The 122,852-nt window shown below is 48.6% G+C and overlaps 3 protein-coding genes, 1 long non-coding RNA gene and 1 other non-coding gene across 13 annotated transcripts; 3 read left to right on the forward strand and 2 right to left on the reverse strand.

Moving 5' to 3' along the window:
* The first annotated feature begins 932 nt into the window (after positions 1-932).
* Positions 933-5,681, forward strand: C14H22orf39 (chromosome 14 C22orf39 homolog). 4 transcript variants are annotated; one of them, XR_004353082.1, is made up of 3 exons: positions 933-1,458; positions 1,578-3,352; positions 3,536-5,681. XR_004353082.1 is itself a non-coding variant. In XM_032653873.1 (3 exons), the coding sequence occupies exons 1-2, from the start codon at positions 1,435-1,437 to the stop codon at positions 1,890-1,892; spliced, it is 339 nt and encodes a 112-aa protein (XP_032509764.1). In that variant the 5' UTR covers positions 933-1,434; the 3' UTR covers positions 1,893-1,895; positions 3,536-5,674. The 4 variants fall into 4 exon arrangements, 3 of the variants coding, with proteins under 3 accessions (XP_032509764.1, XP_032509763.1, XP_032509765.1); XM_032653873.1 differs by having other exon boundaries at positions 1,578-1,895; positions 3,536-5,674; XM_032653874.1 differs by having other exon boundaries at positions 1,289-1,458; positions 1,578-1,745; positions 3,536-5,672.
* Positions 5,682-6,688: 1,007 nt separating this feature from the next.
* On the reverse strand, positions 6,689-9,567 carry MRPL40 (mitochondrial ribosomal protein L40). Of its 2 annotated transcripts, XM_032602369.1 has the most exons (4): positions 9,402-9,565; positions 9,170-9,253; positions 7,915-8,073; positions 6,689-7,103 (listed from the first exon to the last, which is right to left on the reverse strand). In XM_032602369.1, exons 1-4 carry the CDS (start codon positions 9,443-9,445, stop codon positions 6,779-6,781), a joined length of 612 nt encoding a protein of 203 aa, XP_032458260.1. In that variant the 5' UTR covers positions 9,446-9,565; the 3' UTR covers positions 6,689-6,778. The 2 variants fall into 2 exon arrangements, with proteins under 2 accessions (XP_032458260.1, XP_032458261.1); XM_032602370.1 differs by lacking the exon at positions 9,170-9,253 and having other exon boundaries at positions 9,402-9,567.
* A 580-nt stretch (positions 9,568-10,147) lies between these two features.
* Positions 10,148-85,177, forward strand: LOC116738714 (protein HIRA). Of its 5 annotated transcripts, none has more exons than XM_032602364.1 (25): positions 10,148-10,441; positions 26,653-26,715; positions 27,941-28,051; positions 29,229-29,319; positions 30,532-30,626; positions 35,604-35,699; positions 36,715-36,875; positions 38,563-38,730; positions 39,215-39,328; positions 41,060-41,130; positions 41,696-41,801; positions 43,639-43,854; positions 44,711-44,796; positions 51,065-51,262; positions 52,909-53,070; positions 64,833-65,037; positions 65,385-65,489; positions 67,062-67,210; positions 68,925-69,086; positions 69,212-69,270; positions 69,468-69,573; positions 70,799-70,921; positions 71,282-71,445; positions 73,174-73,262; positions 84,316-85,177. In XM_032602364.1, the coding sequence occupies exons 1-25, from the start codon at positions 10,405-10,407 to the stop codon at positions 84,430-84,432; spliced, it is 3,054 nt and encodes a 1,017-aa protein (XP_032458255.1). In that variant the 5' UTR covers positions 10,148-10,404; the 3' UTR covers positions 84,433-85,177. The 5 variants fall into 5 exon arrangements, with proteins under 5 accessions (XP_032458255.1, XP_032458254.1, XP_032458256.1 ...); XM_032602363.1 differs by having other exon boundaries at positions 10,289-10,441; positions 71,279-71,445; XM_032602365.1 differs by lacking the exon at positions 10,148-10,441 and adding an exon at positions 18,543-18,682 and having other exon boundaries at positions 71,279-71,445.
* A 7,740-nt stretch (positions 85,178-92,917) lies between these two features.
* TRNAE-UUC lies at positions 92,918-92,989 on the reverse strand. Its single transcript has one exon. It is a non-coding gene; the product is annotated as a tRNA-Glu (tRNA).
* Positions 92,990-109,757: 16,768 nt separating this feature from the next.
* On the forward strand, positions 109,758-115,522 carry LOC116739237. The gene is made up of 2 exons (XR_004345496.1): positions 109,758-109,887; positions 115,214-115,522. It is a non-coding gene; the product is annotated as an uncharacterized LOC116739237 (long non-coding RNA).
* Positions 115,523-122,852: the final 7,330 nt, after the last annotated feature.

Below are 122,852 nucleotides of genomic sequence, written 5' to 3' on the forward strand. Positions count from 1 at the left end.
AAACGAGGCTCTCTGACCCCTGGGGTGGGGGTGGTCGGGCCCAGCAGGGGCTCCATCTCTGGACAGGGCTCCCCTCTACACTCAGGAAATGATCCCCTGCAAGACGCCAGCCCAGGGTTCACCTGCATGTCCTCAGAGAATGAGCACCAAAGGTCATCATGATGACCAGGGCTGGGCCCTGTGGCCCAAACCCACACCCATGGCAATGGAAGTGGTTCTGGAAGGCATGGGCACTCTGTAACCTACCCGGCCCTCCACTTCAGGAGTCTTAGTCGCTGACAGAAGTAGACACCCTCCTTGGTGGGTAGGCAGCCTTGTTTGCGGATCACATTGGCTACCACATTCAATTACATGATGAATGTTATGTAGTGTGCTGGCCGTTGGTTTCTGTCTTCCCTGAGCCACACCCACAGTGTATACAAGGAAAGCACTCCCCGCTTGGGCCAGGGGTGGACCCTGTTGGTGGGTCTTCTGGTGACACGGTGGGCTGCCACTTGTAGGCCTGTACCGTGGCCTGCATCCTTCCTCTCAGGCAGCATCTTCTCCAAGCTTGGTCTGTGACCCAGCGTGGCAGGACTCCTAGTGAAATTGCAGCTGTCTGGCTTGACCCGGACTCACTCCTAGGGGGCCCAGCACCCGCCTTGCAGGGGCCCCAGGGCCAGTGGCTAGGCTGGCGGCAGTTGGAGAACCACTGCAGGGGTGTCGCAGGGCGGTCCTGCGGGCCCACCAGCCTCCTCCCCTTCGCTGTCATTGCCTCGTGCGCATCGCCCCATGGAGAAACGTTGTCTCCCTGCCTTAGTACAGCCTCGACCCTAACGCGACTTCGGGACGCCCACCCTTGGGCCCTGCTGTCCCCCAGGCCATACAGCCTCCGCGCCTCTGGCCAGCCTGCGCTGTGCCCGCGCCCGTGGGCCCCCGCTTCCTACCTGGGAGTCACCCCGCCCTCGAGGGGACACAGGCGGGACAAATGCAGCCGTAGGACTGGAGTGGCGACACTGATTCCGGTGCGTGCTGACGAAATGAACCGATCTTTGAGATTATGAAAATAAAGCTGCTGGAAAGAACCTGCCCGAGCCGCGTGGTTCCGTCAGAAACGGCCACTGGACGTGAATGTGCAGCCGGGCGCCCGCCGGCTCGAGGGGACGCCGAAGTCACCTCCGCCACATGGCTAGCAGGGCCTGGTGACCCTGGGGGCATGCCCGGCCCACACCGGCCTCGGCTCCGCCCCAGCCTCCAGGCCCCGCCCACACAGGTCTCCAGGCCCCGCCCTCCATCGACTGTTATTGGCTGCCAACCCGGACGTCCTGTTCAGTGGCGCGTCTCAAGGAGTTGGGCGAGGAGTTAGTGGTGAGATCTCGGGGCTCATTAGTCCCTCCGCCCATCAGTCACGCGGCGGTCCGCGGGCTCAGGAGGCGGGTTAGGCAGTCCCGGGACATGGCGGAAGGTAGAGGCTGGCAGGTAAGTGCGGTGGGACCCGGGGACCCGCGGGGCCAGGTCGGGAGGACGGAGATCAGGTCCGTCCGTGCGGGACGGGCTGGCGCTCACCGGGTCCCCAGCTCACTCCCCCGTCCCCGCAGCCGCCGCGCCCGTGCGAGGCCTACCGCGCCGAGTGGGAGCTCTGCAGCAGCGCCGGACACTTCCTGCGCCACTATTACGTCCACGGCGAGCGGCCGGCCTGCGGGCAGTGGCGGCGCGACCTGGACAGCTGCCGCGAGTGGGAGGAGCGCCGCAGCGCCGAGGCCCAGGTGACCCGACCCGGCGTGCCGAGCCCTGGAAGACCAGGAACCAGCCCGGGGGCACGAGACGCTGGGAGAAGGGGGCGGGCCTTAAAAAAGGGGTTCAGTTCCAGCCTCCACGTGTACTGGGGAGCGTGCTTTGATTTATATCCTTAAAAGGTCAGTCTGGCTGCCACGCTGAGAGAGGATATGGTAGAGGTGCTAGGGACCAGTAAGGAGGGGGTTGTGATCCATACATTCAGCAGACACTTACCACTTGGGACGCTCTTGGGGATCCAGGAGTGATGAGAACACAGCCCCTGTCCTCCCGACTCCTACATCCTAGTCTAGGATACAGCGGTGGCCTGGAGCTGATGGGGGTGTGCGTGTGGGGGGGGGATGGAGCGAAGCTGTGAGGGCGCAGTGCTCACGGAGCGTGCGGGGGAGGGAGCCAGCAGGACTGCCAAGTGTAAAAGAAAATGACAAGTCCGAGATCAGTGGAAAACAGGAGAGGTAGTTTGCAGCCTATATGGCAAGAGATTAATAACCTTTGTACATATATATATATATCTTTTAAAGATAGCTGTCACATATCTGTAAGAAAAATGGGAATTATTTCAGAATAGAAAAGTAGGCAAAGGGCACACAGAAGGAAAAGAAAAGAAAACCAAATAGCCTGATATATATTTAAAATGACAGTAACTGGTTACTGCCCAGCGGAATGTCCATAGGGGTTTGGAGAGTCAGGGCACCTGGGCAGTGTTTGTGGAATGTCAGGTTTTCTGATTATCTAAATGTCAAATGCATACCTTTAGATCCCACAGTTTTACTCCTGGAAGTTTATCCTAGGGAGGTAATTGGGTAACAACTGAAAATTCAAAATGTCCATTGTGTCACCATTTGTAATAGTGCAAAGACTGAAAGTGACCTAAAGTCCAGTAATAGACATTTGACCAGATAATGTCTTCCCCACCACAGAGAAGTACACAGCCATTAAGAAAAATAGATTGTAACCTATCCCCCTGTGGAAAGGTGCTCGCAGTATGTCACTTAATGAGAAAAGCAGGACGTGCACCAGCAAGGAGAAGATTATTCCTTCTTTAGGGAAATGGGTGATAGCCCTGAAATGCGGGCCTCAGATGGAATTGGGGAAGCTGTGAACTTCACCCTGGGAGGGAGGTCTGCAGGGCTTTCATATTTACTTTGCATTTCTGATCGCTTTTTAACAAGAACAGTACATTCCATTTGAGACAATAGAGCTTGAGGGAAAACAGATGGAAGATGAAATTCTATGTGTAAAGTGGCCAGCATAGCACCTGGCACCCCCTCATTACTGGCCGGGGTGGTGGCACCCACTGTCGTGTGTGTGTGTGTGTGTGTGTGTGTGTGTGTGTGTGTGTCTGTGTCTGTGTCTGTGTGTGTGTGTCTGTGTCTATGTCTGTGTCTGTGTCTGTCCGTGTCTGTCTGTCTGCCTGTCTCTGGCCTCTTCCCTTCTCTGGCCACTCTTACAGGCTCATCTCTCCTCCTGGCTCAGCCCCCAGCCCCTCTTACCTGGTGAATCTGATTAGGTCAACCGAAGGCATCAAGCCCTGGGGCCCAGGAGAATTAAAAATATCCTCAAAATGGTCATCTGCACAGTAGGTTTTTCACAGTAGCTTGGAGAATGATCTAGATGTGTGTGTAGTAACCACCCCCACCCCACCCCACCCTGCACTCACCAGGGCTTGCTGGGCTGCACTTGTCATGTGTGTGGGTGGGCACTGAGAGGAGGGAGGTACAGGGCACCCGTGAGGCCACAGGTGACCGGGTCTCCTTTGCAGCGGTCCCTACGTGAGAGCGAGCAGGCGAGAGTCCGGGCTGCACGGAAGCACGGCCTGGTGTGGGCCCCCAGGCAGAGCCCCCCTGCAGACTGGCACCTCCCTCTGCCCCAGGACAACGACCGCTGACAGGCCCAAATAGTCCAGAAGGTCCCTGGGAGCTTCCGCCTGACGTGGGACACAGAGTCCCCGTCTCCAGCCTCGCCTGCCCCACCACACTCAGAGCCAGTTCACTCAGCGTGCAGCTCCAGGAAGCCAGGCACCCCTGCGTGTCCCTGTGGGTGGCCAACGGGCAGGCCTGGGGACAGCAGCAAGGAGAGGCCGTCCCAAGGACTGGGCTCCTCAGTCGAACACTCGAGGGGCAGCCCGGATCTGTGTGGATGCACAGGTGGCCCCGTATGGCCCTGGTCTGGTGATGGCCACGCAGTGCTGGCCGCAGGTGTCCTCCCACCGCGGGCACTTCCTCTGCTCCTCTGTAGGCGCGGGCGGCGTCACCTCCTCGGCCCACGGCTCCAGGACACACAACCTTGTGTAAAGAGGGTTCCTAGACTCTTGGCTGAAGACACCCAAGCCCAACACATGGAATTTTGGTCTCCTTCCCTCAGAATTTCCCCTGGTCATTTTTTGAAAATGTGGAATATATCAAAAGACATTTCACAGGTTTGATTCCAAACAGAAGCTGAAAATTAAATCCACAGTTTAATTTTGAAAGGGTTAGATTTATAACCTGACGTTGTACTGGCCAGTATTAGAATTTTGTATGCTTACACTCTTGTAGATGTTTTTAAAATATATGTATTTGAACCAACGAGAACACTAGTTCTTTAGAGGTCTCTTTATTATGGGTGAAACGATTTAGCATCTGTGCCGTGTAACAGGCCCCAGCATGTGGTGCTGAGGGTCAGGCCTGCGGCATCTCAGTGCCTCCCTCACGATCTGGCTAGAGGTGGTGGTTCAACATCATTTTACTTATTCTTGGGGGCAAAATAATCCATCACTTCAGAAGGGCACACATTAAGAGAGTAAAATCTCCCATCATGTATGTTTGCTCTTGTGTGCCCCAAGTGTCCTTTGTGACTGTGTACCTGTGAGTGGTGGGGTGCCCACAAAGGACTCCCGCAGCAGAGGTGAGTATAAAGAAGACCCAGGGTCCCCCCGTCGCAGGGGGGAGCCCTGGTGTGTCTGAGGCAACCAGCGTCCGTCCACCGTGGCTGTGTTCATGGGCATTTCTGGCCGAGGAGGAGGAGGAGGAGGGAAGCTGCTACAGCTCCACCTGTGTCCTTTCTCTGAAACCTAGGCAGGGAGGCCGTCAGCCGCTCCTGGTGGAGCCGCCCTCCTGCTGCTGCTGGGTTAGGGCCTTGGGTGCCTGTGGCCAGGTGCTGGCTCCATCAGGAGTCCTACAACTTCTTGGATGCTGAGCAAGCTCCACCGCAGATGATCGTCACCCTAGAAAATGTTCCTCTGTCCACCCATGTCCACCCCTCATGTCTGCACACCCTGGGACCACAGGCTTGAAACAGACAAATGGCTTCAGTCCCGTTGAGTTCAGGAGACAGACATGAACATTCAAACATCAGCTGTGAAGAAAATGGACAGTGACAAGGCAGAGCATCATCTTTCAAACTTTGGGGACAGAGCCCACAGTGATAAGCAGTTTGCGTTGTGACCTGGTGCATCCTGTTACATGGCGCGCTGTCACTGAGCTGGGCTTCAAGGAGCGGCACCTGCCCCCACCCTGTGAGATACTGCTGCTGGGCCTGGCTCCATTACATGACGCCGTGAAAGGACGTAATTATAGGGATGCGGACGATTATGGGGCCGGGGGTCAGGGACATGGGGCAGCATCCTATAGTGCAGGACTGCAGGGGTGGCTGTGCTGTGACACATGGACACACAGATGAGCACAGCCGCATCTGGGAGCCTGGACCTACTCTGGCTACAGTCTATCTCTGGGTGCTGGCATGACTGGCCCTGTAGGATGTGACACTAGGGGGAGCCGGAGGAACCACACACAGCACCTCTCTGTTGATTTCCAGCCTCTTGTCAATCTATGATTACTTACAAATAAAAGGTTAAAACAAAACAGCTGCCCATGACCCACTGACTTGATCATACCATCTCGTGGATGAAATCTGTAAGTTGGGAGGTGGGGGAGGCTCAGAGTCCGAGGCTAGATCTGGAGGAGGCTGGAGGCTTTAGGCAGAGAAAGGGCCACATGCTAATGAGGTGGGGACGGGGTGTGATTTTCCAGGGTTGGGTAGCCAGGGCCCTCTAGGAAAATGGATAATCTGAATTCTTACTCAGGTGGAGTGTTCCGCTGGTTTATTTGCACTAAGGTGGTGAAGAACCAAAGCCTTTCTGAGGTGGTGATGCAAGGGGTACAAGTGGACCTCTGCCTACACTGCACCCTCACTGTTAGACTGCATTATGTACCCCCAGTTCCTCCGGGGAAGGTCTAACCTCCTGCCGCTCTGAGTGAGACTATTTGAAGATGGATCTTTAAAGAGGTGCTTAATGTGAAATGGGGTTGCGTGGGTGGGCCCTAATCCAATGACTAGTGTCCTTACACAGACACACAGAGGGATGATCACATGGGTGCACGAGATGGCTGTCTACACACCAAGGAGAGAGGCCTTGGGAGAAACCAGCCCAGCCGACACCTGGATCTTGGACATCCAGCCTCCGGAACTGAGAGAAATAAATGTGAGTCGTTTCAGCTCCTTGGTCTGTGGTGTTTTGTTCTGGTGCCAGAGCTCACTCATATACTCCCTGCTCCAGACTAACAGCAGCCTCTGCCCGGCCAGGCGTCATACCCTCCTGGAGGACACATGGCCTCACGCAGTGGGGTCCCTGCCACTCGACACTCTTCTCAGCCTCCCCCATACCCCCCAGCTTGAAACCCAGAGCCAGCCCTGCCTCTCCTCCAGGTGCAGGCAACACACAGCACAGCTGCACGTCCTTCACCTCCGTTCCTGGGGTCACTTTGTGCCTCTTGCTGGTGGCGTCTGCCTCACACAGTTGGAATCCTCCTTTTCACTGGAGGACAGTGGTCAATGTTTTGGCCTTCCTCTCCCCAGTACCAGGCCAAGAAGGGCAGCCTCCCAAACCCCCGTGCATGCTCAGGTGAATTAACTGTGACTCTGACCTAAGACAAGACACTTGGTTAAATGCATTTATTCACAGCAGGCCTGAGCCTGGGGGTGCAGGCTCCCGACGGCAGCGTCCTGAGGGCAGCTGCCTGCAGCTCTATCTCTTGAACTCCATCTGTGTGTACACCTTGGTGATATCGTGGTACCTGCCTTCTGGGGGTTGGTAGTTGGCGATCGGCGGTGTGTAGTCTGGCCCTTGTCTCTCAAAGGGAAACAGACTGGGGTCCCGCTTGGTGGCCTCGGCATGGAGTTCTGGGGCCGTGAGCTTCAGCTCCTGCAGAGCTTCCTGCTGGGCCTCGAGCAGGGACGCAATGGCGCCCCTCTCCATCTCATGCTCACACTGCTTGTACAGTGCCCATTTCTTCAGAAGCAGGGCTCTCCGCTCGTTCTCTTCAAAGGGGAGTTCCATTGGCGGCCGCTGCCTGGGAACACAGAGCCAAGGGCATGAACCTGGGGGCGCCAACCGACTGCACCGGACCCGAGTGTCCCCACTGCCAGACGCAGATGGAACTTAGGGACAAATTAAGGGACAGAATGTTGGATGTGGCAGCAGCGGCAACTGACACCTGGAACCACTGCCATTTTCTTTACGTGAAGAAAAGAAACAACAGTGCTCTCAGCAGATTGTGGCAGCACGTCCTCTGTGCCAAGCAGAGCCTGCTGGTGGGGAAACGTGGCTTTGGAGAAAAGTCAAATGGTGTTATGAAAACGGACACCAATATCCCAGGGAGTCAAAGCCTGTATCAGCCCTGGAGACCCAAAAAAGCACCTGCCTTGTCCCACTTACATGGCGAGGTACTACTTTATAAATGGTACGCACTTCTGACAAGAAGGCAGCAATCCCACCAACCCCACACACGACACATCCCAGCTCTGAGCATTTGCATCCTAGAGCAGGAGGCTAAGGGTTTCCTACCAGCAGGAAGGGGTAAGAGCTGCAGGCCCAGGGCCCCAGTCATCAGTCACAGCTAAACTCCTCTGCAAGAGCAACACTCCAAACTTGCTCCAGCATCTGCCCTGAGCTTCCTTCCCACAATCAGCCATTCAGGAGCAGCGCCCAGGAATGCTTTCTCCACCTCCCATGAGACAATCCAGGAGAAGAGGACTCAGAACAGGGCCAAGCCAGCCCAAGCCTATGACCCCTTCCCATTACAGGTGTGAAGTGCAGACAGAACTTCCTGAAGGTCACAAAACTCCTTTGCTCTGAAGACCTCAACCCTAGAGGGCCCGTACCTCGCTTTATTTAAGAACTTGACGGGCGTGATAAAATCCTCAATGGGAACGAGCTCCTGGCTCGCCTTTTCCAGTCGTCGGATCCTCTTTTTCAAGCGCTCCTTTGCTGCTTGGTCTTTTTTAGGGTCCACCTTCTTCTTCTTTTGCAGAGGTTCTGCTCTAAAGGATAAAGCAAACACTAAACATTTTCCTCTTTGGCCTCGTGAACGTGTAGAGACATGGCACTAGGCAAAGTGCCTGCAAACTTGTACCGAGCTCTCCCTCAGGAAAGGACCGTGTGGGCCTGGCCTCCCATGCTGAATGTGGTAGGGAGACGGCCTCCACGGGGGGTCCTTATGAGAACTGTGTGGGCACGGTCAACCCAGGAAGGCGTGGAAAAACTCCGTGGGGTGTCAGGGTATAAATTAAAGGGAAGTGCTCATCTTTAGTGAGGGGTTTCAGGTGGGCCTTGGGATAGCACTGAAAAGCGAAAATACCAAACTGATGAATTAGAAGCTCGTTACTCACATTACTTATTTATTAATTGAAGTATAGTTGATTTACAATGTGTTAATTTCTGCTGTACAGCATAGTGACTCATTTATACATATATACATTTTTTAATATTCTTTTCCATTAATGCTTTATGTCAGGATATAGAATATAGTTCCCTGTGCTACACTATAGGACCTTGTTGTTATCCGTTAGAAGCTCGTTACTCACATTTTAAATGGATTTGTGATTTATAAAAATGATTTGACTAAGAGAGACAGTATAATAAAAATAACTGTCAAGTTCCTGTTTATACTTTTTGAGATTTCTTAACAAATTTCCCTATCCTCGAGCACGGACAAAAGTCTGATTTACCCTCAGGAACACATCTCCTATGCTGATAAGTTACTATTCAGAACAACCGAATCTCTAGCATCAAGACTGAGTTTTATGAGTTAAGTCCCTAGAAAGTATTCAGGGTCCCAGGTGGAAAAAAGAATCCTCTCACCTCCCCCCACCTTTCCGGAGAGTAAGAAACGGAAGTGCTGTCTGTGCTCTTTAAAATTTTACACAAGAATCCCTTGAGAGCTAAGTAACTTTTCTTTAAACCACTTTTGCATTTAACTTTTGACCTCTGATTACAGATATAACAGTATTTCATATGAAAAGACATAAGGGCATCCATCTAAATTTAACTGAGAAACTTCGCAGACTTAACATCGAGCAACCTTGCTCGCTGGGTTCCCGTGCGCGAGCCCCCAGGCCGGGCCCGCGGCCGGGTTACCTCATGGGCACGAGTCCCCAGAACGACAGCAACGAGGCCCGCTGGTGCGCGTCCCTCGTCTGCGTCGGCCGCGCTCCCAGAAGCCTGGAAGAGACCGAGTGTGCATCAACGCCCGCTTCCCCGTTAAGGTCACTCACGAGCCCCGTAACTACGGGGTGAGACCGCCAAGGCCAGCAGGGAAGCTCTCAATCCGCGTCCCCGCGCACCCGCGTCCCGGCTCCTCCGCGCTCACCGGCTCGGCGGGCGCAGAGCCGCCCTCAGCGCCGCGGCCGCCATGCCTCCCGATCGCCGACGGCCGCTTCCGGGCGCGCGCCCCTAGGCGGTCCGGCCCGCGGTGCGCCGCTCTCGGGTCCGACAGCCGCGCAGCCCCGCGCTCCCGCGTTCCGGCCGCCGCGTCTAGCCCTGCCTCCAACGTGGCCCCGCCCCGCGCCCGGCGCCTCGCACCTCGCGCCGATCAGGGGCTTCCTTCCCGCGGGCGCCGCTCCCTTGCCTCTCCCTAGCCGCTCGGCCTGCGCCCCGCGAGGGCCGAGACCAGCAGTGAGGCCGGCGGGGCCGAGGGGGCTAAGAGTCCGCGCACGAGAGGCGGCCTGGGCGTCCAGTAAACGCTCCGGCTCGTTCGCCGACGTCGGAGCCGGGCCGCGGTGGCTGCACCGGCGCGGCACGTGGCCTGCGCTCGCGGGCGACAAATGAACACGCGCTGGGGGCGGTGGAAGCCTGTTAATTAGTCGGCTCCGCACCGGCGGGCAGAGCGGCCAGGCCGTCTGCGCCGCCCGGCCCCGCCCGGCCGGGGCGCACCCCAGGTCCCGCTCGCCCGTCCGCGCGCTCCCTGCCGGCCGGCCCCTCGCTCGCGGCCGTGCGGGGCGGGCCCGAAGAGGAGCCGCCTTCCCGCCCGGCCGGCTGAGGAGCCGGGCGGCCCGTGAGCGCGGGGAGCGGTTTCCCGCCGGGGCTGTTTGGCAGGTGCGCGCCGTGACTTCCGGCGTTGCCCGGGAGCCGCCGGAGGAGGAGCGGCGCGGGGGATGCGGCTGTGGCGGCGGCGGCGGCGGCCGAGCGCGGGGGTCGGCGGCGGCGGCGGCGGCGGGGGTCGCGGGCCGACGATGGCGCGGCGGCGCTGAGGGCGGGAGGCGAGCGGCGGCTGGAGGGCGGGCGGCGCGGGCGGCGGCGGCTCCATGGCCCGGGCGCGCTGAGGGACGCGGCTCTCGCCTCAGCCCGGCGGCGGCGGCGGCGGCGGCCGAACAATGAAGCTCCTGAAGCCGACCTGGGTCAACCACAATGGTGAGTGCGCGCGGGGGTCGCGGGGGGCCGAGCCCGGAGACGGGCCGTGGTCTGGAGCCAGGTGGGAGCCGCGCGCAGGCCTGCCCGCTTCGCTCCGACGCCGAGTGCCCGGTGCCCGCGCCGCGGGGCTGGCGGTCGCGGACTTTGTCCTCGCGCGAGGAGACCGGGAGCCGGGCACGTGCTCGGCCACGTCCGCCCTCGCCCCGGCCCTTGCTCCAAGCCCTCGGCCGCCCGCCCGTGGTCCGGGCAGGGTTAGCGGCCCGGCCCGAGGAGCGGCCCTGGGCGCCGGCCGGGATGTGCCAGGACGGTCCAGTGTGTGAAACTGGAGCGGAATGGCCTTTCAGTAGCGGGGTGTAGACCTGGAATGGGCACGTCCTGCCATGCCAGAGGGACTGGATCTGGTGACAGTGCTTTAGGTGGGGGACCGTGATTCTGGGCTGAGATCCCCCAGCCCGAGGAATTACGTTCACACTGAGCTGGAGCATGAGGGCGACTCGGATGGGGCCTACGGGGCACAGGTGTGTGCTCGGAGAGGGCCTGCCTTAGCTCTGGGGCAGCGGCCCTAAAGCACACCCAGGGAGCGGACTCATCCAGTCCTCTGGTAGGGAAGAGACTCTGGTACAGAGAAGCGCGGTAACCAGCAGTTTTGCTGTTGTTCTACCTGGCTCGCACACTTGCTGCAGGAGTTGGCCTTCGCCCCCTAGGAAGGTGAGGGGAGCGAGCCCCCATCCCCTACTGGTAGCAGTGAGCCCAGGGAGCAATACTCCAGCTGAGGGCCCGCAACCTGGATGGCCCGACTGTTGGTAGGCAAAGAGTCACCCTGATTCTGTCTTGTTCCTCATTTCTACTTTGCTGTGCGACTAGAGGGAGCTAGTTTTCTTTTAGAACAAGTTGGGTAGATGTTTTTGCCTTTCTTAAGTGTGTTGCTTTTTAGTTTTGAACTTGATCTCAGGATGCTTGCTTTCTATTGCTGCAGCCTTTCCATTTTCTAGCAGGACATCCTTCTCGTTTTTCAGGGCCCGGGTGAGGTCCCCTTTTCCTTTTGTTACCATTCCTCTTGAGTTACTCCACTAGATGTGCTCTGTCCCTGTGGGTGTACATTCCTTGTGCCCCTAGGGCGCAGACTGCCTCGCTTCCCTCTGCATTCCCTGCCACACTCAGCAGTGCCTTTCACGTAGAGGGTCTGCGATAAACGTTGGCTGAGCAGGTAAGAGGGCTGAGGTTGCCATAACTTACTAAGACAGCTGGGTTGACAGTATGTGAAAGCAAAAGCAGTGAACTCTGGTTTCATTTCTCCTGTGTTGGTCTCCAAGCGCATCTCCTGACGTGTAGTGTGAGATCTTTCCCTGGAGAACTGGGCAAATGTTCAGTAATTATAAATTATGGTGCTTGTGAATCAGGAAGGGAAAAGTTTTTACTATGAGCTAGTTTGCTGTGCAAGTGAAGTCTGAAGGAATTTTCATTTTGACACTGCCTAGATGAGGTTGTGTGTGTTGTGTACCCTTCTCCAGCCTTCCTTCTACCATGTAATTTATAACTTAGTGATAAGCTCCTTTGTAGGACACAAGTTTTATGCTGTGTAGGCACAAGTAAGTCAGGATACTTAAGCTATTGTTTAGGCACAAATGAGGGAAAGTCTGCAGCCAGGCCACAGCCAGTAGTCCCCGCCTGGCAGGGTGGGCTGAGTTGTGGGCCTGGGGCCTCTTGTTGCTGCAGCCTCTCCACTGTCCTCGAGTAGAACCTGATAGTATCTGCCCTGCCTTCTTTATAGCGTGATTGTGGTGTTTGCTTGGGAAGGAAGACAAAGTGCTCCCCGAGATAATAGAAGGAATTGAGACTCTTTTAAACCTGTTCTTTGTCAGGTTTCCTTTCTTTTAAAATCTCTGGGAATCACCCGTCTCATTGAGTGTTCAGGACTGTCGGGTAAATTACTGCTCTCCTGAAGGACATACTGATGGTCTGGATCAGTACTGAGCTGTCCTTTAAAGACTGGTGAATAGGGGGAGCTGCTGGGGGCGAGCGCTGCTTAGCCAGGAGCCCAAGTGGTGGGTGGTGGCCAGTAAAGTCGAACGTGCTTTGGATTAAGGGACCCAAAAGACCGTGGTGGTTTGGAGAGAGCATCACTGCACTTTCTGGCTTCCTGACTCTGCATTCAGTCTCCTGACTGATTATGCAGCGCGAACATACTTTTTCTGGGGTCTGAAAGCCTGAAGAGGGAGGGAGCAGAGAGCCCTGCGTTTTCCCTGAGGTGGCAGGATTCATCAAATAGTGTAAGCGGGCAAATTGAAAGCAGAGAGAGAAGTGTTTGTTGGGTGCAGGTGTGTTCTCAGTCTTCGTTTTCCTGGCTGATTATAGTAGTGAGACCTTTCCTCTAAGGGAGGGTTTCTCAGTCTCAGCACTATTGACATTTTGGGCCACATAACTGTTGTGGAGACCAATCTGTGTTGTAGGATGTTAGTAGCATCCCTGGCCTCTGCCCTCCAGATGCCAGTAGCATCTTCACTCACACACACACACAGAGTTGTGACAACAGACACTGTCTCCAGACATTGCTCTCTGTTGGCCAGGTCACCCCCAGTTGAGAATCACTGTTCTAAGGTGATCGGTTAAGTATTGAAGTCATGTCACAGTAATGAGCTTTGAGCATGGAATCAGGCTGGATTCAAGATGTCATCATTTATTAGCTGTAGATTGTTGGGCTTATGACTCCACTTTCTGGGCCTTGGTAAAGTTGAAGCTATGTGCCAGGCATTGTTCACACACACACATACACACACACACACACACACACGTGTTTTACTCTGTGTTCTTGGATATGGCATTCCTTATGTATTTTATTTTAGGCTTGACCAAAATAAGGTTTATTTCTAAGTTAGGTTATGACCATATATTTGTTAGAAACTGAAAGCAATTGGGTTTTTGGTTGTAGGAAAATGCAGTTTGTATGTTGAGAATCATTGAGATTCATGGTTCTTCCCATCGCAGGGCCTTTGTCCCTGAGAGTTTTTCTGGAATTCTTGTGGTGTTCATGCACAGCTCTTTAGTGAAGCCCATTCTAACCAGAAGGGCCAGGACTGAAAGGACACTCATTCTCCTTTGGTTTCTGGCAGTGTTGTAAAAAGGTATATGGCAAATTTTCAATAATGGGATAATTTGTCAGTTAACTGCATTGCTTTATGGCGTGTGTTTTTTCTCCTGTCCTATGATTGGATTCTTTTCCCTACCTCTTCTCATTCCACAAAGGATTTAAGACATTCTTCTGAGGCATGTCCTGCACCTGAGTGATAATGAATGTCAGTTTGAAGGGGAAACTCGAGGAAGGATGACCCAGTAATGAAGCTGGCCTGGGTGTGGAAAGGCTCTGCACAGCTGCTCTGAGAACAGGCCAGGAGGGATCCCGGTAGTGACGTTTTGTGACTGCCCTGGTCATTCAGGTAACCTGTGCAGTTGGCCCAGATCAGGGCTTCTCAAACAGGCCAGAGTCTGGAGACATTTTTGGTTTTCACAGCTGGAGGGGGTGGAGTGTGGGTGGAGGACAGGATGCCGCTGAACTAGAATGCTCTGCAGCCTCATGGATGCTCCTCTGCAACAGTCACCTGGCCCAATGTCCATAGCGCCGAGGCTGGGAAACTGCTCTAGGTGAGAGTACCTTTGTATCGTTATTTGGCCTTTTCATCCATCCAACTAGATTGTAAGCTTCTTGAGGACAAGGAATTTGCCTATTATTTTGGAGTCAGTTAGTCCTGTTCTTGAGTCTCTATGCTCTGCTGCTCACAAAGGGTGTTACAGAAGGTTCTTTACGTCTCTTATCCTGGTCTGTTAAGTGAAGCGGGTAACAGCTGCTTTGGCTGCTGCCTGCTCACCTGCGAAGGCTCAGGAAATGCACACTCTCTTCACAGTGTCACACTGACTTAACACCTGAAGACAGTAGAGTGATTTTTTAAAATAACCAGAATACATCTGAAGAGGATTCGGAAGAAAACTGGGTGGGATTTTGCCTTAGATAGTACACTTGTGGGATTTACACTGATTTATACTCTGAACGTTGAACCCTTCTGGAGAGAAGTTCTGTGGGCATCAGAGGTAAAAAGACACTCCCTGTGCACGGAAAACTGTGCCAGGTGGGAGAGGGGAACAGACCACATTCTAGAATGCAGGGCAGAGGGTAGCCTGGGGAGGAGGGCGTGGTCTGTGGGTGCCCTTGGGCTGGGTCTGGACCACAGGAGGACTGTGTGGCAGAGGAGGTGCCACTGCTGTGGGAGCGTCAGGAGTGGAGGCCCAGGGAGGGCTGGCGTGTGGAGCATGTTAGCACAGAGACTGCGCAGGTGATGGCAGGTGGGGCTGCAGGGCAGAGCCATGAGCACCTGCCTAGAAGCTTGGACTCCTTCTGGGGGTTGCGAGAGGGGAGCATGGGGCGTTTCTGAGGAGGCTGGACGTGGTTGGAAGGCCCCAGAGGAGCTGGTAGGCATTCCCTGGGCCTAGGTGAGAGGTCCTGATGGAGGCAGGGAGGTCAGTGGTAGAGGTGCACACGGGGTAGAGGCAGGTAGCTGTGTAGATTGGAGACGCTCAGAGTTGATTTCTTTAGTATGCTGAGAACAGAGTAGAGTTGAGGGCTAGGAAATGAGGTTTTCTTAAATATTTCTTTTAATTTAAGGAGTGGTTAAAAAGATGTTTTCACCTTATGAGTTGAATTGAAGTTACACAGCTGGGAGGGACCTCTGGGCAGTGCCTGGCCTTGGCCATTGAGGGGACCTGCTGCCTGCCTTGACCCCCCCTTTTCCCCAGAGGTACGAGGCTACCCTGTTCATCCAGGGTGTTTGCCTGTGGACTGCAGAGGTGTCTGGCTCATGAAACATGGGTCTGGAATGAGCCCTGGGGACCATACATTGATGCAAGCACATTTTATCCTGCCAAGACGAGCAGCAACACCTGGAGGCGGGAGCGGGCCATCGGTTCATCCACGTCATTAAAGAGCAGGGAGGGCATGTCATGGACACTGGACGCCCACCCACTTCCTTTCCATCAGAACCCCAGGGTTTTCCTCTTGTCTGCCCTCTTCTTCAGGGTCTTGATAGCCCTGAGCTGGAGTGTGGGTGAGTGCCCAGGCCTCGTTGGGGAACAGCCATGTGATGCCATTCTAGGCAGTAGGACTGGGAGGGGATGTCTGCTCAGGGTTTCTGGGGAATAATCAGGTAAGAAGAGATGCTTGAGAGGCCCATCTCTCTTCTCCTGGACTTCACTGTGTCTGTGTGTGGCAGCCAGCCTGTGACCCTGAGGACAGGGCTCGCACCGAGGATGACAGGAGGGGAAGGTGGAAGGAGTGGCTGCTTATGCCGCTATGAATGAACCTTGAAGTCAGCCCTTCTCAGGACTTGTCACGTGACTTAGTAGGTTACCCTTGAAATTCTCTCTGACTTGCTGCAGAAAGAAAACATCCCTGACAGTACAGTTGGCAGATGGGAACTGAGACAGTAAGTTTCTGTAAGGAGAAAAGGAGATGCAGGAGGGGAGCTTACTGAGGTGACAGAGGGCAGGCCTCATAAACGAGAGTGGTAGGTGGGTGAATGCGGGAGAAAGCCCTGGGGTAGGGGTAGAGTGGGAGGAGTTTAAATAAGGTTCTTTGGGGAAGCCTGAGTGAGAAGGTAACATGTGAGCAGAGACCTCGTTGCAGGAAGCAGGCGGTGAGCTGGATGTGTGTGTGCCCAAGACATACCTGGGGTGCTCCTGGACTCCCCACCTGCGGGGCGTGAGGGAAGCAGGGCTGGACAGGTAGGAGCTGGTCGGTAATGCAGGTACCTCAGAAGCTGCAACTGGCCCTTCTGGGGGGCTGGCTGAGCCCTTCAGAGTTGTCCCGAATTGGGATGAAGGGCTCAGGCCTTTATACTCCCACATCCACAGTCATCAGGTGTAGGCTGTCCCTGCCAGGAGGCCTGATCTTGGTCAAAGCAGTTCTGCTGAGGAGCTGTCACAGGCTGTAAACACTCCCACAGCTGGGGGGGTGGGGGGGCGTGTTTCAGTACTGGAGGGAGGGCACCTGGACAGGGCATCATGGCAACCTCCTAGGCCTGATGGAGGTGAGGAAGGCGGCCCTCTGTGGAAGGAGCATTTCAGGCAGCGAGAATGGCCAGAGCAAGCTTGCCTGGTGGGTCTGAGGAAGAGCAAGGATGTGGGAGCAACACTGGGAGGCATGAGCAGCAGGAGGTGAGGCCAAGTGAGCAGTGGACTGGCTGGAGGACCCGCACGCACGGGCCCTCCATGCAGCTCGAGTAGAGGAGTCCCACACCTGGCGTGCTCTCAGATCTTGCTGGCCACTGCACTGGGACTCAGCCGGGCAGTGGGCATGGGGGCAAGGGCGGGAGCTGGAGGACCTGGGAAGAGGCTGTGGCAGTGATCCAGAGGTGGCCAGGGCAGTGGTGGTGCAGTGAGTGTGTGTGTGGTGGTGGGGGGTATACATAAACACATACACACATGTTGGTGTTGAAGTGTAATTTACATAGTGAAATGCACAGACATGGTGAGTTTTGACAAACAGGTACACTGTAACCTGTTCCCCACTCAAGATACAGAATGTTTGTACCTCCCCAGAAAATTAGAGTTACAGTAGTGAATGTAGTCATCAGGTCAAATGTGGGGTGTGAGATAGCGGGGGAAGGGGAGCCCGTGGGATCAGTAAGACTGTGAAGGAGCAGATGGGGAGGAGGAGCCAGGTTCAGTGACGCGGGGTGACCAAGCCCGGCCCCGCGAGAGGCCTTCCTGAAGCGCCTGTATGCTGAGGGGCCTCAGCCTCCTCATCCTGAAGCACCAGGGCTCTGAGCTGGAGCTGCTATTGAGGAACAGGACGGCTGCTTTGTTTTTGGCTGTGTCCATTGCCAATCTGATTGCTCTAGGGTACGTTAATGGTGTGTGAGGATCTGGATAATGGAGCACTTTGTGACTTTATGCTTGTAATGTGGAAAATGTAAAGTAATTTTTCTTATAAAAGTAATGCCTGTTCAATTTAGAAAAAGAAAATACAAAAAGGAGAACACATTGTTAAAACTTTTTAATATGGTCTTTCAGACCATTTGGAAAAAATAACTGGGTAACAGTGCTTTTTGAAAACACATTTTGTTTAGTGTGCATACCATATTATAAAGGTACCTGGGTTGTTCAAGATCTTAGCCAAATGCCCAATATCATAATAAATCCAGTGTTTTTATTGAGTAGCCTCCCTTCAGACAGCTGAAGTGTTACCATGCATTTTCCACTTAAATGATATTGTAGGGTTGTTATTTTTCTTTTTTCTTTTTTTAATTGACGTACATTAATTAGTTTCAGGTGTACAACATAATGATTCAATATTTGTTCATAATTGCAAAATGATCACCGCAATAAGTGAACATCTGTCACCTCACATAGTTAAAGAATTATTTTTTCCTGATGAGAACTTTTAAGATTTATTCTCTTAGCAACTTTCAAAAATGCAATACAGTATTATTAACTATAGTGTTATTTTCTTAGTTGTGATTGTTGTTAAACTTTCTCCTCTATGGGAAAGTTCTTTTTTTTTTTAATTTTTTTTTTTATTTTTGGCTGTGTTGGGTCTTCATTGCTGCGCGTGGGCTCTCTCTAGTTGCTGCAAGCAGGGGCTGCTCTTCGTTGTGGTGCGCGAGCTTCTCATTGCGGTGGCTTCTTTTTTGCAGAGCACGGGCTCTAGGCGCGCGGGCTTAGTTGCTCCGTGGCATGTGGGATCTTCCTGGACCGGGGCTCGAACCTGTGTCCCCTGCATTGGCAGGCGGATTCTTAACCACTCCACCACCAGGGAAGCCTGGAAAATTGTTCTTAACTGCTCTTAATTCTCTAATGGATCTAGATAAGGAGGGATGACTCTATTTATAGAAATTCATCTTGCAGATATCTTTTAAGGAATATCTCTGTTCTGTAAAATAAGAGGAGAAAAGAGTATGAAGAAACACCAGAGCTTTTTTTTTTTTTTTTTTTTTGGTGTGTGTGTGTGGGTGTGATATGCGGGCCTCTCAGTGTTGTGGCCTCTCCCGTTGCAGAGCACAGGCTCCGGACGCGCAGGCTCAGCGGACATGGCTCACGGGCCTAGCCGCTCCGGGGCATGTGGGATCTTCCTGGACCGGGGCACGAACCCATGTCCACTGCATCGGCAGGCGGACTCTCAACCACTGCGCCACCAGGGACGCCCCAAAGCCTTCTTGATTGTGTTTTGGCAAATGCTGCAGGAGACGTGAGGAGGTCTGTAAATGATATACCTGCACTTTCTTCAACTCTAGTTCATGGCCCCCCCTCCCCCCCACCGCCCCCCGCAAAAAAAAAACCACCCAACCCAACAACGGTTGCTCCAGCTTCCTTCCTGTGCTGTGTTTTGAATGTCTCAGGCACCTGACACCTGAGGTGTCCCTGCAGTTGTGCTGACTTAGGGAGACCAAGAAGTTGTGGTTGAAGCGGTGGAGGTCCTAGCTGCAGACGGCTCTGTGCAGCCAGGGCTCTGCTTCCCCTGCCCACCTTCCCAGGATTGGGATGCTAGTGACATGGAATGTGTGTTAGAACTGGGGGCCTCTGCCCAGCCTTTCACAACATCAAGTGTTTATGGAGTGCCTACTGTGTGTCACTGCCCTGGGGAGACCCCGTGACTAAGCAGACAAAAGTGACTCAGCTCTCGGGCTTTACATTCCGGTGGGCAGAGTAGACAGACGTGCAATAAAGGAAGCGACACCTACAGTACGTGGGAAAGTAGATCAGTGTTAGGGGGGTTGTTGTGCCAAGCTGGGTGGTCAGGGGAGGCCTCAGTGCGGGGAACGGAGGCAGGAGGGAAAGAGCCAGGGTGGGCACTGGGTGGGAGTGGAGAGGAAGCGGGCGCTGGACTATCAGTGGGGGCAGGGGCTGGTCTGGAGTTGAGGCCGGAGAAGTCGCGAGTCCTGTGGCTGTTGTGAGGCCTTGACCGAGATGGCAGGTTTGGGCGGGAAGACCAGGAGCTGCTTGTGGCAGCAGCAGGCAGGCGGGCAGCTGGACAGAGGGGTTTCCTGCCCCACAGAGAGCAGAGAGCTCAGGTGCAGGGTTCCCTCCAGAGAGATTGCTGGTTATGGGACGTGTGCACTGTCACCTGCACGAGAAAAGCATCCGCTTCATGATGACAGCCACTGGTGTTTTGATGTTTACCTTTATCAGACACAGACATATATGCAGTTTTTAGAAAACAGGCTTCATGTGTACATATGCGCATTTATGCCTTATTGAGGTGGTTGTAGATTCCCACGCAGCTGAGATCCTCTGTACACTTTGCCCAGTTTCTCCCAGGGGTGACGTTTGGCAAAGCTGCAGTCTGATGTCACGATGATGTTGACAGACCCCACCTGCCTCACTCAGAGCCCACTCTTACTTGTAGCGTTCATCTATGTGGGGTGGCTGCTGAGTCCCACACAGCTTTGCACCTGTGAGGGTTCATGTAAACACAGCAGTCAAGACCAAATGGTTCGAACACCTTTACAACCATACCCACCTCCCTCCCACGCCCCTCCAACTTGTATACATATTTATGGTTTGCTTTGGTTTTGGTTAGCATTTTTTTAAGTTGTGACAAAGTAAACCATAAAATAAAATTTACCATCTTAACCATCTTTTAAGTGTATAATTCAGTAGTGTTCTGTATGTTCACATTGTCGTGCAGCCAATCTCCACACACCTGTTCATCATGCAAAACTGAAACTCTGTCCCCATTAAGCAGTAACTCCCCAGTTCCCCCTCCCCCAGACCCTGGCACCACCATCTACTTCCTGTCTCTATGAATTTGACTCCTCTAGGGACTTCATATAAGTGGAATCATACAGTATTTGTGCTTCTGTGACTGGCTTATGCAAATTAACATAATGTCTTCACAGTTCATCCATGTTGTAGCTTGTATCAGAATTTCTTTCCTTTTTATTGCTGAATAATATTCCATTGTGTGGACGTACCACATTTTATTTATCCATCATCCATCGATGGACATGAGGTTACTTCCACCTCTTAGCTGTTGTGAATAAAGCTGCTATGAATGTGGGTGTACACATATCTCTTCAAGACCCTGCTTTCAATTCCTTTGGGTGTAAACCCAGAAGTGGAATTGCTGGATCACAGGTAATTCTATTTTTAATTTTTTGAGGAACTGCCATACTGGTTTCCACAGCAGCTGCACCATTTTTCATTCCCACCAGCAGAGTACATTCCCAATTTCTCCACATACCCACCAGCACTTGTTATTTTTACTTTACTTCTCTTTTTTTGTTTTTTTGTATTGAGTTTTAGGAGTTCTCTATATATTCTGGACATTAATTCCTTATCTGATATGTAATTTGCCAGTATTTTCTGTGGGTTGCGTTTTTATCCTGTTGATAGTATCCTTTGATGGGCAAAAGTTTTCAAGAAATCCAGTTTGTCTATTTTTTTCTCTTAATGCCTGTGCCTTTGCTATCATATCTAAAAAAATCATTGCCAAATCCAATGTTATGAAGCTTTTTCCCTGTTTTGTTCTAAGAATTTTTATAGTGTTAGGTTCAACCTTTGGGTCTTTGATCCATTTTGAGTTAATTTTTGTAGATGGTGTTAGGTAAGGATCCAGTCTCATTCTTCTGCATGTGGATATTCAGTTTTCCTTGAACCACTTGTTGAAGAGACTGTCCTTTGCTGTATTGAATGGCCTTGGCAGCCTTTTTGAAAATCTGTATTCTATTTCATTGGTCTGTGTGTCTTCATGCCAGTAACACACTCTTTTGATTACTATAACTTTGTAGTAAATTTTTTTTTTTTTTTTTTTTTTTTGCGGTACACAGGCCTCTCACTGTTGTGGCCTCTCCCGTTGCGGAGCACAGGCTCCGGACGCACAGGCTCAGTGGCCATGGCTCACGGGCCCAGCCGCTCCGCAGCCTGTGGGATCTTCCTGGACCCGGGCACGAACCCGTGTCCCCTGCATCGGCAGGCGGACTCTCAACCACTGCACCATCAGGGAAGCCCTGTAGTAAATTTTGAAATCAGCCAAGTGTAAGACCTCCCACTTTGTTCTTTTTCAGAATTTGTTTGGCTATTTAGAGTCCCTTGAGATTCCATATGAATTTTAGGATGGGTTTTTCTGTTTTTGCCCCCCCCCCCCAAAAAGTCATTGCAGTTCTGACAGGGATTGCATTAAATCTGTACAGCTTTGGATGTTACTGACATCTTAACAATATTAAGTCTTCGATTCATGAAGATGGGCTGTTTTTCCATTTATTTGTGTTTCTGTTGGTTGTCTTGGCACTGTTTTCTAGTTTTCACGTACAAGTCTTCGACCTTTGTTAAGTTTACTTCTAAGTATTTTTTTCTTTTTGATTCTATTTTAAATAGAATTGTTTTGTTTCTTTTGGATTTTCACTGTTAATGTGTAGAAATGCAGCTGATGTTTGTTGATTTTGTATCCTTCAGCTCTACTAAATTTGTTTATTTTGTGGAATCTTTAGGGTTTTTACACATAAGATCGTGTCTTTTGCACCCACCTTATATTTTAATATTGTTTTGTAACTTCTTTTTCACTTAATAAATGTTTCACACATTTTCCCATGTTTCACGTTTAATTACAAATTTACCAAAATTTGTTAGAACCAAGTATTATTGGGTCATATGGGCACAGCACACAGTGAATGGAGGCCTCGCCCTCCCCAAACTCCTCGCCAGCACGATGCACTAAGGGACTTCCAGTCAGTTCTGCCCCTTGAGCCGTCAGAGTGTAAAGGCCAGAGGCCCTGTGGCTGCATAGCAGGCAGCTGGCCTGTCTGCCCTCCGTGCTTCCTCCCACTTCTCCCCACCAGCACTCCTCTCCTCTGGGAAGCTCCCTGAAGCCAGGAAGGAGGATTCTATCTGAGCACCGTGGCTAAAACCCAGCTTCTGTAACTCAGTCTTTTCTGCCTGATGACGAGCATCTGTACTGCAGTCCTCAGATCAGCACACACAGACAGGAGAGTGTGGAAGCGGGGTGCTCTGTGTGCGCTGAGGAAGGGTCCCCAAAGGTGTCAAGGAGGGGTGACCTGGAAGCAGAGCTGAGGAGAATGGGTTGGTGGGTGTCGGGGAAGAGAGTGCTGGGTGCTGACAGCTCTAAGGGTCCAGGGAGTGTGTTAATTTAACTTTTGTCTCTGTCTCTGTACAAAGAAGAGCTGAACACTGGAGGGGGTTGGGAGTTCATCTTTGTCCTTGTGCTGGGCCACATGGAAAGTTCTCGAACTAGTCCAGCCACAGCGTCCCTTCCCTCAGCTCCACCGCCAAGAGCCCTTTAGAAAAAGGAGGACATGTGAGCCACTGCTCTCCTTGGGGCTGGAAGGTCCACTGCCTTAGCGGGTGAAAAGCCAGTACCATGCCGGTGGCCTCCTGTAGGTCCACTTTTGTGTGTCCCCAGGGCGCATCACTGCAAGAGGAGACAGTTATGCCAGCCACGCCCCTCACCGGGGTGCACCCTGATCTCAGAAACAGACATGAGACTTAGGCCTAGAAGCATGTGACTCGGCATCTTAATCCGTCTTGCAAGGTGCTGGTCAGGGTGACTGTGGCCTCCCCATTTTGTAGATTAGGAAACTGCAGAGGAAGATTAAGTAACTTACTCGAGGCTGTGGAGCTGGTGAGCAGCAGGACTGAGGATCCAACCTGTGGGCGCTTACTGCCCAAGCCCAGGCCTGTTCCCACCCCCCATTTCTGCCATCCCACTGCCCTCCAGCTTAGCAATTCCCTCTCCGTCTGAACAGCTAATGCCCTCGCCCCAGAGTGGCAGTTGGGAAGGTCTGCACTCCTTGGTGGCACCCTGCCTATCTGTCTGGCTCCCTCCCCACTCTGCCCATGCTGCACTGCACAGTGGCAGGTCGGACCCATTCTTGATTCCATGCCACGTCCCCTCGGCTTGGGGGTCCCCTCACCCACTCTTTCACTGACTTCTCAACCTTGGGGACTTAGGGCAGTTGTGATTTCTGCAGGAAGACCCCAAGATCAGTTAGGTGGCTCCCCACCCGTGCAGACCTCTGTCACTGGACTTAGCTGTGAGGTTCATGTTGTCTACGTTTTGGCGCTCCCTGGGCAGGGCCAGGCTTCTGTATCTTTACTTTCTGTCTGCTTAGCCCAGTGTCAGCTCCTAGGATGGGCTGTGATTGGTACCTGTGCAGTGGAGCCCTTGGGCTCTGTATGTTCTTGGGGGGTCAGGCTGGCCCGTGACTTGTAGGCAAGTGACTTTGATGCACTCCAGGAGGGAATACAGACTTCAGGAGCTAACCAGCACCCCGGGGGCCGGTGGATGCTCCTCACTGGTGGCCACTTAAGACTGATGCTGGCTGAGCTGGAACTTTCTTGGTTAAGATGATAAATGGTCAGCTTGGGTTGGCTTAAGCAGAACAGTGAATGAACTGGCATCTTGGGTTATCTCGTGTATAACAAACCACCCCCAAACTTGCTGGCTTAAAACAACAGCTTTATTATCGTTTGTGATGCTGCTCTTGGCAGGGCTCTGTGGGGCCAGCTCATCCCAGCTCCTCACGGGCTCTGCTGGGGCAGCTTGAGCAGCCCGGGGCTGAAACAGCTCACCAGGGGCCCCGGGGCCTGGCCTTGAGGCCCACTTCTCACTCCGTGTGGCCAGCTGGGGCCTCCTCTCAGCAGGATGGTCTCAGCGGGGTTGGACTTCTTACATGGCAGCAGGCTCTCTCCAGAGGGCAGATGTTGAATGAAGCTTCCTTACAAGCCCGCCACACATTCTGTTAGTTAAAGACTGGTCCAGGGCCAGCCCAAATTCAGGGGGCGGGGTGCACACAGGCTCAAAGAGCCGAGGAGTCCAGGGCGATGCTCGGAGCAGCAGGCCCGGTCCTGCACGCTCATGCTTACACTCTCGCCCGCCTTCCCTCTGGCTTACTAGCCCTCATTTCTCCCCTCTGGGCTTTGCGGGGATGGGTTCCCCCCAGGCAGGTAGTTTACTCCTTGGGCTTTGGGGCCAGATACCTGGCCTCTACCAGGCAGCTGTGTGGCCTTGGGCAACTTTCCAGACCTCTCTGCATGCCTCCGTTTCCCCCTTGTGGTGAAATGAGTGAGGGAAGGCCCTGGGCCATGCTGCCTGCTGGTTTGAGAAAAGCCCGGGAGCAGTGGGGGGCCAGGGAGCAGCGGGGCTGGCCCTAGAAAGGCAGCGTCCCTCGGACGGACCCCCGCGTGGCCCTGGCCCTGGAGGAAGGCACGGCCGGGTCGCAGCCCCTGCCCCTGGAGACACCTGCTCTTTTGAGTTTCACGAGGCCTTAGCGGTGCCAGCTGCTCCCTGTCCCCTGGCGTCCAGCAGGGCCCCACCAGGTCTCGGCGCTGGGTGTCTGGGCCCATGGCCCCGCTCGTCCTTTCTCTTTCTCACAGCGCAGGTGGCAGGAAACCACCTTCACAACGGCTTCCCTCCAGCCACTCAGCCTGTGGGGAAAGGGTGGCACGTTCCCAGCAGCGCATGTGGGAGTCTGGTGTCATTGGTGGCAGCCGCTTGGCCCAGGAGGGCGCAGGCGTCCCCGCCTGCCTGAGTGTGGGCCCTTCAGGTCCTCTCCCCCGTGCTCTCTGCACCTGCCTTCCTGGGCTCCCCAGGGGATGGTTTCTGGGCTCTTTTCTTGAAGGTTAAGGGGGGACTGTTAGGGTCTGGCCTACAGAGGAAGAGCTCTGGCGGGCCGGCTGCTCTGCACTGGAGAGAGTGCGGCTGTGTCGGGGCTCGTCCCACGTACCCCGGGAACAAGTGCTCACAGTGGCCTGGGACTGAGTTTCCTGTGTGCGGGGGATGGCTTTGAACACACTGCGTGTGCTCAAGACTGGTCGGCAGCTGCTGGGCTGAACTTGACCTGTCACTGTAGAGCTCTGGCTCAGGGCCCGGGGCCTGTTGTAGAGGCTTTGCTGTTGGAGTGACTGCCCTGCTACTGGAGACGCAGTAGGGCATTTGCATTTGGTGCCTCTGCTTGCTGATAGCCCTGCACCGCTGCTTCCCCCAGGACCACATAATGACCAATAGAGGGAGGGGGCACTTCCCTGGTCTTGTGGAAGCTCACTCTCAGCTTGACAGTGGAAGTGGGCCCTCCAGAAGAAGGTGGGGTGAGCTGGGTGCCGCCAGGGGCCACGCTGGCCTTTTGGTCCCAGCACTTGATCTTCCGTGCTCTCATGGGAGCCCTGGCAGGACTTTCAGCTCTCAAGCAGCTACCGCTGGACCTGCCCAACCCGCACTTGCTGCCACATGATTCCAGAGCTCGTGACCCTCATGCTAGTGTCCATGCCACCACCTCTTGGGTGACAGAGAGAGCATCCTCAACTAAGAGACCCCTTGGCAACAGCCCTTTGTATCAACGACCACTGATGTCCAGTTCGTTGTCAGGTGTCTCATTTGTCCCTGAGCAGATATTTCTGAGCCACCTTCCCAAGGCCCAGGCCAGAAGCTGAAGGAGGCCAGGGAGCTGGACAAACACCCACCGGGCACAGGCATAGTCTGCCGTGACGCCTTTGCCAGCCAGGTCTGCCCAGCTGGCTATCCAGCTTCATGGGCCCCTGGTGGGGGACTGGGCCCGTGTTGTACCACAGCCCTTCCCCCGCAGGGACTGACTGTCTGATTGACCACACCGTGGGGCCATCCCTGGAGGCTCAGCTGGAGGAGACATTGAGAAGGCGACTCTCCATGGACGTCAGTGCAGCAAGAACACACGGGGTGGGGGGGGCTTTTGGAAGCAGGGTCACGACAAGGGAGGCGGTGCCTATGCTTTGCAGCCACTGGTCCTGCGCAGCTGTCAGATGGCCAGGCAGAAGAGCCAGGCTACCTGTGTCCCAGCTGCAGCCAAGTACAAATCCCTGGGATGGGGAGATCGCTGAGGTGCAGCCCCTGTGACTCAGGGCTCTTGTCCCCAGTAGCTCGTGGTCTTTCCAAACACGCACACCTGGCAGGTGGCGGGCTTTCGTCCGGTGGACCTCAGTGTAAGTGCCGGGGTCTGCGGGCTCAGTCCCGCAGTGACAGGATGCTTTGTCCTACTTTCAGACTTTAAGCTATTCGATGTCCCTTGGAGAGTCTTTTAACTCACAGGTGATTTATTGGTAGCCTGTTTTTTTTCCCTAGGAGCAGTGATTAGGGACGTTACATGAAAAACCAATATTTTAAATGTTTGAGCTTGCTGCTATTTTCCAATGAATAAAAGCCAAGAGAGATGTTATGTGTTTTTTTTCTTTGTTCCCAGGCAAGCCAATTTTTTCAGTTGATATTCACCCTGACGGGACCAAGTTCGCAACTGGAGGACAAGGTATGTTCACAGGTAGTGGAGGGAGCGCTCACAGCCCTGCGCCTCACCCCATGTCTCCTGATGCCCAGGAGCTGGGAGGAGGGAGAGGGCCTGCTGCTCATCAGCATGGATGTGCTAGGTCACATCTAAGCCCTTTGTGGCTCTGGCATACTCTCTGTAACTACTTTGGCAGCAGATTCCTGCTGACTAGGTTCATATTACAATCAGTCTGCATCCCCACCTTACTGAGCACGGGGAGTGGCCGGTGGTCCTGTGGACAAAGCCCTAGCCCCAGAGGCAAGGTCTCTGGTAGCATTTGCTCACCTTGAAAAAGGGAGGAGGTGGCTAAATTATGAAGTTAGTCATGTAGTCATGAAGCTTATTTTTCTGGGCTCAAAAGAATTCAACTCTGTCACTCAGGAGCTCTGGACTTAGCTGGGGGGCCGGAGTTTTGTCCTTGTCCACGAGAGGGGGCGCACCTTCCCGCCCGACTTGGCACAGTGAGGTCTTGGGAGCTGTTGAGGAAATATTTTTACCTACTGGCCAAGAGGCCATTTCAAGTGTGCTTTATGGTAATTCTGACATGTCCATTTCTAGGCACTTACTAGTTTTTGCCTTCTGTAACAGAAAGTTAGTGAGAGGTTGCCCTTTTTTAGTTATCAGTAATGGAAAACATTACTAAAATGCATAGATGTATATTTTTAGCAGAGTACTACTTCTGCTTATGACCACAGGAACCTCAAATGCCCTCTTTTAGTTGACCTCCCATCTGTAGGTGATGGCAAAGGGCAGGTAAGATGGTAACGATCCTTTCCCTGTGTTGAGGGCACATTTCAGGCTTGGTTCTCAAAAGTGTCCAGTCAGCTGTGGGAACAGCAGTGGACCCCAAGCAGCACCTAGAGGGGAGGGGAGGTTGCAGGGGTGCCTGTGCACAGCCCCTTTGGGTTCAATATGAGGGGTCTGGGTTCTGGGTGGGCACAAGGACCTCCTAGGGGCCCCTGGTGGACCTGTGTTAGAGACCAGGCCAGAGTTCAGTGCAGACCCAGGCAGGCCTCAGCCTCCTACTGAGCCCACTGCCTCCAGTCCCCAGCGGCACTTGTTTTTGTTCACCTTCCCTGTGACACATAATAGTAACTCAGATCCCGCTGATCTATCAGCCCTGACTTCTGACAGCTAGGTGAGGGCGGGTCACAGGCTCCTATTGCCACTCCTGACACATTGAGTTGTTTCTGCTCCTTCGTTCCAGGACAGGATTCTGGGAAGGTTGTAATCTGGAATATGTCTCCAGTCCTCCAGGAGGATGACGAGAAGGATGAAAATGTCCCCAAGATGCTTTGCCAGATGGACAATCACTTAGGTATTACAGGGTGGCCCTTTGCAGGCTTTGCGTGTTGGCACAGTGCCCAAGGTTAGCACGTGTGTTTGTAATTAGAGAGATAAGGCCCGTGCGGCGGTAGCTCCCCTCGGCCTGCTGTCTGAAGGCACAGATGTTGGCTGCACACCTGGGTGAGTTATTCAGCAGAAGACTCGGCCTGCCCACAGAACCATCTTTGGACAGTCTGCAGGTACCTCTGGTGATTTCCTGCTCATGAGTCGTTACTGCCTGATTCCATGGGGCTTTGGGGCCAGCGACCTGGAAGCAGTAGGGTTCCGGGGAAGGGTGCACGAAAGACAGTTCACCAAATGTCTCAGGTGGCCGCCGTGTCACTTGGGGCCCTTTGCCAGGCCCTTGTGGCCACTGGACAGTGTTGTAGTTTCCTTTCCTGCTGTAGTGCCTTAGTTTCCTGCCCTTGAGCATCAGGCTCTGGTTTCTAACCTAGCTGCCCACTGAGATGCTCCACTATCAGTTATGCCCCCTCCCTGTGTGCTATGTGTTCCTGCTCTCCCGACACGCCCCTTGGCGTCCTCCACCCCAGAACACAAGGTGCCCGCAGGCCACGTGTGGACCACATCTTGGATAATGTCCCTTCTGCTGTGGGGCTCCAGAGGCTCTTGACCCATCAGGGCCAACAGGGATTTCTCCTGGCCTTAGTTTATAAGTGCAGGACCAGTCTACCTGCAGTGTTGACAAGTTTGGAAAAAGAGCTGGTAGGTGGCTTGAAGTCAGAGTTTTATGCTCTACCAAGCTGCTCCCCTGAAAGTTCTGGGAAAGGCATCTTGGCCTTTTTAGTATATGCCCTCATTTTGAGAATTATCCCTACTCAGAAATACATCTCATCATTCGACAGCCCTGAGATTTAGTTACTTACCAGTTTTCATGGAAAGAAGCCTTCTCCTATTGACTGTTTGATTAAGCACTAATGCTTCTCAGATGACGTAGCGTTTCCCCTCCAGACTCTGCTCTGGTATTTGTTCTTACAGCACAAGTAGGTTGGTGCGTGAACTGAATTGTTCTTCCGGGGCTTTCACACAATAGGTACCTTGAGTAGATCAGATAGATTAGATTTTGTAAACCCTCTGCATCTTGCCAAACTGCACAAAGCAAATGAGCATGGCGAATGGATTTTCATCACCCTATTTTTTTTTCTTCCCAGCATGTGTGAACTGTGTGCGGTGGTCAAACAGTGGGATGTATTTAGCTTCTGGGGGAGATGACAAACTGATTATGGTGTGGAAGCGGGCTACGTAAGCATCATTTTCTTTACTTCACATTTTATTTTTAGAAGCTTCTTTGCTGGTCTTTATCACAGTCGCTGTCCCAACCCTGGCACTGAGGTCTCCAGAGCTCTGACTCGATGAGTACCAGGAAGCACATGTAGGCGAGGGCAGCTGGGGCCTAACCAGGGCGGTGGGTGGCCACCTACCTGCCTGTGGACCTGCTCAGCACTCCTCACAGGGCTGCAGAGTTTCACCTGAAAAAGAAGGGCTCATCCCTTGCAGGGCTGACATTGATGGCTTCATTTGTTTTGTCCTTCAAGTGAAATTTCCTAACACACAAGGTGCTCTGATGGGATCTGGGGTGGGGGATCCAGAGCGTGCCCTCTTGCCATTCACCTCATTCTCTGTCAGCTTTACCTGGGGCTCCCAGGAGCCCCACCTTCCCCAAAAGCCCCTGCTCTGCACCCACAATGAACTGACCATCTCCTGGAGTCTCCTAGGGTGGGTCCTGGGCCTTTGGGGCCAGCCAGGCTGGGGACCAGACCCCACCCTCCTGCTCAGCCAGAGTGTCCCCAAGGCTGTGGCTTGGCGAGCAGAGGCGCACTGTCTCCCTCAGCCCAGCCAGCTGCCTCCGCGAGCCCTTCCTGTAGGTTTGAAAGAATTCTACAGGAGCTAAGGGTGTTAACAGAGCCTCTGGGGGTCCGAGGTATTGGTGCCCTGTCTGCAGGGCTCCGTGACTGCTCAAGGCCCAGGAGCGAGCACCCCAGTTCCAGTGCTTTCCCTGCCCCAGTATTCAGGCAGAGGCGTTCAAGTCCTTACTGGAGGGATTGAAAAATAGTGTTGCTTCTGCTGCTTTAGCCAACGTAAATAACGTATTTAGTATACAGTTTGGAAAATTGAAGAGAAAAAATCATAATCCCACCATCTAAAGGAAGCCACAGTTAATATTTTTGTATTTTTCACGTGTGTCCTTCTGGTCCATTTTCCAGCATAGGTGATGTATGGTATCGTGTTGTATATGACATTCTGGGACCTGTTGCCTTCACGTAATTCTATCCCATGGACATTTTCCCAAGATTGGTGTAGGCCGTGTAACGTTCCATCCGGTGAACAGATCATAATTTGCCCAGTCAGCCCCCATTGTTCACCCGTTTGGCACTCGCCAGCCGCTGTCTGTCTGCTTTGTCTCTGCGATGCCCGGAAGTCCCCGGGTGCCCTTCTGACTCCTCTCTCACACAGGTACATCGGCCCCAGCACCGTGTTCGGCTCCAGTGGCAAGCTTGCCAACGTGGAGCAGTGGCGATGTGTCTCCATCCTGCGGAGTCACTCAGGCGGTGAGTGGGCTGCCCATGGGGTGGGCGCCCCGGCGGTGGCCGAGAGCAGCAGCGGCACCTCCACGGCCCCTGTGGACTGTGGGTCCTTAGAGCAGCCCTGTGTCTGGGCCACCCCTCCCCTCCCCGCTGCCTGCCTCCAGCTGCGTCAGTGTCCCCACTCCTGCCCTCATGGGCTGTATGTTTATATCTTTAATGTAGAACTCCCCACGTTCCGCTGTTTATCCTGGGAACTGAGTCACTACCTCCATCAGTGGATCGCTAAGTCCGTAAGCGCACTTTCTTTATTCCACAGAAACCCGCACACGGGGGCCCACTGGAAAGCTTTTTACTTGACTTTGAGAGTGTTTGCAAAGTGTTTTAAATAGGCTTGGTATGGAAAGAAACTCATTTTTCAGATTTGGACTGAAGTTGACTTGGTCAGATGCCAAGGATACCAGAGTCAGTGCAATTCAGTCTTCCTCAGAGAACCTGCGATCTAGCCGGGAATAGCTGGGAGGGTGTGCCAGGCAGGGGCCAGCAGAAGCCAGAAAGGCTTGGTGCCAGTGGTGAGCTGGCAGCATGTAACCCCACTGGACGTGTACTGCACGGCAGCAAGCGGCGCGGGGTGGGGCTGGCTAAGTGTGTGAGGGCAGGTCATGGAAGGTTTGCGCTCCTGCTAATGAGGGTGCCCTTTGTCGTGGAGGCTTGAGAGGGGGATCATCTGACAGCCCTGTGGAAAAGAAGGCAGTTTCAGGGGTTCAGATGAAAACTGCAAGGGCCCAAACTAGGCCTGTGATCATTGAGAGAGAGGAAGAGACTGACCTGGGGACTTTGAAGGGCTGAGCAAAGGGAGGCATGAGGGAGACCCCTAGCTGGGTGCCTGGGGAGCCAGCGGTATCCTCTGCTGAGACCATACGACCATGGGTTTATGGGGCCGGATGCCAGTTCAGTGCAGGATGTGCTGGGTTTGGGGGGTAGGAGTGGGGGGTGTCCCGAGCTGGTTGGAATTGAGCCTGCCACTCGGGGGCTGGGGGGGTGGAGATGGGGCAGGAGAGAATCAGCTATGGTCCATTGCAGTCTGTGCTCAACACCCACTCTGCAGACGACACTTTAAAGGTGAACAGACCCACCTCTTAGAGACCACAGATGGAGTCCACATCTTTGAAAGCTGATAGTGTAACATTGTGTTATCTTTGATAACAGTAAAAATGTGTAACTTACCCTAACTTGCTGGCAGGTGCTCACAGTGGAGTCTAGTTGGGCTTCTCTGGAACTTGGACAAGGTATCCATGAGGTTATCCAAGTGGGGTGGGGCCTGAGTGACGACTTTCGTGGGACCCCTAACCTGAGACTTGGACTGAGCCATAACCTCGCCCTCCCTCCTGGCCCACCACCCCAGGGCTCCTCTCGACCAGGCAGGTAGGGGTGCCCACCTTCAGTGGGGATACCTGCCACTCCTTTTGCAGTGGTCCTGGTAGCACCATCAATTGCTAATAAAAATAGTTTTTTTAATGGCCATAGAAAGCTGTTTCCCTACCATGATAGATCTCTGTGTCTTTTAAACCACGCGCACATGTTATAGTTCACAGTTGAGCCTTGTTCCCGTTGATACTGAGAAAAGACAAACATGGGTGCTATCACCGCATTTGTTATTTTGGAATTTCTGCAGTACAGTTAAGCAGAATCAGAAGAAGGTAGACAGGGAATTCCCTGGTGGTCCAGTGGTTAGGACTCGGCACTCTAACTGCCGGGGCCCAGGTTGAATCCCTGGTCAGGGAACAAGGATCCCACAAGCCATGTGGCGCAGCCAAAAAAAGAGAGAAAAGAAAAAGAAGTAGGTTGACAAACTGGAAAACAATAGAAAAATGAGATGATATGAGGAATAAAGCTTTTAGGACTTATAAAGCATTGAAAAGCACTTCAGACTAATAAAAATAAGTCATTGAATTGGCCTTATACAAGAAGATTTTTAATTATCTGTCTTTCACTAATCATAGCCAATTGGAATATCTAATGATAGAAAGAGATAAGTGCAGTTTTACTCAGATTCCCAAGGAGGGTCTCACTGAGAAGGTGGCATCCTGGGGTTGAGCAGATGGCGATGAGGGGACAGCCGTGTGGACCTGCAGAGAGCTATCCAGGTGGAGGGAGCAACTGGGGCAGCAGATGGAGTGTAGACGTGGGCTTAGGACCAGGGCGGGGGGGAGTGCAGAGGGGAGGGGCCCGGGAGGGGCTTTCGTCTGAGTGAGGCAGAGCAGTGTGGAGGCCTGGGCAGCAGTATGGAGCCCATATGGTGGGGGGGCCGAGGCCGCACTGGGGAGACCAGTGATGTGATCTAGGTGAGAGCCTGTCGGGGGCCGTGGGTCGTCATGGTGGAAGTCAGGGCAGGTGGTCACACAGACTCCCTGGGGTGGGAAGTGAGGTGAGGCCCCAGAGGAGGTGGGACGGCTTCCCAGACTGTGGCCTGAGCAGCGGGAGGGATGCAGGTTCCTCACTTGAGGTGGGAGGGGGTGTGGGGGCGAGTGGACATTGTTGGGTCCGCAGTGCCTGGCAGCAGGGTGAGTGGACCTGCGGGCTGGCTGTTGGGGGGTGAGCCTGGAGCACAGGGGAGGAGCCTGGGATGCGGCTGAGCCGGGGAGCCAGTGAAGGTGGTGGAGAGAACGTTTGAAGGAGGCAAGAGCAAGCAGTGTGCCCCACGTTGCCTCACGGTCGAGTGAGCACCGAGGATCGGCCGCTGGACTGGATGGCATGGAAGCCGCCGGTGGCCTTGGCAAGCGTGGCTCCTGTTGGTGAAGCCGGGTAAAGGCCTAATTGGCGGGCGCTCAGGAAAGACCGGGGGAGAGAGCTGGACGGAACCCAGCTGGTCTTGTCAGGCACCTGCAAAGAAAGACAGCAGAAGAGCTGAGGGGAGGATGGACTCCAGGCCCGATGAGGAGACGGAAGGGCTATAGCGGCTGGAAGACCCATCGGAGAGTGAGCGGGGGACGTGGCGGCAGGGAGGGGGGCAGTAAGACCAGGGAGGGGTCGCAGTGCTCTGTCAGGGAGGGTCTCTGGGCATGACTGTGGGAACGATGGCTGAGGCCAGAAGCCAAGGTCATTGGAGTAGGTGGAGGACTTTAAGGGTGTTAGAAAAATCATCCTCTTGGAATCACCAAGAATGATGCTGGAGAGATGACGGGAATGACAGTGACCAGAAACTTACATCTTCAAGGACAGGGAGGGTCTCAGGTGTGTGTAGAGCTGTGGCGAGAAGGAAAGGGCGTTGTATGGTCTGAAGACAGAAGCTCCAAAACTGGGGTTTGGGGAGGAAGTCATGTCACATGTGTGGATTTACTGCAGAACTCAGCAGTGACTCCAAAGGGTGTCTGGAAGGATGACTCAGGACGTGGGAGAACTCATTCAAACAAAGTTAACAACATTGAAGGAGGCTACAGTGCTCCTGACAGCTTGGTGTGCTGTGAAGGCGGCACCTATGACCGATAACAGAAGGCAAGATTCATTCCCCACACATGACGGGGTAACCAGCCATTCAGCAGTTCGTGGGTGAAAGGAAGGTAATGTAGAGCCTTAGCTAAAGACAGCATGATAAATTCCAGGTATTAAAGAAACGTTCTAAATAAAGCAAGGGAAAACGGAATTGAATATTTATTAGACCTCCAGCAGAGGGAATATTTTTTCAAAGTTAACAAGCAATAAGAGAAATCATTTTTAAAAATACAACAAAGGAGAATAACTGACTTTACTACATAAACCTTCTACAGCATAGGAAGGTAAACTGATGGAATTTGCAGCTAAGGTCTGTATTGTCCATAGTCCATGGAAATTGCTAAGAAAACCGGTCTCCTTTCTGGAGTCCCAGGTGAGCATGTCTCTGCTCTAGGACTCAGGAAGCACAGGGGGGTCTGTGGTTTGCACGGCTGCCCCCCAATCCCACCCATGCTCTGAGCCCCAGAAGAGGTTCCTGTGCCTCCTTTAGCAGACACTGCGTTCTCGTTAGACCCGCCAGCACAAATCACCTCCCAACAGATGGGGTAGGAACAGAGGAGTCCCTGAAGACAGCTTCAGACACACCAATGTGCACAGTCTTCATTTTGCGAATTAAAGTGGAACTTCAAACGTAAAAATGTACTCAATAAGTTAGAAGGGAAAAAAATCATAATCCTCAAGCTAAAAAGGGACTTTTGAAAAGGACATTCTGCTAGTAGAAATGTGAAGAATCCAGACTCATGAAAATGCCCAGGTGCTCCGCCCAGGTTCCCATGGTGCGGCATCCGTCTCAAACAAACGCCCCGGGGTGTGCAGAATGACGTGGGAACGAGGAACTGGAACCTGGTCCAAGTCCACTGCTGAGTTAGGTCTGTTCCGGGTCTCGAGTGCCCTCAGCCACGCAACGCGGAGCAGGACAGTGGGGCCCAGGCTCGTGCTCAGCACTGGCGCACACACGGGAGATCACAGTGCTGCCCGCGTGGGCGGTCTTGTCAAGCTGACTCTGAAGATTTAAATCATCCTGTGAGCAAAGGACTAGATGGCTCCTGACTGGCTGCTCTCTCTGTTTGTTCACCTCACCAGCCATCCCTCCGCACTCCCGGTGCCGCACCAGGCACTGAGGTTGGAGAAACCAGGGAGACCTTGGCTGTCACGCCGCGCTCTGATGAGGCCGGGTTAGGGTTGGAGAAGGCGGCTCAGCCGGCCCGAGGGCTGCAGACCCAGCCATGCAGTGGCACGAGTGCCACACTCTTGGCCAGGCCCTCAGTGCTTTGTCAGAAGGGAGTCGGGTGGGGCCGTTAGATGCTTCAGATCTTAGGACTGATTGCAGAACCTTAGTGGGGAAGTTCTTCAGGTTGGTTTGGAAAAGTCTAGTTATGATGGTCCCAGGTCAAGTCTCCTCAGGTGTGAGAACGCCGGGGGGCTGCTGACTGGCCAGCTGGCAGGGTGGAGCTGCGCTGTGTCCATATCCACCACCAGGTAAGAGACTCACCATTGGCCATTGTCTTCCAGATGTGATGGACGTAGCGTGGTCCCCCCATGACGCCTGGCTGGCCTCGTGCAGTGTGGACAACACCGTGGTCATCTGGAACGCAGTGAAGTTCCCAGGTCCGCACCTGTGCCCGGGCGGCCTTTCCGTGGGGCTGCCCGGCGGTGTCTGGAACGGGTGGGCTGGGTCTCCTCGGCTGGTGGCAGCCAGTCTGTCTTGTCAGTAACTCAGGTCTTCTTTATCAATCACATTTAAGGTTTAAAGAGAAGTTTACATTAAAGAAAAATAATAGTAACCAAGTGCCAGCATGGGTGTCCCTGCTGCAGGCTGTGCGGATGGACCCCTGGCACTGGGAGCCCAGCCAGCTGCTCTTGAGGGTGCGCCCTCCCACTCCGGGCTCTGGCCTCAGCCCAGTAGCCGTCTCCTCTGTGATGCCCTCGAGCATGAGCAGGCTATTAGATCCAGTTTTGCAGATCAGTTTTTCTGTTAACGTGTTTGAAGTCCCTACCGATGGCAGAGCCTGGGATGGCACTGCAGTTTGCAGCCAGTGAGATGCTTCTAGTCCCTGCCTGGTGACAGGAGCATGTTCTTCTCATAGGCTCGGGTCCCGGTCACTTGCTCTCTTCATAAGCTTCCACCGTGTTTGGGGACTCTGCCTAGCCACCGTGGCTGGGGTGTCATTCAGCTTACAGCTCTCTGGGGTCCAAGCTCCCTCCCCTTTGTCCTCAGTGATGACGAGCAGAGGACTCACTCAGCGCAGGGCCCAGTCCCCCAGGGAGGGTCACATCGGGAGGGCTCGGATGGGCACGGGCTCCTGTCTGGAAAGGAAATCATGGGCAGGGCTGCGGCTGCCGGCAAGGTGAGGCGGCGCATTTCAGCTCTGGCCCTGGCTGCCTGCCCCTCTGAGAGCATGTGCAGCCTCAACCCACACATGTCAGCTTGGCTGGAGGGAAATGGGTGGTGCCCACCTCCTGGGTGAGAACAGACTCTTCTGCTTGTGCCCAGGGGTGGGGCTGACCAGGGCAACTCCTGAAGCCCCTTCTGTTGGCCGGCCGACCCGTGGCCCATTTCTAGACAGAGTCACTGTTTTCCCCTTGGTAATGCCTTTCCAACCTCACTTATTTGTCCTCACAGAAATCCTAGCTACTCTGAGAGGCCATTCTGGCCTGGTGAAGGGCCTGACTTGGGACCCTGTTGGTAAATACATTGCCTCTCAAGCCGACGACCGCAGCCTGAAGGTGTGGAGGACGCTGGACTGGCAGTTAGAGACCAGCATCACCAAGCCTTTCGATGAGGTAAGAGGCCTGGCAGGTCCCCCACCCCCGCCCTCTGCCTCCCACACGGAGCAGGGGCTGCCTGGGGTCCAGACGTGGTCGGGGAGCCCAGGGTCAGGTGATGAAAATCGTTCACTTCTCAGAAGCTATTAAACATCCACCTTTGTAGTGAAAAGGCTTGTAGGTGTTAAAGCTGAAGAGTTTACAGCACGCTGCCCCTTGGGGTGTGGGGGACGTAGAGGGTGGAGGAGGCTCTTGTGTCTTCCTGAGGGCGCTGGGCCGTGCTTGCTGACCTTCGCTCTGCAGGCCAGCCGGCTCCTGTGGAAGGCGTTAACAGTCCAGTTTGCAAAACATCTGGAGCTTGGACTGCACTGGCTTGTGTAGTATTTTACCATCTCTTCCCTCATTTGAGTTCTGATTTCATGTGGGACCAGAGCTCAAGGTCGCCACTATTCAGTGGACATTTCTTGAGTGCCTCCTGTGTGTATGACTGTCCTGAGTACAGGAAATGAATGTGGATTGAGATGGAGTTATCCAGAGTGGGCAGAAATGGCTGGGGGTAGGTGGTGGTCATGTCAGAGAGGGCTTCTTGGAGGAAGGGACTTGAGTACGAAGTTTTGCAGGAAGAATAGACACCTGCCCACTGGTCAGGGCTGGCTGTGGAGAAAAGTGGGTATCACATGTTCAGCTGTCCCCCAACCCACAGAAGTTCCTGAACTGGATCCATGAGCCTGGTCCTTACCTCACTTAGTTCTGCCCTCCTTGGCAGCCACCTAGTGTGAGAGGACATGGGCTGCAGGCCTTGTGGAAAGCCACTGGGCTCCTGGGGCGGCTGCGGGGGGTGGGGGGCGCGGGCAGGACAGGAATGTTTGGAATCCTGCAGGAGCTGGCAGCACTCTTCAGCCTCTGGGGGGGCTGTCCTACCTTGGCTTGGACCTGGCTGGCAGTGGAGGCAGGTGTGTCCCCATGCTGCTCTCGGGCCCTGCCCTGTCCTGCCTTCCCCAGGGGCTGCGCAGCCTGGATCTTAACCCCTAAGCCTTTCCGACTGCCCTGGACTGACCTTGACCTTCAGGGGCTGGCTTTTAGCCAATGTCATCTCACTTTGCAGGAGGCATGGTGTGAAGAGGTGCCCTGCCTCTGCCAGGGTCAGGGGAACAGTGCCTTTCTCTTGTGCCATTTATGGTTTCTATGGACTTTACAAACCTCTTCTCCTTGGCTGGTGGCGTCACCAGGCTTTGGGCGAGGAGACAGGATCCAGAGAGCAGGTGGGGCCTGGTGGTCACTGTCTGCAGTGCAGAGAGAGGCTTGTGACCAGGCTTCCGAGGGTCAGCAGTGCTCTTTCTCTGCAGCAACACGTGGTCTGCAAACCTCCTGTGGGGTTCCCCAGTGCTGGGTAGGAGAAGGGGTCTGTGGTCAGATAGATTTGGCCCAGATAGGGTTGACAGTGGAAAGAGGTGGCCGTCCAGCCGTCCCCTCAGCCTGTGCCGCCGTGCAGTGGGGGAGGATAGAATGGCGCCCCTACCGGTCTCCTGACGGCCCCGCTGTCAGCTCACCCGGAGAGACTGGAGTCAAGCTGGCCGTGTAGCCAGCAGCTTGGGCGTGCTCCACCATCGTGCATTTGTACATCAGAGCTCAGTTTGATTCCTGGGGCCAATTTTGGTCACAGAGTTGGCCTTGGGCTCCTTTCAAGCACAGACGTTTCTCGCAGTGTGGAGGGACGACCCACGTGTTGCGGCTCAGCTGGTCCCCTGACGGGCACTACCTGGTGTCTGCCCACGCCATGAACAACTCCGGCCCCACCGCCCAGATCATTGAACGGGAGGGCTGGAAGACCAACATGGACTTTGTCGGGCACCGGAAAGCTGTGACTGTCGTGGTGAGTCCACTTGGCCTCAGGTTGGCCGACCATCAGCGCCGCCCTAAGTGGGACCCTCAGAACCTGGGCAGTGCCGTGCTCCCCCATCCTGGGTCATGTGTTGGACTGAGATGGTGGCCTCTGAGATTCAGCACACGTTGTTAGTTTCTTGTTTCATTTTAAATACTTAATGTTTCAATATTTTAAACTAGTTATACAAAATAGAATACATACCCATGTGCTTTATTGGCAAATGGACGTGATGAATATGAAGTTAATATTTTATTTAACGTGATGAATGTCACCAGAACCAGACTTTGATTAGGACACGTGTCATCCTCGGCACAAGGCCTGCTGGGTAGCTGTGAAAGTGCGATGACGCGTGCCGGTGCCCGGGGCTGGGGGACGCCTGCTGGGCTGGGATCCTGGTATGTCTCATATTTGGCGTAGGGTGCGTGCTTAATGCTTGATGAATTACTAATTAACCCTTGTTACTTGGTTTTAGAAATTCAACCCAAAAATCTTCAAGAAGAAGCAGAAGAACGGGAGTTCTGCAAAGCCCAGTTGCCCATACTGCTGCTGTGCTGTCGGCAGCAAGGACCGCTCGCTCTCTGTCTGGGTGAGCCCTACTGTGAGCTCGCTGCTCTGTGGGGAGGGGGTGCCTGAAAGAGGAGAGACCCCCCCCACTTCTGGTGGTGCTCAGTGAGTGTTTCTGCCCTGAACCTGGGCCTGGCCAGGAGAGGCCACCCTGCCACCCAGCCAGAGCAGCTCTTGTGTCCAGACCCAGATCATACCTTCAGTAGTCAGGGCCACAGTTGGCATATTGTGTTGGGTTTCCTTTAAAAGAACTTTGTGTAGATATAGAACCTCCATAGTGGATCTACCTGAAGTACACAGCTCAGTGCATCTGTCGTCAGACGTGTTTACTTCCGTGTAACTATTGCCCCAGAACGCTCCCTGCCCCTTCCCTGTCAGGACCCTGCCCGCAGCGCCCCCTCAGCCAGGGCAGCAGCACTAAGGATGTCTGTCACATGGATGAGCTTTGCCTGTTTCTGGACTTTATATGAATGGAGTCGTGCAGTGTTTACTTTTTTGCATCTTGTGTTCTTTTCACTTGGCGTAAAGTGGTTGAGCTTTGTGTGTGTTGCGTTAACAATAGTTTATTCCTTATCATTGATTTCCCCATAAGCAGTGTGGATTTGAAGTTGTAGATTTGGAGGTTATCCTCTGGCTGCATTTAGGACAGTTGCTTCTCACAGAGCAATCCTATGACCCCATTTCAGACCCTGGACCTCGTGCGTCCTAGGCGGTTCAGGCGCATTCTTCTGGGCTCGCCTGGGCCTGGGCTCCATCCCTGGTACTTTGACCAAAACATCACTGACAGGTCAGGTGTTGACAGAGGTCCCAGGTTTCTGGGGGGTCTGTAGGCATGTCTGTGGAAGGAAGGCCAGGCTGGTTCTCTTTGGGGAGTAGAACTAGGATGGGGCAAGGTTCTCATGGGTTCCAGGTGCTCAGATTCCAGTCCCAACCTCAGGACTAGGGCTGTCTTAGCGCCTCCTGCCCTCAAGGCGTGTTCCCACCCCAGCCCGCCACCCAGGGGCCCAGGACCAGTGGGCAGGACAGGCAGGCCCTGTGTGTGAGAGCTATGCCTGCTGCTGCTGTGGGAGTGTGGACATGTGCTCAGCCACGTGAGGGGACCAGATGACCCACATGCACATGGGGAAGGCAGCGGGTACGGTCCCCAGACACAGGTTTTCACAGGATGTTGATGACACACTCATTCTGCATTAAATGAAAAAGCAGGCAACCGTGTGCCTTACTTTAAAGAATAAAATATTTGTCCAAGACGGAAGAGAGGAAGAGTGTTAATAGTGGCTACCCTGGGGCCTGGGTCAGGGCAGCATGAACCTGTGTGGTGCGTGGCACTGATCACATGGAGCCTTGGATATGTGTATGCACCTGAACGTGAGCCTTGAGAAGGGGTGCTAGGTTCTCTCTGAGGCTGTTTTCCTGTCCTGGGACCTGCCTTTCCTGCTGCATTCTCTGCCCAGGCCTTGGCATCGCATCCCTGTTCAGTAGGCCTTCTAGAACCCCCTCCTCCATTGCTGGTCTTGTGTGTATACAGCTGTCTGCCCTGCCAGGCCCGAAGAGGCAGACCCCATGCTGGCACACGTGTCTTTGGCGGGCGTGGGTTCCAGAGTCTCGGTGGTGGCTGTCTGAGTAGAGCTGAAGACACCCTACGTGTCAGCACAGCTCAGACCAAGCCTTCTGGGTCTGGTGGCGGCAGCTGAGCAGAGTGGACACAGAGGGCCTCATTCATTCACTAACCTTTGCCGCCCTTTCCTTCCAGCTCACGTGTCTAAAACGGCCTTTGGTTGTCATCCATGAGCTGTTTGACAAATCCATCATGGACATTTCCTGGTAAGATGGATTCTCGATTCGAGGCTTGGTCTAGGAAAGGAGGAGCCACATGTTGGAGCTCAAGGCCTCCTGGGTGTGATTAGGGTTGGGCAGCCAGGATCCCAGGTGTCGCAGCCAGGACAGACTCCAGGGTGCTGTGCTCCTGGCCCTACTGGAAACCCCTGCTCAGACAGACTGGTGTTCGTCTGGGAAGGAGAGTGCATGATCCTGGTTGCACTTGGCTCTGTCGCTGCCTGAATCAGAGTAGTGCGGCTGTGGAAGCCGCTTGTTTCATGCTTCTCAGCGACCTCATTTAAATGTGCACTCCCTCGCAGTTGTTTTTTAATGGTTTCAAAAATGAGCTAAATGAACATGAAACTCTTACAAAGCACAGGGTGAGAGATACTCTGTACTTGTGCTGAGAACTAAAGGGCCCAGAGCTCTGTAGAATGGGAATGTCGCCCCGACCTCTGCCTCCCCATGAGCGCGTGGGGGCCTCTCCCGAGACTCTGCCTCCCCCGGGCCACTCCGTGGCGGGCGAGCACCGCAGGGCTTGCGCCTGGCTGCTGATGGCCATCTTTTCCAGGACTCTGAACGGGCTGGGCATCCTGGTGTGCTCCATGGACGGCTCTGTGGCGTTCCTGGATTTCTCCCAGGACGAGCTCGGAGACCCCCTGAGCGAGGAAGAGAAGGTAGGAGCACGGCCATGGCGGCTCTGAGGGACCTCCTCCTGTGACCTACACAGACACATTGTTTCCTGAAGCATTCCTGGTCCTTTGCCTCTTGTATATTACAATCCTCGTCTTCTCTACAAGAGAGATTTAATTTAAAATGAACCTCTATTCATGTCAGAAATCCATTCTATTGGGTTGGCCAAAAAATTCCTTTGGGTTTTTCCATAACATCTTGCGGAAAATAGAATTGAGTAAACCCGGGCATCTCCTCTTGAGCTGATAGCCACCCTGGGAGGTGTTCACGCTGGGAGAGTGGGAGTGGCTGCCAGGGCTGCTCACGTCCCTTCTCCATTGTCCTTCGCGAACGTACTGGCCTCGGGTCAGCAGTTACAACAATGTTAGCAGTCCTTTCCTAGCACTTACTGTGTGCCAGAACCAGGGCCACGTTTCTTCACTTAAATTACACAAAACCCCTCCAGGCAGGACTGGTCCTATTTCACTGAGGAGAATAGCATGTGACCCTGAGGTCTGAGAGTGGAAGCATGAGCCCATCCGCAGCCTTGGGGCCAGGCCTCCTCTCCGCCATGCTCTGCCCAGGACAGCGTGGCCAGTGCTCATCCTCAGGGACTTGGTGACAGGCACTACTTTCCCTGCCTCAGACTAGGAGCCTGCCTTCCCGCAAGTGGGCCCACACCAGTATGTGGGGGCAAGAGGCTCTGAGAGCCCAGGGCAGGCGGCAGCTCTCCCCTCAGGGTGCCATTGCTGCTGGGAGACCCCTCTTAGGCTTCTGTGGGGACCCCCACTACAATGTTACCCCTTGGGCTTCAGAGTCGGCCTCGCTCACCACAGTGGACTGGCCTGGCACCCACGGTCACTTGTCAGTGGGGGGACAAGTGTGTCCGCAGCCCCAGCTCTTCCCTCCACCGGTCACTGTCGTCAGGTGACCTCCCCTCTCCTTAGAGAGTCGTAACCTGTCTTGGATGCAGGCAGGGCCCCTGCATTTGAGGAACAGTAGGGCCGAACTCCGAATCCTGCCTTGAGATTCCAGGGGTGCCGGGGAGGGAGTTTTGGCCACAGGCAGGCACTCCAGGTCCTACGGAGTGGGCCCCAAAGCTGCCCGCCCAGTATCCTTCCTGTGAGGCAGGTGTCCTACTGACCTCTGCTTTGGTCGTTAGCACACCATGTGCAAGTCTGCTCCTCGTCACACTGGCCACTCCAGTGTGCTGGGGCCACCGTCCCTGCCCTCACACAGCCTGGCTTGTGGCACAGGGCTGCCGAGACCAGGGAAGGTGGGGCTGGCCCTACTCGGAAGGGTCAGGACATGTTGGGGGCAATGCGGGCAGAGAAGGGTTCCCCTAGGCCTGCGTGCCAGACCTTTCCTTGCTCTCAGGGGCTCTGTTAGCGGCCCCATGGCGACCTCCGGCCACGTGGAGCATATGGCTGCAGCTGGAGCAAGGAAAGCAGCTCTGGGTTTCAGTGTCTGATTCCCAAGAAGCGTTTGGGGTCCTTGGAGTGATTTAATAGCCTTACATTAGTAATTTGAATGTCGTAATTTCAGTTCAGCAAATGTTTGTTGCTGTTTGTTCTGCACCAGACCTGCTGTAGGTGTTTTCCTGAGGGTTACGCATCTACTTTCATCCCTGAAGGCTGTAAACATCGAGGGAGGGTACAAGGCCTCTCCTAAGTCATCTAAACAGGCAAACAGGGTGGGAGGTTTCAAGAGAGCCAGCGTCCAGGGCTCTGGGGCCCTGCCCAGGGGTCTCTCGCTCTGAGCCGGGGGCCAGCACGCAGCTTGCCCACTGGTGGGCAGTGTCCCGGCCAGTTTGTTGCACTTCTCTCTCTCTGCCTTCTCTAGAGCCGCATCCATCAGTCCACCTACGGCAAGAGTTTGGCCATCATGACCGAGACCCAGCTCTCCACCGCCGTCATCGAGAACCCTGAGATGCTCAAGTACCAGCGGAGGCAGCAGCAGCAGCAGCTGGACCAGAAGGGCTCTGCGGCCAGAGAGACAGGCTCCACTACCTCGGTTGCTGGCGTCGTCAACGGGGAGAGTCTGGAGGACATCAGGAAGGTGAGGGCTGGGCCCAGCGGCACTGAGGACACAGGCACGTGCCCAGGGGCGGCACAAGGCCAGGAGGGCAAGAGGCCATCTAAACAGTGCACAGACATGGGCAGGGAGCTGGGAGCCAGCAGGGGGCCACTCGGCCTTGTTGCCCTTGTCTGCATGTGGCAGCAGCGGGGCCCAGGGCACCTTATCAAAAGCCCCGCCCCAAGGAGATCCAGAGGAGAGCATCCTTTGGGGGAACTTCAAACCTCACCTCTAGCCTTTCTAGGAGATTCGAGATACTGAGAAAAGTGGGTTTCAGGCTCTGCCCTCAAGAGACATCTGTTGACTCCCCCTTCTTCCTCTGGAAGCCCATGTTTCCTTGGGAGGTCGGGGTGGAGATGGGAAGGGAACAGGACAGATGTTGGGAGCTAAAACCCTCTCCTGGAGCTTGTGCAGGGTGTCACACTCCCCAGGTGGTTCAGACACAGTGTGTGACAAACCCTGGGCTTCATTGAAAGAAAGTTTGAAATTGTGGCATAGAGACAGGGGTCTCATCTGTTAGCTCCCTTGTTTAGCCCCATGGCCGCTGGGTGCATGTGGCTGGCCGGGCATGTGCTCACCGCTCCAGGAACCTGGCCAGGTGGGAATTGGAGATAGAAAGGAAGATGTTGGAGCTGGTTCACCTGGGAGCGTCTGTCCTTGATGCCTTACTGTCGAGCACACACCCTGATAAAAACGCTTATTCTTTGATGAGTGCCTTAGTTTAGTTGTATCTGAAAGGCCACAGAGGAGTTAGAATACATTTCATTAGAAGTCTTATTTGTTGGTATTTGGAGATTCAGAAATGTTTCCATTCCTTTATGTTTCTCTACTTTGCCAGAATCTTTTAAAGAAACAAGTTGAGACTCGGACGGCAGATGGTCGGAGGAGAATCACGCCTCTCTGCATAGCACAGCTGGACACCGGGTACTCGTTCACTCACCGAGCTTTCTGTGGCCTTCTCTGGGAGGTCTTCCTCTCTCCTTTCGCCAGGTAGCACTATCATAACCAGGACTTCACAGGCTCTTGGGCCAGCCTCACCCACAGAGTCTGGAAGTGAGTTGATTCCAGCTTCCCAGCATCCTCAAAGCCTTGCGCTACTGCAGAGCCCTGCGCACACCTGATGGTGGTGCAGGCGGGTGGGGAAGCTGGCCCTGCTTTGTTGAAGATACCAGGGAGAGAAAAGTCAGACTGATTTTTTTTTTTTCTGTTTCTCTTTCCACTTTTATAGCCTTCTCTTTCTGATTAAGAAAGGAATATGTACACATTGTGGAAAACAGTAAAAGCACAAAGATACGATCACTGTTAACGTTTTGGTGTCCGTATCTCCTGTTTGTTCCTGTATCTTGACCTTGCATCCATTTTAATAACTCTCTGAAGCATTGGTTTGCTGACGGTCCAGGTGCCCCGCCTGTGAACGCACCATGATTTACTTAACCAGCCCCTTAACTGTGGACGTGTAGTTTGTACAGTGTTTTGTGATTGTAAATGAATCTCTGAGCACACCTGTGACTGTTCCCTCAGGACACTTCCCAGAAGTGGACTTGTTGGGTGAGGGGTAGATTTCCCTGATGGAGCAGAGAGGGACAGTGGATTCAGCTGGATTTGTCCTTCTCTTGGCATCTGTCATCAGGCTTGCTTTTGTATTGGTCATTCTCCCCAAAGTGAGGTATGTTGATTCAAAGGATGATAAGGCCCCATGTGAGAGGAATAGGCCGAACATCAAGGTGACTCACTCGTTTCAGCCTGTCTACTCAGGGCACCACACACAGTAGTCCTCTGCATTTCCCACCAGTTCCTCCATGAGCTGTTCCAAATCTTCCCTGAAGTCTGCAGAGACCTTCATTCACGTGATGTGCTGATGGCCTCCTCATGTCAGGTGTGCAAGTGCCGAGGACCTGGAGGGAAGTGACCTGACCAGGTAGAGCCAAAACCAACTTCCAGACTCCTCCCATAGAGTGGTTTTCCCTTGATCAAACCTTTTTCCCATTATGAACCTATGCAGAGAATGCCACCTGCCCACCTTTATTAGGACCACGTGAAACCAAGTATGTGACAGTGCTTGAACATTTCAGAGCTTATGAGAATGAGGCTTGTAGAGATGGTAGAAGTGGTGGTGGCACTTTTGTTCTGTGGATCCTTCCAGGTCTCACCTGGTGAGGAGGCAGAGGTGGTAGATGACTTCCTGCCTGGCCTTGAGCCAGCTTTCTGCCATTGGGCACATATTTCTGGCACTAGAACTTGATTTTTTTTTCCTCTTGATTCCCATGTCAAAACAAGTAGCAATGGAAGAGGTAATTATTAGCTTATCTAATCAAGAAAGAAAAGAGAAGTTGCACATATTTAAAATAGACATAAATGGGAAATAATCAAAGATGAAGAATAAATCAAAAGGGTGAAAGACATCTTTGCTGAGCTCTGCAAATAAATTTGAAAGTGAATTATTTGGGGGAAAACAAAAATTACCAAAATTGAAGAAAATCTGTACAGATGAATTATTATAGAAGAAATAGAGGACACTGTCAAACAGTTAACCTATCAAAGGCCACCAGAGTAAGACGGCTTGACAGGAAAATTCTAACAAACTTTTAAAGAACAGCTCATTCTAATACTATTGAAAATATTCTAGTGCTTTGAAAAGGAAAGAAAGCTTGTAAAATCTTTTTTTTTAATGAACACAATATTGAAATTTCATAATCAAAATGTGACAAAGATATAATAAATTTCTGATCAATCTTATTTCCAAATGTCAATGCAAAATCCTAAATAAAATCATAACAAACAGAATGTTACATGTGTTAAAATGCTAATACACTATAAACAAGTAAAATTTATTTCAGGAAAGCGAGATGCTTCAAATGATTTGGGGAAACTTAATTTACTCCTACATGTCAGTAGATCAAAATAAATAAATTATATGATCATCTCTGTAGGTGCTTAAGAGGCATTTTTATTAAACCCAACATCATTGTTATTTAAAACTCAGTTGAATGGGAACAGATAGATGTTTGTTAAACTTGTTAAACTATCTTATTTCAAATTAAATTTAAGAATTGAACACATGTCTACACCTGTGACTGTAATTTAACATTGTTCTAGAGATCCCAGCTCCTATGGTTAGTTAAGAGAAAGAAGAAATTAGAAAGGAGGTGGTAAATGTGTCATTAGTCAAAGATGGTATAATCTGCAAGAGAATCAACTGGAAAAACCACCATAGACAGTAAAAGAAGACAGTGAGATGAGTGGGTGCAACATAGCAAGATCAATTAGCACCAGTTACCTTTAGAAGATGCAAAGGAAGAAATCACTTTCACAACTGTAGTACCTAGAATGTAACAAGAAATGGAGATCTTTATGAAGAAAAAATTTTAAACTCTACTGAGATACCTAAAAGAAAATTCACAGAAATGCATACCATTTATTAGATAGGATGTCTCGGTATCATAAAGATGACAAATCTCCCTCAGCCTATAAATGTAACATGAGCCAATACAAATAACCATAGAAGTTTTCAGCATCAGACAACTGATTCTGAAGTTCTGTGAAAAAGTACATAGAAAAAAAAAAAAAAAAAAAAAGTACATAGGAGTAGCTAATATATTTCTGGAAAAGATTAATCAGGAAAGACTAGCCCCACTAGAAATTAAATCTTACAAGCTATAATAATTAAAATAGTGAGGTACTGACACATGAATAGAACAGTGGAATACAATAGAAAACTCAGAAATAGACTCAAATATTTATGAGAACTTTAAAGGTAATGTTTTGCATCTGTGATGAATCATTACCTAATTCAATAAATGACGTGAGGAAGTGATATTCTCTAGAAACAAAATTGAAGCCCTACAAGAATATGCAATGGAGAAAAGACAGTTTCTTCAGCAAGTGGTGTTGAGAAAGCTACACAGCCGCATGTAAATCAATGAAATTAGAACACTGCCTCACACCATATACAAAAATAACTCAAAATGGCTTAAAGACTTAAATATAAAACATGACACCATAAACTCCTAGAAGAGAACATAGGCAAAAATTCTCTGAGATAAATCGTACCAATGTTTTCTTCAGTCAGTCTCCCAAGGCAATAGAAATAAACACAAGGGCTTCCCTGGTGGTGCAGTGGTTAAGAATCTGCCTGCCAATGCAAGGGACACAGGTTTGAGCCCTGGCCCGGGAAGATCCCACATGCCGCAGAGCAACTAAACCCATGTGCCATAACTACTGCGCCTGAGCTCTAGAGCCTGCAAGCGACAACTACTGAGCCCATGTGCCACAACTACTGAAGCCTGCGCACCTAGAACCCGTGCTCCGCAACAAGAGAAGCCCATGCACCACAACGAAGAGCAACCCCCACTCACTGCAACTAGAGAAAGCCCGCACACAGCAACGAAGACTCAACACAGCCAAAAATAAAAAATAAATTTATTTTTAAAAAGAAATAAAAACAAAAATAGATAAATGGAACCTAATCAAACTTACAAGCTTTTGTACAGCAAAGGAAATCAGGAACGAAATGAAAAGACAGCCTACAAACTGGGAGAAAATACTTGCAAATGATGTGACCGACAAGGGCTTAATTTCAAAAATACAGAAACAGCTTATACAACTCAGTAATAAAAAAAACAACCCAATCGTGGGCTTCCCTGGTGGCGCAGTGGTTGAGAGTCCACCTGCTGATGCAGGGGACATGGGTTCGTACCCCGGTCCGGGCAGATCCCACATGCCACAGGGCAGCTGGGCCTGTGAGCCATGGCCGCTGGGCCTGTGCGTCCGGAGCCTGTGCTCCGCAACGGGAGAGGCCACAACAACAACAACAACAAAAAGAAAAAAACCCAATCGAAAAATGGGCAGAAGACCTAAACAGACATTTCTCCAAAGAAAACATACAGATGGCCAACAGAGACATGAAAGGATGCTCAACACCACTAATTATTAGAGAAATGCAAATCAAAACTACAGTGAAGAACCACCTCGCACTGGTCAGGATGGCCATGATTAAAAAGTCTACAAGTAACAAATGCTGGAAAGGGAGAAAAGTGAACCCTCCTACACTGCTGATGGGAATGTAAATTGGTGCAGCCACTATGGAGAATAGTATGGAGGTTCTTCAAAAAACTAAAGTAGAGTTGCCATGTGATCCACCAATCCCACTCCTGGGCATATATCTGGAGAAAGCAATAATTCAAAAAGATACATACACCCCCATGTTCATAGCACACTATTCACAATAGCTGAGACATGGAAACAACCTAAATGTCCATTGACAGATGAATGGATAATGAGGATGTGGTTTATATACAATGGAATATTACTCAGCCATACAAAAGAATGAAATAATGTCATTTGCAGGTACACGGATGGACCTAGCGATGGTCGTACTAAGTAAAGTAAGTCAGAAAGAGAAAGACAAATACCATATGATATCACTTACATGTGGAATCTAAAATATGACACAAATGAACCTATCTACAAAACAGAAATAGATGCACAGAAATAGAGAGCGGACTTGTGGTTGCCAGCGGGGAGGTGGTGGGGGAGGGATGGATTGGGAGTTTGGGATTAGCAGATGCAAACTATTATATATAGGATGGATAAACAACAAGGTCCTACTGTGTAGCACAGGGAACTGTATTCAGAATCCTATGATAAACCGTAATGGAAGAGAATTGTGTGTGTGTGTGTGTGTGTGTGTGTGTGTGTGTGTGTGTAACTGAATCACCTTGCTGTACAGCAGAAATTAACACAACATTGTAAGTCAACTATACTTCAATAAAATAAATTTAAAAAAACATTTGGAGCCCTATCTCACGCATTAAAATTTTGCACAGCTCAGAAATTTTTGCAGAGAACATTCTGAACATCTCAGAGATTTTTTTTAATGTTTAACTTTTTTATTATTTAAAATTTTAGAATATTCCATAGAAGAATACTTTCATAATCTCAGAGGTAAAAAAAGTCTTCAAAACACAACATCCTGGAGAAAATATTTCCTGTCCATATAGGAATTTTTGAATATGTAAATAGGTCTTACAATCAATAATAAAGACCAATAACCAAATAGAACCATGGATGACAGATATGAACAAACAGCTCCCAAAAAAGGGAAATCAGATGTTTCTAGATGAAAAAATTTCAACCTTGCATCAAAATAATGGCAAATTAAAATTGTAGTAAGATACTATTTTTCATCTCTCAGATTATCAGGTATCAAGAAGTTGGTAAAGGGCTTCCCTGGTGGCGCAGTGATTGAGAGTCCTCCTGCTGATGCAGGGGACATGGGTTCGTGCCCCGATCCGGGAAGATCCCACATGCCGCGGAGCAGCTAGGGGAGAGGCCACAACAGTGAGAGGCCTGCGTACCGCAAAAAAAAAAAAAAAAAAAAAAAAAGTTGATAAAACTGTTGATGAGGGTTTGGGGAAATAGGTACCCACGCACGGCTTGTGAGGTGAACCTCAAAGCAGGACCCTTGAGAACTATTTATCCAAAATCATCGATGAACATTCCATTTGCTGCTGCAGTTCCTTCTAGGAATTTATCCCACGTAACGTATGAAACAAGTGGGATGACAGTTACAACAGCAGGCGTCTCTGTGTGTGCCCCGTGTCATGCGATACAGGAAGTACGTTAGTCCAGACAGCAGCCTCGTGGGGAGGGTCCTGTCATCTCTTGCAGACATGGTGGCTGAGGTGCCCAAGGCCTCAGAGCCTGTGCATGGCTGAGCCATGATACCCAGGGCCCTCAGCCGGCACACTGCAGTGTTTGTTACAGAAACACCGGGAAACCGTCCAGCTGTTCCTCACGAGAGGCTGGTTGGATGAACCATGGCACATCCACGCTGCCCATAATGAAAGGGAGGCCCACTCTGTGCACTGTGTTTCCCCAGCCCCAAGACACATTTGCACGTGGTAACACCTCTTGAGATCAGAGTGCATCTTATCAGTGACACCTGACAGTTATAATCAGTCACAGTTTTTTTCTTTCTTAGTGGTATATAAAGTACCAGTTCATCTTAGATCTAATTAAATGTCGTGTATGGAGTGATTTTAATTTCCTTTTTACTTTACTGTAACTTGCATAGAAATTCTGCCATGAAAATACATCGCCATTGGACCCAGAAAAAAATTTGCTTAGGATGTGTAAGTACTCAACATGGTGCTCAGCGTCCAAGGCTGACTTTTCTCCTTCTCGACAACAGGGACTTCTCCACGGCCTTCTTCAACAGCATCCCGCTCTCGGGTTCCCTGGCAGGCACCATGCTCACCTCTCACAGCAGCCCGCAGCTGCTGCCGCTGGACTCCAACACCCCCGTCCCCTTCGGCACCTCGAAGCCTTCCACAGAGCCTGTGGCGGCGACCGGCACCAGGCCTGCGGGTGATTCTGTCAGTAAGGACAGGTGAGTAGGTGCCAAGCTTGGTCCTGTACCTGGGCAAGTGCGGTTTGGACAGTTCCAGGGACACTTCGTGGCCTCTTCAGTAAAGAAAAGAGGCAGGTGCTTGGTTTCAGATGAGGGCCTGCTCAGAAGGGAGCCTTGATCAGGAGAGTCTGATGATTAGGGCCCTGAGGACTTCATGTCCTGCGGGAAGATGCAGTCCCAGGATGGGAATACTAAGGGTGGCAACTGGCCCGTGACACGTCACCTGTCACGGGGCCAGCCCACCTTCGGCCGGCCTGCTCATGTGCCATGGCACAGACTCCCCTTACACTCAGAATACATTTGCTCGGGGAGCCCATTGTCTTCACTGGCCATCACCTGGAAACCAAACTAGAAGTCTGAAAGGACCAGAGGAGCATGACTAAGAGCCATGAGCCATTTGCCCAGCGCCTGCTCTGAGTGACAAGCTGTGCCAGGCCCGACATCTGCAGGGGTTGATTGGTGGGTCCTCATCTCCGGGGAGGATCTAGGCTGGTAGGGGAAGAGGTAGCCACAGGGGTGCAGGGCTGATCCTCTGAGGGCCTTGGCAGGCAGGTCTCAGGAAGGCTTCTCAATTGGGCTGAGCCAGGGGACGGGGCTGGGGAGTAGGGGCAACAGCGAGAGCAGAGGCCTGGAGCCTGAAGAGTGGTGGGCAAGGGGAGGAAGGCTGGCTTCTCCCTGGAGTGGACACACAGGCGCTGGGACTTGCACCTTAGGAAACGACCAACAGTGGGGCCCAAGTTTAGCTGCTGCACTGGCACACAACTGACACTGTCAACGTGACCCTCCATCACCAGGGACAGGGCCGCGCATTATCACAGCTCCTGCCTCTGGTGTCATGACTGTGAAGGCATGCGCCAGGCTTCGAGTGTCCCCTCTTCCTTGAGGGAAGAGAAGGGTATGGAGCAGCAAGACCAGTCAGGAAGCAGAGCATTGGGAGGAGGGGTGTCTGGGGAAGGACAGAATGCCAGGTTTGCAAAATGTTCAGCAGTTGGCCATGCAGGTCCCAGGAGAGGAGGGGAGGGTCATACAGGTGCCTGCGGGCATCTGGCCTGGGGTCCAGCGACGGGGAGGGCAGTTAGCCCGGATGTGGGCAGAGGAGGCCCCATGACTTTGACCTAGCGTGTGGGATGTGCTGGGACAACGGAGCTGGCAAGCTCCAGCCTGAGCTCCCTTTCCTCTGTGGAGTCAGAGACACAGGGAGCACTTGGAGGAGAGCATAAAGGGTGTGTGATTGTCCCTGTGAGACCGTGGTCAGAGCTGGTGGTCAGAGCAGGTTGGGTGGAGCTGCTGTATTCAGGTTGTGGAGACAGAGCTCTATGGTGAGGAAAAGGGGGTTGTAGGAACCGCTGTTGAGGCCTCGTGCTACCCCCAGAAGCTCTGAGAACACTAAAGTGGTACGGGTGTGAGAGCATTTGCTCACAGTCTTCTCAGAAAGCCAAACTCCCAGAACTTTAATATGTGAAGGTATTAAAGAAAGTTGGCAATAGTCGATTACGTCTTGAAATTATTTATGGAAGTTTGATATTTGTGCCCCATTCACTTGGCTCCAAGCCCCACAAATCCCGGACTCCCGGATCCTCAGTGGGTTGTGCTGATGTGGCCTTCCGTCTCCACCCCACCCCCAGCGTGAATGCGGCCTCTGCTCCCGCTGCACCGTCCCCCTCCATCCTCACAACCCCGTCCAAGATCGAACCTATGAAAGCGTTCGACTCCCGATTCACGGAGCGCTCCAAAGCCACGCCGGGGGCTCCTGCCTTGGCCGGTTTGACCCCGACAGCTATGGAAAGGTAGGTGGTGGCTGTATGGGGCCCCAGAGATGGGGAGGGTACAGACTTGGGCCAGCCATGCCATGTCCGCCTTCCTGTGAGGGTGCAGACTCCTGTCCCTCTGTATTCAGGAGCCACCACTCTGAGGAGAAAGGTGTGGCTGCTTCACGGAGCCATGGGGTGGGGGTGGGGGACCAAAAGGCAGAGGCACGAGGGATGGTGGGTGCAGAGGCTGTGCTGAGATGGTCAGAGGGTGGAAGGCTCTGGTCCTGGCCTCTGCTCAGACTCTGACCAGGAGGTAGGGAGCTGAAATTAAAGTGATGGAGGGGAGGCCTCTGTGAGGTCCAACGGGCTTCTGAGCCCCTGCAGCATGTCCTCTGCACCTTCCTGAATACAGGCAGCAGTCATGGGGGCGGGGGGGCAGGAGTCCTCCTGAGGAGCCACACTGAGTGTTTCAGCCTCTGCTATTGACACAGAGCTTCTCTGCCTCCTGGGAGGGCCTCCTGCCGAGCCTGCTGTGGCACGGAGCTCACTGCCTGGTCCAGCAAGTCGAAGGCTGGGAGAGTCTGAGGGGGGGCCGGGCCACCTTCCTCCACACAGGCCAGGGCCTTGAGTGCCAACCTGGAGCTGTGACCCGCTGCAAGGTGATTGGGCTCAGCATTACCATTAGCCACATCAGGGATGTGGGCCAGAGCCTCTCGCAGGAACCGCATGGCCAGAAGGTGCCCAGTGGAGGGAGCATCTGGGACGAGACCTGTCCTTGCCGTGGACGGTGTCTTCGAGCTAAAGCCACACTGTACTGTCCCCGGGGCTTCACCCATGTTCTCAAAACTGCTTGTCTGAGTGGGATTCGTCCTTGGAGAATAGGCCCCAGAAGCCAGCATGGGACAGCTGTCCCTTCAGGTCAGCGGTGACTTTGGCGTGGGGTCTGCAGTGTGGTCACGTCTGTTTTATGCAGGTGTTTCATGTGATCTTTTTACCCAGCAATTTTTCTGCCCAGCAATATAGAGGATCTGAAACCTCCTTGCTGCTAAACATTCTGAAATGCTGGATGAAACGTAACATGTCCCTAAAGTATGTGACTAGTTCACAAGAAAGTAAGTGAAGTCCCTAGGAGCCAAAATCTAAGAGTGAACAAAACAACCAGAGCCGTGGGTGTTAGGCCAGGAGGTTACTGGCCTGGTGAACAAGGACCTTGAGTTTTAATGGCCACACAGATTTGAGACAGGGCCTTAGGGCTGAACCACGTAGGGATTGGAACCTAAGACACTAGCATGAAGTCAAGCTGCTTAAGAAAGTGTACCTCCAGTGAGAGGGGGACTAGAAGAAACCTGACTGACAGCATAGGAACATGGCCAGAGCCTGAATGTTTCAGCCTGCCCTCTGAGTTAGGAAAACAGTCTTCCCCTGAGGCTGTCACCACAGGCCTGCCCTCAAGTGGATTGGAGGTCACTTTAACACTACCTCTGTCATCTGGAAATCACCAAGCCAAGAACTGGACACAAAAGAAGATTCTAGTCTAACTGACACCCCAGAGGCACTTGGCAAAGCAAATATAAATCTATCCTGACCCCAGGGGGTACTGTGTTCCCACTAAAGAAACACTGCCTGAGATGACTCAGAATCCAAAGGAACAAAGCCCGTGAAGAAACCCTGATCATCCACGCGTGTCAGGAGCAGAAGGTGTAGACCTCTGTACCTCTGATGGTAGATTGTCAGATGGTGGCTGTAAAATAAACATGCGTAAGATGGTCAAAGACAAGAAAGATAAAGAAAATGTGAGGAAAGATTCGTATACTATCCCATGTATAAAAATTAACTCAAAATGGATTGAAGAACTAAATGTAAGAGTTAAACTGTAAAACTCTTAGAAGAAAACATAGATGTGACCTTGGATTAGAAAACTGTTTCTTAGATGTGACACCTAAAACACAAGCAACTAAAGAAAAAATAGAAAAATTGGGCATGATCAAAACTTAAAAGTTTTGTGCTTCAAAGAGCACTGTCAGCAGAATGGAAGGACAACCTACTAAATGGGAGAAAATATTTGCAAATCACATCTGAGTGAAGAGCTCTTATAGCTCAACAGTAAAAAGAGTAATAACCCAGTTTTTAAATGGACAAAGGATTTAAATAGACGTTTCTCCAAAGAAGATACACAAACAACCATAAGCACATAAAAAGACATTCAACATCATTAGTCGTCAGAGAAATGCAAACCAAAACTACAGTGAACTACCACTTTGCACCCACTAGGATCCATGATCAGAAAGTCAGATAATAAGAAGTGTTAGTGAGGATGGGGAGAAATCAGGACCCTCGTAGATTCTGGTGGGATTGTAAAATGGTTCAGCTGGTTTAGAGGACAATCTGGCGTTTCCATAAATGGTTAAAATAGAGTTACTGTCTGAGCCAGCAATCCCACACCTAGGTAGGTACCGAAGAGAATTGAAAACGTATTCATGTAAAAACTTGTACACAAAAGTTCATATCAGGGGACTTCCCTGGTGGTCCAGTGGTTAAGAATCCACCTTCCAATGCAGGGGACATGGGTTTGATCCCTTGTCGGGCAACTAAGATCCCACATCCTGCAGGGCAACTAAGCCTGAGTGCCGCAATTAGAGAGCCCATTTGCCGCAAATACTGAGCCTGCACACCACAACTAGAGAGAAGCCTGCATGCTGCAATGAAAGATCCACATGCCACAATGAAGACCCAATACAGCCAAAAAAAAAGTTCATATCCGTATTATTCGTAATAGCAAAAAAGTGGAAATATCCCAAATGTCCATCAATTGAAGAATGGATTTTTAAAATGTGGTACATCCATACAATATATCAATAATATTATTTGGCAATAAAAAGGAATGGAATGCTTATACATGCCACAACAGGGGAAAATCCTTGACAACGTTATGCTAAGTGAAAGAAGCCAGTCACAAAGGACCACATGTTATATGATTCCATTTATATTTAATTCCAGAATAGGCAAATCTATGGAGACAGAAAGTAGATTAGTGGTTGCCAGGGCAGGATGGGGTGAGTGCTGATGGATACAAAGTTTCTTTTGGGGATTATGAAAGTGCTCAAGGCTTAGCGGTGATGATTGATGGCCTTATGAATATACTAAAAACTACTCAATTCTATACTTTAAAATGGTGACTTTTATAGTATGTGAATTATAGCTGAGTCAGAAATAATACACCATCAAAAAGACCAGATAGATTTGGAAATGAACCCAAAAATACTTTTGGAAAAGAAAAATAATAATCATTGCAATTGAAGAGTCAGCGGAGGGAATTCCCTGGCGGTCCAGTGGTTAGGACTCAGTACTTTCACTGCCAGAGGCCCAGGTTTCAATACCTGGTCGGGGAACTAAGATCCTGCAAGCCATGTGTCCAAAAAAAAAAAAACCTCAGTGGGCATATTTGACAGCAGAGGAGGCCCAGCTGAGGAGCGCATTTGATCTGAGGAAATGGCCTGGGTGCTGCAGAGGTGAAGAGGTGGAGCCCAAGGAGGAGTGTCTGGAGGGCAGAGGGTAGGGTCTGCGTGCACCTAACAGGAGTTCCCCAAAGAGGGCGGGCTGTGGGGCATTGGTCAAGAGGGAGTGGCCGATGTTTCATAGGCTTAAGCAAGTATTGAAATCTCAGTTTTGGAAATGGAGTGAGCTCTGAATAGCCAGAATAAAACACAATCTCCACCTTAGTGAAACCACAGGGCACCATAGCTAGGAATTCCTTCCGTTCACTGAGGGAAGATGTTCACCTTGTAGGTCTCCATGGCCCTTTTCGTTGTCAGTTCCTAGCTCTCAGGGAGTGCAGACCCTGCTTTGAGAAGTGCAGAGGCTACCCCTTGAATCAGGCTGCTAGAGGGCAAAGTCTTGATGCATGACCTGGGCCCGATGCCACCAGAGATTGTCCCTCAGTAGCTGTGTTACCCACATTTCATAAGGCCTTTCAGCCACACATACAGCTCCAGCAGGAACTATAGAATAAGGGCTCATCAAGTTTGCCATTCTCAGCTTCTCCCTTGAAAAGGCAGTGAATAAATAAAAGAATCAAAAACCCAAAAAAATAAGAAAGTGGCAGTGAGTGAGTATTCACTTAGGGCCAAGCTTCCTGCTTCTGAGGCAGCAGGAGGGTCTGGTATCAGGCACAGTAAGTTCACCTCCTGAACATCCCTCTTGCTTCAGCTGTTTATCCCTCCCTCTGTCCTCCCCGAATACCTGAAAACCACTGATCTTTTTACTGTCTCTACAGTTTTGCCTTTCCTAGAATGTGATATAATTGGAAACATACTGTACCTAGCCTTTTCAAATGAGTGTCTTTTACTTAGTAATATCCATTTAAGGTTCTTCCGTGCATTTTCATGATTTGATAGCTTATTTCTTTTTATTAACAGATCTTGTCCCATTGTATGGATGCACATAGTTTGTATGTACCACAGTTTAAGCATTCCCCCATTGAAGGACATCACGGTTTCTTCCATTTTTTGGCAATTATATATAGATGATGTATAAAAACTGCTGTCAGTACTCACGTATAGGTTTTTGTGTGAATATATGTTTTCATCTCCACTGGGCAGATACCTAGGAGTGCAATTGCTGGTTGGTATGGTAAGACTAGGTTTAGCTTTGTAAGAAACTGCCAGACTGTCTTCCAAAATGACTGCAGTCCCACCAACAGTGAATGTGTTCATTTGATCCACATCCTTGTTGGCATTTGGTATCATCAATTTTCTGGGTTTTAGCCGTTCTAATAAGTGTTTAGTGGTATCTTGTTTTAATTTTCAATTGCTGAATGACATATGATGCTGAACATCTTTTTATACACTTATCAGCCATCTCATCTTTGGTGAGTGCCTGTTCAGATCTTTGTTCATTTTTTTAAATTGGTTCTTTTTTTTTTAATTTATTTATTTGTTTTATTTATTTATTTTGGCTGTGTTGGGTCTTCATTGCTGCGCGTGGGCTTTCTCTAATTGCGGCAAGCGGGGGCCACTCTTCATTGCAATGCGCGGGCTTCTCATTGCGGTGGCCTCTCTTAGCTGCAGAGCACGGGCTCCAGGCGCGTGGGCTTCAGCAGTTGCAGCACGTGGGCTCAGTAGTTGTGGCGCACGGGCCTAGCTGCTCCACAGCATGTGGCATCCTCCCGGACCAGGGATCGAACCCGTGTTCCCTGAACTGGCAGGTGGATTCTCAACCACTGTGCCACCAGGGAAGCCCTAATTGGTTATTTCTTACTGCTGAATTTTAAGAATTCTTTGTATATTTTAGATACAAGTCTTTTTTCAGGTAATGTGATTCACAGATATTTTCTCCCAGTCTTTGATTTGGCTTTCCATTCTCTTGACAGTGTCTTTCTCAGAGCAGAAATTTTTAATGTTAATGAAGTCCAACACATTAGATTTTTTTTTTTTCTGTCATGGATCATGCTTTTGGTGTTGTATCAAAAACTCATTGCCAGGGCCTCCCTGGTGGCGCAGTGGTTGAGAGTCCGCCTGCCGATGCAGGGGACACGGGTTCGTGCCACGGTCCGGGAAGATCCCACATGCCGCGGGGTGGCTGGGCCCGTGAGCCATGGCTGCTGAGCCTGCGCGTCTGGAGCCTGTGCTCCACAACGGGGGAGGCCACAACAGTAAGAGACCCGCGTACCGCAAAAAAAAAAAAAAAAAAAAAACTCATTGCCAAACCCAAGCTCACCTAGACTTCCTACTATGTTTTCTTCTGAGTTCTCATTTTATAGTTTTGCATTTTACACTTAGATCTATGATCCGTTTTGAGTTAATGTTTGTGAAAGGTGTACGGTCTGTGTCTAGATTTAGTATTTGCATGTGGACGTCCATTTGTGCCAGCACCATTTGTTGAAAGATTATTCTATGTCTTTGCCTTTATCAAAGATCAATTGACTACATTTGTTTAGATCTATTTTGCGGTCTTTTCCTTCTCATATAAACTTTAGAATAAGTTTGTTGATACTATAGTATAAGTTCCTGGGATTTTTATTGTGATTCCATTGAATCTCTAGATCAAGTTAGGAAAAGTTGACATCTTAACAATATTGAGTCTTCCTATTCATGAACATAAAATATCTCAGTTTATTTAGATCTTTGATTTCTTTCATCAGAGTATTGTTTCCTTCATAGAATTTATACATATTTTGTTATATTTTTATCAAATTATTGCTCTTTTGGCACCAGTATAAGTGGTATTGTGTTTAGAATTTCAAATACCACTTGTTCATTGCTGGTATATAGAAAAGCAATTGACTTTTGTATGTTAACCTTGTATCTTGCAACCTTGGTGTAATTGCTTATTAGTTACAGATTTTGTTGTTGTTGATTCTTTGGAATTTTCTACAATGACACAATGTCATCACTGATGTTTTTATTCACTGAACACAGTTTTATTCTTCCTTCCCAATCTTTATACCTTTTATTTCCTTCTCTTGTCATACTGCATTAGCTAAGACTTCCAGTACATTGTTAACAGTAAGGTTTTTTTTGGGTTATTCTTTATCAAGTTAAGTTCTCTATTTCTAGTTTGCTAAGTTTTTATCATTAATAGATGTTTGGTTTTGTCATATGCTTTTTCTGCATCAGTTGATATGGTCATAATGCTCTTCTTTAGTGTTGTTGGATGTGGTGGGTTACATTAATTGATTTTTGAATGTTGAATCAGTATGCCTACCTGGAATAAATCCCATTTGGTCATGGTGTATAATTCGTTTTATACATTGTTGGATTCAATTTGCTAATATTTTGTTGAGGATTTTTGAATCTTTGTTCATGAGAGAGATTGGTCTGTAGTTCTTCTTTCTTGTAATCTGGTTTGGATATTAGGGTAATGCTGGCCTCATAGGAGTTAGGATTTATTTCCTCTACTTCTCTTTTCTGGAACAGATTGTGGAGAATTGGTATAATTTCTTTCTTAAATGTTTGATAGAATTCACCAGTAAAACTGTCTGGGTCTGGTGCTTTCTTTCTTGGAAGATTATTAATTGTTGGTTAATTTCTTTAATAGATACAGGTCTATTCAGATTATTTTTCCTTGTGTGAGTTTTGTGGATTTTTTTTTCAAAGAACTGGTCCATTTTAACTAACTTATCAAATATATGGGTATAAAGTCATTCATAATATTCCTTTATGATCTTTTGATGTCCATGGATGGGATCAGTAGTGAGGGCCCCCTTTCATTTCTTTCTTTTTTATTGATGTGTATTTGATTTACAATATTGTGTTAGTCTCACACAATATATTTTGTGTAGCAAAATCATTCAGCTATATATTTTTCAGATTATTTTCCATTATAGGTTATTACAAGATATTGAATATGGATCCTTGTGCTATACAGTAAATCCTTGTTGCTTACCTCCCCTTTCATTTCTTTATTTTTATATAAATTGTTTTATTTTATTTTTTGGCTGCATTGGGTCTTTGTTGCTGCACGCGGGCTTTCTCTAGTTGCGGTGAGCGGGGGCTACTCTTTGTTGAGGTGCGCAGGCTTCTCATTGCGGTGGTTTCTCATTGTGGAGCACGGGCTCTAGAGCACAGGCTCAGTAGTTGTGCGCAGGCTTAGTTGCTCCGCGGCATGTGGAATCTTCCTGGATCAGGGCTTGAACCTGTGTCCCGGCATTGGCGGATTCTTAACCACTGCACCACGAGGGAAGTCCCTCCCCTTTCATTTCTGATATTAGTAATTTGTGTCTTCTCTCTCCTTTTCTGATTAGCCTCACTATAAGTTTATCAATTTTATTGATCTTTTCAAAGAACTGGCTTTTTATTTCATTGATTTTTCTCTATTTTCCCTTTTCAGTTTCATTGATTTATGCTCTAATTTTTACTATTTACTTTATTCTGCTTGCTTTACATTATTTTGCTTATTCTTGCATTAATATTATTTTTATTATTTATTATTATTTATTTATTTTTTATTATTAATTTTCTACTGCTTGCTCATCTTTTTCTAGTTCCTAAAGGTGAAGTTATTTCAGGTCTTTCTTTTTTTCTAATTTATGCATTCTCTGCAATAAGTTTCCCTCTAAGCACTGCTTTCACTGTATCCCATAAAATCTGACATTGTGTTTTCATTTTCATTTAATTCCATATTTTAAAATTCCTTTTGAGACTTTTTCTCTGATCCATGTGTTATTTAGAAATGTTGTTTAATCATGAAAGATGTGTGTTTTCTGACTTTCTGTTATTGATGTCTACTTTAATTCTGTTGTGGTCTTGAAGCACACTTTGTATGATTTCTGTTCTTTTATATTTGTTAGAGTATATTTTATGACCCAGAATATGGTCTATACTAGTGAATATTCCATGTGATCTTGAGAATAATGTATATTCTGCTATTGATAAATGAAGTATTTTATAAATGTCAATTAAATACAATGAATGATGGTACTGTTCAATTAATTATGTCCTCATTGATTTTCTGTCTCCTGGATCTGTTGATTACTGATAGAGGTATATGGAAATCTCCAGCTATAATAGTGGACTTGTCTAGTTCTTCTTCCAGTTCTATCAGTTTTTCCACATGTATTTTGACACACTCCGTTGTTAGATGTATGCATATTAAGGATTGCTATGTCTTCTTGGAAAATCGGCCCTCTTATCATCATATAATGCCTGTCTTTATTCTTGATAATTTTCCTTACTCTGATGACTGCTTTGTCTGAGATTAATACAGCTACTCCAGCTTTCTTTTAATTAGTGTCAGTGTGGCATGTCCTTCTCCATCCCTTTTTTTAAAGAGTAGACTTATTTTTTTTGAACAGTTTAAGGTTCACAGCAAAATTGTACAGAAAGTACAGAGAGTTCTCATATACCCCTCTGCCTTAACTATTGACATCCCACATCTGAGTGATACATTGGTTACAACCAATAAAACTACACAGACACATCATTATCACCCAAAGTCTATAGTTTACATTAAGTGTTCACCTTTGGTGTTGTGCATTCTGTGGGTTTGGACAGTGTATAAGGACATGTATCTACCACCATAATGGTATCATACAAAATAGTTTCACTGACCTAACAATCCTCTGCACTCTGCCTGTTCATCCCTCTCTCCTCCCAACCACTGGCAATAACTGATATTTTTTTTTTACTATTTCCATAGTTTTTTGTTTTCCAGAATATCATATAGTTGGAACCAGCCTTTACTTTTAATTTATGTGTCTTTATATTTAAGCTGAGTTTCTTGTAGACAACATATACTTGGGTTTTCTTTTTCATTATTTTTGTCAGTTTCTTTTAATTGGTATATTTGGAATATTTATATTTAAAGTGGTTATTGATATAGTGAATTAATATCTACCATATTCTTAACGATTTTGGTCTCCCCCTTTTTCTTCTGCCTTCTCTGGTTTTAATTGAGCATGTTTTTGGTATGATTCCATTTTCTCTCTCTTATATTATCTCTTAGCATTATCTAAGAATATCTTAGATAGTAAGATAATGTATCTCTTCCATTGTCTCTCTTAGCATGTCAACTGTACTGCTTTTTAAATTTTTTTTAGTGGTTGCCCTACAGTTTGAAATAAACATTTATAACTAAATACACTTTCAAATAATGTTATAATGCTGAAGGGTAGTGCAGGTGCCTGTTAACAAAGTATTCCCAGTTCTTTCTTTCCAAGACATATAACATTGCTACTGTTTATTTATTTCACTTATCATCCAATACATTGTTGCTGTTACTAGTTTGAACAAAAAGTTATCTTTCACTTTGTGTGTGTGTGTGTGTGTGTGTGTGTGTGTGTGTGGCCTGTGGGATTTTAGTTCCCCGACCAGGGATTTTTTTTATAATATGATTATGTTCTGTTTTTTATTTCTTATTTAGAGAATGTGATTTGTTCTTTTTTTAAATTAATTAATTAATTTTGGCTGCACTGGGTCTTTGTTATGGCACTCGGGCTTCTCTAGTTGCAGCACTTGAGTTCTAGAGCTCACGGGCTAAGTAGTTGTGGCACACGTGCTTATTGTGGTATGTGGGATCTTAGTTCCCCAACCAGGGATCAAACCCAGGCCCCCTGCATTTGGAGCAAAGAGTCCTAACCACTGGACTGCCAGAGAATTCCCAAAAAGTTATCTTTTAATTAAGAATAAGACAAATAAAAATTCTTACAGTACTTATTCTTTCTCTAGCACTTTCTTCATGCAGATCTAAGTTTCTGACCTGTATCATTTTCCTTCTCTCTGAAGAACTTCTTTTAACATTTCTTGCAAGGCAGTTCTGCTGACAACACATTTCCTCTAGTGTCTTTTTGTTGTTTTTGTCTGAGAAAATCTTTATTTCTCTTTCATTTTTGAGATATAATTTCAGTGGATACAGAATTCTAGGTTGGTGGGTTTGTTTTTAACACATTATATGTTTCACTTCAGTCAGTTTTTGCTTGAACGGTTTCTGAAGAGAGGTCTGTTGTAATCTTTATTCTGTCCCTTATTAGCTGAAGTGTATTTTTCCCTCTGCTTCTCTCAAGAGTTTCTGTTTGTCTTTGGTTTGCTGCAGTTTATGTTATGTGTAGGTAGGTGTGGACTTTTTGGTATTTATTCTACTTAGTGTTCTCTGAGCAGCTGAGATCTGTGGTTTGGTATCTTTCATTAATTTTGAAAAAGTCTTAGCTATTATTATTATTAAATTCTCTTTGCTTATATGATCCATCTGTTCTTGTGTGTAGTCCTGATTTTTCCATTAGAGCCCTTAACATATTAATAAGTTATTTAAAAATCCTGGCCTCATAATTCCAAAATTGCTGCCATGTCTGACTCTGGTTCTGATCCTGCTTCATCTCAAGACTGTTTCATTTTGGGTTTTTGTTTGATTTTGTTTTGTTTTGCCTTTATCGTGTCTTGTAATTTTTGTTGAAACCTGGACATAATGTACTAAGTAATAGGAACTGGGGGTAAAAGGTCTTTAATGTGAGGTTTTGTTTACCTGGTAAGAATTAGGTCTTATTTACTGTCTCCTGAAGCTGCAGGTGTTAGAGGCTTCCATTTCTTCTGGTGTCTTTGCTTTTCTCTCCCTGTTTTCCTTGAGTTTCCCTAGAAACTCCTTGTTAAATGGAGTCTGTGTCTTGCAGTTCTCTTAGTTGTGATCTAGTGTTCTTATTACACAGGGGCCCTGTTGATTTTGTGAGGTATTGGGGAGGAGAAGCACTCTCTAGTCTCATGATTGTCTCCTGTGTTGTTGTTGGGCCAGAGTCCCTGGCCTGTGACCTTCAAGAGAGTTTCTTAGTGCGTGTGGAGGGGGGCTAGGCTGGAGTTGGTTGATTGCCCTGCCCCCAGGTCACATCATACTCAGTAAAGTAGTTTTCCTTGGGGGAAGGCTTTTGTTAAGGAGAACAGGACTCTGGGTATGTTTCAGAGTGGTTGCTTTCCCCTTCCTCAGCCCAAAGCATATGGGAGGAGCCCTCCATTCCTGATCTCCACCCATGACAACTGGTGGAGCTCCTGGAGATAAAACTAACACAAGTGTGGGTGCCCTCCTCCCTCCCTGGTGGGGGCTCCAGGCGGTTTTATGTCTTCGCCTTGTCTCCAGTTGGCAGGACAGCTGTTTCTCTGGTGGGTCTAAGAAGAGTTGTTGGTATACAGGTTTTCAGTTTTCCTCTTATTTTAAGAGTGAGAATGACGACTCCCAAGCTGTTTGCATCTTAGAGCAGAAACCAGAAGTCCTCTCCTACTTTTTTAATTTATTAACTTTTGGGGATGAGTATGGATTTTATTGATTATCATGAAGCTAGTAGTCCTGTGGAAAAGCCACGGGTGTCTGTGTTTGTGCAGGTTGAAAGAGCAGAGCCTTGTGAAGGAGCTGCGGCCCCGGGATGTCCTGGAGAGCAGCAGTGACAGCGACGAGAAGGTCCCTGTGGCCAAGCCCTCCTCACTCTCCAAGCGGAAGCTGGAGCTCGAGGTGGAAACGGTGGAGAAGAAGAAGAAAGGGCGGCCTCGGAAGGACTCGCGGCTCATGCCCATGTCCCTGTCTGTGCAGGTGAGGCTGGCGGGCTAGTGTTGCCCCCGGCCCACCTCCTGAGCTAGGTGTGGGGGCCTGCATATGCCCTGGGGAGGAAGGGGGGCCCCGCATGCCTCATCGGTGTGGGGACAGCTGGCATGGACACGTATACCTCCAGAACTGCCCCGACCCACCCAGAGTCCTTGAGCCCCTCCCTGGGGTCAGCTGCCTTGTCTCTGCAGTAGGGGTCTCTGTAGCGTTCATCTGCCCTCACAGAGGGTGGAAACACCCAGGTAGTAGGCCCAGCCTCACCTCTGGTGACTCACCTTTACCTGGCACTGCCCTCCAGTGCCGGGCAGGGCTCAGGGACATCTCTGCTTTTGCAGTCCCCAGCTGCCCTGACCGCAGAGAAGGACGCCGTGTGTTTGTCTGTCCCAGCAGCTGCGCTGAAGCTGCCCATGCCGGGCCCCCAGAGAACCTTCACCCTGCAGGTGAGCAGACCTCTGCCTCCCTCCCTCCTGAGCCTGCACATTCTGTTTGTCTGCCTGCCCACCCCCACCCCCTGGGGGCTGTAAACCCTGAATTGTCACAGACTTGGGGCTGCTTTCAAGTGGCTCTCCGTCACCTTCTGGGGGAAGTTGTGGCTGAGCAGAGCAGCCACCCAATCTTAACAAGAAGGCTGGCCTCTCCTCTGGGACCCCTCACTTCCCCAGCTCCCACGCCTCTCCTCCATGGCTTTACCCTCCATCTTCTGGGTTCCCAGCTCCTTCAAGACCTGTCCCAGGTGTTCCTTCTCCTGGAAGCCTCCTCGATCTCCACTCTTGGCCGTGGGCTCAGCCCATGGGACCGTGTGGCACTGGTCTGTCTCTTGACCAGCCTGCTGGCCTGTCCACTTCCCAGTGCCCAGTGTGGGGTCATCATCAGGGCCTTTCAAGGTCTCGAGTGGAATCTTCTAACTACGGACTTGTTCAAAACACAGATCTACAGCAAGTAGTCCTTTATCCCCAGAGGCCCTCTGGCCGCTCAGCCCAGCACCCGTACCAGGCCTTGCACACGGCGTCATCTCCCACCCTCTATACCTCAGCTCAGGTTCATGTCCTCGGGAAACCGTTTAGAACCCCACATGCAGGTGGGCTGCACGCTGCCCCAGCCTGGGCTGCACGCTGCCCCAGCCCAGGCTGCCCCTCAGGGCTGCCAGGGGGCAGGTGGACAGGTCCTTCTGGGTCTAAGGGTGGGGTCCCCTGGTTCTTCTTGCACAAATCCCCCTCCCAAACTCAGCCGGCCCCCCTCACCCCAGGGCCTTCCTTGCGGAGTGCTGTGTGGGGCTGTTCTCGGTTTCTGGGGGCCCAGCCCCCAGCCACAGCCGATCCTCCACCCCAGCTCACCCACTGTGTGGCCACACAAGTACGAACCGCTCACCTAGGTCCCACGTGGGGTATCTGCCTGTCTGCTCCCCAGACACAAAACACGAGGCTGAGCCCCTGTGGAGCTGGTGCTGAACTGCACACGTCTCCCCACGCTTTTCTGGCGACCCTCCTGTCAGTGACACTGGGCTCCAGTGTGCATGCCAAGGTGCACTGCCAAGGAGCTGGAGGGCCTAAGGGCTTTCCAGACCTTTCCTCCAAGTGCCGACACAGCCTCTGTTCTGGCCAAACCTGACAGTCTTTGAAGATCCTTCAGTTAGGAGTCAGGAGACCCGTGTCCCCCCGAGCGGGCTGGGGTCCTTCTGTGCCGTATTCTCTTGGCCGGTTGCTTGCCTTCTCTGCATCCTCCCTTGTGAGAGGAGGTGGTGGGATCCGGAGGCTTCGAGGTCTTTAGCTGTGACACCAATTCTCTGCTCCACTGCACAGAGGACAAGGTGGACACCAGCTCCTGGGACTTGCCCTGCCCTGGGGGCTGCACGTTGGGACCTCTGGCCCCCTGTCCTGCCCTGTGACCACCCCCACCCCCAGCCTGCTGTTGGCTGGCAGCTCTGTTCCACCCTTGCGTGTCCTTCCCTCTGTCCGTGGCCCACGTCTGAGGCCACTGCTGCTGAAAACGTTCTGTTTGCTTCTCTCCCCCAGGTGAGCTCCGACCCCTCCATGTACATCGAGGTGGAGAACGAGGTGACGGCCGTGGGGGGCATAAAGCTGAGCCGCCTAAAGTGCAGCCGGGAAGGGAAGGAGTGGGAGACGGTGCTCACCAGCCGGATCCTCACCGCTGCCGGCAGCTGGTAAGAGCAGGGGTCTCCACCCCACCGGCATTTAACGTAAAGCAAGACCCTGCACTGCGCTGTGGGGCACTGGGCTGTCCTGGGAGGTGGCCTGTCTGAGGGAGGCCTACACCTAGCCTCACTCGGGACTGAGCTGGTGCCTGAATCATCCGAGTCCCTGGGGCACCCCATGAAGGTGGCACCATCACCCCCGTGTTACAGGAGAGGAAACTGAGTCCTGGAGGGTCACCTAAGCCCCCTGGGCGTTTTAGTCAGATTCCTGAAGTCTCCATTTCCAGGCCGAGCTCTGCCTGCCTCTCTCTGACCTTGGCTGGCCTTTTCTCTGGACCCCAGGTTTTCATCCAAGGAAGTCAGCATGGACTTCTGACTGTCCTCAGAGTCCCAAGGCCAGCCCTTTCCAGATCTGCCCTTTTGGGGGAGACCTGAATTCGGTGGTCATTCACCCAGTGTCTTTCCACCACCCCTGGAGGTGGCCCCGCACATGCTCCATCTGGAAAGAGGACCCGGGGACGTATGGCCCCAGTCGGGATTGTGTGCTCAGTACCCCTACGAGGGTCTTACAAAGCTTTCAGCTTAGATTTGGTCGTTTTCATTAGGCCCGGAATCCTTTATCATGAGGCTGCATGTGAAACACTCTCACCAATGTCTGTGACCCTGGCCCTGAGCGAGCCAGGTGCTGGGCCTGGACAGAACCACCGTTATGTTCCTCCCTCCGTCCCCTGGGGCTCCCCCTTCGTCCCTGGTCCCAAGGCAGTTGGCATGCCCCAGCTGGGGGCCAGGTGTGTCAGCACAGCCTCCCCATGTGACCTAGAGGCTGCTGGAGAGTCCGGCCAAGCGGCCAGCCAGGCCCCAGCCCAGCGTGCAGACCTGCCCCCGGCACCGCAGCTCCAGAGGTTCGGCATCCCTGGCAGCGGGCTTGCTGCAGGTGCGCCCTGACCACAGGGACGAGCAGACAGAACACAGGGACCCACGGCCTCTTCCTTGGCTGACCTCGCTGTGAGCTGGCTGCCCGTGTGGACCATAGGCGCCGGCTGGCGGCCCAGAAGTGATTTGGAGCAGGGTTCCAGTGGGCTGCTGGGCCGGACCTTGCTGTGCTGGCTGCACGCCTACTCTCACTGCCTGGGGTCTGAGGCTCTGGCCTCACTCTAGGCTTGCTCTCATCCCAGGAGACCCCACTAGGAAGGCAGAGCCTGCTTGTGCCAGGCAGAGCCAAGGGGCCTAGTGGGTGCTCAGAGGAGAGACACGAGACTGCGCCGATACACTCGTGGTGAAGCCTTCCTCACTCAGGGAGCGACATGTCTCTCCCACCCCGGTCTCGAAGGCCTTCTGAGCACAGCTGGGCACCCCCTGTGAGAGATGCACCCTGTCGTCCCCACACTCCCCCCGGCCTGTCTGGGCAGAGGCCTCCCAGGGCACCTCTGGCTGGTCTCAGCTACGAGTCTGTCGGCGGGGGGTGCTCTGCAGCTGCTCCCGAGCAGTGAGGTCTGCTTCCTGGCTCACTGTCAGGGCCGCTGTTCCTCGGGCATGTGCTCCCTGGGGGCAGTTCCGTGTGAACCCAGAAAAGCCTGAGCCACCACATGGGGGAGAGGACTCCATCTCCAGGCAGAGGTCTCCAGTAGGCACCATCAGCTCTGCCGCCCACCTGGCTCTGTCCCTGCATCTCGGGGCCACCAGAGCTCCCAGCCCCCCTGATGCCAGCCCCCTGCTCCCCCAGTGACGTGGTGTGTGTCGCCTGTGAAAAGCGGATGCTGTCCGTGTTCTCCACCTGTGGTCGACGCCTCCTCCCTCCCATCCTGCTGCCATCCCCGATCTCCACCCTGCACTGCACTGGCTCCTACGTCATGGCCCTCACCGCCACAGCCACGCTGTCCGTCTGGTGAGAGGCAGGGCGGGAGCGGCTATGCGGGTGCCCCTTGCTTCAGGGAGGGTTGCCCCCCACCCCCACCCCGGCACACAGGCCTCGGGCCCGGCTGGAGGGTGAGCTGCTCCTCTCTCCCCCAGGGATGTGCACAGGCAGATAGTGGTGGTGAAGGAAGAGTCCCTACACTCCATCTTGGCAGGTGAGCCTGGCCGGGGGCCGCCCCATCCCTGGGGTGGGATTGGGGGCGGGCAGCTCAAGTCCAGGTCTGGCACAAAGGGCTCTGCTCAACTGAGATGGAGAGCAGGCTCTGGGGTCCCTTCTGCATGGCTAGAGCTGCGGGAGCCATGGTGCCCGCTGACGGGAATACGCTGGAACCCCTTCTTGGTGTCTCCCTAGGAAGTGACATGACGGTGTCACAGATCTTGCTGACGCAGCATGGAATCCCCGTGATGAACCTGTCGGACGGGAAGGCCTACTGCTTCAACCCATCACTGTCTGCGTGGTAAGCATGCCGCCCTGAGCCCTGCCCCATGGAGGGTCCATATGAGCCAGAACCCAACACAGCCAGCAAGGGCACCGCCTGGCCCGCTTCTCCTAGGAGTCTGGCCAGAGTGGAGGCCACAGTGCAGCCCCCATCCCTGCCGGCCCCCTGCCTCTCTGCCCTCAGACCCGTGCACAGGGACGCTGTCCTTCCCCTCCACTGTTCCCCGGGGGTCACTTTGTCTGGAGCAGACATTTGAACTTTTATGGTTGTTGATGAGTAGTTCCAGCCTGGCCTCCGTAGGTGCCGTCAGCTTCACGGCAGCCTCATCCAGCCCTGCTGTTTTTGTAGCTTAGTCGGAGCCAAGGGACACTTCCGACTGGCTTGGTACATTAGTGGGGCTGCACTGTCACTCAGCACATGTGAGGTCTGTACCTTTGCTCTGTCCATTTTGGAGTCCTTTTCTATATTTGTAAAACCTCTTTTTTTTTTTTCTGCCGTGCTGCATGTCTCACGGATCTTAGTTCCCCAACTAGGGATCGAACCTGGGCCCCCTGCATAGGAAGCATGGAGTCCTAAGCAGGGAAGTACCTGTAAAACTTCTTTGTACATCAGAGATCTTAACCCAGAGTTAGGAAGGGTGTACCTCGTGTACCAGCCAATCAGAAGTTTTCTCTTGCCTGCACCTTGCTCCTTCAGGCCCAAGTGTGCCACCATCCAGCCTGTCTCTGTTAAGGGTTGCCGGACACAAGTTTATCCTCAGACTGAGATCTCTTTCTTGAGTTAAAAAAAAAAAAAAAGCAGCAACCCTCAAAATCCCCACTCCCTGCTCCTCCAAATTGGAAAATATCGTGTATTGTATGTGATTAGTATAATAATGGAAACAAGCTGGTTATTTGAGAAGGGAAATGTGGACTCTGTAGGCACCAGGCTATTTTTAAATTGTGTGAAGGGTCCAGAGAATGTGAAGCGCTGACGCCTGGGATGCTGTGTGAGCTCTGGGAGGCTGGACGCTGGGAATCCTCAGCTGCTTCCGAGGGCCGCAGCACATGGGCTCCCAGACAGACTAGCATCCCAGGCATACTCTCCCCCTGCCCCCAGGACCTAAGACCCAGGGCCAGAGTGTCCGAGTAAGGAGGCCCTACATGGGCATACAGGGACCTCGGCTCCCTCAGTGCCCCTCGCTGCCTGCCTCTGCTGGGCCTCCTGGTTTCCCTGAGTTCTGCTCCTGCCTTTGCCTCCCCAGGAACCTGGTTTCTGACAAGCAGGACTCCCTGGCCCAGTGTGCAGACTTCAGGAGCAGCCTGCCACCCCAGGACGCCATGCTGTGCTCGGGACCCTTAGCCATAGTCCAGGGCCGCGCCTCCACGTAGGTGACCCGGGTGCAGGGGAGGCATCCGGCTGGCTGTGTGGACGTGGTCCCTCCGAGGCCTGCCTTCTGACTGCCTGAGCCCAGCGGCACTCACAGGGCTGGGCTGGGGCTGCCGAGGGCTGGGAGCCACAGTGAGCACTGTCTCAGGGTGCAGGGTCACAGCTCTGTCACTTCAAGACCTGGGCGGCAGTCTGAGGGGCTGCGGGTCATGGATCCCCATGTTGGGCTGCACTTTGGGTGGGGGCCTGGGCTGCTGGCCTGTCCCCTCGGGGGCTAGATGGGAGGTACAAAACAGCAGGACCTGGGGGCGGTTGGGCCACCGTGGAGTCTGATATCTGCCCCTCCCCACCCCAGCAGCTCGGGGAGGCAGGCAGCCCGGCTCTTCTCCGTGCCTCACATGGTACAGCAGGAGACCACCCTGGCCTACCTGGAGAGCCAGGTCGCCGCAGCGCTCACCCTGCGCTCCAGCCACGAGTACCGCCACTGGCTCCTCCTCTACGTGCGATACCTCGTGAACGAAGGTGAGCTTCCCGGTGGTCCTTCTGTCATCCCGGGCCCCACTCAGTCCCTGTCCCAACGGGACCCTCCCGAGGGCCCGAGTGTCAGGGCCCAGGTGCAGCAGCCTGGGCTCTGTCCTCCCTCCCGGCTTCCCATGGTCGCCCCCTGGGGCCCTGCCCTCCCACTCCCAAGTCAGTGAGGTGGGCAGTTCAGCAGGTGTCCCTCCCCACCACAGGCTGAACCGAGCAGCCCCTGAGGCCACAAGGATTGGCGGCAGGAGGGTGTGGGGGCAGAGGACTCACAGACACAGGCTCAGCTCCCCCTGACCTCGTTGCCCCCTCAGAGCATCGGTGGGCCTGTACCTCTCCTTCTCCTGCCTGGAAGGGCCAGCTTGCTGTCCAGCACCTCCCCTCGGCCCTCCAGCCCAGCTTTCCCCACCAGGGCTCTTACACCCATGTCCCCGTCCCAGGATCCCCCTCCTCGCCCCGCCCCGCTCCTCCTGTGGGTCAGCAGACAGCAGGGTGTTGGAAGACGTGACCTCCCACAGCCTCTTGACTCCCTGTGAGGCAGGCGTGGGCTCCGGCCTTGCCCAGCTTCCCTCCACTTGAGCTTGGCCTCCAGGGCCGTGGCCTGGGGATGGCCCTCCCCAGTTCTCCCTGTGTCACCACACAGCCTGGGCCTGGTCACGGAGCCGGCACCCCCACACCCTCTCCTGCCTTTCTTGCTTTGCTTTCAACTCCTCCCCTGTTTTGTTCATGACTTAGAGAAAACAAATTAATTACGGAAAAGACAGAGAAAAACTTGCCCGACCTCTACGGGTATAACTCGCAGAATTCGCCCGTCATGTTGCCAGACCCCTCCCCCACAGATCCCAGGGATGAGTTCAGTATGGACTCATCCCACCCAGACTTAATAAACACTCGGTGTTCCTGCAACCTTGTGCCTCTGCCGGGCACTCAGGTCACGTGTGGCCTCACCCCCGTACCCCCGGAAAGCCTGCCTCCGGCTCCTCTCTGGTTTCCTCCATCCTGGGTTTCAATTCACTGGGGCTGCCCCTGTAGGGGACACCTCACCTCCACCACTTGCTTCTCTTTCTCCATCTTCACGTGCGTATGGCCCAGGGCCCGCACACGACTCCCCTACCCTCTCTGTCCCTCCTTCCTCCCCGCGGGGAGGAGGACTCGAGCTTCACAGGGACACCAGCTCTCCTCTAAGCATCCTCAGGTTCCACCCTCATCACTGGCTGATTTCCTCCATTCCCTGTGGCCTCGGCTGCCCCCGATTCTGCCTCCAGCATGGCTGGCGCTCCCCCCGGCTGTGCCGTAGCCCCAACTCCTCCTCCGTCTCCTCCGCCCAAATTCATTCCCAAGCCCATCTTCTCCCGAAGGACACCACCTGACCCTGCGCGTCTGCCCCCACCTCCTCTCCAGTAGGCCCCCTCAGCCCACTCTCCTCCTCCCACAGCCCCCACATTCTCCACCCCCTTGGGGGGTCTGTCCCAGAGCTTCCACGTCTCGTTTTCCCTGGCCCAGCACACAGCGGCCACTGCGTGTGTTTCCCGGGATTGGGGGGGTGAGTCAGAGCCTCTCGCTATGGCCTCTGAGCGCTGAACTGAGACAAGGAGGCAACAAAGTGGGTGTTTGTTCTTTCTGCTTTGATGTACACAACAACTTAGCCTGTTCTTGACTTTATTTCTTTTTTTAATGTGTTCCTATTTCTGTTTTGTTTTGTTTTTTGTTTTCTGTAATTAGGGTTTGAATACCGACTCCGAGAAATATGCAAGGACTTACTGGGGCCTGTTCACTCCTCCACTGGAAGCCAATGGGAGTCAACAGTAGTGGTAAGTGCCACTTTCCTTTTTGCCACAAGAAATCTCTCCTGAAAAGTAAAGGTGGAAATTGAAAAGTAAGCCAAAGTGCTTTGAAATTCTTCCCTGTTACACTCTTCTAGCACACTGCGGGCATCAGAGAGAGGGCGAGTTGCCAGCCCACCCACCCTGGCAGGAGCCCTTGGCATCAGGGGCTGAGGGAGCGTCCACTCAGCCACATGCCTGTGCTGGGAAAGCTGCCTGCCGGGGGCTGTGGATTTGTTAGTAGTGAGGCTCATAGTCCGGTCAGGAGGCAGACGTGAGCGAGTAAGCAGTTCAGTCAACAGAGCGATGACGGGTGTGCCTGGGAGAATGCGGCGGGGAGACCTCGGAAGAGGACTTTCAGGATGAAACCCCAGGACGGGAATGAGCCTGCTCCGTGGAGACCGGGGAATGTGCTGGTAGAGGTGACAGAAGTGCAGAGGGCTTGGCCCATGGAGGCCGCTGTGGTTGGAACATCGTTGGCAGAGGAGAGGGTGTGACGTGAGTCCAGAGAGGGCAGGAGGTGGATCCCTGGGACCTTGTGAGGAGCTGGGGTTTAGTCTAGGCCAGTGGGAGCCGGCAGAGGAGTTGGCGCTGATGTAGCAGAGCAATCAGGACAAGGTAGACCTGGCAGTAGCTGAAGACAACTTGGATCCATGTGGCAGCCACAGAGAAGGGAGAGGAAGCAGATTCAAGATGTATTTTGGAGGCAAAACCTACAAGACTGGGCGGGTGGGTGGTTGGATGTGGAGCAGGTGAGGGAAAGAGAATAATGAACATAATGAAATTGCACAGATGAGACTGTGGCTCACACAAGTGGGTAGAGTGCATTGATCGACTTGGGCAAGGAACAGGTTGACGGGGAACTGGGGGCACGGTTCACTCCGCTGCTTCACTCAGCCGTTGGGCAGCTGCCGGTGGAGCCCCACTCTGGCCAGGTGTAGCTCGGCAGCCGGCTGCAGCGAGCAAGGCTCAGGGGCCCCGCCTTCATGGGGACAGAGGCAGATTGGAGACAAATGAGCAAGTACATGTAATGTGTTGACGGGGATGGGTCCTGTGAACACCAATGAATAGGGCAGGGGTGCGGAGTGCTGGTGGGGTGCTGTTTTACATCCAGTGATCGAGGAAGCACTGACTGATTGATAGAGATCAGAGGAGGTAAGGGAGGAAGCCCCGCAGATATCTGGGGGAAGAACATCCAGGCAGAGGGAACAGTGAGGACAAAGGCCCTGAGGTATGAGGGCTCGAGTGTAAAAGGAGCAGCTGAGCAGAGGTGATGGGAGGGTAAAAGAGGTGAAAGATTGGAGGGTTAGTCCTGGGAGGACTCTGGAGGTCTTGGTGTGTACTTGGCCTCCATTTTTTATTTCGTTGCTGTAGATGTTAGTTTAGTTGGTTACTAGAATGCTAAATTCAAAATCAGTTCTCTTTAATCTTGAAGGTATTGTGCCACAGACTTTTAGCATTTGCTGCTGTTGCTAAAACTGCCACCAGTCCGATTTCCGTTGCTTTGTAAGTTCTTTCGGGATCCTGCCTTGGTGCTTTCAAGTTTCACAAAGCTCTCGGTCTATGTCTTTCATTCATTCTGTGGACTTTACTTAGAGGCTGTCTTTGGTTATAGCTTCCCTTTCATTTCCCTCATCAGAGAGATAGCATGTCCTCCCTTCTTAAAATCTGCTCCATCATTTTTTATAGTTCTAATTCTCCTTGAAATTTTCATTTTAGTCTTTTGAGCACAGTAAGCTTAGTTATTTTATTTTAAAATTGCATGTCTGATAGTCCTAGTATCAGGAGCCCTTGTGGGTCTGTCTCTATTGCCTATAAATGTTTCTACTGGTTCTCGTTCACATTATCTTATCTCCTCAAGTGCCTGGTTATTTTCAGCTGTCTGCTGGACATGGTATTTGAAAAGTTGCTTGTAGAAATGGCTTGAGCCTCAGGTGATGTGGCTTTTGCACAGGGCATTTTATTTGCTTTGGTGCCAGCTCTTAAGGCACCCGCTCTGCAGGGTCTCAACCCGGTCGGAATGGAGGTTTTCCGGGCTGCCTGGGGACTTCTCAGAGCTGGGCACTGGCTGGTGCCGGGGCTGGTTTCCTTCCAGTTTACCCTTATTCTAGGGTCGGGTCATCCCTTGGGGATACCAGCACAAAGAAGAGGTGGTTTACCAGGGACCCCCACTTTTCATGGGCCTTAGGCCCCTGCTTTGGTCCCCCGGGCTCTCAACTCTGACAGAAGCCCACTCAGCCTCTTCCTGATCAGTACATGTTCCCAAGGCCAAGGTATCCCTCTGAATTCCTGCCTTCCCCCACCCCGGCTCAGTCCTTCACCCCAGCACATTAGCTCCTGGAGTTCTGCTTCTGCTTAACCAGTTTTGTCCCCTGTCCTCAACAGGAAGGGTGTTCGCAATTACCTGCAGTAGTCGAGCTGTTTCCCAGCACACCTCACCTCTGGGGAAGCCTGACAGGCCATCTGCTTACGGGGTGGAGGAGCACATGTCTGACAAAGCCCTACCCTTGGCCGGGTTGTGGGGCCTCACTCTGTGCCCAACTGCCACTCTGGGGGCCTGAGCCCAAGACGTTAGCCAGAGCTCTACATAGAGGTTCTCTGTATCAGCCTGAAGGTGGGCACTCTAGGCCAAGGTGGGGCAGGGAGCACAGGCAGGCCACCGGTTACCAGCCATGCACCCTCCTCTCCCCCTCCTTCCTGCTGTTCTTGCTGACCCCAAGCTTTGTCCAGGAGAGCCTGTGGCTCCCTTCCCAGGAGCACCATCAGTGCAATGCTACCTGCTTTTTACCTCCACCAACTGCCTAAAACCACTGGTCTGCTCGGGGTCCCAATATCCATGACAAATGCTTTCAACTGCAGGTAAATGATACCCTGTCTAGTGGTGGCTGAAGTAGTTTTATTCTGTCCTCCAAAACAAGTCCTTTGGAGTTAAGTGGAGGTCTGTATCTCTGTGATTCTGTTGGCCTCTCCCTCATGTCATAAGATGGCTTTCATGTCCAATTGAAGGAAGGAAGACAGAAGGAAGCCAGTACCAGTAGCATCCACCCTCTTAAAAGGAAAGCCAGCCCATGCCTCACAGCAGGGGGCAGACCACTTGGGCACCCCCACTGGGAGGGAGGCCAGGAAGGCAAGCTGTGAAGAGTATGGCAGGGAAGTCTTGGAGCAGGTCTGGACAGAGCCAACTCCTGCTGTCTGCCACATCCCCTTCTGGCCTCAGCGCTCTTCTGAATGTATGCCTTTTTTTTTTTAATACATCTTTATTGGAGTATAATTGCTTCACAATACTGTGTTAGTTTGTGTTGTACAACAAAGTGAATCAGCTATATGTATACACATATCCCCATATCCCCTCCCTCTTGAGCCTCCCTCCCACCCTCCCGATCCCATCCCTCTAGGTGGTCATAAAGCACCAAACTGATCTCCCTGTGCTATGCCACTGCTTCCCACTAGCTATCTGTTTTACACTTGGTAGTGTGTATATGTCAATGCTAGTCTCACTTCGCCCCAGCTTCCCCTCCCCGCCCTGTGTCCTCAAGTCCATTCTCTATGTCTCCATCTTTATTCCTGCCCTGTCACTACGTTCATCAGTACCATTTTTTTTTTTTTTAGATTCCATATATATGTGTTAGCGTACGGTATTTGTTTATCTCTTTCTGACTTACTTCACTCTGTAGGACAGACTCTAGGTCCATCCACCTCACTACAAATAACTCAATTTCATTTCTTTTTATGGCTGAGTAATATTCCATTGTATATATGTGCCACATCTTCTTTATCCATTCATCTGTCAGTGGGCATTTAGGTTGCTTCCATGTCCTGGCTATTGTAAATAGTGCTGCAATGAACATTGTGGTACATGTCTCTTTTTGAATTATGGTTTTCTCAGGGTATGTGCCCAGTAGTGGGATTGCGGGGTCATATGGAAGTTCTATGTTTAGTTTTTTAAGGAACCTCCATACTGTTCTCCATAGTAGCTGTATCAATTTACATTCCCACCAATGGTGCAGGAGGGTTCCCTTTTCACCATACTCTTTCCAGCATTTATTGTTTCTAGATTTTTTGATAATGGCCATTCTGACTGGCATTGAGGTGATACCTCATTGTAGTTTTGATTTGCATTTCACTAATAATTAAGTGATGTTGAGCACCTTTTCATGTGCCTCTTGGCCATCTGTATGTCTTCTCTGGTGAAATGTCTATTTAGGTCTTCCGTCCATTTTTTTTTTTTTAATGTATTTTATTTTTGGCTGCATTGGGTCTTCATTGCTGCACACAGGCTTTCTGTAGTTGCGGTCATCGGGGGCTACTCTTTGTTGCAGTGTGCAGGCTTCTCAGTGTAGTGACTTCTCTCATTACAGAGCACAGGCTGTAGGCACATGGGCTTCAGTAATTGTAGCACATAGGCTCAGTAGCTGTGGCACACGGGCTTAGTTGCTCCTCAGCATGTAGGATCTTCCCGGACCAGGGCTCAAACCCGTGTCCCCTGCATTGGCAGGCGGATTCTTAACCACTGTGCCACCAGGGAAGCCCTTCTGCCCATTTTTTAATTGGGTTGTTTGTTTTTTTGATATTGAGCTCCTTACTGTCTCTTCATCTTGATATGGGGAGCAGAGGGGGTGAATTGAGTATGAGCCCTCTGCCTTCTTGTTGAGTTTCTTTGTGAACACTCTCATGGTGAGAATTGGCCATTCAAATGAAACTGGTCCTCAGGATGGCTGGGAAATGGAGCTGGGGATGGAGCGTGCTGCAAACGAGCAATGCTGACTCTAGATTTAAGAGCCACTTGTATTTCCTGTTGAAATATGTTGGTGTCATTTGTTTTTCTTTTTGGTTTGTAGGAATTCTTTATATTTTGGGAAACTTTGTGATATGAGCTGCCAGCGCATCTCAGGGGACCCCCACAATCCAGGTCTCTTTCCCTCAAAGATCACGGCTCAGTGTGTACAGGAGGGAGACAGTAAGCAGAGGGCTGGGCACTAAGCAGCCGTCCTTCAGGTGCGTGCGTGGCTGCCGGCCTCTGAATCCCCAGCCGGACCCTGCTCTTGGGAAGCCTCCGTCTGCCAGGGTCTTCATTGTAGGACCTGTGACACTGACCTGAGAAGTGGTGATGAGCTGTGTCCAGGCTGGTGACTGAAACACAGCACCATCCATTTCTGAGAGCCCAGGCTGGGAGGTGGTACTGGTGGCTATTGGTATTGATACCAGCCACACCAGCCTTCCAGCCAGAGGGCACATCCTCTGTCTGGTAGTTTGCCCCTGGTGCCACAGGCAGACAGAATGTTTTGCTTTGCTTATAGCAGTTTATTTCATTCCCTTTCATTTTTTTAAATAGCGCTTTTCAGGTTTTTTTATTTTAAATTTATTTTGAATGATAATGTAGCCACATACTTCAAAAATTAAAAGGTACAGTAGTTTTGAAATAAGTTTTGAAATCAGGAAGTATGAGACTGCACATCATCTTTTTCAAGATTCATATGGCTATTTGGGGTCCCTTGGGATTCCATAAGAATTGTAGGATGGATTTTTCTATTTCTGTGAAAAATGCCGGTAGGATATTGATAGGGAGTGCATTAAATCTATAGATTGCTTTTGGTATTATTGACATCTTAACCATATTAATAAGTCTTCCAGTCCATGAACATGGGATGTCTTTCCATTTATTTATATCTTCTTTAATTTCCTTCAGCAACATTTTGTAGTTTTCAGTATACTAGTCTTTCACCTCCTTGGTTAAGTTTATTCCTAAGTATTTTGTTCTTTTGGAGCTTATTGCAAATGGAATTGTTTTCTTAATTTCTTTTCCAGATTGTTGGTTGTCAGTATATAAAAATGCAGCTAATTTTTGTGTGTTGATTTCATATTCTGCATACTTGCTGTATTCATTTATTAGTTCTAACGGGTTTTTTTGCGGAATCTTTAGGGTTTTCTTTTTTTTTTTTTTAACATCTTTATTGGGGTATAATTGCTTTACAATGGTGTGTTAGTTTCTGCTTTATAACAAAGTGAATCAGCTATACATATACATATGCTCCCATGTGTCTTCCCTCTTGCGTCTCCCTCCCTCCCACTCTCCCCATCCCACCCCTCCAGGCTGTCCCAAAGCCCCGAGCTAAAATCCCTGTGCCTTGCGGCTGCTTCCCCCTAGCTATCTACCTTACTACGTTTGTTAGTGTGTATATGTCCATGACTCTCTCTCGCCCTGTCAAAACTCACCCTTCCCCCTCCCCATCTCCTCAAGTCCGTTCTCCAGTAGGTCTGCGCCTCTATTCCTGTCTTATCCCTAGGTTCTTCATGACATTTTTTTCCCTTAAATTCCATATATATGTGTTAGCATACGGTATTTGTCTTTTTCTTTCTGACTTACTTCACTCTGTATGACAGACTCTAGGTCTATCCATCTCATTACAAATAACTCAATTTCATTTCTTTTTAAGGCTGAGTAATATTCCATTGTGTATATGTGCCACATCTTCTTTATCCATTCGTCCGATGATGGGCGCTTAGGTTCTTTCCATCTCTGGGCTATTGTAAATAGAGCTGCAATGAACATTTTGGTACATGACTCTTTTTGAATTTTGGTTTTCTCAGGGTATATGCCCAGTAGTGGGATTGCTGGGTCATATGGTAATTCTATTTGTAGTTTTTTAAGGAACCTCCATACTGTTCTCCATAGTGGCTGGACCAATTCACATTCCCACCAGCAGTGCAAGAATGTCCCCTTTTCTCCACACCCTCTCCAGCATTTATTGTTTCTAGATTTTTTGATGATGGCCATTCTGACTGGTGTGAGATGATATCTCATTGTAGTTTTGATTTGCATTTCTCTAATGATTAATGATGTTGAGCATTCTTTCATGTGTTTGTTGGCATTCTTACATATAAGATTATGTTGTCTGCAAACAAATAAGTTTACTTCTTCCTTTCAAATTTGGGTGTCTTTTATTTCGTTTTCTTGCCTCATTGTTCTGGCTAGGACTTTTTAGTATTATGTTGAATAGAAGTGAAAGTGGGGCATCCTTGCCTTGTTCCTGACCTTAGAGCAAAAGCTTTAAGTCTTTTAACACTGAGTATGATGCTAGCTGTGGGCTTTTCATATATGGCCTTAATTTTACTGAGATAGTTTCCTTCTATTACCAGTTTTTAGTAGTGAAGGAGTGTTGAATTTTGTCAAATGCTTTTTCTGCATCAATTGAGATGATCTTGTGGGATTTTTTTTTCTTCATTCTATTAATGTGGTGTATTACATTGATTGATTTTAGTTTCTTAAACCACCCTTGCATTCCAGGAGTAAATCACACTTAGTCATGGTATATAACCCTTTCCATTTGCTGTTAAATTCTGTTCGCTAGTACCAGTACCGGTACCAGTCTGCAGCCTGTTAAGAACCAGGTCGCACAGCAGGAGATGAGTGGCGGGCAAGCGAGTGAAGCTTCATCTGCTGCTCCGCATCGCTCACATTACTTCCTGAAACATCCCCCCATCACTCGCATTACTTCCTGAACCATTGCTCGCACTACCGCCTGAACCATCTCCCACCTCCAGCCCCCAGCCCGTGGAAAAATTGTCTTCCATGAAACCGGTCCCTGGTGCCAAAAAGGTTGGGGACCACTGCACTAGTATTTTGTTCAGGACTCATCAGTGTTCACAAAGGACATTGGACTATTTTCTTTCCTTGTAGTGTCTTTGTCTGGCTTTCACGTCAGGATAATGCTGGTCTCATACAATGAATCTAAACATGTTCTCTTCTCTTCAGTTTTTTGAAAGAGTATGTGGAGGATTGTTGTTCATTCTTCTTTAAATTTTTGGTAAAATTCACCAGTGAAGCCATCTGGTCAGTCCTGGGCTTTTCTTTGTTGGGAGGTTTTTGATTACTGATTCAGTCTCCTTGTTACTTATAGGTCTGTTCACATTTGCTATTTCTTCATGATTCAGTCTTGGTAAGCTGTGTATTTCTAGGACATTGTCCATTTTATCTAGGTCATCCGATTTGTTGGTGTACAGTTGTTCATAGTATTCTCTTATTTATACTCCTTTTATTTTTGTGGCATCAGTTGCAATGTCCCTATTTCACTTCTGATTTTCATTATTTGAGTCTTCTGTTTTTCTTAGTCCATGTAAGCTAAATGCTTGTCAATTTTGATGATCTTTTCAAGGAATTCATTTTTGGTTTTATTATTTTCTCTATAGTTTTTCTGTTCTCCATTTTACTTATTTTCTGATATGTGTGATTTTCTTCTGCTTGTTGGGTTTAGTTTGCTTTTATTTTTCTAGTTTTGTTAAATGCAGTGTTCTGTTATTGATTTGATTTGTGAATCTTTCTTTGTAGATTCTTATAGCTATAAATTTCTCTCTAGCCAGTGCTTTTGCTGCATTCCAGTATGTTGTGTTTTCATTTTCATTTGTCCCTAGATATTTTTAAATTTCCCTTGTAATTTCTTCTTTGAATCATTGATTGTTTAACAGTGTGTTAATTTCCACATATTTGTGTGTGTTCCAGTTTTTCTTCTGCTGTTGATTTCTAGTTTCATTCCATTGTGATCGGAAAAGATACTTTTATGATTCAGTCTTTTTAAGCTTATTGAGACTTGTTTTGGTCTGTCCTGGTGAGTGTTACACATGCACTTGAGAAAAATGTATATTCTGCTCTTGTTGTGTGGAGTGTTCTGCATATGTGTGCTTTAGGTCCAGTTGGTCTATACTGCTTTTCAGGTCCTCTGTTTCTTATTGATCTTCTGTCTGGTTGTTCTATCCATTATTGAAAATAGGATATCGAAGTCTTCTGCAAATTGTAGGACTGTCTTATTTCTCCTTTCAGTTCAGATAATGTTGGCACCATGTGTTTAGGAACTCTGATGTTTGGTGGGTATATGTTTATAACTGTTACATCTTCTTGGTCAATTGACCCTTTTATCATTATACAGTGTCCTGTGTCTTATAACAATTTTTGACATAAAGTCTATTTTGTCTGTTATTAGTATAGCCATCTCTTTTCTATTTTGCTTATTATTTACATGGGATATCTTTTTGATTCTTTCACTTTCAACCTGTGTATATCCTCCTTTAGATCTAAGTGAGTTCCTTGTAAGCAGCATATATTTGGATCCTGTTCTTTTATCCATTTTTTGATTAAGGAGTTTAATCCATTTTCAACATGTGCTGTATTTCCACTTATGCTATACAAGACTGCTTTTAAATTTTTTAATTTCCCTAAAAGTTTCACTCCTGCTTCTTCCCACAACCTTAGACATTCTGTCGTATTCTACCTGTATCTCTTGACCCCAGGTTCCCAAGAGTCTGCAGTTCCCCTGCTGCTTTCACACGCCACAGTGCTCACCACTGCCTTTTGCAGCCTCCATCCTGATATCTATACTATGCTACTGTTCCCATCAGTATTCTCCATTCATTTAGGTTTTCTTTAATGCCTTCCAGTAAGGTTTTTTAATTTTCAGCACATAGGCCATACGCATCATATTTAGAATTATTCTTAGATATTTTATAATTGTGAGTATTCTAAGTGATAAGTTGTTTTATGTTTTCTGATTATTCATTGCTGCTGTACATATGCATTTGACTTTGGTATATTAATCACCAGCCATCTTTCTACACATTTCTATTATTTTTATTAATTTGTCCATTAATTGTTTTGCATTTTCTATGTGGTTTAAACAATGAAGTCATCTCAAATAATCTTTTTATTTCCTATTTTCCAGTTCTAAGTTTTCTAATATTAAATTCTCCTTGATTTCCAGGATAAACCCTACTTGGTCATGAGTTGCCATCTTTTTTTTTTTTTGGCCACGCAGCACAGCCAAAACAAAACCACTTTATTGTGAATCTTGGTATATCTTCCTTTGTAGGTAATATGTTCTTGTACTTTCGAAATTTTCAGAAATTTTCTGTCTTTTATATCTGAAAATTCTGTATATTTCATTCTAATGTGTCTGGTTATCAGTTTTCCCATATATTACTTGATCAGCACTCAGTGGAGCCTTTCAACCTAAGGCCATTCGTTGTTTAATTATGTGAAATATACCCATATTATTTCTTTAAATATTTCCTTCTCTCTTCTTTCTCTGTCTCCTGTGGGATCCATTATGTGGATATTGGGCCTACCTGCTGCGCTCACCTGCCTTTGTAGGCAATGGTACAGTTTCTCCTCTTACAGTTTCCCCTCTGCCTGCCTCCCTGCTGAGTGTGGGCTGCTCCTCTATCTGACCTCACTCTGACTTGGTCTTCAGCAGTGTCCAGTCTCCTGCTAATCCCACCTCCTTCAACCACTGTGTTGCTCAAACTTGGTATCTACACTTGGTTCTTTTCTATAATTCATCATCTTGTTACCACACTTGTTTTAACATATTGGCCCTTCTCTTCCAGTGGTCAGTGCTGTCAGTTGGTGGTTTTCCCTTTGCAGCAGCCGTGCTCCTCAAGGGTCTGTGTGGTGGAGACCCTGCATGGCAGTGCATGTTGCAGGAGGGCCCAGGCAGACATGGTGCCACCCAGGGTGGAGGAGGCATAGGCAAGAGCTGAGGACAGAGACTCCAGGACTGTAAAACCAAGGCCAGTCACTGTCACTCAGGCACCTCCTCGCTCCTGGCCTTGACCTCACGTCCCTGGAACACATCCACATAAGGGAGTGGCCCCTCCAGGATAGCCGTCTGCCTGGCCCTCTGCCCTGGTAGCCTTACTTGCATTCTGCTCTGGAAGGTCAGGCTACTCTGGCCACTAACCAGTGCAATCAGAGGCCAGCGGTGAATGTGCCAGCAGACATAGGGGACACGGAAGAGCAGAACCTACCTGGTACCCACCCTTGAACTATGTCCCTCCCTGGGCCCTGCCACTCCACCCCATGTGCCCAAGCTCAGCTTTTTAGCTGTCCCAGGCCTCCCAGCATACAGAGAAATTGTTCTCATCCATCTATGGTTTCTCCAGGGGGTGCCCATGGGGCAGATGGGCACAAGGGTCTTTGTTGGGCCAGGGAAACCCCCACAGTCTAGCTCTCCTCACTGTCAGTTGCACTCAGCTGTCACTCCTGTATCCTCAGGGTCTGCGGAAGAGGGACCTGCTGAAGGAGCTGCTGCCAGTCATCGGGCAGAACCTCCGCTTCCAGCGCCTCTTCACCGAGTGTCAGGAACAGCTCGACATCTTGAGGGACAAGTAGCCTGCCCAGCCGCAGCAAGGGCAGGGCCACACTCTCGCCACTGAGGACACACAGGTCGGCCTCTTATCTCGCTGGGCTACAGGATGAGGAGACACTGGCAGGAGGTGGGCTGTCTTGCACCAGTACCGGCTCAGCCCCTGGGCACACTTCCCCTGTGTCCTGGGCCTGTTTCTCCCTCAGGGGGAGCAGCTCTGCCCACAACTCGTTCCTCCCTCCAGGACCCCAGTGCGGAGCTGGAGCTCTGCCCAACTGCCCTGGGGCCAGTGAGGCAGCCCAGGCCTGCCGTCTCCAGCACGGTCCCCAGATGGACACTAGCCTTGCTACTGTAGGCGCCATGCTGCTCCAGCTATGACAAATGAGCCATTTGTGAAAGAGAGAACCCTGAGACGTTAGCATATTATGCAGTCAGTAGACTGACCTGAAACCTATGTAAAAAGAAAGCCTATTCCAACACATGGACTATTTTTGTACTAGAATTTGCTAACTTGTAATATGGAATTTTCCTTTTGGCCAATAATCAGGATTTCCCTATAAGTCACTTGGACATTGGTCACTTGTAGGAAATTTAAATTCTAATTATGACAGCTACATTGAAAAATAATTGTACTGAAATTAACTTGTCTATCTTCATTTAGTTTTAATTTTTAAATGTTTGTAAAAAGAGACTTTTGGGGGGGATGGGGCAGAGGGTGGGCGATTTCTTTTGTAAGTGTAAAATAAATGAACACGCATTGGATACCAAATGGTCCTGACTTCCCCTGCCTTTTCCTTCTAACTTCCACCTCCCTCCCCTGCACTGTGAATCCCTCGCCTTTGATGTCATCTGCTTCCCCGGCCCCTTCATGCAAAAAGTCATTTCACAGCATGGAGTCACTTTCCTGGTCGTGCAGCATCTCAGGCTGAGCTGGGCGAGCGGGCTGGCCACTGTGTACCTGTCTTCTCCCAAGCTAGGTGGAGAGGTCCTTGGTTCTGTCTGTGCTGTGCTCTGGGTCTCTGATTGTGCTGGGCACCAAGGAAATCATGTAAGGAAATCCATAAATACAGACTTGAGTTTTCTGAAGAATTATCTGGAAGCTGGGATTTTCTTAGAAAGTGGTTCCGATGCTGACCCACAGGAGAAGAGACAGCCAGAATCAGAATCCTCAAGCCTGGTGAGGGCCAAGCACCTTCTCCCCAGGGTCCTGGACCTCCTCGGCACCTCCCTGCCAGGTGGCCATCCCATTGCCTGTCTCACTCAGAAGTCACGTGGCTGCATGAGAACCAGGCACACCTGCATGCCCGACAGAGCCGGCACACACACTGCATCTGGGCATGGACACCCAGAAGCCAGGCTACAAGTGTGAGCTTTTTGCTGAGGAATGAGCCAGAGATGCTGCACAGGCATTGAGAACTCTGGAACCCCAGGATGCACGCAGCCTCGGAACTGACAGGCCTGCCTGGGATCCAAACCACGAAAAACGTGGGCCTCACTTTTCAGCTGTCAAAGGGAGGTGAGGTTAAGAAAACGTGCATGGTTGTGAGGACCAACTGGGATCACAGAGGCAAAGTCATGGCACTGAGCACATGTTCCCGTGAATAAAACTTTGACAATCAAGTGTTTTTATACACTACTATTTGGACAGGGGAGGAGACAAGCAGCAGAAAGACTGGAAACTTCTGGTTCCAGCCAAGATGGATTGACAGGGACCAAATTGACCCTTCTGCCTGAAACAACCAAAGGAACCAGTCAAAATACATGAAACAATGGTCTCAAGGCACTGGATATCAGAAAACAAAGGACAGTGATCCCTGGGAGATGGAAAGCAAAGAAGATGAGCCCTGTGACTGCCCCAGCTTCCTACCTGGAGAGAGAGTTTCCAGCCTGCAGCAAAGGGAGGGGAAGCTGAGGTAGAGCCCAGCAGGATACTTGAGTTGAAGACATGAAGCTGAGAGCCCAGGAAGACCAAGGCAGCTAGAGTTTTCAGGACAGAATTCCAGAGAGGAGGGAGCTCCATGGAGAGAGAACCCTGGAGCTCAGCAGAGGGAGTGCCTTTGCATATTCAGCTGCATACTGATCAGTGCTTGTGTGATGAGGAAATGGCTGAGGCCAGGCAAAGAACCATCTGAAAGGATTAGGGTGACAATTGTCTAGTTGTCACCCAGGGCTAGGAATAGTGCCTCTTCCTACCAACAGGACTAGAAAAACTCATAACTCACAGGCTTGGGATAGAAGAGTTACTCAGGAAGTCTTGCCTCAGTTTTGGAGAATAATTAGAGCACTGCTCCAGATCCATCTAACAGAAAATAAAGCAAGACCCAAAAGGATCAAATTGTTTCCAAGTAATTAATTACATTGCAAACCAAAGTTCCAGAGAATTTATAAGCATACAGAGGTACCCAGCATCCAACAAGGTAAAGTTTACAGTGTCTGGCATCCACACCAGGCGTACAAAGAAGCAGGAACACAATGCAAAATGAGAATAAGCAATCTTACTGATCAGTCAAAACTGGCCCAGAAGTTACACAGATATTAGAATTAGCAGAGAAGGACATTAAAATGGTCATTATAACACTATTCCTTATGTTCAAAAAAGTTAAGTGGAGACATAGAAGACCGTAACAAGGAAGTTGCAATCAAACTTCTAGAGATGAAAACCTGTAACATGGAAATGAAAAATGTGTGGAATAGGATTAATGACAGATTGGACATTGCAGAAAAGGTAAGTGAACTTGAAGGCAGAGCAATAAAAATGCTCCAAAACAGACAATCCAAAGGAGGAAAGAACAGAAGAGAGCATCAGTAAGTCATGGGACAACGTCAGATAGCCTAATACACAGGTAACTGAAGTCCTCAAAGGAAAGGAGAGAGAAGGTGGTGATAAGAAAAAATATTTGAATAAATAACGGCCAAAAATTTACCCTACCCTTCCTGCTGTCCCTTGTGTCCCTACAGGCAACCTCTGTGCCACTGTGCCCTCATCCCTACCATAATGTCATGCCTGCTGACCTCCCTACGCCTGTCCACTGATGCTCCACACCTTCCCACTACCTCTGCCTGCTGAACTTGTTTGCACGCAGAGCACTGGGTGTATTTTCCTGGGCTGTATCTCCCTGCCTCTCTCCAAGTTCTGACCTGATCCCCTTAGGCCCCTCCCAGCTTCAGCCTGACTCACAGGAGTCAGAGCCCTTTACACATTAGGCTGATGCTGTGGGAGGTTGTATATACCTGCAGCAGGTACACTGAGGAGATAAGGCAAAGCATAAGATAAGATAAGGCATAAGATAAGAGATAAGGCATCGTCTCTTTCCATGTTAAATCTATTATTCCTGTTCTCTCACATATATGGCAAATATTTTCTCAGTTCATCTTTAAATTTTATTTGTGTGTTAATTTAAGCTTTTAATTTTTGTGAAATTTAATTTTCTTTTTTTTAATATAATTTTTAAAAAATATTTATTTATTTGGCTGCTCCGGATCTTAGTTGCAGCTCATGGGATCTTCGTTGCTATGTGCAGGATCTTTGTTGTGGCATGTGGGATCTTTTAGTTGCGGCATGCAGGATCTAGTTCCCTGACCAGGAATCAAACCCTGGCCCCCTGCATTGGGAACACGGAGTCTTAATTGCTGGACCACCAGAGAAGTCCCTAATTTTTGTTCTTTTGTAACTTATTTTTTTAACCTTAGGACACTTCACCAGATACATGGATGGCAATTAAAATAAGCACAAAAAAAGATGTTCAATGTCACCAGTCATTTAGAAAATGCAAATTAAAACCACAGTGATATAACAGCACATACCTATTAGAATGTCATAAAGTTAAGAATATATATAAAATACTGAGTATTGAGGATGTGGAGCAATTGGAGCTTTCATGTATTGCCAACAGGAAGGCACAATAGTATAGTCACCTTAAATAGTTTGACAGTTCCTTGCAAAGTTAAACGTACAGTCATCAGAGGACCCAGGTATTCCACTCTTAGGTTTTTGTTTTTGTTTTGTTTTTAAAGATACATAACATTTTTCATCACAAGGATATCTCATGTTTCCCTTTAAAAAAAAAAAAACAGCTTTACTGAGATAAAATTCTCATAACATGTAACTCACCTATTTAAAATGTACAATTCAGTGGTTTTTAGGATAGTCACACATATGTGCAACCATCACCAGTTACTATTAGAATATTTTCATCACCTCAAAAAGAAACCTCATGCCCTTTATCATGCTCCATACCCCCATCCCTACCATCCCTAAGCAACCACCAGTCTACTTTCTGTCTCTATAGGCTTGCCTATTCCAGTATTTCATACAAATGGAATCATAGACTGTGGTATTTTGTGACTGGCTTCTATAGTGTAATGTTTACAAGATTCAATCATGTATCTGTACTTCACTCATTTTTATGGTCAAATAATATTTAATTGTATGGGTATACCTCATTTTGCTTCTCCAGTCATCCACTGATAGACATGTGGGTTGTTTCCAGTTTTGGTGATTATGCATAATGCTGCTCTAAACATCTGTGAACAAGTTGTTGTGTGGACATGTTTTCATTTCTCATGGTTATATATATGTAGAAGTAGAATTAGTAGGTAATAATGTGACTGTAATTGTTTGAGGAATTGCTGTACTGCCTTCCAAGTGACTGCACCATTTTACATTCATACCAGCAGTGTATGAGGATTCTGATTTCTCCACATTCTCACCAACAATTCTTTTTTTTTTTTTTTTGGCCACGCTGCATGGCTTGTGGGATCTTAGCTCCCCAGCCAGGGATCAAAGCCAGGTGCCCAGCAGTGGAAATATAGAGTCCTAATCACTGGACCGCCAGGGAATTCCCTCACCAACAATTCTTATTGTCTGATTTTTTTTATTATAGTCATCTGAATGGGTGGGGGGTTTTTTTTCTTCTTTTTTTTTAACATCTTTATTGGAGTATAATTGCTTTACAATGTTGTGTTACTTTCTGCTGTATAACAAGGTGAATCAGCTGTACATATACATATATCCCCATATCCCCTCCCTCCCACCCTCCCTATCCCACCCTTCTAGGTGGTCACAAAGCACCCAGCTGATCTCCCTGTTCTATGTGGCTGCTTCCCACTAGCTAACTATTTTACATTTGGTAGTGTATATATGTCAATGCCACTCTCTCACCTAGTCCCAGCTTACCCTTCCCCCTGAGTGGGTGGTTTTGATTTGCATTTCTCTAGTGACAAAACATGTTGAGCATTTTTTAATGTGTTTATTGGCCATTTGAATATCTTATTTGGAGAAATGTCTATTCCGATCCTTTGCTAACTTTTAAATTGGGTTATTTGTCTTTATTATTGAGTTGTGGGAGTTTTTTATACATTCTATATGCAAATTCCTTATCAGATATATGGTTTACAAATATTTCCTCCCATTCTGTATATTTACTTTCTTGATAGTGTCTTTGAAGCATAGAAGTTTTCAGTTTTGATGAAGTCCATCTATTTTTCTTTTGTTGCTTGCGCTTCTCTGGTCTCATCTAAGAAACCATCGCCAAATCCAAGACCATGCAAATTTACTCCTATGTTTTCTACTAAGAGTTTTTTTTTTTTTAATGAATATGTTGAAGTCCTAACTCTTAATTAATTTATTTATTTTTGCTGTGTTACGTCTTTGTTTCTGTGCAAGGGCTTTCTCTAGTTGTGGCAAGCGGGGGCCACTCTTCATCGCAGTGCGCGGGCCTCTCACTATCACGGCCTCCTTTGTTGCGGAGCACAGGCTCCAGACGTGCAGGCTCAGTAGTTGTGGCTCACGGGCTAGTTGCTCCGCGGCATGTGGGATCCTCCCAGACCAGGGCTCGAACCTGTGTCCCCTGCATTAGCAGGCAGATTCTCAACCATTGTGCCACCAGGGAAGCCCTCTACTAAGAGTTTTATAGTTTAAACTCTTACATTCAGAACTTTGATCCATTTTGAGTAAATACTTGTATATGGTGTGAGGTAAGAATCCAACTTCACCGTTCTGTTTGAGGCTATCCAATGTCCCATCATTTATGAAAAGTTTGTTCTTTCCCCCATTGAATGGTCTTGCCACCCATGTTGAGAATCAGTTGATCATAGACACACGGGGTGTTTCTGGACTCAGTTCTATTCCATTGATCTATATGTCTTTTCTTATGCCAATATCACACTGTCTTGATTACTGTTGTTTTACAGTAAGTTTTGAGATCAGGAAGTGTGACTCCTCCAACTTAATTGTTCTATTTCAAGATATTTTTTTGCTATTCTGGAGCCTTTTGAGTTTCCATATTAATTTTAGAATCAGCTTGTCAATTTCTGCAAAGAAGAAAGCTGCAATTCTGATCGGGATTACAATGAATCTGTAGATCAGTTTGGGGAAGGCCATCTTAAAATATCTTCCAGTTGATGAATACAAACAGATTACCATTTATTTAGGTCTTTAATTTCTTTCAGTAATGTTTTATAGTTTCTGGTATATAAATTTTACAGTTCTTTTATAAAAATTTTCTATGTAATTCTTTTTAATGCCATTATAAATGGAAGTGTTTTTAAAATTTCACTTTCAGATTGTTCACTACAAGTGTATAGAAATACAATTGATTTCTGTATATTACTCTTGTATTCTGCAACCTTGCTAAATTCATTCATTAGTGTTAATAACTTTTACTGGGATCCTTAGGATTTTCTATATATAAGGTCATGACATCTGTGAATATAGTTTTACTTCTTTTCCTACCTAGATGCCTTTTATTTCTTTTTCTTGCCTAATTGCTCTGGCCAGACCCTCCACCTAGTACAACATTGAATAGAAGTGGCAAGAGTGGACATCCTTGTTTTGTCACTGATCTTAGGGGGGAAGCATCCAGTCTCTCATCATTAAGTATTATACTAATTCTGTTTTTCTTATAGATGCCCTTCATCAGATTGAAGAAGTTCCCTTCTAATGCTAATTAATTTATTTTGTATATTGAACCATCCTTGGTTCAAGATAAATCCCACCTGGTAATGGTATAAAATTTGTTTATGTGTCACTGTGTTTTTGAGGATTTTTGTGTCCATAGTCATAAGATAGTTTCGCAGTTTATTTGTGAGGTCTTTTCTGGTTTTGGTGTCAGGGTGTTGCAAAATGAATGAGTAAGTTGGGAAGTATCCCCTCCTCATCTGTTTCATTGAAGAATTTGTAAAGAATTAGTAATGATTTGTTTAATGTTTGGTAGAATTCAGCAGTAAAGCCCTATGGGCTAGTGCTGTTTTTGTAGGTGGTTGTTTTATTACTAATTCTATCTTTCTGTTTCTTATAGGTCTATTTGTACTGTCTATTTCTACTTCAATCAGTTAGAATAGTTCATCTTTCTAGAAATTTGTTCATCTAAGTTATCCAATTAATTGGCATATAATTGTTCATAATATTCCTTTATAATCCTTTTTATTTCTGTAAAGTTAGTAGTGTCCCCTCTTTCATTTCTGATTCTTATAATCTGAGTTTTCTCTCTTGTGTTCTTGGTCAATATAGCTAAATGTTCAACAATTTCGTTGATCTTTACAGAAAACCAGCTTTTGGTTTCCTTTATTTTCTCTATTGCTTCCCTATTCCTTATTTCATAAATTTATGCTCTAATCTTTATTACTTTCTTTCTTCTTCTTGCTTTAGGTTTAGTTTACTCCTCTTTTTCCAGTGTCTTAAGATGGAACGTTATGTGATTAAAGCTATAAAATTTCCCTCTAAGCACTGCCTTAGGAGGATCCTACGAGTTTTGGTATGTCGTGTTCTGGTTTTAATTCATCTCAAATTATTTTCTAATTTCTCTTTTGATTTCTTCTTTGACTCATTGGTCTTTTAGAGTGTGCTGTTTAATTTCCACATATCTGTGAATTTCCCAATTTTATTTTGTTATGGATGTAACTTTATTCCATTGTAGTCAAAACACACTTTGTATTGTTTCTATCCTTTAGATTTACTGAGGTTTGTTTTATGGCTTATGCCAGAAGTGTTCCATATACACCTGAGAAGAACATATAGTCTGTTGTTAAGTGCAGACATGTTGCTCTTTTACAGCCACACCACTTCCCTTTCACCCCATGATCTCCTTAACTCATAGCAACCACTAATCTGTTCTCTACATCTGCAATTTTTCATTTCAGGAATGTAAAATAAAAGGAATCATTCTGTATGTAATCTATTGGTATTGGCCTTTTTCACTCAGGATAATTGAAGATGAATTCAAATTGTTTTATGTATCAGTACTTCGTTCCTTTCTATTACTGAATACTATTTCATGGTTTTGCTACATAGTTTATTTAACCATTCACCTGTTGAAGGACATCAATCAGGCTGATTCCAGTTTTTGGCTATTACAATTAAAGCTGCTATTAAAGTTTTTATATAAATATAAATCTTTGTTTTTCTGAGATAAATGCCCAAGAGGACAATTGCATGATACAGTAGATGCAGGTGTAATTTTTTCCTTTCTTTTTTTTTGGCCATGCTCTGCTGCACAGTTTGCAGGATCTTAGTTCCCCGACCTGGGATTGAACCCAGGCCACAGCAGTGAAAGTGCTGAGTCCTAACCACTAGACCACCAGGGAACTCCCTGTAATTTTTCAGTAATCTGACAAAGGCAATTCAATGAAGAAAGAATAGTCTTTTCAGCAAATGCTGCTGGAAGCACTGGACATCCACATGCAAAAAAAGAAAAAAGGATCTAGACTTTTTTAATGCTGCTCTAAGAGACCTTTAAGAGAATGAAAAGACAAGACTCAGTCTCAGAGAAAGTATCTGCAAATTATTTATCTGATAAAGGACTTCAATGCAATATATACAAACTCTTTAAAGATCTCTAAAATTTCAGCAATAGGAAGACAAGCAACACAATTAAAAAATGGACAAAGATCTGTACAGATACCTCACCAAAGAAGATATACAGATGGCTATAAGTATGTAAAAAGATGCTCAACATCATATTTCAATAGGGAATCTAAAATTCAAAAAACAATGAAATACTACTATATACCTATTAAATTGGCTAAAATCCAAAAATCTGACACCACCAAATGCTCGTGAGGATGTGGAACAATAGGAACTCTCATTCAGTGCTGGTGGGAATGCAAAATGGTACAGCCATTTTGGAAGATAGTTCTGGTAGTTTCTGACAAAATTAAACATAGCCTTATATATGATTGAACAATTGCACTCCTAGGTATTTACCCAAATGAGTTTAAAACTTATATTCATTCAAAAACCTACACATGAATGTTTTAGTAGCTTTATTTATAGTTGCCAAAGACTGAAACAACCAAGGTGTCCTTCAGTAGGTGAATGAGCAAACTTGTACATCTGTGTGTTGAAATATTGTTCATCAAGTAAAAGAAATGAGGGCTTCCCTGGTGGCGCAGTGGTTGAGAGTCTGCCTGCCAATGCAGGGGACACGGGTTCGTGTCCCGGTCCGGGAGGATCCCACATGCCGCAGAGCAGCTAGGCCCGTGAGCCATGGCCGCTGAGCCTGCGCATCCGGAGCCTGTGCTCCGCAATGGGAGAGGCCACAGCAGTGAGAGGCACGTGTACCGCAAAAAAAAAAAAAAGAAAGAAAAAGAAAAATGAGAATGAGCTACACAGCCATGAAAAGATGTGAAGATCTTAAATGGATATTGCTGAGCCAATTTGAAAAGGCTACATACTGTATGATTCCAATTAAATGACATTCCGTAAAAGACAAAACTATAAAGAGAGTAAAAATGTCACTGGTTGCCAGAGATTCTGTGTCTGGGGGAGGGGTTTGGACAGAGGGGAATGGATGAATAAGTGAAGCACAGGGGATTTTTACAGTGGTGAAGCTGTTCTGTACAATACTATAGTGGTGGGTACATGACATTATGCATTTGTCAAAATTCACTGAATGTACAACACGAAGAGTGAACCCTAATGTAAACTATAGACTTTAGTCTTTAATGATGATGTATTAATATTGGTTCATAAATTGTAACAAAAGTACCATACTACGGCAAGATGTTAAAAAACAAGGGTGGGCTTCCCTGGTGGCGCAGTGGTTGAGAGTCTGCCTGCCAATACAGGGGACATGGGTTCGTGCCCCGGTCCAGGAAGATCCCACATTCTGCGGAGTGGCTGGGCCCGTGAGCCATGGCCGCTGAGCCTGCGCGTCCGGAGCCTGTGCTCCACAGCGGGAGAGGCCACAAAAGTGAGAGAGGCCCGTGTACCACAAAAAAAAAAAAAAAACCAAAAACAAGGGCATTGGGATATATGGGAACTCTCTGTAGAGGGAGAGTTCTAAAGGTTCTGAGGTAACTACTCAATTTTTTTTTTTTTGTAAACCTAAAACTGCTATACAATAATTGTCTATTAATATTTGAAAACCTATTGGACATTTGTGTGGGTCTTTTTCTGGGTTCTGTACTCTGTTACTTTGATCTATGTGTCCGTCTCTTTGTCAATATCACATTGTCTTAATTACTATAGCTACATGGAAAGGCTTAACATTGGGTAATTTTCCAAATTTGTTTTTCCTTTTCAAAACTATTGTAGCTATTCTAGGGCCTGTGCTTTCCATGTAAATTGTAGTATAAGCTTGTGTGCATCTTTTAAAAAGTACCTGGATTTTCATAGTAATTGTGCTAAAACTGTATGCCATTTTGGGGGAAATTGATATCCTTACTATGTTTAGTCTTCCAACCTATGAACATGGTATGTTTCTCCATATATTTAGATCTTTGATTTCTTTCATCAGCACTGTGTAGTTTTCATCATACAAGTCCTGTACCTGTATTGTCAGATTTACACCAAAGAATTTTTTTGGAGCAATTACAAATATGTTGTATTTTAATTTCAGTGTCCACATGTTCATTGCTGGTATATAGAAATATAATTGATTTTTATATATTGATCTTATATCCTGCAACCTTACTAAATTCACTATCAGTTCCAGGATTTTTCTGTAGATTCCTTGGGATTATCCACACAGACAATCATGTCATCTGAAAATAGGGACAATTTTATTTCTTCCTTTCTGATTGGTATTCCTTTTATTTCCTCTACATTATTACACTGGCTGGAATTTCCAGTATTTTGTTGAGTGTTTTGTATTTTGTTTTTTGCTTTTTTTCACTTCAGTCACTTTATTCGAAAATCCAGTTAGTGATTTAATATCATGGTTCTTTTCATGCACAGGTTACTGAGGCCTAGAATTCACACGAGGCCTGCTAGGCAACCATAGCAGCCATTGTTTTGAAAGCAGCATATCTGACGGTCCTGGGCCCTTTAGAGTCTCTACAATGTCTCTGAATAAAAAGCCATCTGACAACAGGAGGATAGATTTCTTGTTCCTCATTTTTGGGGCAAAGCATTCAGTTTTTCACCGTTAAGTACAATGTTAGCTGTAGGTTTCTGGAGATGTTCTTTATCAAATTGAGGAAATCGCCCTCTATTCCTAGCTTTGTGAGACTTTTTATCATGAATAGGTGTTGGACTTTGTCGTATGTTTTTCTGCATAAATTCAACTGATAAGATGATGTGATTTTTCTTACTTAGCCAGTTAGTATGGTGGCTTACATTGATTAATATTTGAACATTGAACCAGCCTTACATGCCTGGAATAAACCCCACTTGGTCATGGTATATAGTTCTTTTTATGTATTACTTAATTCCATTTGATAATACCTTGTTAAGAATTTTTACATGTATATTCATGCCTGTAGTATCCTGTTTCGTAGTACTTGTCTAGTTTTCATAACAGGGTAATACTAACTTCATAAAATAAATTTGGAAGTGTTCCCTCCTCTTCTGTTTTCTGCAAGAGATTGTATAGAATTGGTGTTGATTCTTTAAAAAAATTAGTAAACTTCTTCATGAAAGCATCTGGCAATAGATATCTCTTTTTCAAGAATTCTTTAACTACAAGTCCAACATCTTTAATCGTTTTATGACTACTCAGATTATTTCATATTAGTTTGGTGTTACAGTTTGTATTTTTTTGAGGAATTGGCCCATTTCATCTAAGTTGTCAAATTTACTTTTGTGGAGTTGTACCTACTATTCTCTTATTCTTTTCAGGTCTACAGGGTTTGTCATGATAACTCGTATTTTATCCCCTATTTTGTTTCTAATATTGGTACTTTGTGGCTTGCCTCTTTTTTTCTTTGTGCATCTTGCAAGAGGTTTGCCAATTTTATTGATCTTTCAGAACTTTTGTTTAATTGGTTTTCTCTATTTTCCACTTTCCATTTCATTGATCTATGCCCTTGTTTCCTTACTTCTGCTTTTTTAGTGTTACTTTGCTTTCCCTGAGATGGGAGCTTAGATTATTGACCTAAGAACTTCTTCTTTTTTTCCAGCTTTATTGAGATATAATTGACATAAAACACTGTGTAAGTTTAAGTTATATAGTGTGATGATTTGATACATATATATATTATAAAATGATTACCACAGCAGGGTTAGTTAACACCTCTATCACCTTACATAATTACCATTTCTTTTTTGTGGTAAGAACATTTATGATCTACTCTCTTAGTAACTTTCAAGTATATAGCTGGCTTTACGTAGTATGGACATTTTAACAATATCTATATTCCGATTAATAAACACAAATACCTTTCGATTTATTTGTGCCCTCAGTTTCTTTAATCAAAGCCTTATAGTTTTCAATGTACAGATCCTTCACCACCTTGACTAGATTTATTCCTAAGTACTTTATTGTTTTTGATGCTATTATGAATGGGATGGTTTTATTTCATTTTTCAGATATTTCATTGTTAGTGTATAGAAATGCAATTGATTTCTGTATGTTGATTTTGTATCCTGCAACTTTACTAAATTTGTTGATTAGTTCTAACAGTTTTTGGTGGAGTCTTTAGGACTCTATACATAAGATCATATCATCTGCAAACAAAGACAATTTTACTTATTCCTTTCCAATTTGGAGGGCTTTTCTATCTTTTTCTTGCCTGATTACTCTGGCTAGGACTTCCAGTACTATGTTGAATAGGAGTGGTGAAAGTAGTCACCCTTGTCTTGTTTCTGATCTTAGAGAAAACGCTTTCAACCTTTTACCATTGAATTTGATGTTGACTATGAGCTTATCATTTGTGGCCTTTATTATGTTTAGGTATAATCCTTCTGAAAGATCAACGAAATTGGCAACCCTCTTGACCCACTGGTTGCTCAGGAGTGTGTTGTTTAACTTCCACATATTTGTAAATTTTCTAACTTTCCTCCTCCTACTGACTTCTAGTTTTATGCCATTGTGATCAGAAAAGATACTTGGTATGATTTCAATCTTCTTAAATGTGCTGAGACTTGTTTTTTGACTTGTCGTGTGATCTATCTTGGCGAACATTCTGTGTGCACTTAAGAATGTGTATACTGCTCCTATTTGGTGGAATGTTCTGTATATGTCTGCTAAGTCCATTTAAAACTATATTTCAGGTCTAACATTTCCTTATTGCTTTTCTATCTGAATGCTCTAGCCATTGTTGAAAGTAGGGTATTTAAATCCCCTACTATTATTGTATTGTTGTCTATTTCTCTCTGCAGATCTGTTAGTATTTGCTTAATCCTTCTAGCCACTCTATGCCTTTTGATTGGAGAATCTAATCCATTTGCATTTAGAGTAGTTATTGATATGTAAGGAATTTTTAGGTAATTATAGGTAATGCTATCTTATTCATTGCTTTCTGCCTTTTTTGTAGTTCCCTTGTTCCTTTCTCCCTCTCTTGCCTTTCTTTGTAAATTGATAATTTTCCTTAGTGATATGCATTGATTCTCCTCTCTTTATCTTGTGCGAATCTACAATAGGTTTTTCTGTTGTGGTTACCATGAGGCTTACGTAAAACATTTAACAGATATAACAGTCTATTTTGATGCTGATAACAACTGAACTTTGATCACATACAAAAACTACCCTTTTACTGCCCTCCTTTAATATTTTTGATGTCACAATTTACTTCTTTTTAGACAGTGTACTCATTAACTAATTATTTTAACTATAGTTATTTTAATACTCTTGTCCTTTAACCTTTATACTAGAGTTAACCGGTTAACACACAACTGTATTACAGTACTAGAGTATTCTGAATTTGACTGTATACTTTACCAGTGTGCTGTACAGTTTCAAACGTTTTCATGTTGCTAATCAGTATCCTTTAATTTTAGCTTGAAGAACTCCTTTCATCATTTCTTGTAAGGCAGGTCTAGTGGTGACGAACTCCCTCAGCTTTTGTTTGTCTAGGAACATCTTTATCTTTCTTTTTTTTTTAATTTATTTCTTTTATTTATTTATTTTTGGCTGCGTTGGGTCTTAATTGCTGCGCGTGGGCTTTCTCTAGTTGCGGTGAACGGGGGCTACTCTTCGTTGCGGCAGGCAGGCTTCTCATTGTGGTGACTTCTCTTGTTGCAGAGCACAGGCTCTAGGCATGCAGGCTTCAGTAGTTGTGGCTCATGGGCTCTAGAGCACAGGCTCAGTAGTTGTGGCACACGGGCTTAGTTGCTCCGTGGCATGTGGGATCTTCCCAGACCAGGGCTTGAACCTGTGTCCCCTCCATTGGCAGGGTGGATCCTTAGCCACTGCACCATGAGGGAAGTCCCAACATCTTCATCTTTCCATCATATCTAAAGGACAACTTTGCCAGATATAGAATTCTTGGTTGGCCTTTTTTTCCCCTTTCAGCACTTGAATATATCAGGGAATATATTATCCCACTTTCTTTTGGCCTGTTAGGTTTCTGCTGAGAAATCCACTGATAGCCTTATGGGGGTTCCCTTGTAAGTTACAAGCTTCTTTTTGCTTGCTGCTTTTAAGATTCTCTTTATCTTTGATTTTTGATAGTTTTATTATAATGTGTTTTGGAGAATATCTCACTGAGTTTGTTTGGTGACCTATGACCTTCGTTAACTTGCATATCTAAATCTCTCCCCAGATTTGGGACAGTCTCAGCCATTATTTCTTTAAGTAAGCTTTCTACCCCCTTATGCTTTTCTTCTCCTTCTGGGACTCCAATAAGTCACATATTGTTTCTCTTGATGCTATCCCATATATCAGGTAGGCTTCCTTCACTCTTTTCATTCTTTTTTCTTTGTTCTCCTCTGACTGGATACTTTCAAAGTTCCTGTCTTCTAATCCACAGATTGTTTCTTCTGCTTGATCCATGCTGCTGTTGGTGCTCTCTGTTTCATTTTTCATTTCAATAACTGAATTCTTCAGCTCCAGAGTTTCTGTTTGGTCACTTTTATGACTTCTTTCTCTTTGCTACCTTGTCATTTTGTTTGTGTATTGTTTTCCTGGTTTCATTGAATTGTCTTTGTGTTTTCTCATAGCTCACTGAACTTCCTTAAAACAGCTATTTTGAATTCTTTATTGGGTAAACCTCAGATCTCCATATTTTGGGATTGGTTACTGGTAGATTATTATGATCTATTGGGGTGTCATGTTTCCTTGATTCTTCATGTTTCTTGAAGTTTTTGCACTGATGTCTTTGCATTTGAAGTAGCAGTCACCTCTTCCAATCTTTACTAGCTCCCTTCAGGAGAAAAATACCTTTTATCAGCCCTGCTAGTGATTCTGAGGCTTTCTCAGACCTTCTATGGATACATCTGCTCCACACTTTTTGCTCCCTCTTGTGGCAGAATTCTTAAGCTTGTACACCTTCTCTCAATCCAGTGACACACCAGGCTGGGTGCTGATAGCCTCCCTTTTTCTTTCCCAAGTGTGGCAGTAAAACTCACGTTTATGTCTCTCTGGCCTGCAGATTTGGGCTGGCTTTCTGTGCATGCCAAGTAGTTGTCTGCCAAAGCTCTCTCTTGCCATTGTCATTGGGAGCACACACAGGGAGCCAGCCACAGGATGGGGGTGTAGATGAGGCATGCAGAGTGCTGGGGGTGCCATGAACCAGTTGGGAGAATTTGTGGGTGAGGCATACCTAGCAGCTCATAGGCAGCTTCTTGATGGAGTCTGTGATATGGTTAATAAAGTTCACATACTTTCAGTGCCCTCAAAGAGTCCTATCTGCTGCTCCCCCAGCCTCTTCCCAGCTCCCCAGTCACATAGGCCATGATTCAGTACTCTGGAGGCGGTGGGGGAGAAACAGGCCTCTTTGGCAGCATCTGCACAGTTGGGGAAGTCAGGCACTCACTCTACACTCTCACTTTTCCCTGCAGGAGAAATCATGGGCAGGGAAGATCTCTCTTGGCCCTAAGCTGTGCCACCTTGGGGAAGCAGTGATGTGGGTAAGTTGAGCTGTCCTCTTACCCTCTCCAGTGCATCCAAACTCTTTTTTTTTTTTGCTCCAGTGCTGTGCTAGAGCTACTCTGCTGGAAATCCAGACTTCCACAAAGACTCTCTCATCTGTGAGTGATTGTGTAAGACAGTGTTCTCCAGGGGCTCCTGGCTGAGAGGGGCTAGAGCCAGTTCTCAGGCCACTGAAGGGTCCACAGCCAGAACCAAGGTCTTTTGCCTATTACCTGGTGCACTGCTGTGCAAGACTCCTCCTGCGTCCATTGGTATATGATGCAGGGTTCTACAGTTCCCACAAAGTATCATTTGGGCATGGATGGATGGGTGCCAAATTGTTATTGTTGGGGGGGCACACAAATGAGTGTTGTCATATTTAGCCATGTTGCTGACATCACTCCCTCTTTTCTAATGTAAGTATTTACTGCTATAAGTTTTCCTCTCAACACTGCTTTGGCTGCAAACCACAAATTTTTTTAATGTTTTCATTTTTGTTCAGTTCAATATATTTTTTAAATTTCCCTTGAGACTTTGTCTTTCCCCCATTGATTATTTAGAAATATGTTATTTCCCAAGTGTTTGGAGATGTCCCTGTTATCTTTCCATTATTGATTTCTAGTTTGCTCAACAAATTTTAAATTTATATATATAAAGGTACATATGAACATGTTATAGTGGTTTTTAAAATATGTCCACAAATTCCTTTTTACTTGTGATGGTTAATTTTATGCATCAGTTTGACTGGGTCACAAGGCACCCAGGTATCTGATTAAACATTATTTTGGGTGTGTCTGCAGGGTGTTTCTAAATGGGGTTACCATTTGAATTGGTGGGCCAAAGCAAATTGCCCTCCCCAGTGTGGGAGGGCCTCATCCTATCAACTGAAAGCCTGAATAAAACAAAAAACTGAACAAGAAAGAATTTGCTCTCTCTGCCTGACAGTCTTAAGCTGGGACATCAGTCTCCTCGTGCCTTAGGACCCGACTGGAACTTACCCCATCAGATCTTCAGACTAAAGCTCTTGGGACTTCCCAGACTCCATGACCACGTGAAACAATTCCATATTGGGCCATGGGAACCCTTGGCAGGTGATTAGATTTAGATGAGGTCATGAGGGTGAGGTCCTCATGATGAGCTTGGTGCCCTTGTAAGCAGAGACCAGACAGCACTCCCTCTCTTGCTCTGTCTGCCATGTGAGGACATAGTAGGACAGCCATCTGTGAGCAGTAGAAGAGGGTTTTCACCAAGAACCCAGTCTGCTGGAACCTTGATCCTGGACTTCCAACCTCCAGAACTGTAAGAAATAAATATCTGTTGTTTCAGCCACCCACCCAGTCTGTGGTATTTTGCTATGGCAGCCCGAGCTGACTGATATAGCTCCTCCTTTCATGAACTGGACCTCAACTTCCCAGCCCTTCTTTTTCTTTCCTTTTTTTTTTAAATGTATATATTTTTAAAATATTTATTTATTTTATTTTTTTGGCTGCGTCAGGTCATCGTTGCAGCACACGAGCTTCTCTCTAGTTGTGGCAAGTGGGTTTTCTCTCTGTAGTTGTGGTGCACGGGCTCCAGGGCATGTGGGCTCTGTAGTTTGTGGCACAAGGGCACTCTCATTGAGGCACGTGGGCTCAGTAGTTGTGGCACGCAGGCTTAGGTGCCCCGCAGCATGTGGGATCTTAGTTCCCTGACCATGGATTGAACCCACATCCCCTGCATTGGAAGGCAGATTCTTTACCACTGGACCACCAGGGAAGTCCCTCCCAGCCCTTCTTAGTAACTCACTTTCTGTGAATATAATAAGGCAGAAGTAACACGTCCCTCTGACACCTGGTTATGAAAGACACTGGGCCTTACTCCTTCCTCTACATCTTCATCTCCTTTCATCACTCGCTCTGGGGAAAGATGGCTGCCATGTGGCAGGGACACTGGGTACTACATGGAGGGGCCCATGCAGAGAAGCAGGCTTTCAGCCAACAGCCATGGAGGAACAGGCTGCAGACCCCACACAAGTGAACCTGGAAGCAAATTCGAGGGTCCTGTTGAGCCTCCAGATGACTCAGGCCCTGCTGGCAGTTTAACTGCAACCTCATGACAGATCCCAGGCTCCTGACCCTCAGAACTGTCCACTAATCCATACTTGTTATTTTCAGGTGCTTAGTTTTGGGGAAATCTGTTACAAAACCACAAATAATACAACTGAATAACTCAGTGACAATTCACGAACCAAACTTACTCATATAATCAACACTCAGATCAAGAAACAGAACAGTAGGGCTTCCCTGGTGGCACAGTGGTTGGGAGTCTGCCTGCCAGTGCAGGGGACGCGGGTTCGTCCCCTGGTCCGGGAGGATCCCACGTGCCGTGGAGCGGCTGGGCCCATGAGCCATAGCCACTGAGCCTGCGCGTCCGGAGCCTGTGCTCCGCAACGGGAGAGGCCACGGCAGTGAGAGGCCCTCGTACCACAGAAAAAAAAAGAAACAGAACAGTAACAACATCCCTAAAGCCCCCTCTTCTGATTCCCAGTCACAAAACCCACTAAGCACATATGCCACCCTATCCTTTTACACATAAATTAGTTTTGCCTATTTTGTGTGGCGTCCTACAATATGTACTCTTTTAGGTCTGATTTCTTTTATTCAACATTCTGTGTGATTCCTCCATAACATGGTGTAGAGTTTTAGATCATTTACTTGCGTTGTTTACAGCATTCTGTTGTGTGATCAAACTACAATTTATTCATCTGCTCCAGGAGGACATTCCCTTCCATCATTCTCCTTGGCTGCTTCTGAAGACACATGAAGGAACATGCCCTTGCAGTGTTTGGTCAGCTCTCTCTGTACCCTCAGCCAGCAGAGAGCTCAGGGCCCAGTCATCTGTTTCATCTCAAACAGCATCATTGCCTTTTAGTCTAGTCTGGGTGATGCTTTTGCCAACACCACTCTCTCAAAAACTTTCTGGGTGTCTTAGGCTGTTTGGGAGGCTATAACAAAATGCCCACAGACTGGGTGGCTTATAAACCACAGAGATTTATTTCTCACATTTCTGGAGGCTGGAAGCCAGGGTGCCAGCATTGTTGGGTTCTGGTGAAGGCTCTCTCTCGGGCTGTAGACTGCCAAACTCTGGCTGTGTCCTCACAGGGTAGAAGGGGTAAGGGAGCCTTCTGAGGCCTCTTTTAATAGGGCACTAACACCATTCACCCAGGCTCCACCCTATGACCTCATGACCTCCCAAAAGCCCCGCCTCCCACACCATCATGTTGATGAACTTTGGGGGGACACAGGCATTCAGACCACAGCGGTGGGTTTCCCTCCTTGATTCCTGTGCCACAGTCATGAATCAACTTCACGTACCGAAAACCACAACCCAAATTCTTTTCACAACATGCCTCTGAGTTTACTTTGAGCAGGGCAGGCTTCTACAGAACCACACTGAGGTATGGCAGTGCTCTTATCCCACTGAAAGGCTCTACCAGAGGCCACCCCAACAAAGTGTGTTACAGCTATGCCTTGAGTCGCCGTTTACCCCGATCCTTGTCCTGCTGGCCGAGTTTTGGATATGGATATCTTCCTGAGAGGCTCACATTTGATTGTTTTGGAAATAGTTTCATTTTCCAATGCTGCAACTTTTGCACTCTCTCCAGGGCTTCTAAATTCAGCTTGCAGATAGATCTGTTCCTTTCTGAGGGCATGCCTTACAGAGTGAAGCTAGAGGTAAGAGTTCATGGTTTCAGTACTTGCCTCATTCTCCTCACCCAGTGATGCCTTATGTTCATTAGATATATTTTCTTTCTTACAAGTTACTGTAGGTTTACTGTAGTTTACTAGGGCTGCCACTAGGGATACCACAGACTGATTGGTTTAACAATGAGTTTATTGTCTCACAGCTCTGGAGGCTAGAACTCCAAGATCAAAGTCTCAGCAGGGTTCTCTCTCCTGAGGCCTCTCTCCTTGGCTTGGAGATGACCATCTCCCCGCTGTGTCCTCACATGGTCCTTCCTCTGTGTCTGTGTCCTAATCTCCTCCTCTCATATGGAGCAGGACCCCACCCTAATGACCTCATTTAACTTAATCACCTCTTTAAAGACCCTGTCTTCAAATACAGTCACATTCTGAGATAGTAGAGGTTAGGACTTCAACACATGAAATTGGGGTGGACACAATTCAACCCATAACATTTACCACAGGCAATTTTGTCAATCACACAGATCTTCATTTTCTCAGGGTTGTATAACAGTTTTTCTTTCTTTCTTTCTTTCTTTTTTTGTATAACAGTTTCTTACTACCCACCATCCGGTCCCAAAGCAATGCCCCATATTTGTTTTTTGTTATGGAAGTACATTGTTTCTGGGTAGTAACTTCCTTACCACAATAATGCTACGTATAAAACAGCCTCAACATCTGTGGCTTATAATCACATTTACTTTTTTTCCCTCACTCACTTGTGGGTTGGTTGGGGTTTGGATGAACTTGGCTAATCTTGTGCCAAGGCTTCAGATTGGGCCCAGGTCTTCTCCACGTGCTCTAATCTGAACTTCAGGCTGGAAAGGCAGTGGGTACTGGGGACTTGTACTCACGGACACAGCGCAAGTGCTGAAGTGCAAGCCAGACAGCGCAGGGCATTGAAACCTTTGCTGGTATCATGATGCTAACACTCAGTCCACCAAAGCGAGTCCCAGGGCCATGCCGGGACCCAAGGGGTGAAGGGGTCCCCTTAGCTCGTCACAAAGCCGCAGCAAGAGGGTGGATGAACAAACCGCTGCAGGGGATTAAGACGTAGGATCGATAATTCAATGTACTACAAATCTAGCCTTTGTGCACCCTTTTCTCAGACGATGCTTGGGTTTTGATATTAGAATACCTTAAATCAATTTATTCCACCCCAACTTACACACTATAGTTTTCATATATTTTAATTCTGATTTTTTTTTTTTTTTTTTTTTTGCTGTACGCGGGCCTCTCACTGCCGTGGCCTCTCCCGTTGTGGAGCACAGGCTCCGGATGTGCAGGCTTAGTGGCCATGGCTCATGGGCCCAGCCGCTCCACGGCATGTGGGATCTTCCCGGACCGGGGCACGAACCCATGTCCCCTGCATCGGCAGGCGGACTCTTAACCACTGCACCACCAGGGAAGCCCTGATATGTTTTTAATCCTTGAAGGCATTGTTATTTTTGTGTTATTCTTCCTACATCTCTGACCTTCCAATTAGAAATCATTTTATTTTTGTCTAAAGAAAATCCATTAGTATTTCCTTTGGTTAAAGTCTACCAGTAATGGATTTTCTCAGATCTCATTTGTCTGCAAATGTCATAATTTCCCTTTCATTCCTAAAGGAATTTTTTGCTGGATATAAAATCTAGGTTAGCAGTTATTTTACTTTCCCACTTTGAAGATATGATTCTTCTGTGTTCTGGCTTCTATAGTTTGAGAAGTCAGTTCTCAGTTTAATTATTGCTTCTTAGAAAGTGATTTTTTTTTTCAGTATGGCTGCTTTTAAGATTTTTTTTTAAGTTCTCAGCAGTTTTACTATGATATGCCTAAGTGTGGTTTGTTTTTTATGAATTATGATTAAAATCTGTAAGCCTTCTGGAACCTGAAGCTTGACGTATTCCATCAATTTTAAGAAGACTTCAAGCCTTTATCTCTTCAGACACTGCTTCTGCCTATTCTCTCCACTTCTAGGACCCCAATTCCATGAAGGTCAGGCTGTCTTACTGTATTATGTATCTTTCTACCCTCTTCTCTCTGTGCTTCAGTTTGGGTATATTCTTCTGACGTAACTCCACCTTCATTACTTTTCTCTTTTCAGCTGTGTGTAACCTACCAACAACACTATCCATTGAATTTTCAGTTTCAGTTACATTTTTCAGTTCTAGAACGTCCAGTTGGTTCTTCTTTCATAGTTTGCAGGTCAGTGATAAGGTTCTCAATCTTGTCTTTCATCCTCTTACCATATAAAGCATAGCCCTTTAAGTCTTTGGAAGAAGTCTGTTATCTGGACCCGCTGCAGGTCTGTTTGTTACTTCTCTTCGTTTACAGTCATTTGTCTTCTCTCCTTGGACATCTGCTTATTCCTGACTGAATGCTGATCACTGCACATGAACAACAGTAGAAATCATTTGAACTCTATCATGAGGTTCTCTCTCTCCTGAGAGAACCTATATTTGCTGCTGGCAAGGACTGACATTATTTGAACGGAGTCCCAAACAACCTGGGGTCCAAAATACCACGTGAGGGTACCTCCGTGGTGGTTCCCAGACTCCAAACTTTGTCCTCCCAGGGCTGCGAGGGTGTTAAAGGTGCTGCGGCCCTCTTGGCCCTGCTCTGGAACTGGCTAACGCCCCTCAGGAGAAGCATCCCTCATACCCGGATAACCTTGCTCACTTCCTCTGTTTCCCGGATGTTGGCCCAGTTGTCAGTCACCGCCTTGTTGGTTCTCTGCTGCTTTCCGGAAACGGAAGTTCTCCAGGGACGGTTTAATTTCACGTATCGGAAAGCCCGTGAGAACTTGGATTTGGATATGACACGCTTTCTTTGCCCGTTATCGTCTTCTGTTTTTCAGCTCTCCCTTCCTTCCCCCTTCCATAAACGGCCATGTGGTGCTGGGGCTGAGGCTCTGAAAACCGCTGGCAGATGTTCAGTCGGCCTCCGCCTAGGGGCGCTGGAGGGCGCCTGCGGGCTCTGATCCCAGAGGCATCGCCCCAGCCCCACCTCTTCACCAGGCAGAGCAGTCTTCCCGCCCAAGAGGCTGAAGCCAGGCTGCAGTTTCTCCAAGACTTGCAGAACCAGCCTCAACGCACCTCCTCCTCCGAGGTCTGTATCCCAGCCTCTGGGGACCCCTCCTCTAGGACTGGAAACTCTGGCCCCAGCCGTCCACCTCCTCCTCCCAGGGGCTGAGTTCCAGCTCTGCAGACCCTTCTTCAAAGGTGCAATGTTTCCAGGTTCTTCCCATTCACCCCGACCTCTGGGGGCATGGCCCTTCCTACACCTGCCCCTCCACCACCACCTGAGCTCTGGTCCTACCCTTCCAGCTCTCCCTTACCTCTTGTTTACATTCTGTTCCCTCTGTTCAAGCAGCTGGTGTGGTTTCTGTCACCGGGCTGGATTCTGACGGACAGAATTCCCAACCTTCCCTCCTCTAGTCTCATTTTATTCACTGACAACAACATGATTAGATATTTTGGACCCACTTAGAATGTTACGCCAAGACTTTACTATACTGTTACAATTTGCATTTCTAGAATGTCTATTTGGTTCTTTTTCAAATCTGCTTGGTCATTCTTTACAGTTTCTTTCCCACGTGTATTTTTAAGTTTGCCATTTAGCTCTTTAAATACATTAAATATAGTAATTTAAAGTCTGTGATGAGTTCATTTTCTCAACCTCTGTGACAGTATCTGTCTCTTGGTTCTCCTTGTTCTTTCTTGTGGTGACTTGTTTCCTTGAGTGTTTTTTTAAAATTTTATTATTATTTTTTAACATGAGCTTATTTTCCTTAGAGTTTTATTTGTAGGATGGAGGTCTGCAAGAATAACTGTAGGATAGCTAGAATTTGCCTTTTGCTTATGAGTGAAGTTAGGTTCTTATTTTTCATGTTTAAGAATCAGTCGTATTTCTTTTCTATGCATTTTTTTTTCATATGTTTTTGCCCATTTTTCTATTTGGTTGTTGATCTTATTGAGTTGTGGGAGCTCATCATTTCTATTGTGAAGATGGGAAATCATCACAAAGGATTTAAAGATTTTTTTCAGGATTACTTGGCAAGTTACCAGCAGTGAGGTTATTAGAATCCCTTTCAAATCAGACGTTTAGTTCCTTTACACGTAAAGACACTGGGCGAGGTCCTGACTTATTAACAATCCTGTCATTTTGCTTAACTACAATTTTCCTAAAATTCTTTTCTTCTAGGTTGTACGTTTTTAGTTTTGACCTCCAAAAGCCCTGGGGTGGGAGGAGGGGTGGGGTGGGGGGAAGGGTGGGGATTTAGGGAATGAAATACTACAAATACTAAAGGCTTTATATAGTGTTCGGGGTGAAGGGTGCTTGGGATCATAGGCATTACTGCCAAAATAGAGATTTGGGAAATGTAGTGCTACCGCCAGAGTCCATATTGTTAGCTGATGAGGCTGCAGACGTGGAACCTGCAGTCTGCAGAGGTCTCAGCTAACACTGGAAAGAGATTTAATTTGAAAGTGAATAGTCTGTTTTCTTCTTTAACGTATTTTTGGCTGCTAGATTGTGAAGCTGTTGTGCAAATAATTGCACCATCACTGTGTTATTCACGGTGTCCTATTCATTTCTTAAAATTACCGGGGAGCAAGGCGGAGCGCAGAGATGGGTTACCCCGAGCGTGGGAACGCAGACAGCTCAGGCCTACCCTTCCCTGACGAACATCCTGTATGCAGCGGAGCCACCTGTGCGCAAAACACCTTCAAAAGGTGCCTCGGGAAACAATGACCGCTGGGCGAACCAGGTGTGCTTTCCGTGCCGGACCTGCCACTACAGATGTGCAGCCACCGGCCACCCAGGTGACCGTTGCGCCTTCGGTGGCCCACCTGCTGCTTTGCGACCTCTCAGCTCTCCGCACCGATGTTCTGACCCAACAGTGTCCAGAAATGTTTACATGCAAAGCCAGGAAAGATGTTTAGGAGCGCCTTGCATGTAAACACATCACACGTAATTCCGAGACCCCTTTCGCGGTGTTTTTGGCCCATCTGTGCCTGAATTTTAAAAATGTCCCTGAACTCAACTGTCCAGACCTTCCCCCTCTGCCCTTTCTCTGCACATGGAGGGCTCGAGGGAAGGGCGCCGGAACTGGGCTTCTCCCGCCTGGAACCCCGTCACTCGGGGAACTTGCTGAGTGCAGCCCGTGCCAAGTCTGTCCGCGCGCACCTGACCTGTGCACGGCCAGGAGTCGGCCCGAGACCCCTTCACCTTCCCACGCACACCTGCCGAGGGTCAACCCGGGACCCCTTCACCTTCCCTGGGCACCAGCGGGGCAGCGCAGACTCGTTCCTGCTCAGTGGACTGAGAGGACCGGCAGCCACACCCGGGACTACTTTTCGCAGACCCCCCGCCCCCACACCCGGGCGGCCGGCGGAGGGAGCGCGGGCGGTGGGAGCACGGAAAGAGTCGTTGCGGTGTGCTCCAATCAGTGCGCATGCGCGCCTCAATTAGTGTGCGTGCGCATTTCTGGTCGGGGCTCCGCGCTTCCCTGTCCGCGCGCTTGTGCGCTTCTCTCAGGACCTTCCAGGTGAGATCTGGGAGCTGCGCGGGGTTGGGTCGCGCTCGGTCCTTCGGCCGCGTCCCAGCCGCCTGAGGGTCCCAGAGGGCACCGCCGACCCCAGACCCCAGCCTGGTGCGGTGGGGGCGCGGGTGCCGCGCGTGCGTGCCGCCTGGCGTTCGCGGGCTAGAAAACCCCCGGGGCTCAGACTTGGACGCGGGCGGAGGACGAAGGTCCGACCACCTGTCGCCTCCCGGTGCGCGGACAGCGGGGGCTGCTCGGCCCTCGGGCCCGAGTGTTCTTCCCGGGCTTCGTGCTCCTCCCTGGGTGGGGGCGGCGCCGACTCTGTCCCTGGGTTTCGTTCTCCGGCCTTGCCCCGGGTCCCTGCCCAGCACCCGGGCAGAGGCGTTTTCCCAGAGGACAGCTGTCCGCTTCAAGTCCCTTGGTGAGCGGCCCCGTCGCCCCGGGGTGAGGATGCTGGACCCGCGGGGCCCCGGGAAGACCCTCTCGCTGCCCCCCCACATGTCCTCCAGCACCTTCTCTGCAGCCCCCACGCTGGCCCGTGAGCCTCGGCACGTGCTGCTGCCTCTTTGCAGAGCACGCTCCCCCCTCGCCCCCTCTTTCCCAGCCACCAGCTGCTTAGCTTCTGGTTTCTGATCAGACGACGCCCCCCACCCCAGGCCGGCCCTGACCTCCAGGGTGAGGGGCCCCCTCTCCGCGCCCGTGGTCTGGGGGCTTCCCTGAGGACGCCCCATCCCGTGGTGTGGTCGCTGCTTTCCCTCGGGCCTGCGAGCACAGGAACCCACTGCCCGGGGCCAAGCAGGCCCTCAGATCCGTGAAGGAGTGAAAGCAATTTCCTAATAAGATGTTTGGATAGTCGGTGACCGATCAGGTATCACGAGGACTGTCTGGTGACGCGGTTCGTGTGCTTTTCCGGGCCCCCAGCTTGCTCCCCTGGGGCCCTTCACCCCACCTGATCGCTCCCCAGACCAAAAATCCTTTAAGAGAGTGGACATCGGTTCTCCAGTTGTACAGTATTAGGAAGTGGAGGATGTAGACTTGTGACTGTAAAATATCAGTTCTATTCGTTTAAACTGTTTTTCCTCTAGATCTTGGTTTCTGTGCCACCTATAGAAAAATAATTCTAGATACTTTTACAGGTGATCTAATTGTAACAATATTTTTTTTCTGTTTTTAAATTTAGTTTGTTCCACATGATTTTCCCTAGAGGAAAAACAATACTTTTATAACGGTCGGTGGGGAAACAAATACATGTGCAGGAACCGTTACTCTATGGTCAGCTTCTCCAGAGCGCAGTGGGCAGAGGCCACACGTGTTACGTCTCTTGCGTCCTAATAAGGTGTTCCCTCCACTTGGGCTTCAGACAGTGGCGAGTTATTTTGCTTTATTTATCCTGTCACCCTAGTTTGGAGGGGCGGACTGGTGCTGCAGAAACATTTCTCGTACGTACTATCTGAACTTAAAACAAAATCAGATACCTGAGTTTGAAGGCGGTTGCTGTTTGTGATATCCGAGAACGGCAAAAAACTAAAGGGCTAAGAACTGGGTATGCCTTGATTCGCAAGAGGACTGGCTGGACCGTTCGGTGGCAGAAAATTTCTGTTCAGAACTCCAGGAATTCTCTCCCGGCTGCGTCAGAAAGCAGCTGCTAGTGTGTGAGTTTTGAAACGTGGCACAGTTCCCCCACAGAGGCATACAGACCGGTCCCTCAGGGTCTGATCTTGGAGCTCAGAGGTGATGCTCTTAACAGACGCGGACTTGGCCAAGGGAACCCGTGTAAGTTTCAGGAGCCCGGCAGTCTCTGGTCTTGATTAGCGCCTCTCCGTGCGGCTGGGACTTCACAGCACCCGGCGGGGCCACCTCGGGTGGAAATCCAAGTCTCTGCGCTGTGGCGTTGCCTCCAGACGAAGCTGAGAACCAGTCTTCTAGAGGTTAGTCATTATTCATAGTTAGAGAGGTTGATGTTCGAAGCCTTTTTCACGTGGGGTCTGAGCTTGAACTGAAGACGTTGAGCATCCAAGTGTGCTGGCAGGGCTCTGGGGAGGACATGTCCGCCCAGAACACGCTGGGTTTATGTTGCTGCCTTGCTTTTCAGATTCTTCTTCTTTTTCTTTTCTTTCTTTATTTATTATACAGCAGGTTCTTATTAGTTATCTATTTTATACATACCAGTGTATATATGTCAATCCCAGTCTCCCAATTCATCCCACCACCACCACCCCACCCCACCCCGCACTTTCCCCCCTTGGTGTCCATACGTTTGTTCTCTCCATCTGTGTTTCTATTTCTGCCACTTTTCAGATTCTGAGACGCACAACAGTGGGCTTACTGTGTCCTAGAATTGTTGTTCTACGTTTATATGAAGCTTTTTGTAAGGTCTTGTGTAAGCTGTTAAATTTTACCTGTTGGCGGACTGATTGTCCTTATACTGGAGGTAGACGCTGGGCTGATCATTTGCGTCTGACCTTGTTTACAAAGGGAGTGTGTGGCAGGTGAGTGACCGAGTATCGGATGGATTGGAGTCGGGCATCTTTGGAAAAACAATTTTAAATGTTCAAGATTCCCAAACCGCACATGCTTCCCATTGCTCTTTGAGCTTTGTTGGGTCGATGGAGGTGTCATGTCCCACGTGATCTTAGCCAAGCTTCCCCAGGCTCCTCAGCGTCCTGTAGCTGGGGCAGAAGTATTTGGAACAGACTTTAAAGTAATATGTGTGCATGGAAGAATTGCCCCAAATAAAAAGTATGAATGGAAACTGTGCAACCAGGGGGGTCTCTCTCCCCATAAGAAACTGTTAAGGAAAGCATTATATTTTCAAAAAAATGATTAAAAGAATTATAGTAAAAATATTCTCCTGGCCTTTGCTTTTGTAACTTAACACGGTTTGAAGATTTCTTTTGAAATCACATATTGTACTGGGACTTCCCTGGCGGTCCAGTGGTCAAGACTCTGCACTTCCAATTCCAGGAGCATGGGTTCGATCCCTGGTCGGGGAACTAAGATCCCACATGCTGCACAGTGTGGCCAAGGGGGAAAAAAATCACATATAGATCCCAGCATGTATTTGACAGAATTGCTTACTAACATCCCCTGGGATGGTAGTTGTTGGCTCCCTGTCACCCTGTCCTGGAAATGTGTCCTCGCCTCCCTGCTCGTCCTGATTTTTCTTTCCCTTGCTGCTTCACCTCCTTCTCTGCTTTTAGCCTGTTCATTTTCTTCTGCCATCTCTCTTGCTGGAGGCCCGCTGGACCCTCTGTGCAGGGGAGGTGACCATCCCCCTGGGCTGGCTGAGGAATGGCGCCACGGAGCTGGGATGGCGAAGTTCAGGGGCAAAATTAGAATCCAAGCAGATCTTGACAGCCTGGGATCCAAGTAGATGACATTTAACAGGGATAAATATAGGGTCTTATGCATTGGTTTTAAAATAGAGAAAACTTGCTGTGGTGTAATTTGAGAGAAGTCTGTAATGCACTAAAAATGTAGCTTTTAAACTATCCTGAACTAACCTAGTCCTAAAATTTAGGTAAGTTCCAGAAAAGACCTTAGTATCACCATTTTTTCATAGGCCCTCATTTACAGAGCTTCCTCTAACATAGGAAAAGTCTTGCTAATAAGTTTGAAATATATTTTCTTAAACTGCATATTTTCTTGACTGCCTAGAACAAGTAACCTCTCTACCAATTAATTATATAACATCCATGTTCTGGGCCCTGGGATCGGCAGTGAGTGAACCTGGGGAGGAGACAGACGCAGAAGGAACAAGGCCCAGAGGTGACAGCCCAGGTGTTGACCCCGTGGGGCGTCTGGCTCTTTGACACGAGAAGCTAGTGTTGTCACCAGCGACTTGTGTGAGCACAGCTGCGGCCCTGCCGGCCAGGCTGCGGTCCCTTCAGTAGAGCAGCCACAGGACATTCAGATGCGCAGTTGCTTTTATGTTTTCCTCAGCGTCAGATTCGAATTTGGGTTCGTTTCATCGCAGGTCTAGAGAACCGAAAGGATTGTGAGAGTGCCTTTTTTTTTTTTTTTTTTTTAATTTTTGGCTGCACCACACAGCATGTGGGATTTAAGTTCCCCGACCAAAGATCGAACCTGTGCCCCCTGCATCGGAAGGCAGAGTCCCAACCACTGGACTGCTGGGGAGGTCCCTTGTCTACTTTTATTAACTCTGATATGGGCTGTTTAAATGTGTAGCTTGGTTACCTACCAGACTGATTATTCTGGGAATCAGAGTCCTTGGTTATTTCTACTGACTAATGGAAAACCGCATCTCGGGACTCTTTTTGCATGTGGAGTAAAACTCAGGGGTATCTGGTACTCTGTGTGGGGTTGTGCTGTGTTTAGCATCCCGGGCCCCAGCCCTCAGGGTTCTCGAGTCGTTGGAGTTAAAGCTGTCCCTGCCTGTCTCCAGAGACTACAGGATCCCAGCCGGCTAGAACCAGCGTCTTCATTTGTTCTGGTTCTAATGGTCTCTGGCTAATTTTTGCGTCCATGGTTCCCAGGTGTTAAGACACCATCTTATGTTTGTGAGGTACTGGACTTCTCCCACTGCCACGAATGTGTGTATAAGCTCTTACGTGAGGAACTGGACTCAAATCACTAATTTTTTTTTAACATATGTATTTTTAAATTTATTTATTTTATTATTTTTGGCTGCGTTGGGTCTTTGTTGCTGCGTGCGGGCTTTCTCTAGTTGCGTTGAGCGGGGGATATTCTCCCTTGCGGTGCACGGGCTTCTCATTGTGGTGGCTTCTCTCGTTGCGGAACACATGCTCTAGGCGCGTGGGCTTCAGTAGTTGTGGCTCGCGGGCTCTAGAGCACAGGCTCAGTAGTTGTGGCGCACAGGCTTAGTTGCTCCGACGCATTTGGGATCGTCCCAGACCCGGACTTGAACCCGTGTCACCTGCATTGGCAGGCGGATTCTTAACCACTGCACCACCAGGGAAGCCCCAAGGAAGTAGATTTAGACATTGTGACATGCAGGGGAATGCTTTAAGCAAAAGCTCTTGGGCGGGTCTTTGTTATTGCTTCCTTTGGGGAAGCCAGTTTCTGGGCCCGTCCCCAAGGCCTCCTTCCCGCCGGCTCGCCATGGTCATGACCGGGCTCCCCACTACTGCTGTCATCCTTACTCCTGTGGGTTCCCGTGTGTTCAGCCCCTCACGGTTGCGGGCTCCTGGAAGCCTGTTGCTGCTGTGCTGGCTGTACCTGTTAAAGGCATAGAGACGCATGTTCGCATTAGCCTCCAGTAGTCACTTGCTGTGATCCCTTATCTGGTCTAGATCTGATCTGTTTCAGAGAGGAAAAACTTACTTTAATCAAATGCTTCTTTTCTGTTTAGCTCCAAAACCTGGGACTTAATCCAACTGACGCTGGCTTCAGCATACTGACCATGGGACCTGGCAGGATTCCATGTGCCCAGGACGAGCCGGCACAGGTGGTGAACGCTGGCATGAGTGACCCACGGCACCTGCTGCACGGCCAGTCTGCAGACAGAGCCACCGTGCATCCAGCCTCTGGAAGGTACTCCTGATGGATGTTCAGAAAGGCATTTACCTCACCTGCTTTGTTACCTTTTATATTGAACAAGCGTCAGACACTCACAGCAAAGTGTCATCAATAGCATTAAACTCCAGAAGTTTTAGCAGAAGCTGTATCTTGCGCGTCCTGTTCAGTAAGAGGCCCTGAGCTTTGGTGCCCTCACCCCTACGTCCAGATGCACGTGAGGGAGGGAGCGCCATGCCTTGCCCTGCAGGCACTCTTGACCTCAGAGGGGAAGGTTGGGTGATGGGGGGGAGGGAGGTTGTCCAGGCAGCTTGGAGTGTGCATCCAGATCCTGCTTCACTTGGGAAATGTGCCAATGACGGGGCCGTTGGGCATTAGTAGAATTTCACTTCCCTGGACTTGGGGTCTCAAGTGCTTGAAATCTAGTTACTCTGAGGACATAGAATCTTTCCTTACTGCCAGGATTCAGGAAATGAAAGGATTATGTATATACTGGGCTTGCTAGTGTTTTACGTGAAACCTTTATCCTTACTTTGAAAAGTGAAAGCACTTTCTGGACCTAAAATTTGTGAAGGCCAAATACTAGCTTTGCGTTGCTTCTATTTTTTTACAGAAAGAGGGTCTGCTTGGTCATTTTAGTAGGTAGAGGGACATCTGGAAGTGGAGACCTTTCTGTTCAAAAAGAAATAGCTGAATAACTTTTATTTGAAATGATCTTTTGTCTGTTATCAGCTCTATTTCTTGTCACTATTTTTTTGAACATGTAGTGTAAGCACTGTAAACTGTTTTAAGTTTAATTGAAGTTATTAAACTTCCTGAACTCTTAATGATACTTTTGGCTCCTCTGCGTTTTCTGTTTTTACAGTATTGTCGAGAGACCCTGTCTAGTGTGCTGTTTGCTGCTTGGTGTGCTCCACGGGCCTCGCGATGCCCAGCCTGTTGGTCTCCTGGGCCCTTTAACATGTGGCTCTCCTGGGGTGTGGGCATGGGGGCAGAGAGAACACGGCATCTGCATGTTGTCCGTCCCTCCAGCCAGAGACCACCAGGAGCACCATGGAGGGTGGGCCTGGGTAGGAGGGTGTTAAGTAGAAGCTTTGATGGGATCTGGGCTTCCGTTGGGTAGTCTGGGGGACGGTCTAAGGAAGCCAGAGTTTGCTGTAGCTTGGACGCTGTCAGAGAGGGGAGTGATTCTCTGATTGGGCATCTCAGGAACCCTCCCTACGGCGGTGGTGGGGTGCGGTGGGGGCAGACTGGAGAGCGTGAAGCTGGGATGGGTGAAGAGACAGCAGCCACTCATTTTTGCCAAGCGGAGGCTCTTTGTGTTTCAGGGGAGGCACAGTGACTTGGTTGTCATCTGTGCTTGGATCACGCCCTGAAGCGGCCTTCCCATCTCACTGCATCTCGGTCCCCGGGGGCTCTGTGAGTAGCTCCCATTCCGGGAGGGCAGCGTGGCCCGCCTCCAGCTGCCCGGCTGCCCCTCTTCTCTCCGTGCTCACATGAGCTGCTGCAGCTGGAACCACGTGTGGCACTGTTTTCTTTTTCTTTTTTTTTTTTTTTGCTGTTTTCTTTTGCACAAGGAAGCGTGAGGCGGTAGGACCAATGTGATGTCATTTTAAGGCTTTTCTCCTGTTCTTACTGCAACCCTGTGGCCACAGGAGGATCCTGGACCCTGTAGTACATGTTGCTGGCAAATGGAGGCAACACCAAAGTGAGCAAAGTTGTCTTTAAAAAAGTATTTTTTTAAATACAAGATAGCATTACACAGGTAACTGAATTACACTGTTACTGTTTCACAAGCCCGGGCTGTTCCATGGGGGCTGGTGTGAACTTGTGGGGGTGGGGGTCTGAGCCTGGACGATCACGGGCACCCATGTTGGCTGAGGGCTCGTGGGGGAACAGGGTTCTTTCTTGTTTTCGGCAACGCCACGCTGCATGCGGGATCTTAGTTCCCCGACTAGGGATCGAACCCACGTTCCCTGCTGTGGAAGCACAGAGCCCTAACCACTAGACGGCCGGGGAAGTCCATCGGGCTCTTGTTTAAAAGCTCTGCTTTGCAGCCCGCTCCCACCTGGTTGAGAGTTCCTTCTGGAGCCGTCCGAGCAGACTCACTCACCCTGGGCCCTTCAGACCGTCCACTGATGGATTCCTGGTGGATATTTTCAGAGATGCAGTTTCACCCTTGACCCAAAGAGCCTGAAGTCGGGTAGAATCCCTCACTGCTGCTGTTTTCATGGAATATTAATACTCTGCCTGCGGGATCAGCAGACTTAGACCCCAAGCTAAGGGTGGTTTTTATATTTTAAAGAGTTGTAAACACAAAACATGAATGTGTGACCAGGGTCTTCGTCCCCCTACAGTTTGTGACTTTGTATCACGGCCCAAGTGTGATATTCCTGCTGTTATTAGGAAACACTGTCCTCTGAGCATTCGCGTGTGCTTCTCTTCACAAATGTTACCTCTTTCCCTTCATTTTTAGAGGCACGTCGGGTGCAGGCTGCTGCCAGCCAAGCAGGTGGCCAGGCTCAGGTGGGCACGCAGGGCAGTGGATGGCGCCCCCTCGTGGCGGGACCCCTTCACTGCCAGGACCTCAGTCCTGAGGTTGATTCCCAAAGGGGTGTTTGGTCCTTGTTTTGTTTTTTGTTGTGATGCTAGATAGTTTGTACTGCATGTAAAACAAGTTATTTTTAGCCAGTCTGAGGACAGCTTGACCAGGTTTCCAGCTGGAGGATGTTTCCCCTGAGCCTGGGCTGTTTGACCCCGGAAGGCAGCCCTATCCTGGAGTTGCACTTGCAGCCCAGCCTTTGTTTCTGTGTCTGACTACTTTATGCAGGTGGAATTTAAAGGCCATAAAATTCCTTTATTTTTTTTTCTTTTTTTAAATGACTGCCACACCCTGGGCATCACACCACAGAAGTGATTTTTTTTAATTAATTAATTAATGTATTTATTTATTTACGTTAGTCTGTGTTGCGTCTTCGTTGCTGTGCACGGGCTTTCTCTAGTTGCAGCGCACAGGCTTCTCATTGCAGTGGCTTCTCTCATTGTGGAGCACAGGTTCTAGGTGCACGGGCTTCAGTAGTTGTGGCATGTGGGCTCAGTAGTTGTGGCTCGCAGGCTCTAGAGCACAGGCTCAGTAGTTGTGGTGCACCAGCTTAGTTGCACCGTGGCATGTGGGATCTTCCTGGACCAGGGATCGAACCTGTGTCCCCTGGATTGGCAGGCAGATTCTTAACCACTGCACCACCAGGGAAGTCCTTCAACATATTTTCTAACGTGAGTATAAATACTGACACACTTTTACACTCTTCTGAGAAGGAGGTAATGCCTAGGAGGCTCTTGTCAATATTTAGAAGTTAACGTGGTTAATTACTACTCGAGACATTTTCTTTTTCCTCTTAATCAGATTAGCTGTAAGTAGTACATCTTAAAGTAATAGAAAGATACAGAATTAAGAGTGTAGAATTTGTCTTTCTAATTTTTAATTTATTTTTCTCTAATCTCTCTCACATTAAATACTAGCTGGGAAGACGCTTCAGATCCTTAATATTGAGACAAAGAGTAAAGCGACGTCTCAGACAATGGCGGAAAGGGAGATTTACAGAAATGGGTCTTTGCGAGCACCATTGCCCTGGTGACAGAGACCACAGTCTACCCCGGAGCATGAGGTGACTCCGAGCCCACCAAGATGTTGTATGGACACGCCGGTCTCATGGGGCACTGGGCCATCCACTGCCGCACGGGTGAATACCCAGAGGGACTGCGCCTCTTGGCATCTCGGCCAGGGTGAGCTTTGGCTGCCTTCAGGGCCTGGCCTAACGGACCATCAAGGCCTAATATTTAAGTTGGTGTAGGTGTAAGGCAGGAGAAGTAGGCCCCGGACTGAAAGAAGTAGAGGTTACAAAGAAATCCAAACTTTGGATCATATAGGTATTTATTTATTTATTTAATATTTATTTATTTGGTTACACCGGGTCTTAGTTGTAGCAGGTGGGCTCCTTAGTTACGACTCCAGGGCTCCTTAGTTGCAGCTCATGGACTCTAGTTGTGGAATGCAAACTCTTAGTTGCAGCATGCACATGGGATCTAGTTCTCTGACCAGGGATGGAACCCGGGCCCCCTGCATTGGGAGCATGGAGTCTTATCCACTGTGCCACCAGGGAAGTCCCAGATCATATAAGTATTTAAATGCAACTTTGCCTCATCAGCTATTGTATCCCATCAGGTTACTAATATTAAATCTATAAATTATTTCTGGCACAGTTTTAAGAAGTGAATTGTTGAGGATTTTTGTAGAACTACTTAGAACCTATAAGTTTATAGGATGAAGTTTGGGGGTCTCTATTTTAAGAGTTTTAGTGGAATGTTGCTAACCCATGTCCTTTTATAATGAAAACAGCAACTGTCTGCCACGGTTTCTTTTTTCATTCCTAATCCAGTCCTCAGATATTAGACAACCGTAGGGTGTTTGGTCTTAGATTGTTATTAGCCAATCTGGGCCATTGATCGGTCTTCCATAGCCCAGTAGAGAAGGTGGGACTGCAGGATTCTAGTACTTAACCGACTGTCAGACATTTGAAGAGAGTGCTGCGGGGGTGTCAGATGATACCCTAAGTCAGGGAGGGCCCACAGTAGAGGGCGCCTAAAGCTGCATTTTGCCAGCTGTAAAAGTTCACTTTGAGAGGAAAATGTGTGAAAAGGCATGGAACTGGAAGAGTGTTGCTCCTTCTGGGAGGTTGTGGTCCTCCACTATGACTGTACCTGTAGGGAGTATAAGAAGCAGCTAGCGGGCAAAGCAGGAGAGATGGGGGTGCTCTGTCCTGCAGGCAGTGGGGATTCTGCTGCAGTTTCTAAAGTGAGAGTCCCGTGACTCATCCTCCCTCTTGCAGTGGGTGATGTTGAGATGGGCCACTGTGAGACTGGAGGCCGAGAGGCTAGTTGACGGGCGGATATCAGAATAAAGCCACGCAGCATGATGTGGGGCAGAGACGTGAAGGAGAGAGGTGAGGAGTGAACAGAGATGGAAGGAATACTTCTCTCTACCTTGGGAGTCTCTGTGTGCTTTAGCTGGAGGTGGTGGTGTTGCAGATCAACAGGAGAGGCGAGACTTCAGATTTTAGAGGCGAAGTGGCTAGGACTTGGTGCTGGGCTGGGCGTCTGCTGTCGGGGAGAGGAGAGTGAGATGGTGGCCTGGCGTTTGCCTCAGAAGAGTTGGCGTACCTGGGGTCTAACCCTTCATCTGTGATGTACGGACAAGTTTTTCTTCCTGGGTGACCTGGGGTTCTTTGATGTAATTTAAGGGATTTACTTAGAGTCACAGAACCTTCCAGTGAGAGGTCCTATAGCCTCAGTTATTTCTGGTTGTCGGGGCTGAGGGTGAAGCTGGAGTGGCAGCGTATTTGTGGGAAACCTCACATCACATCTGGGATAATGGACATTCCCATTGCTCCTACCCATGAAATGACATGATGCTGTCACCCATGTCAGGGATTGTTTGGGTCTGATTGCCAAGGCTTACGTGAAAGGAGTAATTTTATACCAGGACATTTTCTGTGGTGCATCATCTATTACCTTGAATTACTATCTACCCTTGGCTTCCCTCTGAAAGGATTTGGATGTTGCTGGCCTTTATGGTGGGCAGAGGGTGCAAAAAAATTAAAAAGCGGTTGTGGAATGAGATGTTCATGGGGGGCTTTCAAAAGCTTCAGCATATTTTGGGGAATCTAGAAGGCCTTGTGCATGCACAGGGCTGTGCACACGTCCAAGAGAGAATTGACAAGGCCCTGAGCTCTCACCTCTGGCTGACCTCGAGGCTATGCACAAGGAAGAAGCGTAGGCTGGAGGCCAAGGCAAAATTGGAAACTGCCTTCCAGGGCACTGAAGACATGTTTCAGCACACGCAGAGCCTCTCAGTAAAGGCTGAGATTCAAGGCATTTAAGGAATCTCTTTCAGCTCATTAACTGGCCACTAAGCTAATTGAGTAGAGACTTAACTGACCACATATGACACATAACACAGACTTTACAAAATTGGTTCAAGAAATTTGCTAAACCAACAAACAGCAGCAATAAGCTCAGGTAAGGCAGGGAGTGTCTGATTTCCATCCAGAGTTGTCACATCATAGCATTTAAAATGTCTAGTTTTCAGGGAAAAAAATTACAAAATATGCAAAGAAGCAAAGCATATTCAGGGGGAAAAAAGCAGTCAATAGAAACTGTGCTGAGGAAGCCCAGACATTAGAGTTACTTTTGAAAAGACTTTAAATCAGGGGACTTCCCTGACGGTCCAGTGGTTAAGACTCCACACTCCCAATGCAGGGGGCATGGATTCAATCCCTGGTTGGGGAACTAAGATCCCACATGCCACATGGCGTGGCCAAACAAACAAACAAAGACTAAATCAGCTATTTTAAATATGTTTAAATAACTAATAGAAACCATATCTAAAAAACTAAAGTATGAGACCAACGTCTCACCACATAGATCATTAGCAATAAAGAACTAGGAAGTATTAAAAAAAAAAAAAGGAAAAGCCAAAGCCTCATAGATCTGTGGACCATCAAGTGGGCCAACAGACGTAATGGGAGTCCCAGACGGAAGAGAGAGAAAGGGGAAGAAAGAATATTTAAAGAAATAATGGCCAAAACGTGCCAAATTTGATTTTTAAAAAACTCACTCATGTACATAACCAGGAGGCTCAAAGAAATCCACACCCAGACATATCACAGTTGAACCATCAAAAGGCAAAGAATCATGAAAGCAGCAAAAGAGAAGCAAACCAATCTTGTACAATGGTCTCAATAAGATGAACAACTGATTTCTCATCAGAAAGCATGGTGGGATGAGATATTCAGAGTGCTTTGAAAAAAAGACTGCCTAGTGGGAAGCAGCTGCATAGCACAGGGAGATCAGCTCTGTGCTTTGTGACCACCAAGAAAGGTGGGAGGGAGACACGAGGCAGGAGATATGGGGACATATGTATACGTATAGCTGATTCACTTTGTTATACAGCAGAAACTAACATAACATTGTAAAGCAATTATACTCCAATAAAGATGTTAAAAAAAAAAAAGACGGTCAAGCAGAAATTCTGTATCCAGCAAATCTATCCTTCAAATATTGAAGGGGAAATTAAGGCACTCCCAGGTAAACAAAAACTGAGAGAACTTGTCTCTAACAGATCGGCTTTGTAGGAAATACTAAAGAGAATCCTTCAGGTGGAAATGAGAAGACACAAGTAAGAACTTGACCCACATGAAGAAATAGAGTCCTGATATATAAGTATCTAGATAGGTAAATGTACAAGACCATAAATGTAATTTTTGTTTATAACTCTTTTTCCTCCTGTCTGTGTTAAAAGACAACTACATTGAACAATAATTATAAATCTGTTTTGATACGTATATAAAGTATATAAAGATGTAATTTGTATGACAGTACTAGTACAAAGGAGGGAGGAGGCACAGAGCTATACAGGA

Source organism: Phocoena sinus, chromosome 14 (genome assembly GCF_008692025.1).
Source record: "Phocoena sinus isolate mPhoSin1 chromosome 14, mPhoSin1.pri, whole genome shotgun sequence".
NCBI classification, from domain to species: Eukaryota; Metazoa; Chordata; class Mammalia; order Artiodactyla; family Phocoenidae; genus Phocoena; species Phocoena sinus.

Bases quoted from the DNA above. Each gene is read 5' to 3' on its own strand.
- MRPL40 (XM_032602369.1), bottom strand. From the start codon at position 9,445: ATGGCGGCCGCGGCGCTGAGGGCGGCTCTGCGCCCGCCGAGCCG. The intron at 9,254-9,401 runs GTGAGCGCGGAG...GGTCTCTTCCAG, and splicing joins GCTCTGCGCCCGCCGAGCCG to GCTTCTGGGAGCGCGGCCGA. The intron at 8,074-9,169 runs GTAACCCGGCCG...TTTATCCTTTAG, and splicing joins TGGGGACTCGTGCCCATGAG to AGCAGAACCTCTGCAAAAGA.
- C14H22orf39 (XM_032653872.1), top strand. From the start codon at position 1,435: ATGGCGGAAGGTAGAGGCTGGCAG. The intron at 1,459-1,577 runs GTAAGTGCGGTG...CCGTCCCCGCAG, and splicing joins CGGAAGGTAGAGGCTGGCAG to CCGCCGCGCCCGTGCGAGGC.
- LOC116738714 (XM_032602363.1), top strand. From the start codon at position 10,405: ATGAAGCTCCTGAAGCCGACCTGGGTCAACCACAATG. The intron at 39,329-41,059 runs GTGAGCCCTACT...CTTTCCTTCCAG, and splicing joins ACCGCTCGCTCTCTGTCTGG to CTCACGTGTCTAAAACGGCC. The intron at 70,922-71,278 runs GTAGGTGACCCG...TCCCCACCCCAG, and splicing joins GTCCAGGGCCGCGCCTCCAC to CAGCTCGGGGAGGCAGGCAG.